The 144,179-nt window shown below is 37.1% G+C and overlaps 3 protein-coding genes and 2 long non-coding RNA genes across 9 annotated transcripts; 3 read left to right on the forward strand and 2 right to left on the reverse strand.

Annotated features, from left to right (window-relative positions):
• Positions 1-12,042: 12,042 nt before the first annotated feature.
• Positions 12,043-28,603, reverse strand: LOC105436796. Of its 2 annotated transcripts, none has more exons than XR_004065933.1 (3): positions 28,541-28,603; positions 26,564-26,750; positions 12,043-12,444 (listed from the first exon to the last, which is right to left on the reverse strand). It is a non-coding gene; the product is annotated as an uncharacterized LOC105436796 (long non-coding RNA). The 2 variants fall into 2 exon arrangements; XR_004065932.1 differs by lacking the exon at positions 12,043-12,444 and adding an exon at positions 24,315-25,133.
• Positions 28,604-54,285: 25,682 nt separating this feature from the next.
• LOC105437442 lies at positions 54,286-58,975 on the forward strand. The gene is made up of 3 exons (XM_011664034.2): positions 54,286-54,947; positions 56,496-57,620; positions 58,540-58,975. The coding sequence occupies exons 1-3, from the start codon at positions 54,852-54,854 to the stop codon at positions 58,801-58,803; spliced, it is 1,485 nt and encodes a 494-aa protein (XP_011662336.2). The 5' UTR covers positions 54,286-54,851; the 3' UTR covers positions 58,804-58,975.
• A 3,865-nt stretch (positions 58,976-62,840) lies between these two features.
• On the forward strand, positions 62,841-68,948 carry LOC115928266. The gene is made up of 2 exons (XR_004065985.1): positions 62,841-63,130; positions 67,228-68,948. It is a non-coding gene; the product is annotated as an uncharacterized LOC115928266 (long non-coding RNA).
• Positions 68,949-85,308: 16,360 nt separating this feature from the next.
• Positions 85,309-108,031, reverse strand: LOC115928212 (glutamyl-tRNA(Gln) amidotransferase subunit A, mitochondrial-like). Of its 2 annotated transcripts, none has more exons than XM_030995172.1 (3): positions 107,856-108,031; positions 101,774-101,979; positions 85,309-86,275 (listed from the first exon to the last, which is right to left on the reverse strand). In XM_030995172.1, exons 1-3 carry the CDS (start codon positions 107,999-108,001, stop codon positions 86,106-86,108), a joined length of 522 nt encoding a protein of 173 aa, XP_030851032.1. In that variant the 5' UTR covers positions 108,002-108,031; the 3' UTR covers positions 85,309-86,105. The 2 variants fall into 2 exon arrangements, with proteins under 2 accessions (XP_030851032.1, XP_030851031.1); XM_030995171.1 differs by having other exon boundaries at positions 107,823-108,031.
• Positions 108,032-118,884: 10,853 nt separating this feature from the next.
• Positions 118,885-136,055, forward strand: LOC115928151. 3 transcript variants are annotated; one of them, XM_030994992.1, is made up of 8 exons: positions 118,885-119,153; positions 119,837-119,962; positions 120,594-120,747; positions 127,266-130,492; positions 131,691-131,753; positions 133,100-133,186; positions 135,164-135,250; positions 135,596-136,055. In XM_030994992.1, the coding sequence occupies exons 2-8, from the start codon at positions 119,839-119,841 to the stop codon at positions 135,856-135,858; spliced, it is 4,005 nt and encodes a 1,334-aa protein (XP_030850852.1). In that variant the 5' UTR covers positions 118,885-119,153; positions 119,837-119,838; the 3' UTR covers positions 135,859-136,055. The 3 variants fall into 3 exon arrangements, with proteins under 3 accessions (XP_030850852.1, XP_030850854.1, XP_030850853.1); XM_030994994.1 differs by having other exon boundaries at positions 135,599-136,055; XM_030994993.1 differs by having other exon boundaries at positions 118,885-119,149.
• Positions 136,056-144,179: the final 8,124 nt, after the last annotated feature.

Genomic DNA, 144,179 nt, shown 5'->3' on the forward strand with positions numbered 1-144,179 from the left:
CATTCGTATTGTTTAATTACATCTTGTGAAATAGTATGCATTCAAGCTTTTGGGATTTTTTGATGGTGTATTTGTATGAAAGAAAGCATTTTGAGCTTGTAATGCACATGTTGCAATTTCAGGTGCAACTTAGCGTTCAAATATGGGTTACGCACGGCCAGGCATTAGTGTAGGAAATCTTCAAATGTTAATCAGGTATATGACTAAATTACTTGTCTGTTGCCTTACGAAAAAAATTATATCTAGTCAGGCCTGAATTGAGTCGCAAAACAATCATTGTGTTAAAAGGAAAAAACATATTTGAAGACATTCGAAATTCCCAAATAACCAATACGATTGGAGAGCGAGTACTCGTTTTGTTTTTCTTCAAAAATTACTCAACTATAAATAGCTGGCCCGGATACTTGAGCCTCTCACAAAACGCAAGTATAGGCCTGATGTGTCGTCAGGGGCGTCGCTAGACCTTTTTTAGTGGGGGCGGGGGGTGGTATAGAGGCCAACGATTACCGACAAAACAAGCCACCAATTACCGACAAAATTAAATGTCCCAATATCTACAAATGTAACCCTATAAACCCGAGGCCAAAGGCTAAATTGTTATGCGCAAATGGTCATTTTCGTCGACGACATAAATATACAAATTATTTCGTCAACTTAGTAAGCATAATAGCTTTATATTTTAATGCAGGCGCGTAGGTAGGATCTTATTTAAGGGAGGGGCGGTATTGGGCAAGCGAATCACTTAAAGAGCACGCAAAGCGCTCCCTAGGTGGGGTAGGGGGTGGGTGAAAGGCCTCCCGCGCGAAGCGCGGTGGCTTAGACGTTTCATTAAATTATTATGAAAAGAAGACGATTTGTTGTACCGTTCTCGACTCTTAATCCTTGTCTGAATTCAGTTTCCCCGTCCCACGCGAAGCGCGGAAGCTTTGACGTTTCATTAAAATATTATAGAAAGAAGACGATTTGTTGTATACCGTTCTCTATACTCTTAACCCTAAGTGTCTGAATTCAGTTTTCCCCCTCTTGCGCGAAGCGCGGGAGCTTCGACGTTTCATTAAATTATTAGAAAAAGAAGACGATTCATTGTACCGACTCTAAATCATTGTGTGAATTTTCAAAAACGTTTCTTTGTCCGATAAAAAGTCACAGTTCGAAGGGGAAAAAATTGCTGGCCGACCGACATAAAAAAAAAACCACCGGCTTCAACCTCACACCCCCCCCCCCCTTTAGCGACGCCCCTGAATGTAGGGTGGCCTGAGCGGGTAGGCGTGGTTCTAAACTTACAGAGACACTTCGATAAAGACACCCTTATTTCATGATTGCGTGTGTTGAACTGCCCTGGGCTTTACAACTTTAAACCTCCAGGGTTTATTTTGCATAAATAGGTATTTACACGTTCATTTATATAATAAAAGGAAATAATGAATATTCAAATATCATAGGTAGCAAATAAAGGATGACTAACAGAGGAATGACAACAAACAGATAGGAGAGGATGATCAAGCATAATGATGTGCACCAATCTATAAATGTGAATTACTAAGTAGCCTGTTCACACTACAGCTCTACAGTAACAAAGCATTTGTAGCCTTAATTTTAAGCAGTTGAAGAAATTAATAAAAGTAGGCCTACTTGAAGAAATCGTTAAATTGTAAGATATTCAGTTTATTTTTATTAAGTAAGACAAAGTACTAGGTGTTAAAATAACACACATTTAACAACTTTGGAAAAAATAATACCCCAGGAACGTGAAAAACAAAACTTTTATTGTAATGCCTATAAACGGACATATTTAAAAACTGAAATGTGGCACCACCCAAAAAATATACTTCTTTAATTTGCACCTGTAAATAAATTCTTTGTTCCTCGTCTATGTCATCGCGGCGAAAAATTTCAGACTTTTCTTCTTTTGAGGTGCACATGCAGCCTCAGACAAATGTGCCAAAGAAGTTTTGTCTTCTTGTGTTCCTGGAAACAAAGCTTTTTCAAGTCCAGTTTATCTGTACGAGATTTATATATGAGTAATATTAAGCTTTGGTTGAGCTTTCTTTGGGTCATTGTACTTATCAGATAAGTTTTGATCCCTTTCAAGACAGAGAATGTTCTCTCGCAAGTTGCCGTTGTAACCGGGATGGTAAGGTAAATGAGAAGAAGAATGTGTACCTCTGAGAATGATCTCTTATAGATTGGACTGTTGTTGAAAATCTCACAGATTGTTTTAATGTATTTGATAGGTTTCCTCTCATCGTTGTTGTTGTTGTTGGTAAATGTTTTGTGGCGTTCATTCATATTGAATATATACGCCATAAATATCTTCAAATTTATAAGAAAATCAGTTATAGTCTTTATTAGAAAAATGAGAATAAAGATTTGTAATGAAATAATTAATTAATAAGTAACGCAATTTATTGGGAGTCTCTGGATGGTTTTCAACTTCGTGTTTCTGCGTTGTTAAAGTTTAATCTGGTCAGCCCGGTTTCGATTGCATGGAACCTAGCTTTGCTCGATTTGAAACAGGCTCTCATCGTCATACACGTCTTGGAGGTTTGTTAGCTGCCGAGTTAATGCTACAAAGTCAATATCTCCGGCATACACTTCCCTCAACTCATCAGCACGAACAAAATATTGGGGAGGGGGGGGGGGGGGGGGGCTCATGATAACCGAGCCCGGCCGAAATATTGTGGGGGGGGGGGGGGGGCTCAATGATATCTGAGCCCCCCAATATATATATTTTTTGGGGGGTTGGGGGCTGTGCCCCCAAGCACCCCCGGTTCCTAAGCCTATGTACAGGTCAATGAAGTCTACTTTTTGAAACTTAAAGGGATTGGGTGACTTTGTCTCAGGTTCTGAAACAAAATCCTGGAATGATAGTTAGGGCTAGTTCTGATCGGAAAACGACCCAAATATCGGAGTATGGCTAGCTGCCCCAGGGCCTTGTCCTATATACGGATCAGGGAAAAAATACTTAAAAAATTTCGGGGGCTACTTGTATGACTTTCGGGGGCTCTTTTTGGCATTTCGGGGGCTGATTCACCCCGAGCCCCCGTGTATTTTCCCCTGATACGGATAAGTGAGCGCCTTGATTGGTCCACTTCTAACTCGTGTTTTTAGCCCTTCTTTCTTTTCTTTTTCCTTTCCTTTCTTTTTCTTTCCTTTCCTTTCTTTTTTTTTCAAAAAGGGGGGGGGGGCGGGTCCGTCGCCCCCCGTATGTCCGCGCCTGAGTGACACCCACATAAACTAACCTTATTTATTACCGAACAAAAATAAAGAAAGAGCCCCTCGACACCATAGGTCTAAGTAATCAGCCAGTTGCTACCCCCCCCCCCCCACCAAAATAAACTTTTAAAGTGAATTTTTTGTTCTAATTTGATGCCAGTGATTTACAGATGCTGCTGAAACGGTCTAATTTTCCGGGATTTTTCTACACTTTTTAGTAAATTATACTTTTTATGCGTTTGTGGGAGAATGACAAATTTCAAAATTTACAGTCAGGCAAGAAATGTGCTTAATTACTATTTAGAGGCCTACTACGGCGGGCTTGGGGGCTCGAGCCCCCCCCACACACTTTTGAAAAAGTATATTAAAGAGAATTAGATAGAAAGAAATAGAAAAGAAAGTATGCCCATGTGACCGTAATTAAATGCCCATACCCCTGTGCTTCCGGGGGCTCTGCCCCCTGGACCCCACCTTGGGACCTAAGGCTGGCCCCTGGATGCTAATCTGACCTTAATTTTAATGCCTAAAACCCCTGCGCTTCCGGGGACTCCGCCCCTTGGACCATACGCCAATTAGTGACCTGCCAGTGTTATGAATAAAGTATTAAAATATGCTCATCTGACCGTAATTAAATGCCCCTACCCCCTGAGCATCCGCCAATTTGTGCTACGCTCTACCTTATCTTAAATACTCTAGCCTCCCCCACTCACTTTCGACCCCATTTGTAATCACTTTTATTTCCCATTTAACTCCTTCATTAAACCTCGAAACGCCCCCAAATACTTGGAGCTGGGCCTGTATCACGAGTATATACTAGTAGTGAGTTGGTTGATGTCCGAAGCCACGTACAAACGTATAATCGATTACAACAGTTGTGGGGCCGATATCACGAGTATGCCTTCATAAAATAAAGGTTTTAAAGAAAATATTCACTTCTACTTTCAAAGGGACTGGCCCATTTGCTTTAAAAAAATTGTAGAGTTATTATTATGTAATTTCTAGAAAAAATGTCAACCACATCATTTACAATGAGTCTAAATACATTGATTTGCCGAGTTGCTTCCTTTTATCAAATATACACGTAAAACAATGGGGGGACAAAATGTGTGGATAGCAAACCGCACGGATCGTCCCTCAGGCGATCCGTGCGAGTCACGGACGATCCGTGCGAGCAGAAAACCCGCATATTATGTCCGACGGACAAACGAAACTGGTAGGACAAACGGCGCGGTCACACCGACATAATCCATCTCACCGACTTCAAACTTCTGCATTGATATAGTACACGAGGATCGAGTAAGAATACCGACACAGCGGACCCTTTCTTGCCCCCTCAACGTGGTGACTCCACCCAACACCCCCCCCCCGCCTCTCTCTCTCTCTCTCTCTCTCTCTCTCTTACTCTCACCCCTCTTCTCCCAGGCTCTGAACCCCCTCTCTCTCTCTCCTCTCTTTCATCCCCCGTTTCTCTCGTTTCCCTTTTACCTTCTTTTTTCATTTCCTTTTCTCCCTTTTTTTTTCCTCCTTTCCCTCTCTCCTTCCTCTTTTTCTTTTTTCTCTTTCTTTCTTCTCTTCTCTTTCCTTTCTATCCTTTCTTTTTCTTTTATTCTTTTCTTTTCTTTCCCTTTCCTTCTCATTTTCCCCCACAGCAGAGCAATTTTACCGACAATATCCTAACAGGTGAGGGTGCGTGTCTCATCCCCCCCCCCACACCCCCCTTTAGCGACGCACCTGGTTGTTATCACAATATTCCTTTTAAATAAAAGAAAGGCAATTCCTCATGCTTTCGCACCTCTCTTCTATCTTCATTTACTTCTCTTTCATTTTTCCCGTTCTCCTTTAACTCAGAAAATTTTTCTCTTTCCCCCTTTTTTCCATCTTTTTCTTTTGTTCTTCTTGTGCTTTTTTTTTTTTTTTTTTTTTTTTTTTGGGGGGGGGGGGGGGGGGGGCTACACGCCTGACAAGAGGGAGCTTATATTATGCACACTGCAAAATTGCGTGCCCCCCCCGCCCTTTTCCCGGCAAAAAAACACCTTCTTATAATATCATCTCCCTTTCTTTCTTTTTCATTTCTCATTATTTTCCTCCTCCCTCCCCCCCCCCTTTTCCCTCCTCCGTCTCCTTCTCCTTTCTTCCTTTTCCACTTTTTCTCTCCTCTCGCTTCTCTTTCTTCCTTTCCTCCTCCTTTTCCTCCTCTCCCCTTTTCTCTCTTCCCTCTTTTCTTCTTCTTTCTCTCTTCCCTTTTGTTTTTTCCCCTCCTTTTTCTTTCCCACTCCTTTTTCTCCCTTTGTCTTTTTTCCCTCCTTTTCTCTCCCACTCCCTTTTCTCCCTTTTTTGTACCGGGGGGGGGGGGGCACGTGCCCCCTGTGCCCCCCTGCATCCACCACTGAGAATGATTTCAAAAAGTACACACAAACCTCACAGGTTTCATTGTTCATGTTATTTTGTCTGATCCGAGCTCTAGCTGATATAGGTTCATTTGGGTAAGCTATGCCCCCCCCCCCTCCCCGATCTACACCTTGTTGGCGGGAAAAATCGCAACTGATCCCCCTACCTTTCTTCTTTCTCTTTTTTTTCCCCTTTCTCTCCTCTTTTCCTTTCCTTTCCCTTCCTTCTCTCTGTTTTAAGTTTGATGAGGGGAGGCAAGGGCCTTCCGACCCCTTCCGATCTACACGTTTTTGGCGGGATTAATCGCAACTGTTCCCCCTTCACTTCACCCTTTTCTTTTCTTTTCTTCTTTCTGTTTTTGTTCCTTTTAGCTTTCCTTTTTCGCTCCCCCTCCCTCCCCCCTTTTTTTTGGGGGGGGGGGGGCGGGGGCAGAGAGGGGGGGAGGCAAGGGCAACTTGTTGGCGTGAAAATAACAACTGATATCCCCCTTCTTTTCTTCTCTTCTTCCTCTTTTTTCCTTCCCTTTATCTCCTCTTTTCTTTTTTCTTTCCCTTTCCTTCCTTCTCTCTTATTTTTTGACGGAGGGAGTGGGGGGGGGGGGTAGGTAACAGCTGGGGGAGGCAAGGCCCTTTCGCCCCCCCGATCTTTTTCTTTTTTTATTCCTCTTCTTTCTTTCCCTTTCTCTCCTCTTTCCATTTCCCTTCTCTCTTTTTATCTCTTGTTTGCGGGGGGGGGGGGCGCTGCCCCCTAGATCCGCGCCTGCTTACACATGCAAACCTCTCTCTGCATATGATATTTCAGTCGACCCATCCATTTCTTTTTATCTAAAATTACTTACTGGCCTCTGTCATGACTGTTTTTTTCCTGCTCTTATCACTGATACAGTAGGAACTTAAATATGAATACCTTTTGTAGTCTTGTTGGACAGAAATCCACAAGGCCATTAGGCAATTACCTGATCAATATGCTAATTAGGTTAATTATGCTAGCAAGGCTAATTATTTTTCATTCAACATGAATTACCTCTGAGATAAATATTGGTTGTCATAACGAAAATACACATAAAAAAATTGTCATTCCCGATTTTTCTGGATAAAATTAGACCTATATCAATATATGCAAATATGTTAATTAGGCTAATTGTACTCCGTCTAAATAGAATATCTTCTCATGAATGAATTTGTTGTCTTTAAAAAGTGATTTACAATGTTGCATTGCACCATTTTCAGGCTTTCTAGATAAACAATGAGAATGAAGTACACATGAATCAGCTCATTATGCTAATCAGCTACTTAAGACGATAATAAATCAATTGTAATATGAACTGAATATTAGCCTTCCTCTCATCACGGTCTTGGGTGGTTGACTTTCAAATCATGTTATCAAAATTTGTTCCTGTGTTGCCCATTCATAGAAGACATATTTCATTTCTCAACATTATATTTATGCATGTGAGGGGAAAGGAAACTTAGCCCTTTGACCTTCAGCCATCTTCTCGCAATGTTACTGATCAGAATGTGGAGGTGTAGTACTACTATGCATAGCTTGCGACTCACTCTCCTACATAGGGTCTCTATTTTAACATCCTATCCAAGGTACAGGGTGTTTTCCACTGTAACATCATGTTCATATAGGGACAATAAGTGTCTATTTTCCATTCTCATAAGTGCCCTTTTAAATTTTTAGTAAATGCCCCTTTTTACTTTTGATATTAAGTGCCCCCTTCGCCTCTGATAATTGCCCTATTCAAATCTGGGAGGTGCCGCTTTTACTTTGACAAGTGCCCCTTTGCCTTTGTAAGAAGTGCTCTTCCCCTTTTAAATTTGATAAGAGCACCGTATATTTTACATGTGCCCCTTCCCTTCCTGATAAGTGCTCTTTTCATCTCTGATGATTGTCCCTTAGTAGCTCTGATAACTGCCCCTTTTCTTTTTAATTCATCCTCTTTTTCCTCCTTATAAGTCCCCCTTCTCATTATTACCCCTTTTCATCACAGATAGGGGCCCCTTTTAATTCAACATGTGCCTCTTTTTCTATTTAATAAGAGCCACTTCCACCCCTTCTCATAAAAGCCCCATTTCACCTCTGATAAATGCCCCGATTAAAATCTGATAGGTGCCCCTTTTCTTTCAACTAATGCACATTTTCCTTTATTCTCATAAGTGCCCCTTTTCACCTCTGATAATTTCCCTTTAACAATAATACGTGCCCTTTTACTTTCTAACAAGGGACCTATCCATCCCCTTTAAAATGCCCCCTTTCACCTCTTAAAAATGCCCCTATCAAAATTTGATCGGTGCCCATTTTCCGTCGACAAATTCCCAATTCCCATTTTCATAAGTGCCTTTTTCATCCCTGGCGTGTGCCTCTTTTTATAAGTGCAAGAAGTGCCCAATTATCACCTCTGTTAATTGCCCTGTGTACTTTGACACTGCTCCTTTTCTTTCCTAATAAGTGTCTTATCCCTTATTCAATTGTTACGCACTATTTCTGTATTGTTTGACGTTTTTCATCTGTTTTTACCTTTTGTAATTATTGTGCAGTGATTTTTTTAATGATTATTGTTATCATGATGTATGTACGAACAAGAGAGAAAGAAAGTGTCCCCTATTAATGTGCCCCTAATTTCAAGCGACTAAGAGCGATTTTCCCCAAAAGCTCTCTCGCTCGCATTCATAGATGATATTATATATTATGTTACTTATGACATCTTATGAATTTAGACGGAAAAAACTCATCCTGATGGGGGTGTAAAAGACATTTTTTCGCACTGCGACCTCACAAATCTTGTTTCCATCCCAATACCTCTCCGGACAGTAACTAGGCTTATGGTCTGGTCCAACTACGTTTGTTTTCGGTGTTCTGAAAGTTTCAGAAAATCAAGATTGTTAATCAATATGAGTATTCTGATGTATGATAATTCCTGTGAAAACAAAAAACTTTAAAACTCTGGAGATGTCATCTATTGAAATGTCCCTCTCAATGTGTCTCAATTTTCTCTGTATGTTTTTTTTCATTTGCTCTCTCTCTCTCCCCCCCCCCTTCTCTCAATCTCACAATTGAACTCTGTTCCCTCTCCTTTCAATTTGCTTCCATCTCGCTTTATGGCTCTCTACTCTGTTTCCGCTCCCTTTCTAACTCTATAATTGTGTTTTATTTGTATTCGAAATGTCAAAATTAAAAAAAGCATTCCCAAAATATTGGTAATTTTACTTGTTTTGTAAATAGTCTATGTGTATTTTGAAATTTTATAATGAAGTCCCTCTGAAGAGGTAAAGAGAAAAAAAACCTCTATAATAACTGTGTTGCAGCATGCATGCACCCTTGCAATGTTAATGCAAAAAAGGGATTTGTTCGTATTTCAGCAAATATTTATTTTGCTCTTGAAAATAATAAGATGTGAGACCATTTGATAACATCTTTTATTTTGAATTATTCAATCAATCAACAGAATCATAAGGCCTAAAATATGAGCTCTTTTTGTTTCCAATTCAATTGTTCGTTACACGCAATCAATAGGCATAAAACACGAGCTTTTTTTTTATAACATTTCATTTTCAATTCAATCATTACACACACTCCGATAAGCCATAAAAAAGCTCATTTTATAACACTTATTTTCAATTCAATCATTCATTAAGCAAAATCAATAGGCGTAAATATATGAGCTCATTTGTTAACATTTCATTTTCAATTCAATCATTACACAGTCACACAATCTATAGGCATAAAGCACGAACTCATTTGATTACATTTTGTATCCAATTAAATCACTCTCAACTTCTAGGAAATTTTTGAAATGTCAACAATTATGCTAACTGATAGTACATGATAGTACATACATGGAAGTCTGAAATAAGAAGGAAAGTAGACATCAAAACCGTGTGAACTTAACATTTGTGAAAATGACCTGGAATATAACAGATTCATATGCTTCAAGCCTTTTTTTTTACACATCTTTCAAACAAATGTGTTTGTTTTAAAGATTGTATGACAGCTGGAATCCAACATGATGATTTAAGCGAAAGTCATACATATTTCATTGTGATTTTAATTTTGACAGAAAATAATGTATCAGACTTCAAAGGTTAAGGAACATTATTAAACATGACACTAATTTAACAATCCATAGATAAGTAATTGGCAGCCTTAATTGTCATATCAATGTAGATTCCACTCATTCCACATTATGTCACACCAAGGAGTTATAACACTCCTTGGTTATACAGTATGCATTCATCTCAAGAACAGTAAATAAATAGTATCATATTGTAAGCTCGGATTTGATTCAATTCAAGACTTTATTCCAGACTCAGCTGCAAGGGCAGAGGTCCATATAACATATTTACATGTAGATATTACAATTCACAATCATAACGTGACTCTTTTTCGCATTATATTTAACATCATTGTCTTAAACATTTAGCAAGCTCTGTGAACCTGCAGTTGATGGACTAAAACTAACAAGATCATCAGCAAATAATAAATGATTTACTTTGGTACTACCAACAAAACAGCCAGTACCACAGTTATTAAATTTTACAGATAAATCATCCATATAAAGTATGTATTATCTTAATAACAGTACATAAATAACACTACATAAAGAGTATCATATTGTAAGGTTTTGGTAATATACAGCATGTATTCGTCTCAATAACACTACATAAATAGTATAATTTGTAAGGTTTGAGTGACACATATTATTTCCCTTCATACATCTCGTGGGCAATTTATTACTAAAATTATCCTATTGTAATGTTTGGAGTATGAACACAATATGATTGGATGGGGAACAGAGTGATATATAATTATAAAGACTACATGATGAGAAAACATATACAACACATGGGCAATGTATCATACGGAACATATTTATTGTCAGGTTTGATTTATACATGTTCTATGAATACTTTCTAAACTAATGTGAAAAGCATTCAGTACATAGAAAATCACATTGTAAGGTTTGAGTTATATATCGAATATAACTTTCATTCATCTTTCATACTGTGTTACTGAAAATATAACATTACTAAGGATTGAGTTTCAAATATAAAAGTTTCATACATCTCAGGAGCAATGTGTTACACAGGAATATTGTAAGGTGAGCAATGTATCATAAAGAAGTGGCAACAAATACATCACATAAACAATGTATCATAAAGTAGTGGCAACAAATACATCACATGAACAAGGTATCATAAAGAAGTGGCAACAAATACATCACGTAAAACAATGTATCATAAAGAAGTGGCAACAAATACATCACATGAACAATGTATTATAAGGAAGTGGAAAATATACATCACATGAGCAATGTATTATAAGGAAGTGGAAACATATACATCACATGACTATTGTATTATAAGGTATTGGAAAAATATACATCACATGAGGAATGTATGATACGGAACAACATATTTATTGTAAGGTATGTAGGTATGTACGTATACACAATATCAAAGAGGAGGGGCAAAGTGACTTGAATTGTAGGAAAAAAGATGTGGAGGAAGTGGCAACAAATACAACACATGAACAATGTATCATAATGAAGTGGAAAAATATACATCACATGAACAATGTATCATAATGAAGTGGAAAAATATACATCACATGAGCAATGTATTCTAAGGAATCAGAAAAATATACATCACATGCGCAATGTATTATAAGGAAGTGGAAAAATATACATCACATGAGCAATGTATTGTAAGGAAGTGGAAAAATATACATCACATGCGCAATGTATTGTAAGGAAGTGGAAAAATATACATCACATGAGGAATGTATTGTAAGGAAGTGGAAAAATATACATCACATGCGCAATGTATTGTAAGGAAGTGGAAAAATATAAATCACATGAGGAATGTATTGTAAGGAATCAGAAAAATATACATCACATGAGCAATGTATTATAAGGAATCGGTTCGGAGAGGAAGGAGGAGTACAAACATATCTAGGACTTTATTTCTCCATCAAGAGCTTGGTTAGAAGCGCAAAGGACATATCACTGCAAGTATTCCACCATATAAAGAGCAGTTTGGAGAGGAAGGAGGAGTACAAACATATCTAGGACTTTATTTCTCCATCAAGAGCTTGGTTAGAAGCGCAAAGGACATATCACTGCAAGTATTCCACCATATAAAGAGCAGTTTGGAGAGGAAGGAGGAGTACAAACATATCTAGGACTTTATTTCTCCATCAAGAGCTTGGTTAGGAGGGCGAAGGAAATATTACTGCAAGTATTCCACCATATGGAGAGCAGTTTGACTTTATTTCTCCATCACGAGCATGGTTATGGGGCGTTCACACATAAAATCCGGGGCCCTTATGGTCAGTAAAACAGACATTTTGGGAATTTCTCTCGTACAGTTCCTATGGTGCTAGAATATTTCTCACCAGCCGTAAGGGTGTTGTGGTGCTGAATTGGCTGCTCCCAATTCTCCTGGCGTTTTAATCTGACCGTTAGGGCGTAGAAGGCTCGAAAAGGGCCTGTGGGCCCCTCAGGCTTTATTCTGTCAATTCTTAATGTAGAATGCAGCTTTCAATACAGGAGACGCAAGATGTCAGAGGACACGTAGTTCAGTGCACCGCACGGCACCCAGTCGGGCGCCTTGAAGACCCTGGCTGGGCCCCGGGAGCCATGGGGTGCATCTGTTCATGGGACGGAGCCTGTAAGCTTACTGGCCGGCATCTGGCCGGCACCATTATGGGAGCCTTGCATTTTCACTCGACCAATGTTCACCGGGCACCTCCTTGGGGCCGCAGAATATGTGACCACACATGCCGTAGAAATGAAAATCGGAAGAATCCAGTATAGTCTATAAGATCCAAAGCAAGCTGCCGGGTAGGGAAAAATCATATGGGGTCAGGTGCAAATTTATGACCTAGGCATAAAGAGGGCCAAGAACATATCACTGCAAGTATTCAGCCATATAGAGAGCAGTTAAAAGAGGAAGGATTGAGGAGTATAAATATTTGGAACATACAGAACATATAGATGGCAACAGGGGGTGAACATTCTCAACAATATTTGTTCCCCACCTGTGACAGAAATGGGAAAGGGAAGTGGGGTCAAAAAACAATGTATCCCATAATCACTAGCCATTGTTGAATGAATAGGGGAACTAAGGGCATGTAATACAATCTGTGCTCCTAACGTTGCCCACTTGCGACAGAAATAAAGGAGGAATACGTCATACAATTTGTATTCCTCTACTATTGATGGAAAGAGGGGAGGAATGCATCACACAATTTTCATTCCTTTACTATGTGGAAAGAGCAGCCAAGGAATGAATCACACAATTTCATTCCTTCACTACTGTTGTTGGACAGGGCAGAAGAATATATCATATAACCTTTTTCCCACTATAATAATGGAAAGAGGAGAACATCACAAAAACTTTATCAGCTCACTGCTGATGGAAATTAGAGCCTATCACAATCTTTATTCCACCATTGTGAACAGAGCAGAGGAACACATCAAACAATTTTTATTCCTCCAATGTTGCTGAAAGGTAGATCAGAGGAACGCATCACACAATGTTTATTCCTCCAATGTTGCTGAAAGAGCAGAGGAACGCATCACACAATTTGTATTCCTCCAATGTTGATGGAAAGACTAACGCTTCATCCAATTTTTATTCCTCCAATGTTGCTAATAGAGCAGAGGAACGCATCACACAATTCTCATTCCTCTGCTGTTGATGGTTAAGATGGGAGAAGCGCATCATACAATTTTTATTCCTCCATTGTTGGTGGAAAGAACAGACGAATGCAACACACAATCTTAAAGCCCCCACTGTCGATGCAAAGAGGCCAAGAATGCATCATACAATTTTTTTATCTTTACCCTGTTGATGAAAAGAGCAAGGAACGCATCACACAATCTTTATTCCCCACTTTTGATGTAAAGAGCACTGGAACTCATCACAAAATTTTCCTTTCTCCACTGTTAATGCAAAGAGAGGAGGAATCCAAGCATACACTTGTTATTTCTCCATTGTTGCAGAAAGAGCAGATCAAGGAATGCATCACACAATCTATATTTAGGAAGAGGGGAGGAAAGCACAACAACGTTTTACTTCCTCAACCGTTGATAGAAAGAGGGCAGGAATATATCACACAATTTTTATTTCTCCATTGGTGGTGGACGGGTAGACGAACGCATCATACAATTTTTTTTCCTCCATTTTTTATGTAAAGGGGGAGGAATGCATCATATAATCTTTATTCTTTCTCTGCTGAAAAACTGGAGGAACATACAACACAATCTTTATTCCCCCACTGTGAACAGGGCAGAGAAACACATCATACAATTTTTATAACTCCTTTGTGGCTGAAAGAGCAGAGGAATGCATCACACAATTTGAATTTTCATTCCTTACATGTTGCGGAACGAGCAGAGGAACGCATCTCACAATCTTTATTCTCCCAATTTTTGTTGGAAGGGGGGAAGAATGCATCACATAATCTTTATTCTTTCTCTGCTCAAAGAGTGGAGAAACATACAACACAATCTTTATTCCCCCACTGTGAACAGGGTAGAGGAACACATCAAACAATTTTTATTCCTCCAATGTTGTTGAAAGAGCAGAGGAACGCATCATGTAATTTTTATTCCTCCAATGTTGATGGAAAGATGGGAGAAGCGCATCATACAATTTTTATTCCTCATTTGTGGGTGGAAAGAACAGACGAATGCATCACAAAAGCTTAAATCCCCCACTGTTGATGCAAAGAGGCCAAGAATGCATCATACAATTTTTTTTTATCTTTACACTTTCAGTAGAGATTTTTGTTTTATCTTTACACTGTAGATGAAAAGAGCAAGGAACGCATCACACAATCTTTATTCCCCACCTTTGATGTGAAGAGCATCGGAACGCATCACAAAATTTTCCTTTCTCCACTGTTAATGCAAAGAGAGAAGGAATCCAAGCATACAATTTTTATTTCTCCATTGTTGAAGAAAGAGCAGATCAAGGAATGCATCACACAATCTATATTTAGGAAGAGGGGAGGAACGCACCACAACATTTAACTTCCTCAACCGTTGAGAGAAAGAAGGCAGGAATATATCACACAATTTTTATTCCTCTATCGTTGGTGAAAAGAGTAGACCAACGCATCATACAATTTTTATTCACCCATTTTTTTATGTGACGGGGGAGGAATGCATCACATAATTTTTTATTCTTTCTCTGCTCAAAGAGTGGAGGAACATACAACACAATCTATATTCCCCCGCTGTGAACAGGGCAGAGAAACACATCATACAATTTTTATAACTCCTTTGTGGCTGAAAAAGCAGAGGAATGCATCACACAATTTGAATTTTCATTCCTCACGTGTTGCGGAACGAGCAGAGGAACGCATCTCACAATCTTTATTCTCCCATTTTTTGATGGAAGGGGGGAAGAATGCATCACATAATCTTTATTCTTTCTCTGTTCAAAGAGTGGAGAAACATACAACACAATCTTTATTCCCCCACTGTGAACAGGGTAGAGGAACACATCAAACAATTTTTATTCCTCCAATGTTGCTGAAAGAGCAGAGGAATGCATCACAAAATTTTATTCCTCCAATGTTGCTGAAAGAGCAGAGGAATGCATCACACAATTTTTATTCCTTTCAATGTTGCTGAAAGAGCAGAGGAACGCATCACACAATTTTTATTCCTCCAATGTTGCGAAAAGAGCAGAGGAATATATCACACAATTTGTATTTCTCCAATGTTAATGGAAAGACTAACGCTTTATCCAATTTTTATTCCTCCAATGTTGCTGAAAGAGCAGAGGAACGCATCACACAAATTTTATTCCTCCAATGTTGCGAAAAGAGCAGAGGAATATATCACATAATTTTTATTTCTCCACTGTTAATGGAAAGACTAACGCTTCATCCAATTTTTATTCCTCCAATGTTGCTGAAAGAGCAGAGAAACGCATCACACAAATTGTATTCCTCCAATGTTGCTGAAAGAGCAGAGGAACGATCACACAATTTGTATTCCTCCAATGTTGCTGAAAGAGCAGAGGAACGCATCACACAAATTGTATTCCTCCAATGTTGCTAATAGAGCAGAGGAACGCATCACACAATTTTCATTCCTCTGCTAGCTGTTGATGGTTAAGATGGGAGAAGCGCATCATACAATTTTTATTTCTCCATTGTTGGTGGAAAGAACAGACGAATGCACCACAAAATCTTAAATCCCCCACTGTTGATGCAAAGAGGCCAAGAATGCATCATACAATTTTTTTTATCTTTACCCTGTTGATGGAAAGATAGGAGGAACATATCACACAAACTTTATTATTATTATACAATTTTATTTGTATTCCTCCTCCATAGATGAAAAGAGCAAGGAACGCATCACGCAATCTTTATTCCCCACCTTTGATGTGAAGAGCATCGGAACGCATCACAAAATTTTCCTTTCTCCACTGTTAATGCAAAGAGAGAAGGAATCCAAGCATACAATTTTTATTTCTCAATTGTTGCGGAAATAGCAATCTCCACTTTTGATGGGAAGAGGCTAGGGGAGGGACACATCACAACATTTTCTTCCACTCCGCTGTTGAATGAAAGCAGGGAAGAACGCATCATACAGTTTTCATTCCGCTACTGATGAAGGAGTGGAGGAGCATATCAAACAAATTATATTACTTCACTGTTAATTGAAAGAGCACGGGAATGTATTACAATCTTTATTCCTCCATTGTTGCATGAAGAGCAGAAGAACGCATCACACAATCTTTAGTACGTCCAACATTTGTTAAGGGAAAAAGGGTGGAACGCATCATAATAATGATGGGAAGAGGGGAGGAACACATTACAAATTATTATTCTTCCGCTGTTGATGGGAAGAGAGGAGGAACGCATCATACAATTTTCCTCCCTCCACTGTTGGCGGAAAGAGCAAACTAATATATCTCAATCTTTTTTCCCCCATTTTTTATGTGAAGGGGGATCACATCACAAAATCTTTATTCTTTCTCTGCTGAAAGAGTGGAGGAACATACAACACAATCTTTATTCCCCAACTGTTAACAGGGCAGAGGAACACATCATACATTTTATATTCCTCCATTGTTGACAGAAAGAGCAGAGGAACGCATTGTACAACTTATATTCCCATACTCTTGATGGAAAGAGTAGTAATGCATCATATAATCTTTATTCCATCACCGATGATGTAAAGAGCAGAGTAACATATCACAAATTTGTTGTTCCTCCATTGTTAGTGGAAAGAGCAGAGGAATGCATCATACAATCATTATTCTTTCCATGTAGATGGAAAGAGAGCATATTACACAGTTTGTATTTATCCACTAGTACAGGGAGAGGAGGAATACATCACACAATCTTTATTTCCCAACTGTTGGCACAGAGAGAGAGAGAGAGAGAGAGGAGGAATGCCACACACAATTTTTTTCTTCAACATATTCCTCCATTGTTGATGCATGGATATGCCCCTGTGTACATTTCAGACTCATTGCTTATTTATCACCCTCAAACTAATTTGCAATCATGCAGGTAAATGCCTGCTTGAGAGTCCACGAACATGCTCTCTTCTAGGTGATCAATCTTTTACTGCCTCTGCATCAAGATTGCGGAATGGTCTTCCCAAATCCTTCGGTCTTGTCACCGGTTATTCACTGTTAGAACACAACTAAAGACATACCTATTTCGGATTGCTTACAATTATAGTCACTGCTTTTTTGTCTTTCCCAGTTAGAATCATGAACAGACATTTTTGGTAGTTTTTCAGTCTCATCAGTGCCTTTGATTAGGCAACTAGATATTGGCGTTTATAAATTCCTGGATTAGATTGATGCAAAGAGGAGAGAAATGCACCACACAATCTTTAGTCCCCGACTGTTAATGGAAATAGTGGAAGAAGCATCACACAATCCGGGATGAAGGGGAACAAATCATTGCAAAGACAGGTATACATTTTCTTGTCACCATACAATTTCACAGATTATAAGAATAATAATGATAACAACGAATGAAGAGATTGAGGAAGGATTAATGTAATGACATTACAAGGATTCACAACAGCAGAGTGAGGAGGGAGAAAACTCTGGTTTTAGGACTGGACTATGCTTGATTCACAACCAAGCTGGTGCTTTTTGCAATCAGTCTATTTGGAAAACTCCAATTGTAAACATTGGCAAGAAGGAAACATGAAACTTTTCATAAAAACTTTTATCACGGAAGGCCGGTGGATGAAAAACAAAACATTGAATCAGTAATCTTTGCTGCCATGGCAATGTTTGGGAATGGGCAATGACGAGAAACATAGGGGAGCGATGGCATAGTTGAAAGAGTGAGCAATGGTATTGGAATAATTTTGCTATTCTCAAAGATGTATGAAGGAGAAGGACAATGGATTGCAAAACCCAGCAATTGTTTACGTAATTGCAAGTGGAAGGTTTGGAGTACGTGTACAATGAAGTGTCAATAGGGTAGTAGTAGGGTGATCCTCAGTTCAAAACAAAGTTAATGCACTGAAGCCCTTTCAAAAGGTTCATAGCCATGCAATATTTCTTTGGTGGAAGAAAAATATACATGTATGTATATGTAACATTGCATATCACCGCGATTGTATTGGTGGTGGATGGGAAGAGAACCTTGCAGGGATAAGAGGAGAGGAGTTGGTTACATAACGAGGACATAGAAGCGGCATGGCTTCCAAGAGGAGTGAAAGCCTACTTCTGGCCTTGGAGGTTTGTAATGCACCGAAGGAGGAGGAGGTTATGTAAGACCTCGAAGGAGGAGGAGGCTCTGTAAGGCCTCGGAAGAGGAGGAGGAGGCTCTGTTAGTCCTCGAAGGAGGAGGAGGAGACTCTGTAAGGCCTCGAAGGAGGAGGAGACTCTGCAAGGACTCCGAGGAGGAGGAGGCTCTGTAATGCTTCGGAGGAGGAGGAGGCTCTGTAAGGCCTCAGAGGAGGAGGCTCTGGAAGGCCTCGGAGGAGAAGGAGGCTCTGAAAGGCCTCGGAGGAGGAGGAGGAGGCTCTGTAAGGCCTCGGAGGAGGAGGAGGCTCTGTAAGGCCTCGTCGGAGGAGGAGGAGGAGACTCTGTAAGCCCTCGTAGGAGGAGGAGGCTCTGTAAGGCCTCGGAGGAGGAGGAGGAGACTCTGTAAGCCCTCGGAGGAGGAGGAGGCTCTGAAAGGCCTTGGAGGAGGAGGAGGCGGCTCTGTTAGTCCTCTAAGGAGGAGGAGGAGACTCTGTAAGGCCTCAAAGGAGGAGGAGACTCTGCAAGGCCTCGGAGGAGGAGGAGGAGGCTCTGTAATGCCTCGGAGGAGGAGGAGGCTCTGTAAGGCCTCGAAGGAGGAGGAGGAGACTCTGTAAGGCCTCGGAGGAGGAGGAGGCTCTGGAAGGCCTCGGAGGAGGAGGAGGAAGCTCTGTTAGTCCTCGAAGGAGGAGGAGGAGACTCTGTAAGGCCTCAGAGGAGGAGGAGACCCTGCCAGGCCTCCGAGGAGGAGGAGGAAGAGGCTCTGTTAGGCCTCCTCCTCGGAGGAGGAGGAGGCTCCTGAAGGCCTCCAAGGAGGAGGAGGAGGCTCTGAAGGGCCTGGGAGGAGGAGGAGGAGGAGGAGGCTCCGTAAGGCCTGGGAGGAGGATGAGGAGGCACCGGAAGGCCTCGGAAGTGGAGGAGGAAGCTCCGGAAGGCCTCGGAGGAGGCTCCAGAAGGCCGAGGAGGAGGAGGAGGAGTCTCCGGAAGGCCTCGGAGGAGGAGGAGTCTCCGGAAGGCTGAGGAGGAGGACGAGGAGTCTCTGGAAGGCCGAGGAGGAGGAGGAGGAGTCTCCGGAAGACCGAGGAGGAGGAGGAGGAGGAGTCTCCGGAAGGCCGAGGAGGAGGAGGAGTCTCCGGAAGGCCGAATAGGAGGAGGAGGAGTCTCCGGAAGGCCGAGGAGGAGAAGTCTCCGGAAGGCCGAGGAGGAGAAGGAGGAGTCTCCGGAAGACCGAGGAGGAGGAGGAGTCTCCGGAAGGCCGAGGAGGAGGAGGAGAAGGGGTCTCCGGAAGGCCGAGGAGGAGCTGTAGTCTCCGGAAGGCCAAGGAGGAGGAGGAGGAGTCTCCGGAAGGCTGAGGAGGAGGTGGAGGAGTCTCCGGAAGGCCGAGGAGGAGGTGGAGGAGTCTCCGGAAGGCCGAGGAGGAGGAGGAGGAGTCTCCGGAAGGCCGAGGAGGAGGAGGAGGAGTCTCCGGAAGGCCGGGAAGAGGAGGAGTCTCCAGAAGGCCGAGGAGGAGGAGAAGGAGTCTCCAGAAGGCCGAGGAGGAGGAGGAGGAGTCTCTGGAAGGCCGAGGGGAGGTGGAGGAGTCTCCGGAAGGCCGAGGAGGAGGAGGAGGAGTCTCCAGAAGGCCGAGGAGGAGGAGGAGTCTCTGGAAGGCCGAGGAGGAGGAGGAGGAGTCTCCGGAAGGCCGAGGAGGAGGAGGAGGAGTCTCCGGAAGGCCAGGAGGAGGAGGAGTCTCCGGAAGGCCGAGGAGGAGGAGGAAGAGTCTCCGGAAGGCCGAGGAGGAGGAGGAGGAGTCTCCGGAAGGCTGAGGAGGAGGAGGAGGGAGGAGTCTCCGGAAGGCCTCTATGGAGGAGGAGGCTTTTTAATGCTGTTGTTTATAAAATAGTTTTTTTTAATTTCAAATAGAGGAGATTGAAAAATGGCTATTCTAATCTTGAGGGAGGGGTGTAACAAATGATGAAGTTGGAAAGATGGGGTTCCTATCAAGAGGCTAAAATGACATACATCTCTCATACTGGTAGTTAGATTGCACTCACCCATCTGTTCCTAATGTTCTGTCCCCTAGGAATGCCTCTCCCATAAGAGTGATCCATGATCCAATGATGCAGTCAGAAGTCTCTGCTTGAATCCATCAACATCTCTCCTGAATCCTGCTTGACATCTAAACTGATCAGACTCAAACAACAAGTTAGACACTGAATAGATGATGCAGGTTTCAAAGAGCCAACTAGGATGGACAGTCATCTTTCATTAGCATTTAATTGCCATCAATGCACCATTTTCTCTTTCCCTAAAATAACCAAAATGTTTCCATACCCCCGTGTAACACCCAAAACCCCCTGTTACCCCCATGTTACCCCTGCTACCCCCGTGTTACCCCCAATACCGTTTTTACCCCCCAATACCACATTTTACCCCCAATACCCCTGTGTAACCTCAATACCCTAGCCCTCAATCCCCCTGTTACCCCCATGTTACTCCTATGTTACAACCAATCCCCATGTTACCCCCAATGCCCCTGTTACCCCCATGTTACCCCAATCCCCCTGTTACCCCCATGTTACTCCTATGTTACAACCAATCCCCATGTTACCCCCAATGCCCCTGTTACCCCCATGTTACTCCAATCCCCCTGTTACCCCCATGTTACCCCAATCACCCTGTTACCCCCATGTTACCCAAATACCCCCTGTTACCCCCCACGTTACTCCATGTCACCCCCTTGTTACCCCAGTCCCCCAGTTACCCCCTTCCATAACACAAACCCATCACATGTTTGACAAGTCTGATTACTAAAACCTTGGGAGAATTGTGTTTGGATATATACAAATTACTTTAATGCTATGTCTGAGAAAATACTTGTATGGTTGGGAATATCTACTATTTGAAGAAAAAGATTAGCATATATAAGAGAGAAAAGATGAAAGGATGGATGGAAATAACCTAGATGGAAATGAAAATATATTATAAACTGAAATCAGACCCCACCCAGCCCCCCCCCCCCAAAAAAAAAACACAACAACAACATGATCTTCTAAATGAATACCTCCAAGAAGGGAACATTGATCTATTTCTAACTCTAGTGACTATTGTTCCAATTTTGTTTCAAATTTTTGTTGATAAAAATAAATATGTATATCAATTATAGCACTTTCTGTAGATATAATAGCACAACACAATCACTATTATTGTGCACTACACAATGTATGCACCATCTCTGCTCCCTCGGGAGTGTTTGATATGCATGACAGAAAGGAGCTCCATGTATGTTAAAGAGCTAGTGCTATTAAAATATTCCATCTTATAATTATTATCATCATTGCTGTTTATGAGGAGGCGCGATAGCTCTGTTGGGCCGAGCAGTGCATGGTCTCGTAATCTGGTGACCCGGGTTCAAAATCAATTTGATGCGCTAAAGTGCCCTCTGGTATTGGTAAGGCATTAACCCTCATTACCAGGTCCCTCGGAGTGGACCTAAAGCCGTCAGTCCTCTGGTTGCTTACTAACAAGCATTTATGCTTTCTTAGCAGTCAGGTAAAATAACCACCACTGAACTAAATTATGCGCACACTGGTGAGGGGTAAGCAAAACATTACATTTGGTGTAGTCCACATATAGCTGGCTACTACTTGGCATGGGTGAAATTACCTCATGCCAGTTGCATGCTGTACAGCCAAATTTGGAAGTACTGTAATGTCAATGACCATTCCTTATTCTTTTCTGCAAGTCAAACTTGATTGGGGTAAAACACTTAATCTATGTAGCTTTGCAGGAAGGTGTTTCTGGCATGAAGGTGTTTCTGGCATGCAGGCATGCGGCCATGTTTGCTTTGAACAGGCAACCTCATCCAAATTGATGAAGCATTCTATATAGCATCTTTGAAACCTCAGAAAGATGCTTATAATCATCACCTCTCAAATTCCAGAAAGAAGTTTTTTCCTGAAACAATATGGGACCTAGCTCTTAATCAACATCATTTGGATATTAAGATCTGATTCTTAATCAGCAAAGTAAACATTAACCTCAATTTGGGGTTATGCCCTACCAGTCATAAGATTGTCTAGTCATACAGATGAAAGGTTACAGGGTACGCTGGTCCTAACTGTCATTATTCATAAAAATGTGTTAAGAATTCAAATAATTTATCCTTGAAACTAATCAGAAAATTGTCCTTCCAGAGAACATCAAGGAATTTTCCCACAAAAATCAGCAAAGTCTGAATGAGAAAAAAACCTGAGAATATTCCTGAGTGAAATAGCTGTGAGTCAAGAACATGGGAGTATTATGTGAATCAGAGGTCAAATAATCTCTCAGACAATGCATAATTGCACTGTCTTCTAAAACTCCTGTTTTACTTCAGAGACTAGACAAAGACAAGAAAGTTTTGTTTTTGCAAAAACAGTAGGAGCTGTAAAAATGCTGACCTAGATGACAATGACGGTCGATGTACGTATCATACATAATATTCATCACAATGAAGTTGGAATGATGTGGCAGGAGAGTCAGTCACATTAATGTGATTAAAAAATGACAAGAAGAAATTACTGTGCTTCTAATAGCTCCCATTTATTATTATTATTATCATTAAGTATTTTGCGTCACCTGTGCCTGGGAGGCGAAAAGCGAACTGAATCACTGTAACCCTCGGATCTCTCCTCCCAGTATAACCGATCGGGGGTGTGCAAGTGGATCACTACACCGGGGTTTTCCCCTACTCTTATACGAATAGTGCAGTGGGTTCTTAACGTGCAAAGGTGGTGATTCTCCTCTACACAGGGGCTCCATTTAACGTCCTATCTGAGGGACAGAGTGTTTTCCACTTAACACAGCAACAATGGGAGGGGCACGTTAACACACAATGCAGGCTTCAGTCATCCGCCTGGGTTGGATTTGAACCCAAGATCTTTGGTTCGACAGGCAGACACTGTACCGACTGAGCCAACTCGCCTCCTTGGGGGAACATATCAAGCATATATGACCCATCCTATTTTGAAGCTTTTGTCAGAATAACATATATATTTCAGTCAAGCATTATGAACAAATTGAAATTAATATTCAAAAAATTGCAATGTGGATGCTTTTGATAGAGGAAGAAAAAGTGGGAGTTCTATCTATTAAATGCCATTTCTGTTGGCATAAATCATTGCAATAGAAAAGGCAGTGGTTTCAGACTGGTCTCCTAGCATACATGCATTACAGATTGTTGGTATCAATGACCACTAAACATCATGTACAACAATGTCCTTTGGCAAGACATTGATCTACATTTGCCACACTCAGCCCATGTGATGTAAATGGGTACCTGGAAGGAATTAATTCCTTGAAATGCTAGAGCGTTGTAATGGCAGCCGTGCTAAAGCCAGGGTAATAGTCTCCCTCTGTGCCTTAGAATAGTTTACTAGATTGATGGCGCATAACAAATGCTGTAGTATTATTATACCAGCTCAGGGTAAACTGAAAGTTCAGACATGACGTCAGACGTGATTTACAAGGTGCAACTAAATGACAGCCATACTTCTGATATGATTCTGATATACTCCATCACCGCTTGGCATCAAATACTCAAGCATGAATTGCCCTGAACTGATGAGGTAGCCAAGATTACCATGACAACTGGTACCAATAATAATGATAATTCTTGATAAAGATTTATACATGTATATCAATACAGTCAAATTCATCATCCCTCTTTCATCAAGAGTAAAAAAAATGATGGTGAACTCTTCTAAGATGTTCTACATGTATATGTTACATCTTATAAAGGAGGTGTGGCAAAACTTGGAGGATAGCTGAATATGAAAATGCTACATCTTTGTGCAAACCAGACTGCATAAAGCAATTGCTTTCATGCCAATCTGGGCTACAGTTCCCACCGCTCCGGGATGGGAGGTCAAACGGAGGGCCAGTACACGAAGGAGCCTTTCTCATGAATTTGTACATGACTTTGTCCATGACTTTTTCCATGACTCTCTGCATTTTGAATCAAGGGTACACATGTAATGCCCTCTATGATTTGGATTCCTTCCACATAGTGACTTAGACACTCTGAAACCAATTAAAAATCCTCTGTGGAATGGAGGAACCAGTAGGGAATTTGGATCAATCTGCCCTTGTTTGGGATATTTATATTGATCATGGACTTTATTATCATTTTATCCCGTTTTGCTTATTTTCTTAGGTTTAGTTTCTGCCTATATACAAATTGCATTGTTAGAATATAGAATGTTGAATTACAATTATATCAAGAAATGTAGGAATGAAATGTAGAAATGAAATGTAGGAATGACATGACATGAAATGAAATGGTCTGACCTTTGTCATTATAACTAGTCTGGAAAATAGGTAAGAACTTCAACCCCCTCCTATCTTACCCATCATGTTTTACTAATCCTGCTAAACTGTGTCCAATGTGTAATCTATATATTCTAAATATTTCTTATAATTTTGTTCAATTGATAGAGGAAATGTGATCCCATTAAACCCTCCTGTTTTAACTCTCTTCCAATCGTGTCCAATGTGTAATATATAAATCCCAAATAATTTTTTTTTTGTACCACTGATAGAGAAAATGACATTGCATTTGCAGGCATTAATGCTACATAAAAGTATGACTTCCTTACCTCCCGTTGACTCTAAGAACCTGCTTATCATCTACCCAGTGCCAACCTGTTGCGTGAATCATCACAGTTCAGGTGTCAGGTAGGACCCAGAAGAGTAGTTGGTGACTTCAAACACAGACTTCTTTCTGCATCATCATCACATGGATCACACCATGGAAGAGACAACCTTGGAGGAGCAGAAACATGAGGAAGAGATGGGTTTGTGCAATCCTTCTACCAGCAAAGACATGTGTGACCCCTTGGTCTCTAGATAGGATAGGGGTGAGAGAGGGAACGAGGAGGTGTGCCATACGATTGGAAGGGATGAAGGGGGAGGGGGGTCTGGTATGGGAGGAGCAGGAGAGTGTGGTTAGGGAGAGGTTATGGGAGGAATATAAGAATCATGTTCTTGTAAAGGCACTATATAAATACCAATATGTATGTATGTACAGGTGTATGTATGAATGTACAGTATGTATTCATTATAAAGAAAAGAAAAGTTATGGGAGGAATATAAGAATCATGTTCTTGTAAAGGCACTATATAAATACCAATATGTATGTATGTATGTACAGGTGTATGTATGAATGTATGTATTCATTATAAAGAAAAGAAAAGGGCCCATTGGGTAGCCAATAATGGCTGCACTTGTGAATCCACATGTATTATGCAAAAGGGGAAAAAGAATTTAAAGCATGAGGCTCTCTAGAAAAAAAATTAAAGTATAGTCACTTTGCCCATATTCATTTCACCAAAAAAGTGTAAAACGATATGTTTCTAATGATTAAAGTTAAACAAATCATGGGATATAAAAATTAAGTTTCCATTACAATGTGTGAGTCAGTTAAAGTAACACAAAAAAAAGTTAAACAAAACCCAGCAGTAGACATGTCCATGCTTTATCCCATCACTGTAAGCTCCCATTTTTTTTTACATTTCTTTTATTTTGATATTTTTTTGTATTTTCTGTTAATATCCCACAATGTATAATAATAATAAATCAGTGAAAGGCTATCCATGGTGTTTCCCACAGATAGGGCCAGTATTCCATCACAACGTTTATTGAAATGAGGTCTTGCACATATACTTTTTTTTTTATAAAGACAACATTTCAATAAATACTCATTCAGTCATCACAAAAAGGATGTGAAATAATGATATATACATACAATATATACTGTTAAACAAATGATGGGAACAGTTAACATTGCAAGAGAAAAAAAATGTGTGAGTGTATATAATGATTAATGAAGTATAACAAGCAAAAAGTGAACTATAGGATATTGGAAAATATTTTTTTTTAACCTAATGTACACTTTGCTAAATATGAAAAAGTTCTCTCTTCAATAAAAAAGAGATACACTGTACATAAACGTGCACCATGTAGTATCAGAGATGCATATATATAAATATGCATGAATATGGAATACTGGCCCCTAAGAAGACACTTGACCCATGCCAAGTTATACCAAAAAAATCATAACAGTGAATATGAAGGAGGCTAGAGCACGGTCCGGACGCTACGGCCAAGAGGTCATAGTGTAAAAGAACTAAAAAAATCTGTGGGAAACACCATGAATAAACAACATTATCAAATAGAATGAAACGTAAGCTTACATAATAATGATGAATGCTGAGATGAAGTAGTTCTATGTTGATGGTGATGTTGGTGATGGCGACTATGATGACTGGATATGTAGATGTCTGTGTAGATGGCGAAGATGTCTGTAGATGAAGGTGTAGTGGCGAAGAAGAAGACTGGAGATGACGAGAGGAAAGACTGGAAAAGCTCACGATTCAGACGCTGTGAAAGATAAGACATAATTGAAATCAAATTTCAATTCAATACTTTTGACATACTGTACATTTTCTGTTTATACAGTGCGTCCCAGAAAAAACGAAACCGAGAAGTATCGATGTTCTATCATAACTTAATCATAACTATAATTAATGAATGATACATATTTGGAAAGCTTAGGGTCTCCTCTCTCATGTGATGCTACTCAGATGATGCATATTTCACGCATGAGTGATTAAAAGCAATTTGAAGGAAGTATCTGAATTTCGAAGAAAAAATCACATTTCTAGAAAGTTGAGTTTCTGCCCTTTCATATGACACCTCAATCAGGAAAAATGAGCCAGGAATGACAAAGTTCTGTTTGTTTAAAGTAGTGCTTGCATTTTCATAATTTTATTAAACGAATTCGTTTTCACTGGCTGCCTGCCGTATCAATAAACGAAATTAACAAAAGACTTAACTCCGTTTCGTTGACAATCAGCCGTAGACGAGAGTCTTCATGCATGGCTGATTGTCAACAAAACAGAGTTAAGTCTTTTGTCAAATCTGCTTTTTGCTACGGCAGGCAACCAGTGAAAACGAATTCGTTTATTAAAATTATGAAAATGTAAGGGCTACTTTAAACAAACAGAACTTTGTTATTTTTCGCTAATTCTTCCTGATTGAGGTGTCATATGAAAGGGCAGAAACTCAACTTTCTAGAAATGTGAATTTTTCTTCGAAATTCAGATACCGCCCGCCAAATGTCTTTTTGGTTTCCTTCCTTCCTTCAAATTGCTTTAAATCACTCATGCGTGAAATATGCATCTTCTGAGTAGCATCAACTGAAAGAGGAGACTCTAAGCTTTCCAAATATGTATCATTCATTAATTATGGTTGTGATTAAGATATGATAAAACATCGATACTTCTCGGTTTCGTTTTTTCTGGGACGCACTGTATAAACAGAAAAAAGTCATAGTAAAGTTATACCAGTAGGTAGATTATATGATTATTAAATGTAATTTCATGAATCACAACCTTTCTATTACATGTACATGTAGTTTTTATAGAATATTATACAAGTTTTGACCCCAAAACACCCACATTCTCTCAATATCTACATTAAAGATAAAGACTAGTTATGGTCATGCGATTGCATTGTGAAAGAAACGTTGTGGAATCGATCAGAAAAGGTTGATCATCTAGCATATATGTGTACTGCAAGGTTCTGGAATCATCAAACTGATAAGAAATTTGGCCCAGTCTTCGTAAAGTTACAAGCACTGTACACAGAAAGATGTATATGGGACTACGCACACGTGCACGACACGTGCGTTTATCTCTCACAGTCCAATAGATAAACTAATTTACCAAATATATCAATTAGTAGGCGGTTTCCCGGCAATTTTTTTATTATCATGTATTATTCAAAACATATTCTTTCACATGATTGGTAATAAAGAGCTTCCATTTCATTTTTTGAAATTGGGGCATTTCCAATACTGGTCTTTACCTTTAACAGAATCCCTGACCCTGTCTAAAAGCTGCATTACAATGATTTCAAGTTAACAGTTGTTAATCAAGCCTTGTAAAATCAAGGATATTGGGCTATTTTAAGAGAAATTGTTCCACATTGGAATTAAAAGAATGAGAGAGCTCGTAAATCTTTTTTCACTTCTACCCCAATTCAGTCTTCTCTCATGTTCCTGAAGCTATCAATAAATTAAATTCAATCATCTTCAGACTATTATCCCTTTTACAATAAAATGACAAGCTGATTGTTTTAGTTTAAGCATGATGGAGAGATTTACTCACGTGACCACCGGATCATATGGCAGCCTGTTGTATGAGATCTGTATAAATAAAAAGAGATATAAGTAACATGTGATATTTGAATCTATATCAAACATATTTATGAAAAGTTAGTGTGCAATCAGTAGCATATGTAGCTAAGGCATCTGGGCATGAACCCCAAAATTGTATGTTGCCCCAGGTGCCCCCCCCCCCCCATTTGAAATTTTGAAATTTTGTAAGATCGCAATATAACATAATTATCATAATGCGAAGGAAAACTTCAATTCAATTTGATAAATTTTAATTGACAAAAAAACACATTTAATTAAGACATTAAACAGAAAGTAAATATAAAATGGACCGATCATATACAAAGTAGCTGGCATTTGATTAGATAACAAATAAAGTTTCAAGGTGTTTATTGTAATTATTTTTCCATTGTTCTCCGAGTCAATGATGTTGTGTACCATACCATAACAAAAATCAAAGAGCATTGTACCGCTAGAAATCATGCACATGCAAGGAAGGACGGTATTAAATAAAACCAACATTTTTCATAAAATTTTGCAAAATGTAAATGTAAATATTTATAATTTTCTTAATAAATATTTATCAGTTGTTCCTCAAAATTGTCAATTTCACTTGTCACTTTATAAATTCTCATTTTATTTCTACTCATCAAAAATATCAGGGTGGATTTTCCCATTTTATTTCCGTAAGCTTCAATTAGTTTCTGATATTGATGATTGTTCCAAAGAGACTATGTCAGGCTCCACCGACTGCCTCTACACAGAGACTGAAGTCTTGATTGTACTGGTTAGTGAGGGGAGGTTACGCAATGTAGTTTCTGTGTGATTGCCGATATCATTGTGCGCAGTAGCTTCAAGAGAATTACATAATGTACTTGTAGGTTACCTGAAATTAAGTCCTTATATTTTGATGTTTTACAAATATTTTGGATGTAATTTTATAGAACAGTATTTGAAAATAAGATCTACTTTCTTTGATTTGATTTGATTTTTGATTTATTTATTTCTGTTTGATTTTCTTTTTCTTTTGCATTTTTACAAATATATAACAAACAAATATTGCAATCATTATTTTTTTTCTAAATCAAGCTACATTTAAGTCTAGAAAAACATAAAGCAAACTTGTCACCGGATTCTGGCAAAAAGTGCGGCAAGGTTACCCTTTATGTATGGGGATCAGTTTTATTACACACTTCCGGATCGATCCCCATACCAGACAATCATTTCTGTCCACTTATATTTAGACTATAAATTTTTGTCTCTTTTTGTTCGTTAGCCTCTTATTTGGGTAAGGTCGGCTCCTCTCTTTAATTTTCGGTCTACTTTACATTGATCGAGTTCAGAATTTTCAGATCAAAACAAAATCAACACAGCTATTAATCACACATAGGTGCATTACTATCCTGGCTGTGTAGTAAAAGCTGTGCTTTTGATTCTCAACATTTTAAACACCATGCACTGTACAAAACTCAACTGATTTCACTAAAAATCGGTACTTTAGTGACAATTGATGACATGACTGTGTAGAGTCTATGCAATAATGTGTGGTGTGTATATTTGTGTATAGGTATAATAATACCAGCCTCACAGCAAGCATGCAGTGCTAGAGGTCAATACACATTAGCATCGACTCTCTTAGACTGAAGTACGGCCTATGCCGTACTAGTGGAACAAATGGTTCGGTTCGGCAGGACCGCGATGAATGAGATATGCAACAAGATTTTCACTTTTTACATCCTCATAAATGCACTTTTGCTGCAATATTACAATAGGCTAATAAAACTATAAAAAATAACAAACAAATATGGCTTTGACTTACGATAGCTTGCTCATTTATATCCTAAATTAAAGGTAATACAAAGTTTTGGTATGGGGTCATGAATTTGGTTCAAATGAACATATTAGAAGCATATGCAATCCTACAATATACAGTGAACATTGTCGCGGTCGAAATCAAGTCTAAAATAATAAAATTGTAAATAATAAACTCTTTATGTTGTATAGCTCCCTCTCAAGGTCAAGATATTAATAAAACTATAAAACGATGTTTCTTGACCAAAATCGACCGATTAGCTATTCCCGTTTGGAAATTATATATCACAACTACATATTCTGAGAGTTTCATAGTCGCAGCTATCATTGTACGGCCGTAGGCGCTATTTGAAATTTATCACAATTTACCGGGAGCATCAGTAAATTTTTATATTTTATTTTTCTCGAAGGCAGAAGTGTTTTAGGGGCTAAATTTTCTAGTGCTTATAATACATCCACATAGGCATCCAAATACATCAAAATTGTAAAGAATCACTATCCACCCAATTTTTAAAAATTCCCAAAACTTTGTATTACCTTTAATGATTAATCCGAGAAAGTCTCATAGTCGACATGATTCGTTGTCATCCATCTTTAACGGTTTTAATTAATGAATATTATTTTTTTCTTTTCGAACGTCCAATAGCTACGTACTAGTCAACCTAGTGATATATGAATATTCATAAACCCAATACGAAACGAGTGCTCTGATTGGCCATTCGCTTTGTTTTGGTAGGTACGACCCGGAAATATATCGGCCGGGTGATGTCATAGATTACTAATTTGAATGGATGAACGGTACGTTTCACGGTTCGGAGAAAAAAATTGGAAAAATCATATAAGTCCAAAAATTTCGCATTTGTATGATAGGTCAATTATTATTATTTAGTGTAAATAGGAGTACAATACATAGATCTATAGACCCTAGACCTAGGCCTACTTAATTTATATCTGATTTATAAATCAGAAAATCTAAATCTAAATAGGTCTAGTGAAAATCATATCACCATAATTAGGTGGCAGCTGGATTGGCCAGATTACCCCCACGGTACGAGATCTCTGGGTTACGGTCTGTATATGGGGAATGTCAACAAATGGCAGTTTTATTAAAGAAATGACTCATATCAGACGGTTATTTCTGTCTACGACTCTCTACGCTTTGCTGGAGTGGCTTGCTCCTAAATCATGAACAGTCAACATCTTTTTTAATTATCATTAATAGCCGAGGATGTAGTCATTTAAGTATAGTCTCTGCTTTCCAGTTTCATACGCCCAAAATAGATCTAGACCTATAAAAAGGCTATAGGGGGCCTACATAAATTATCATGAGCTAAAAAGTAATACTTACTAGGGAACAGGCCTAGCCTAACAAAAAGTTGAACGTATGGGGCTTATCTAAACTTAACTTAAAGAGAGTATCGTCATTGCACGAAGATCATTTCATTCGCTCTGTGATATTTAGACCAATCGAGACAATCACTGTTAACATTATCATTTTATTACATACTATTACAACAAAATTCATAGTAAATTACAATAGACATCATCATAATCTCAGCTTCCAAGCACTAGTATTCAATAACTCACCGCAAGCACAGCAGACACACCAGTTTACAGTTGTGTGCGCCATTTTAAACAAGGCCAATGACTTAGAGGTCATGTGTTTATGCGTAAATTAAGATTGCGCCCATGCAAATTATGATGATATCACTGCCTGCGCGCTGCGTTGTGCGCGCATATATCATCATCGCCGGAGACTTCAACTTTCATGTAGATGACTCGACTGATAGTATTTTACAGATCTCATAACCGCCGCTGGACTTACTCAATATGTAACTGGACCCACCCACAAAGATGGACACACTCTTGATCTCATCCTAACTCGAAATACTGATAACTTTGTCTCAAATTTAAATACTACCAGTTATTTGCCGTCTGATCATTCTGCTGTGATATGTAATTTGAAGATTGCGCGACCCAAACCAGCAAAAATCAAAATCTCTTTCCGTAAATTTCGCGATATTGATATTAATGTCTTTCGCACTGATATATTAAATTCACCTCTGTATAAATCTCCCGCATCTGAATTGGACAACTTGGTTTGTCAATATGACTCTGTTCTAAATGACCTTAAAGACAAGCACGCACCTTTAATAACTCGCACAATCAGGTGTCGTCCTAACGCACCTTGGTTCAATGAAAAATTACATGAAATGAAACGGATCTTACGACGCCTTGAGCGACGTTGGATTGCTTCTAAATTAGAAGTTGACAGACAAATTTTCAAAAACCAATGTTATGAATATAATCGCATGATCAAACAATCTAAACAAAACCATCATTCAAAACAATTTGAAGGTTGTAATTCAAAGCAGCTATTTCAAAAAGTCAACAAATTGTGCACACCAAAAGTACCCAAGGTGTTACCTTCTGGCGATTCTGATCTTTCACTTGCTGAACGTTTTTCTGACTTTTTTACAGACAAAATTCGGAGTATCAAAAATGTTCTTAAGGATTCATCAAAAAAGGATGTTTCCATATCCATGCTTGATTCATGCAATTCTTCATTTCCTGAATTCTCACCAGTATCAGAAAATACTGTCAGAGTTATAATAATGAAATCTCCATCAACTTCATGTAGTCTCGATCCGATGCCGACATGGCTGCTTAAGAACTGTTTAGATGAGCTTTTACCAGTCATTACCAAAATTATAAACATGTCTATTCAAAGTGGTCAATTTCCTGATGTTTTGAAATCGGCACAAATCACTCCTCTTTTGAAGAAACCAAATTTGGATTGTGAAATTTTGAAAAACTATCGGCCTGTTGCCAACCTTAAGTTTCTTGCTAAAACAATTGAACGTGCTTGTGCTTCTCAAATTCAGGGCTATCTATCATCAAACAATCTGTGTAGTAAAATGCAATCTGCTTACATATCAATTCCTTCGCGCTCCTTTTGGGAGATCAACCGACCCGCGCGCATTTTATATTACATGACATATGGTAAAATTCTCGACATCTTTTTACACTTTTCTGTACCATTAAAAATCGAAATTGAGAATAATATCCTCAATCGAGATATGAGAAGAAGGAAACATTTCCTTTACATTCCATGTAAAACCATGCCCTTACTTGAAAAAAAACCTCCGTCACTTTGACGTTGAACTTTACAATCCATTTAAAAAAAATTACTCTCTCATACACAATGTCAATGGATCGGTCGCACTGTGCTCGATTGCCTTTCAATAAACCAATCTTTAACTTTGCAGCAACGCGTTTTGCGTCAAATTTGTAAATCCTCAATCACAGACAATGACATATGATACGTAAGCTTTTCATACATATAAATTTCATTTTGATTGATTCATTTTTAGCTCCGTCAATTTTCATGTCAAATCATGCTTCATGTCCCATTTTAGAAGCCCGACCCAGGGTTTTGTGCCAGCTAGCCCTGTATGCATTGTACGTAATGCTATGCATACACATATAACTGAACATGCATACGTACAGTACATGTACACACGCAGCGCAGCGCGTACGAGCGCACTGCACTACATTTCATTGGGTCAGTACCATTATGAAAATAGGGGAACAATGAGTGGGATGGGTTTAGTGCCGTCAAAATAAACTTGCGCATTACACGCGTACGTATAATTAGAGCAATTTATGCACCCCCAAGAAATAATGAATACAGCCCGACCTCTCTACACACAGAACTGCACAGATACCGCACAGTCCGGTCAAGGCGGTACGCGTAGCGTTAAACTGCCAAATTTACAGAAATTGTGAGGAGCGCTTTTGCTATGAAAGGAATTGATATGTAGATCTTCTCATAGCGTTGAAACTGCTCTTTTACGTGTATATAATGATTTGTTGTTAGCTGTGGACCAAGGTGATGAAGCTGTTTTAATACTTTTAGACTATTCTGCGGCTTTCGATACTATCAGTCATGATGTTTTTCTTGATCGCTTACGTAATAGATATGGTGTATCAGGTACTGCCTTGAATTGGTTTAAAACCTACTTTATGAATCGTTCACAATCTATTGTCATTAATGACTCATTATCCAAACCTCATGTTCCACTTGAAGGTGTTCCTCAGGGATCCGTCATCGGCCCTTTATCATTTACTCTGTACACTGCACCACTTGAAGATATTATTGAAGCGCATGGTTTAGGCCGAATGATATATGCAGATGACACCCAAGTTTATGTTGTTTTGAAACGTGATTCCAACCATTCTGTTATTACTAAACTTGAAAGATGTATAAATGATATCAAAGCTTGGTCCACTGCTAATGATTTGAAGTTAAATGAGGATAAAACCGAGGTTATACATGTAACATCTCGATTCAGAAAGTCCTCCCATTTACCATCTGTCGAAATTGCTAATGTTCCGATACAACCTGTCAAAAGTGCACGTAACCTTGGTGTCATCTTTGAAAATGATCTTAGGATGGATGATTATATAAAAAATATTTGTCGCTCAGCTTCATATGCCTTGTACAAGATAGGTGGTATTAGAAATTTTCTTGATAAAAAATCTACCGAAACGCTTATACATGCATTTATTACATGCCGTCTTGATCAATGCAACAGCCTTCTTTATGGCCTTCCGGAGTCGCACATTGCAAAACTCCAGAGAATCCAAAACTCTGCTGCCAGGCTTGTAACACGCACACGTTCTTGTGAACACATCACCCCAGTACTTCGCGAATTGCATTGGTTGCCGGTGACGTACCGCATTATGTACAAAATCTTAGTTTTAACTTATAAATGCATTCATGAATTGGCACCAATTTATCTGCAAGAATTAATCGAGGAATACAAACCCTCACGCAATTTACGGTCATCTTCACAATTAAACCTCGTATCTACTTCTGTGTCAACTCTCTCTTATGGTAATCGCTCCTTTCGCAAAGCTTCTGCTGAACTTTGGAACAAATTACCTTTAAATGTAAAAAACTGTCAAACCGTTAACCTATTCAACACTAGTCTCAAGACACATTTATTCAAAATTGCGTTCGATGATTAATTATCTCTGTTCACTTTGATGTGTATTCCATATGTATTGTTATTTGTAGGTTTATTTGCATTTTTAGTTTTGTATAAGATGTAATTATATATCAGTCTATTTTGTGTGTATAGCGCTTAGAGACTTCGGTGGTAAGCGCTTTATAAGTAACGTTTTTATTATTATTATTATTATTATTATCATTTGCATGGGCGCAATCTTAATTTACGCATAAATACCTGGTCAAACGTTATTGGCCCCGCTTCCGGGGCCATTGACCCCGCTTCCGGGGCCAGTGACCCGAGATCAACTGTCTGCGCATGCGCCCTGATACAACTGTAAACTGGTGTATTAAGCGCATGCTCATATCCCAAAACAAAATAGAGCTTGTAATATTAATAGGCCATTTTCGTAATGTAACCAAATTTAATGCATAAGTCTTTGTAAAGTGCCTCAATACAAATTATTTTATTCACCTGGTAAGAATAATAATATTTCGATAGAAATAATCCGAACTGCATACATTAGTTGTTGCCAGGTTGGACAAACATTATGGTATGAAATAATTTGTATTGAGGCACTTCACAAAGACGTATGCATTAAATTTGGTTACATTACGAAACTGGCCTATTGACTTTTGACACCCTCTGACAATGTAAAAGGTTACGTAATAATTCAAGATTTTTTTTTCAAATTGGAATAAATCAAAGAAGATGGACACATGCATGATCATTTCCATGTGTTGGTGCACTCCGCATTCAGTGCGCTTATTACTTTTGTTGTTATTGAAATATTCAAAATACCCAGTGCATATTTTCTAGTTTGGTGTCTTCTGTATTAAATATGCCATTATATATTAAAAGTGTCTTATAAACGGCCTCCCGGCTAGCTGTTGGGAGAATTTTCGGCAAGGGGGTGGGATCGGACTACATAATTTTCCCATCAACATTGCCGTTAAATACACTTCGAGCAAATTAAGCAAACACGAATAGTAGCTATATATATATATATATATAGGCCTAATTTTGTTATTATAAATTGAAAAATTTGGGGTCGCAGTTGGTTACATCTATTTACATAAAAGGTTGTTGATAAACAAGATAAACGGTGAAGAAGAAACAAAAATTGGTCATAAATCCCCGAGTTAACATCCAGGTTATTTGAAGAAAACTGATTTGCGTTCATCCCGCACTCCCCCCCCCCCAAAAAAAAAACCCACCATAAACACAACTGTAATGAAATCGATGACATGTCCACCATTTAGATTAATGATTATACTTACAATGTTGCATGCAGTAATCATGCAATGCGTAATTGAAAACGAAAATTCCATTACGTTTGCATTGGGCGGCTTTCAATGTCATCGCTAAACAGCGACGAGGTCGGAGATTGATGAAAGCTTTCATTCTGTTTAGAGAATAAATCAAACATTATAATTCGTATGTCATCATCATTTATCAAGTCGCTCTGAGAGAAAACATAATTAGCAAGAGATCAATGTAGGCCTTTATATACTCAGTGACATAATTATATTGTAAACATATCAAAATGAACAACAAAACGTTTTTTCTTTAAAAGTTGAGCTGAATATATATAACGAATAATTTAGTAATTGACTAAAATAAATAATCTATCTAATTAATTTTTACTTATACACGGTACACTGCAAATTTGTTATGTAACGACTTTACACAACATTGGGTGGTAACCCAGGGGTTGTCTTAAGTTGTGTATACAAAAATACACAACTTTACACTGCAAATTCGTTATGTAAAGTAGTGTATTTTTTTTTACACAACTTAACACTGAACCACGCAATAAAGTGGTTACACAACGAATTTGTAGTGTGGTCTTCCATGATGCCTCGTTTGGTAACAGCAAAATGCAATGACAATCATGAATATAAATCCATAATATCATAACAAAATAAAACACAGAATAAATCATAATGCATGAATACAATGTGTTGGTATCCTTGTAATAAATGTGGACTTTTTAAACAAAAAATACTGTTGCATATATTTGTAATATCGTATTACATGTATATATGGTAATCTGTTCTTAAATCAAGTGAAATATAATCTTAACTTTTTATACATTTTTTGAATAGCCTCATAAAGTTGTTTCTGAAGCTCATAATTTTTTATAAGCAAAGTAAAAAGACAATCTTGGCTCAACATATAGACTCACATGCACTTGAGATACCAAAAGTTCTATAATATAAAACTTTGGGTATCTCAAGTGTGGATATGCAAATATTACAAGATTGAATTCCTTGTTAGGTAATAAATTTCCGTTGATTTGAATTAAAATAGCATTTGAATATACAAGCTAAATACTAATGAACATATCGAATGATGTCATTGATTTAATTTGAAAAACTTCATGTTATCCTACATTATGATAACTATGAAGCAAATTCCATCAGGATGAATATGAAAACTGCATGTGCAGTTGGATTGTAAACGCATCACGAAACAATAGGGGCTTTTCGTTTGTGTGGACGAGGACGGCGTTCACGTCCTCTAACGATGCAAATTGACGTCAGACACCCGTCCTGTTCACTACCTTATAACCCTTTTCGTTTTAAGTTGACACACGTTCTCTACACGATGACGTAATGGCCCCGCACGCGCTTATTCATTTTCTCCTTCTTTCACTTCTTATTTTGTTCTTCGTTTATTATTCTATTATACTCTCTCTATTTTTCTTATGATATTCTTTGTTTTTCCTTCTTCCATCTTCTCTTCTATCTTTCCATTGTCTATTCTTTATCATTTTCTCTTTCTGTCTTTCCTAATGTTATTGTTGTTATCATTCTATCATTTTTCTTTCTATCTTTCCTCATATTATTCTTTGTTTCTTCCTTCTATCATCTTCTCTTAAGTTATTCTTTGTTTTTATCAATCTATCACTTTCTCTTTTTGTATTTCCTTACGTTATTCTTTGATTTTTCCTTCTTTCACCTTCTCTTTCTGTCTTTCCTTATGTTATTCTTTGTTTTTTTCCTTCTTTCACCTTCTCTTTCTGTCTTTCCTTATGTTATTCTTTGTTTTTTCCTTCTTTTACCTTCTCTTTCTGTCTTTCCTTATGTTATTCTTTGTTTTTTCCTTCTTTCACCTTCTCTTTCTGCCTTTCCTTATGTTATTCTTTGTTTTTTCCCTTCTTTCACCTTCTCTTTCTGTCTTCCCTTATGTTAGCCTTTGTTTTTTCCTTCTATCATCTTCTCTTATGTTATTCTTTGTTTTTATCATTCTATCACACTTTTTTTCTGTCTTTCCTTATGTTATTCTTTGTTTTTTAATCATTTTATCAATTTCTCTTTCTGTTTTTACTTTCTGATTTACGCTGCGATGTAGCAAGATGACGTCATTCTGACGACGGGTCACTAGTTTTCTGACGAACCTCAAATCATCGATGAACGGGTTCGCAAATGTGGCCTGACGACGCCAGACGACCCGACGCATGCGCAGATCGCGGAAATGACGTCACATATTAGACGTCGACTATGTCAACGTGACAAACGAAAAACCCCTAATGGTGTGATCAGGCGCGTACGCAGGATTTTTTCAAGGGGGGGGGGGGGTTTAACATTTATAAATCGGGCCGAAAATTTCGCAACGACTCAGAATAAGCGGGGGGGGGGGGGGGGGGGAAGAGGACATTTTTTTTTTTGGTCCCCAAAAAATCGCAACGACTCAGCCGACCGCTGAATAAGCGGGGGGTGGGGGGGGGGGGGACGGGGGGGGGGGGGGGGGGGATGGGGGGGGGGGGGGGGGGGTAAGAGGACACTTTTTTTTTTGGGCCTCGAAATTTGAAAATTTGACATTTGGCTCCGTTGGGGGGGGGGGGGTAAGGTCACCTTTTTAGGTCAGCCATGGGAATAATTTTGTTTTTATAATTTAAAAAAAAAATCAAAGGGGGGGGGGTTTAGGGGGGTGATGGGGCGGGGGGTTTACACACATAAAAATACCAAAGGGGGGGTTAACCCCTCCCCCCCCCCCCTGTGTACGCGCCTGGGTGTGATTAACACAAGATAAATGCTTTGAAATATAATGAGAAATAAAAGTAAGAGTTCAAGGAATAGAATCCTCTCGGCATTCAATTTCCCCCCGGTCCCCAACAGAAAAAATCTTCTGTGTGCCCATGTCTTGAGCCATAATGCATGCATGGTCGTACAGAGATTTTTTTTTATGTTGGGGACCGGGGTAAAATTCAATGAATTATTGAAAATTGATCGCATTTTTCTTTGGGTTTTTTTATTTGTGGGAACTGCCCCCTACCCTAGCCCCCGCTGCGTACAGTCGTGGTTCAGTGGCAAAGCAATGGCATCGTAACTGTGAGGCCCCAGGATCAAATCCGTGTCGATGTGCCATATTAGTGCCCTTTTGTGGGGCATTAATCCTCATTACTGTCATTTATGACTTAAGGGCGTAGGTCCCCTAGTTGATAAGCATAGTAGCATACACATGCTTTAGCATTCACGCAAAATAAACACTGGCAAATTATTAGTCAATAAAATCTGAGAATGTGTACTATTATCTAGATTTATTAGGAATGAATCATTGTCAAAATAATTCCATAAATTGAGGTAAAAAAAAATATTCCAACTAGATGAGCGACAGTGTAGTATTCCCATTACAAAACAAATGTAGAGCTGCACTCCTATCATCGGTTTTCTTCCTTTAAAAATATGATACCTGATCAAGAAAGTCAGCAGAGTCTCACATTTTGGCGGGACCTTCAACAGAACGGGATAATTGTTTTCATGTTTAAAGGGCATTTCAATGCTTGCGTGTTTAGTAAAAACAATAAGAAAATCAGTGTTCTGATTAAAACAAAAGGATGGGACAAACAATAAGAAGATGTCTCTCGAAAACGCTTTTGAGAACAATTGGGGGTATAATTATGTCCACCTTTCCCAACCTAATGATGCTCTTGGTCTATTCAAATGTTTATAAACATGTCCAATCCTTTGATTAAAACTTTCACTACTGTACTTTAAAAAAAGATAGATAAAAACTGTTCTAAAACTTACGCGGCATCGTCGGCGAAGTTTCTCCGATGTTGGTGGCATATTCTTGTTGGGTGCCTTGTCTTCCTTTTACATCGGTGCCCCTTCTGCGTGTTGCACAAACATCTCAATGCCGCTGGCATTACTCGTGGCATGATGATCTGGAGAAGGGGATGAAGAAACATTAACAACACATTATTAATACATAAATAAAGTATAGACCTCAAATAAGGTTGATGATTATGTTCGATGTGGTCTCTCATTCTATTATTCTAAAGAAACTAATTTGTTCATGTTGGTTTTGATGATTCAAGTTTACGCTTTTTTCATGTGTATCTAACTCCGTCTGAGGATATCATATTTTTTCAGTCAACGGTAATAGTTTGTTAGATTACAGTCACTTGCAGGAGAAGTACAATGGGTCCCTTGCTATTTACTATTTATCATTTTGTATAAATGATATCTCAAATGCTATACAGTTTAGTATCATTCCACTGTAATACTGATTTTAATACAATTGAGTATGTTTACGTCTCTATGGAGATTTAAAACGGATTTCTAAGCGGATGACGCGCAATGAATTCTTGTCGAATCCTAATAATTGTGAATTAATTTTCGCTGCAAGGCTTTATAATATAAAGCCTTCACTTTTCCAACCTCATCTTGATTACGGCTCTGTTGTGTGGTTAATGCATGAACAAATTTAGTTCATGTGATGTGTGTTCCACAAAATCGAGCACTTTGCAATTTATTACGAGTTGAACGTAGGTATATTACTGTTTTATTTATTTTTTATGTTGCATGGATGCCTCCCATTATTAATTTGTTCTAAATTTTCTACTAAGACAAGTAAATATTCTCTTCGCAATTATGACTGTAAACATTTATCTTGAATAAAAAATAACGTGACCTTTTTAAGTATAAGAGTAGTTTTAGACATTTCAATCCATTACATTGTGATATTAACCGATGAATAGACAACCTTGTTCACGTCTTTGTTAACTTAATCAGCTCTATCTATTTTTTGTTCACTGGGGGGGGGGGGGGGGGCTGGGTTCAAATGGTAAGTCTCATAGTTTTCTCGATAATTTTCATTTGTTTTGTCAATTATATGTCATTAGTTGTTTGTTTAATAATGCACATGGGCTCCCTGAAAAGTGGTCTATTTTGCCGGGCTGATTGTGAGCCTGATTTTACAGTGTTTATATACATACATGACAAAATAATAGTTAACCGATTTTTTAAAGATATTACTCCTTGCTTCGACTGTGGGAGAATACAATGTTACTCACGAACTATAATTTTTGTTATTTTCAACTGATTTCACAGATTTTCAAATTCATAGCCTCACTCAGAATTTAAAAGGAATACTGGAATACAACAAAACAGTTGTCAGAGGGCCTTAGGTAGCATGTTTACATCCAACATTCAAGGGTTCTGAAAAGTATTCCCATTCTGAATCGTACGTAAACATTGTCTAAAAAGAAATACTATACAATTGAAGATACATACCGAAGTAATGTGTACGAAAAAAGTCTGATATAGCGATGGCTGAAACAAATGAAAGAGAGAGTAATAAATGATCAAATAAAAAATTCATTCATAAGCCTATCACTTACATTATAGACGCTCTATAGTGCAAATGATGAAACCACATAAACGCGCTAACTCAAAAATACAAAATGATTAAGGATAGGGCATAACAAAGGGAAGATTACAGTTGATTGTAGTCCTAATTGAACAGATAGGTTTTAATATTCTTTGAGAATGCTTCTACGTATTACGGCAGAACCATTTATTTGACAATATTCCTGTTAGTTCACTAACCAGGTTTTCAAAAAAAACTTCGGTATCGGATAGTCAATGTATTATAGCACAATGATGGAAAAGCTGATGGGGTCGATAAATAGAATTCCTTTCCTTCTAAATTTTATCCTACTAGGGTATCTCCTAAACGGTTTGCTTTAGAAACCATATATACATGTTGTTTAGAATTTAATTGTATATATATCCTTAACGAATCATTACAGTTGTTTTGCTTTAGAAACCATATATACATGTTGTTTAGAATTTAATTGTATATATATCCTTAACGAATCATTACAGTTGTTTTTTCCTTAATTAACCTTGAAACTTGAAACAAATTAAGAGAACTTTCATAAAAAAAAGAAAAGAAAAGGAACATTATCGTGGTTATATTCAAAGGGAAAACAAATTTGAATATACAAATAAATAACTATATTCTTTCATAACTTTCAAAACAACTTAAGAAAATGAAAACTTGATTTGTCCATAAATACACCATGATTGGCTAAAAAAATAAAAGTTACAATATTTTTTTTTTACAATATTATTGATATCATGCCCCTCATCTTTGTAGAACTAAAATATCCATGAAAATTGGTTCAAGTAGTGTTTATTATTTTACAACTTCTATTCCACTTTGGACCGATATCCACGTATTTGACGATTTAACTGCACATGACCGGTTTACGTTACTATTACGTTTTAGTTGTGAAGAAGAATAGTCTAGGTGTGGTCAACAGGCGCGTACGCAGGGGGGGGGGGGGGGGTGGGGGTTGAACCCCACCCCCCCCCCTTTGGTATTTGTTATGTGTGTATTTTGGAGGAAAACCCTTTGCATTTTTGTTTTTTATTTAATTAAAAAAAACAAAAAATTATACCAATTGCTGACCAAAAAAAAGTATCCTCTTACCCCCCCCCCCGCTTATTCAGCGGCTGGCTGAGTCGTTGCGAAATTTTCGGCCCGATTAAAAGTGTTAAATCCCCCCCCCCCCCCTTGAAAAAATCCCGCGCCTGGTGGTCAATATGTAATATGTTTACTGTAAAGAAAACGAAAATCTTCATCCTATTTATCAGTCAAGTTATAATAATTACATATATTCACTATTTTTTGCATGGAGATCCTTGTTTCTTATGGATAATAATAATTGAATTCATATACATATATTTACACGAATTAAATTAACATAATATGTCGGTGATTTGTTTGAATAAATAATGAGACCAAATAATGTATCTAGTTCTCTGTTTCCAAGTTACTTCCATGAAAGAGATATGCATTCAATTACAAAAGGACCTCGTATAAAATTAAATGTTTACATTGTCCGCTGAATCAATCGTAATTATCACAATGAAAGAAACAAGAGCATGATAAAGCTTTTAGTCGTCTTGCTTCTATCAGAGCTTTAAAAATAATCAATAAGGAGTTACACATTCACATTCCGAAGATTACGTGACAAATCGTTGCATGCACACGGACATCTCCAATCACGCATAATCATTCATTGAGAGACAGATAACAACTTGATCATTATTTCTATTCATTACGATAAAACAACTGAATGAGGATATGTCTCATTATCTCGTAACGACATTCTTAAGAGTCTTGGTTGAAATAATCTAAATCAAAGTTCATACACAAGCATATTGGCAATATGGCGATAAGCAGTTTTGTTAACATAATATATCACAATAGAGAACATCATTACAAGATCATATTTTGATCAAATACAAACATACATGCATAATGTTAAAATAAAAGTTCGTCTTTATACCAGCAACCTAGCAACAACCTGACAGTATTTTATGATAAAATAAGTTCTCGATTAATAATATATCTCTCCTACATAACACCAGTACTGTGATAGCATACACACGTGCATAATATTATGCTATTAGAAAAAGTAGAGAAGATAATAATATATGTACTTACCAAATACGAAGCGAAAAGGGAACTGAAGAAAACGCGCGAATTCGGGGGTCCAGCAGTATCTTGATCGCTCCATTGTCCCTATTCATACAATTAAATCTATTATCATGATTTCAAAGACTTTCACATACTTGGCGTTTAAACATGTTAATCGTTTCTAAGCTGTGAGACTGAACTCGTATATATTCATTCTTGGTCTATATCATTTAACGACACTCTTCTCATAATGTGCATCGTCACCAGTCTCGTCCATAGTTTGGAAGAACTATTCTATGGTTGTTAACCATCGGAGCATGTAGCCATGGTAATACAATTCGCTAACCATGTGACGACGAGAAGAGAAGATGGGTGAATTCCCTGTTCATAACTAAGCCAAAGTCAGAGCATCTATTGATAGACAACCAGCTATTGTGTATTGTGCAAGGTTGAAAAAGTAGAACGGGTGAATGTCGTTCATAATTATGAACATTGCATAATGAATGAATGGAAGCGCTTTAATACGTTCCTTAATAAAAAAAAAACTTTAAATTCGAGCGAGCGTAGAGAGCGAGTTTTAGATGAAATTTGAGAAAAAATTGCTTTCAGCCGCTTTAAATTGGGGGCTCTGAGGCTCTGAGGAATCCATTGTTTTGGGGATGATGATGAATTATAAAAACATCTTTTCATAGCATTAACGGTTATTGTGTCTCTTAATGTTTTAATGTGAATGAGATTTGGCAATGTTAATGCTGTTGCCGTCGAACACACCTTCATTGGTTACCTTGCCATTCTGTGAAGTTCAAAGGTCATGGGGTTTAAGGTATAATAGGTTCAAATATGCTTCTTTTATAGCAGATGAGTAGATTAGCCTACCCAGGCGCGCCGGAAGCACTTTGGGATTGGGAGGTGGGGGGGGGGGGGGGGGGCAAACGTTACATTGGGCTCGCCTTTCAGAGGCAGTGGCGTAATGAGCAAAAGAGTTTGGGGGCAGAAAAATCTGTACCACCACTCTTACATATTAAATGCAGGCCCCGTGGCAGTGGAACGTTTTTAAAAGTAACGATCAGGAAGAGCATATAATCGATGTTAATGTCGTCAATCCCTGGCTGGGAGACGGTCACCTGTGAATGATGAACCTACCGGGCCCTGCCCCTTAAATTGTAGGTGAACGGAACGCCCAGTCAGATTTCTATTTTTTAAAAAATTTGTATTGAATTGTAATTTAAATTTGTTTTTATTTGTATTGCTTAGTCGATGTTAGTGTTGTTAATTCCTGGCTGGAAGATGGTGATCAGTGAATGATGAACCTACCGGGCCCTGCCCCTTAAATTGTAGGTGAACGGCACGCCCAGTCAGATTTCTAATTTGTTTTAAATTTGTATTGCTTAGTCGATGTTAGTGTTGTTAATTCCTGGCTATTTTTAGGCTAGGAGATGGTGACCTGTGAATGATTAACCTACCGGGCCCTAGTGAAAGGCACGCCCACTCAGATTTATATTTTTTTAATTATTTGTATAGCTTAGTCGATGATAGTGTTGTTAATCACTGGCTGTAAATAAAGAACTTACCGGGCCCTGCCCCTTGAACTGTAGGTGAACGGCATGCCCAGTCAGATTTTTTAAAAATAATTATTTGTATTGCTTAGTCGATGTAGCCTTTATGTTGTTAATTCCTGGCTGAGAAAATCTGTATTCCGTTAGATCACAGTGATACCAACGGAATACAGATTTCCTACAATATTTACTTGTACATTTAGGAAGATATTATGCGAGGGAGCGTAGCAACCGAGCAAAAAGTTTTTTCGCATTTGTATTAGTCTAAACGCTGCACTCTTAGGCCCTCCAGAGCCTAAAAGTGTGTTAAAGTCTTTAGTCAGTATTTGCTATACATTTTTAGGGCGCTTTTCAAATTTTCCGGTGGGGCGACGATCCCCCCTAAATCCCGCCCATACCCCCTAGGGAATAATTTGTTGGACATCAAATCTCTTTCACATACACTCTCTCTCAAGGATAATTTTATGGAACAAAGGTTGTCTTGGGAATTACTAAATCTATCTTAACGGATGTGGTCTAGGGGCCCGCATTAGGAGCCCTGATGGGTTGCCAGGCAGAGCTTCCCATTTTTTTTTTTTGGGGGGGGGGGTCCAGGGGTGGAACCCCCTCACGTTCTAGAGTTTAAAAAAAAAATGAAAATCAAGATGGCCGTCACGAACGATAGAAATGGTAATTTCTCCTTGAAATTCACACGACCTCTATCATTTCATTTTGTTGAAATAAAATTTATTTCAAATTCATAGTACAAACTCAGTTGGCGGATCCAGGAATTTCTAACGGGGGGGGGGGGGGGGGCACAAAATCGCTTGGGGTGAAATATATGTAAAACGGCGGAGCGACCAAGCAGGGGTGGGTCTGGGAAAACCACATTAGGCGCATTTTCAGGCACTTCCTGGAGTAATATGACGTTAAATTCCGCGCAAAGCGCAGAAGCTATGACTTTCATTTAATTATAAGAGAAAGAAGACGATTTCTTGTACCGTTCTCTACTCTTAATCCTTGTCTGAATTAAGTTTCCCCCTCTCGTGCGATGCGCAAAAGCTTTGACGTTTCATTAAATTATTGCTCTCAATCCTTGTCTAAAATCAGTTTCTCCCCTCCCGCGCGAAGCAGCTTTTACGTTTCATTAAATTATTAGAGAGAAAAGAGACGATTCGTTGCACCGTTCTCTACTCTTAATCTTCGTCTGAATTTAGTTTTTCCCCTCCCGCGCGAAGCGCGGAAGCAGTGACGTTTCATTAAATTATTAGAGGAAGAAGACGATTTGTTGTACTGTTTTCGTTTCTTAATCCTCGTCTGTATTCAGTTTACCCCCTCCCGCCCGAAGCGTGGAAGCTTTGACGTTTCATTGTCTGAATTCTCAAAAATGTTTCTTTGTCCGATAAAAAGTCACAGTTCGTAAGAAAAGAAAATTTGCCGGTGTGACCGCGTAGAATGTTACCCGCACCGATCGTCCGCCTATTAGAGATCGATCGAGAGCGGACGATCGGTGCGGATTTTATCCGCGCAGAATGTCCGTGTCGGACATTCCGTGCGCGCCTCAAATGTCCGACGGACAATCTGTGCGGAAGAGGTCTCGCACCAATAGTCCGCCTGCCGCACCGAATGTCCGTACTCTAGTCCACACGTATACATATTCAATACAAGTATAAATATATGAAACGACTGGATAACCCATATTCAGCTTTGCCAGCTAGCTAGGGATGACACTACAGGTCTTCCCGGCGCGGATCAAGGGGGGGGGGGGTGCCTTGACCCCCAACCGCCAACAAAAAATGAAGAGAGAGAGAGGGAGAAGGTAAAGCGGAAAGTAAGGGAAAGGAAGAAGAGGAAGAAGAAAAGAAAAGGGGGGAACAAAGGAGATCGGGGGCGAAAGGCCTTCGCCACCCCCCCCCCCCCCCCTCAGCAAAAGAGAGAGAGAGAGAGAGAGAAGGAAGGAAAATAAGGGAAAGGGAAAGAAGAGACAAAGGGAAAGGAAGAAGAAGAAGAAAAAGGGGAAAGAAGAAGATCGGGGGGGGGGCGAAAGGGCTTTGCCTCCCAGGCTGTTGCCCCCCCCCCCCAGCAAAAAGAAAGAGAGAAGGAAGAGAAGGGAAAGAAAAAAGGGAAAAGACGAGATAAAGGGAAGAAAAGAAAAGAAGGAAGATATCAGTTGCAGTTTACCCGCCAACAAGTTGGGGATTGGGGGGGGGGCAAATGGCCCTTGTCCCCCCCCCCCCCTTCTACAGCAAACTTAAAAGAGAGAGAAAAGAAGAGAAGGGGAAGGGGAAAAAAGAAAGGTACGGAGATCAATTGTGATTTTTCCCACCAACGCGGTGTGGATCGGGGGCGAAAGGCCTTCGCCTGCCCTCCCCTGGCCCCTCAGCAAACAAAAAGAGAGAGAGAGAGAGAAGGAAGGAAAATAAGGGAAAGGGAAAGAAGAGAGAAGAGGAAAGGAAGAAAAAAAGAAAAAGGGGTCCGACAGGGCCTTGCCGCCCATGCTGTTGCCTCCCCCCCCCGCAAAACAAGAGAGAAGGAAGGAAAGGGAAAGAAACAAAAGAAGAAAAGAAAAGAAGGGATATCAGTTGCAATTTTCCTGCAAACAAGATGTGGATCGCGGAGAAAGGCCTTTCCCTCTGCCCCCCCCTCCCCGACCACCCCCACCCCCACCCCCTCCCCGCCAAAAAAAAAGAGAGAAAGAATGGAAAGGGAAAGAGGAGAGCCAAAATGGAACACAAAAGAGGAAGAAGAAAAGAAAAGGGTGAAAAGAGGCAGAGATCAGTTGCGATTAATCCCACTAACATCGTGTGGATCGGGGGGAGGGGGCGAAAGGCCCCTGCCTCCCTCAGCAAACTTAAATGAGAGAGAGAGAGAGAGAGCGAAGTAAGGGAAGGGAAAGGGGGGGGGGGGGGAGAGGAAGAAGAAAGGTAGGGGAGATCAGTTGCAATTTGTCCCGATTTGTACCCCTCCCCCCCCCCCCCCTCAGCAAGAGAGAGAGAGAGAGAGAGAGAGAGAGAGAGAGAGAGAGAGAGAAGGAGAAGGGAGGTGAAAGGGAAAGAGGAGAGAAAGGAACAGAAAACAAAGAGGAAGAAAAGAAAAGGAATTAAGGAAGATCAGTTGCGATTTTCATTGGTTCTTCTATCATCATTGTACAACTATCATTGTACAAATGTATTTATAACATTTATTTATTCCTGTTTGATAACAAAAATATGAATATAAACTCACAACAGCAACAAAATTAAATGTAGAAGGAAACTATCTTGCTGGGAGCAAGAAGCGCAAAAATGATCATGCATTTGCATGTACATGTAAGTGTATCATTAATATCATTCATATTGTTTAATTACATCTTGTGAAATAGTATGCATTCAAGCTTTTGGGATTTTTTGTTGGTGTATTTGTATGAAAGAAAGCATTTTGAGCTTGTAATGCACATGTTGCGATTTCAGGTGCAACTTAGTGTTCAAATATGGGTTACGCACGGCCAGGCATTAGTGTAGGAAATCTTCAAATGTTAATCAGGTATATGACTAAATTACTTGTCTGTTGCCTAACGAAAAAAATTATATCTAGTCAGGCCTGAATTGAGTCGCAAAACAATCATTGTGTTAAAAGGAAAAAACATATTTGATGACATTCGAAATTCCCAAATAACCAATACGATTGGAGAGCGAGTACTCGTTTTGTTTTTCTTCAAAAATTACTCAACTATAAATAGCTGGCCCGGATACTTGAGCCTCTCACAAAACGCAAGTATAGGCCTGATGTGTCGTCAGGGGCGTCGCTAGACCTTTTTCAGTGGGGGGGGGGGGGGTGGTATAGAGGCCAACGATTACCGACAAAACAAGCCACCAATTACCGACAAAATTAAATGTCCCAATATCTACAAATGTAACACTATTAACCCGAGGCCAAAGGCTAAATTGTTATGCGCAAATGGTCATTTTCGTCGACGACATAAATATACAAATTATTTCGTCAACTTAGTAAGCATCCTAGCTATTATATTTTAATGCAGGCGCGTAGGTAGGATCTTATTTAAGGGAGGGGCGGTATTGGGCAAGCGAATCACTTAAAGAGCACGCGAAACGCTCCCTAGGTGGGGTAGGGGTGGGTGAAAGGCCTCCCGCGCGAAGCGCGGTAGCTTAGACGTTTCATTAAATTATTATGAAAAGAAGACGATTTGTTGTACCGTTCTCGACTCTTAATCCTTGTCTGAATTCAGTTTCCCCGTCCCACGCGAAGCGCGAAAGCTTAGACGTTTCATTAAATTATTATAGAAAGAAGACGATTTGTTGTATACCGTTCTCTATACTCTTAACCCTAAGTGTCTGAATTCAGTTTTCCCCCTCTCGCGCGAAGCGCAGGAGCTTCGACGTTTCATTAAATTATTAGAAAAAGAAGACGATTCATTGTACCGACTCTAAATCATTGTGTGAATTTTCAAAAATGTTTCTTTGTCCGATAAAAAGTCACAGTTCGAAGGGGAAAAAATTGCTGGCCGACCGACATAAAAAAAATCCCACCGGCTTCAACCTCACACCACCCCCCCCCCCCCCCTTTAGCGACGCCCCTGAATGTAGGGTGGCCTGAGCGGGTAGGCGTGGTTCTAAACTTACAGAGACACTTCGATAAAGACACCCTTATTTCATGATTGCGTGTGTTGAACTGCCCTGGGCTTTACAACTTTAAACCTCCAGGGTTTATTTTGCATAAATAGGTATTTACATGTTCATTTATATAATAAAAGGAAATAATGAATATTCAAATATCATAGGTAGCAAATAAAGGATGACTAACAGAGGAATGACAACAAACAGATAGGAGAGGATGATCAAGCATAATGATGTGCACCAATCTATAAATGTGAATTACTAAGTAGCCTGTTCACACTACAGCTCTACAGTAACAAAGCATTTGTAGCCTTAATTTTAAGCAGTTGAAGAAATTAATAAAAGTAGGCCTACTTGAAGAAATCGTTAAATTGTAAGATATTCAGTTTATTTTTATTAAGTAAGACAAAGTACTAGGTGTTAAAATAACACACATTTAACACCTTTGGAAAAAATAATACCCCAGGAACGTGAAAAACAAAACTTTTATTGTAATGCCTATAAACGGACATATTTAAAAACTGAAATGTGGCACCACCCAAAAAATATACTTCTTTAATTTGCACCTGTAAATAAATACTTTGTTCCTCGTCTATGTCATCGCGGCGAAAAATTTCAGACTTTTCTTCTTTTGAGGTGCACATGCAGCCTCAGACAAATGTGCCAAAGAAGTTTTGTCTTCTTGTGTTCCTGGAAACAAAGTTTTGGGCAATATTTTTCAAGTCCAGTTTATCTGTACGAGATTTATATATGAGTAATATTAAGCTTTGGTTGAGCTTTCTTTGGGTCATTGTACTTATCAGATAAGTTTTGATCCCTTTCAAGACAGAGAATGTTCTCTCGCAAGTTGCCGTTGTAACCGGGATGGTAAGGTAAATGAGAAGAAGAATGTGTACCTCTGAGAATGATCTCTTATAGATTGGACTGTTGTTGAAAATCTCACAGATTGTTTTAATGTATTTGATAGGTTTCCTCTCATCGTTGTTGTTGTTGTTGGTAAATGTTTTGTGGCGTTCATTCATATTGAATATATACGCCATAAATATCTTCAAATTTATAAGAAAATCAGTTATAGTCTTTATTAGAAAAATGAGAATAAAGATTTGTAATGAAATAATTAATTAATAAGTAACGCAATTTATTGGGAGTCTCTGGATGGTTTTCAACTTCGTGTTTCTGCTTTGTTAAAGTTTAATCTTGTCAGCCCGGTTTCGATTGCATGGAACCTAGCTTTGCTCGATTTGAAACAGGCTCTCATCGTCATACACGTCTTGGAGGTTTGTTAGCTGCCGAGTTAATGCTACAAAGTCAATATCTCCGGCATACACTTCCCTCAACTCATCAGCACGAACAAAATATTGGGGAGGGGGGGGGGGGGGGGGCTCATAATAACCGAGCCCGGCCGAAATATTGTGGGGGGGGGGGGGCTCAATGATATCTGAGCCCCCCAATATATATTTTTTTGGGGGGGGGGGCTGTGCCCCCAAGCACCCCCCGGTTCCTAAGCCTATGTACAGGTCAATGAAGTCTACTTTTTGAAACTTAAAGGGATTGGGTGACTTTGTCTCAGGTTCTGAAACAAAATCCTGGAATGATAGTTAGGGCTAGTTCTGATCGGAAAACGACCCAAATATCGGAGTATGGCTAGCTGCCCCAGGGCCTTGTCCTATATACGGATCAGGGAAAAAATACTTTAAAAATTTCGGGGGCTACTTGTATGACTTTCGGGGGCTCTTTTTGGCATTTCGGGGGCTGATTCACCCCGAGCCCCCGTGTATTTTCCCCTGATACGGATAAGTGAGCGCCTTGATCGGTCCACTTCTAACTCGTGTTTTTAGCCCTTCTTTCTTTTCTTTTTCCTTTCCTTTCTTTTTCTTTCCTTTCATTTTTTTTTTCAAAGAGGGGGGGGGGGGGGCGGGTCCGTCGCCCCCCGTATGTCCGCGCCTGAGTGACACCCACATAAACTAACCTTATTTATTACCGAACAAAAATAAAGAAAGAGCCCCTCGACACCATAGGTCTAAGTAATCAGCCAGTTGCTACCCCCCCCCCCCCCACCAAAATAAACTTTAAAAGTGAATTTTTTGTTCTAATTTGATGCCAGTGATTTACAGATGCTGCTGAAACGGTCTAATTTTCCGGGGTTTTCCACACTTTTTAGTAAATTTTACTTTTTATGCGTTTGTGGGAGAATAACAAATTTCAAAATTTACAGTCAGGCAAGAAATGTGCTTATTTACTATTTAGAGGCCTACTTCGGCTGGCTTGGGCCCCCCCCCCCCCCGCCAACACACACTTTTGAAAAAGTATATTAAAGAGAATTAAATAAAAAGAAATAGAAAAGAAAGTATGCTCATGTGACCGTAATTAAATGCCCATACCCCTGTGCTTCCGGGGGCTTTGCCCCCTGGACCCCACCTTGGGACCTAAGGCTGGCCCCTGGATGCTAATCTGACCTTAATTTTAAAGCCTAAAACCCCTGCGCTTCCGGGGACTCCGCCCCTTGGACCATACGCCAATTAGTGACCTGCCACACTGTTAGAAATAAATTAAACAAGTTGTTTAAAATTTTAAACATCCCCGAGTTAACCGGTGAATCGCTCAACGTTGTTTAAAAATTAAACAAATTAAGGTTGTTTACATTTTGAACACTTAGTTGTTTAAAAATTAGGAAACCTTTTAAACAACAGTTGTTTAGTAATAACATTGCACAACTCGGTTGTTTAAAGCAAGTTGTGTAAATGTTAAACAATAATGTTTAAATTATTAAGCAACTGTTGTTTATTCAATATTACTGCACAACTGGGTTGTTTAAAAGGAGTTGCTTAAATTTTAAACAGAACTGTTTAATGGTTATTATCTGGTTGTTTGAATTTGTGAAATGACCTACTGGAACCACTCCTGCAATAATCACAACGATTTATACACTGTAACATGCAGAGCTTGTTGCCAATTTACTTCAACATTTGTTCATCATATTCATGGCAGTGACAGACAACATTATTATTTGTCTCTATAACTTCTCTATAACTTCACCTAAACTCGAAGCCGAGAAGAACCAAGTCATCGCCTTGCCCTTGTTCCGCCATGTATTATATACGTACTTTGTGCATATCGCATGTGTGTGCGCAAATTGCAATCGCGTATCGAGAAAATATCAACGACGCCCCCGGGACTTTTTAAACAACTCTGTTTAATTAAATATTTTTGTCTTTTAATACATAGTTGTTTAAGTCAATCGAGCACTGATTTTTCGATTTTGAACAACGTTGTTTACTTTTTTAAACAACATTCTTTTAAACAGTGATATTTTAAACACCGTTCTAACAGTGCAGTGTTATGAATAAGGTATTAAAATATGCTCATCTGACCGTAATTAAATGCCCCTACCCCCTGAGCATCCGCCAATTTGTGCTACGCTCTACCTTATCTCTAGCCTCCCCCACTCACTTTCAACCCCATTTGTAATCACTTTTATTTCCCATTTAACTCCTTCATTAAACCTCGAAACGCCCCCAATACAATTACTTGGAGCTGGGCCTGTATCACGAGTATATACTAGTAGTGAGTTGGTTGATGTACGAAGCCACGTACAAAAGTATAATCGATTACAACAGTTGTGGGGCCGATATCACGAGTATGCCTTCATAAAATAAAGGTTTTAAAGAAAATATTCACATCTCCTTTCAAAAGGACTGGCCCATTTGCTTTAAAAAAATTGTAGAGTTATTATTATGTAATTTCTAGAAAAAATGTCAACCACATCATTTACAATGAGTCTAAATACATTGATTTGCCGAGTTGCTTCCTTTTATCAAATATACACGTAAAACAATGGGGGGACAAAATGTGCGGATAGCAAACCGCACGGATCGTCCCTCGGACGATCCGTGCGAGTCACGGACGATCCGTGCGAGCAGAAAACCCGCATATTATGTCCGACGGACAAACGAAACTGGTAGGACAAACGGCGCGGTCACACCGGCTGGCTGCCAGTGATTCGGCGCTAAATATTTTCTTACGAATTATGCCCCCTTTCAGGCCCCATCCCCTGCCGCCGGCTGAATCTGCCCCTGCGCTACACCAGATGTTTCCGACAAGCCTCGGTAACACCGCTTTACATCTCATTTTGAAGGCTTCAATATTCACACCTCTTTAAATACGGAGTATACCATGATAAGGTCGTGATTTGTTAATATATACTGCCACGCACAATTATCACTCTCTAACGTATGCTATATTTACCTAATTAGTAACTGATGGTGAGCTGCCTATATACAGACTGTGTATAGAATACATCATCTGATCCATTGTTTACAGCTTGTAACATGCCGGTAACGACTATTATTATCATATTAACATGTTCTTTGATCGGAGCTTTGTTTCTCTTTGGGTTGACGAAACACCTTAATCGTCGCAAGGAACGTAATTGTTAATTCATCGCTTTCCGTCGAGACTGCTCATCATCTTCATCGTTACCATTTTGTGTAGGAGAAGATTTCGATAATCGCAGGATCCTGAAATAGGGCAATTGCACGATAAAACCAGGTACTTCTAAAATAGTTTCATCATTCTGATAGAGCGGTTCCGCCTCATCAAACGGAACAATGAAAGTCTTACTCGTTGGATTGTTGTATGTTTGTATCATCACTGACATAGCAGCTCAACTGAGCGACGAGGTGAAAATCCCAGAAGGAATCAAGGTAAATTTTGATTGGTTATCTTCTACTCATTAATTTGTCACTTACGTTTTTATCTGATGAAATATACCCTTTCCCGATTATGTTTCACATAAGGTTTGGTCAAACGTTTTCATAGAACGTAACTCCACGAATTTATACTCAGGTGCTAAATTTTCTTCCTTTCCTTTTTTATTTCAAATTTATACAACCATGGCAACTGATACAACAAAAGTATAAAGAAATTAATTTAAAAGGAAAGAAAAAATAGAGATTCGAGTACAAAGGGCTACTATAGCACTATGTGGTGATCTTGATTAATCACTGTCTTTTAGTAAAAGCAAATTAATGATTCTTTAATTGCTAGGCGTTGTGGCGTGCGCCAAATTGATTCAGCCGAGGACGCAGGTTCGAAACTGAGTCACGTCTTTCGGATGGTGACGTTTAAAGGTCGGTCCTCAGACGAAAATAATCATATCTGATTGATACACGTCTGTAAAAACCCAATACACACACCGTTAAACAAAATGCCACTAACGCCAACTGACATAAGCCTGATACCATAGACTAAGTAGAAGATGTTCGCCGCTTTCAGTTATTATTACACGTATTGACAGTAATTCTATTCTACCTAAATTTAATGCTAATTGGTATATTTCATAACGGCTATGTAAAAGGGAAATCGATTTGAATTATGATCTGGAAAAAAACCCCAGAGTAAGCAATGATAATTAGCATTGTTACTACTGTATATATTTTTAAAAATCAGGAAAACGGCCATCGATAAATTTTGTGTTCATTGTAAATAAAATGATAAAGAGTGATAAAGAGGGAGAGAGAGAGAAAAAGAGAGAGAGAGAGGGGGAGAGAGAGAGAGAGAGAGGGAGAGAGAGAGAGAGAGAGGGAGGAGGGGGGGGGGGGGGAGAGAGGGAGAGAGAGAAAGAGGAACCATTAACACTGTCTGTCTCTTGTGTTTACCCGTGTCGCTGTTCGATCAGCTCGAATCAATTTCCAACAGCTGACACAATTTTTTTTCTCTCGCAAAAATGGAAATATAACGATGTACTATACTGGGCCGACGTTACTCAAACAGTTCGTCTATGCGTATTATACACAGAAACAAATAAACCATTTACTTGTGTATTTTGTATTTATGAATACTTCATGACATGTTATCAAATAGCGCGGGTCATTTCTCAATATGCCACATACAGCATTGTACATGAAGCTGATAATTTCAGAAATGATTTTTTTTCTTCTTTTGTGTTAATCTTTGGATTACTGCATTTTTTATTTGCTAGACTAGTCTTTGCTTTTAGAGCAATCGTGACGAAATATTCAATTTACTATAATTGATTTGTATCGAACCTAACTCTCTGGCTTGCATTAAGCAAAGAAACTTGGGACAAGAGTTAGAATAATATTGCCCAAGTACATGCAATCATTAGGAAACTGGTCCATTCCTTAATGGTGAATGACTATGTTCGAGATAAAAAAAATCGTTCTAGCCTTCGTATTGCGGACAGAACTACGATAACCCCCAATCATTGACGTGTTCATTGTCCATTTCAGAACGACACAATCTCACCTGACGCGTGGATCGACATCTTCTCCAAGCTTTCGGAGGTCATGCATGATCAGAAAGAACCCGACGCCGACATCATACCAGAGACTAATCAGACAAACCCTGATAAACCAATCGACGACCAAACCGTGAACGATGACGGGAGTGATAACGGCTTTGAAATCGCTACTACTGTTGTCTATGAAGAAGTAACCGTTACAGACATCAGCTCTTTGGACGTCGAAGGCGATGGTATTACAGCTTTATCTCAATCAGAAACAGTTTCTCCAGCTATAAACGTCCAGAATGATGACGGGTCTATCGACTCTGCAACTCAGTTGTCGACCTCCAATGTGGAAACAGTGATGTCACAATCACTCCCATTTCTAGACCCAAATATGTCTCTCAAAGAAGCCCTTGCCATCTTCCGAGATTACCAAGAACATCAAGGTCTGCAGGATCAGCTGAAGAACGACGGACAGGGGCAAGATCCACAGCAGAACAGCACTGAACAGATCAACAGTGTCATGGAACAACCTGCCGGAGACAACTCGTCATCTCTTCAAGACGACCACCCTAAAAACGAATCGAATGAACATGAAATAGTTGACACAGATGGCAGGAATAGAACAGTCGAACAAGAAAACGTAACACTAGCGTTTCAAATAGGGGGAACTGAAGCAAAAAGTAATTTGACTCAGCTATCAATGAACACCACATCGGTCATTAATACAGTTTCAAACAGGAACACATCCCAAACAGACAGAGCAGGGGTGGTGACGTCACCACGACCTCTTACAGTTGATACGACGCCATTAGAGTTAGGCCAGAGTGACTATCAAAATAAGACAGATGTTGATATGAGCACTACGTTGCTAAGCAACAAGTCATCAACAGCAACCGCATCCCAGTATGCTAACGTATTGGAAGGCGACGGAGTATCACGACCGTCGACCAGTTTCGTTAAGGCATCCATTGAATCGGCCCCGACAGAACTACCTCCGCAGTTCTGGGTCGTGAACGACAAAGGTGACGACAACGATTCGGCGTCTAAAGAAAACGACTTCTATGGCGACATTCCCTCTACTAGCGGTTATGAAGAAGGCGTTGCAGAAAAACTGACGAACTTAACAGTAGGCTATGTAACCTGAATTTATATATTTCTTTTATATTGTTTAATAGCGATGTAGTACACAGGGGCGTCCCTGAAATGTTTCAGGAGGGAGCAGTAGGGCACAGCCATAGACAACATCAATAGTAGTATATGACTTGAATGGATCGTTATTGATTGTATCCACCTTGGTCACTGACTTTGAAAATATTAGATTGAGCATTGGATTAGTTCACATTGGTTATTTACAACCATATTAAGATGAAAATATGAATTTTAATTTCTATATTTATGAAGATTATTTGTGCATTATAACAATTATTTTCATTACATTGATTTGGAGATGTATCCATCTTACACTGCCCTTTAAAACATCGTTCTCCACACCTGATTTGTGTCAATTGGAAACTTAGATGCAAACTAATAGAGAAATATGAATTATAATTTTTTTATGACGAACGCCTTTTTTGCTTAATACGTAAATTGGGTGCACAATTTGGACATCAAAAAGTGTCTACCATGTTTATTAATATTAAGATGTGTGGCAGTTTTTTTTTTAATTCGGATAAATTATGAAAAATATGAATTTCTTTTCATAGTAGGTGTTAATTTTCACATTTTATATATAATAGTCATTATATTAATTTGAAAATATCTTTATTGCATTATTTTAGATTTTCCTCAACTTTTAGAATGTTGTTTACAGTACACTGCAGTGGAATAAATAGTTCTTTTGCAATTAGTTTTGGTTACCACTAAAATGAGCTATTTTGATTGGACTAAATTACATGGTGTTTATAGAGTCTACATTCCTTGAAAGTTAAATTCTCATTCATATTTCTAATGTAATGTAACAGCCTTAATTATTATTTTTAAATGATATCTTTTGTTCACCATCAAAAGCATTACATTCCTGCTCTTTTTATCATTCTCATCTACAGACACCCAAATGCGACTGGATGGGTAGCAACAACAACAATGCCTTTATCGAATTGATTGACAGGTTATGTGGCACCCTGAGACCCCTCCCTATCATCTTTAAAATCCTCCTCCTCCTCATACTCGGTATCATGAGCGTGGTCGTCTGCTGGATCGTGTGTATATGTATTCGATGTCGTCGTCGACGTCGGAAGGGAGGTGAAGATAAAGAAAGTCTGCTCGAGGTAGGAACGGGCAAAGAGAAGAAGTCGCTGCTACAAGTTTAGTCCGACGGTCTCGCCATCTGAACAGATCTGATTGGATGTTGTTGACGACACAATTTGCAAATTTGTAAATCTGTTTAATTTAGCCTATTGATTACCATTACCTTTCATGTCCGTATCTTTTCTATTGCACTTGTGTATATATTTATCATGTATTTCATCTCTCACAGAAGCCGGGCCTTGAGCATTTGATTTTCAAGTGGATTTGGCGCCTTATAAATCCTATGTATTATTATTATTAGATAGATAGCATTTGCGTATTATCTTTGGGTGTAGCCGGTATGCCCCTCCTCCACTTTAAGGCCTATACACAGGATAAAGGGAATCAGCCTTTTTAGGAGTCATGTTATCACTTCCTTTGGAGTTTAATTCACTCTAACTGTAATTACATGGAATCCGTTCTAAAATAGTCGTTTGAACAATTCGAATTCGACCGGATTGTTTTCAGACTTGGTTTTGACGAAGTGATCCTATACAGTGACTCCCACCCCCTCCCCCCAAGCGTTGATTCCCACTGTTCATTAAAGGAGTGGAAATAAATATGGGCTATCCAGCCGTTTATTTTATTTTGTAGCTCATAATTCTATTCGTAATTGTTTTACTGAATGCATGATGTCTTTTGTATACCGTATATAAAACAAACAAACAAACAAACAAAAGAGCATAACTTGGAAGAGGTCTATAGGGGTGCAGGCTTTACCCCTACACCTGTACACCCTCCTTCGTGAGGTTCCACCTCCGCCTTTCAACATCAGCATACGCCATTACCTCCTTAGACATGATAGAGTAGACAGTTTATACTAATAAACGACATTAAATGAATCCTTTTTAACTTTTACAAATTTTAAAATTGCTTTTTAGATTATATATGTACGGAAAACGGGTTATTGAGGTCGGCCTTGAGGCCCGAAGTAAGGTTAGTGATTTTTCTGCTTACATAGTCGAACGTATTGTGATTGATTTATGTGGGAAGTTTCAACCAAGGTTTCTAGTCATCTACGCGGCGTCATTGTAAGCTAAATCCCAAGAAGATATGAATAAATTTGATGAGTTTTCAACTAAGGTGATGGAAGTGGGTATACCTTGGCAGGAATTAATTCCTTGAAATACTAGAGCGCCATAGTGGCCGCCTGGCTAAAACCGGAGTAATAATCGGGCAGCGCCAGGAGCGTCACGACGTGGCAGACATGACTTGGGCGATATAAGAAGCCATTATTTGTAGACATTTGTAACATTAGACATTTGTATTAAGCGCTATATAAAAATTGAATATTATTATTTTTATTATTATTATTATTATTAATATTATTATAGTGTAATTAGGAAGTAAACAAAGTTATCAAGTCATCTCATCTGATGGACGTAAAGCGTTTATTTTATAGGTTAACATATCACCAACCATGCTGAGTTATTTAGGTATTCAGAACTGGCGTACTGATGGGGGGGGGGGGGGGCTTGGGGCAGTTGCCTCCACCCCAAATAAATTCAAACGTGGGTTATTTCTATTCGATACCAGTGATTTACAGATGTTGCTGAAATGACATGATTTCGCCGTTTTTTTCTTCTTCTTTCTGCCCCCCAAATAGCTTTCGCTCATTACGCCACTGCTATTCAGGAAAGTGTAATGAATAAATTAACTAGACAAAATTATATGGTTGTCATAGTAATATGTATGCCTATTGTAACAAAAAACGCCCCCAAACATCAAACAAATCAGTAGAAATAAATTCTAATTATCTAAACCATCCTCATGAAATATTTGTTCCGCATCAGAAAAAAATCAACTCCATGAAGAATCATGTATATTGCAATAGAACAATTTCAGAAGGTCCCAAGTGTTACGTACAGTAAGTTCTTTTTGAATTTGAATTATTTACCTCTTAAATTTAAAAAACAAAATCAAGAAAAATAAGATGTAGCCATATAAATATCACAGGCGTAATAACCATTTGGTCATGATTAACAACATAACAACTTGAGGTGGAGCTCATTCGTGCTCTATTCTTATATTGTGGGTGGACAATCTTTCTCCTAAGTATATTCTCTCTCTCTCTCTCTCTCTCTCTCTCTCTCTCACTCTCTCTCTCTCTCTCTCTCTCTCTCTCTCTTCTTTTCCGCATTTGTTTCTATTTCATTTTAGGGGCACATTATCGGGAAAGATCCGACATCGTGTGAGTTGCTTTAGATAATGTGGTAAACACGTTCTCAATCAAGTCATTATTTGAAAGCATGACGGGCGAGTTGCTATCAAACAAATTTTATCAGGAAATATTTGTATTTTACGGAATCAATAAAATCAAAGCTGTTATTCATCTTTAGAATGTCAGAATTCAATGAGCTTCCTCGGCTTAACGTTATAATACCCTACCAATAGGGTTAATGTACATATACTTTAAAGACCTAAGGTTGGGTTTAGGTTTAGGGTTAGGGTTAGAGTTAGGAATAGGTTGAGTGTCATTTAAGAAACTTAAGTCTTGAGATTTAGCTTCATTGGTGAAGAGTTAGATACCCTACGAACGGCTGGTCGATTTTTGTGGTGGGGTATTCTAAAGTTGCTCCGCACCCTCAAATCAGAATGTGTAGATTCGAGCAAATTGAATGTTTGAACAGGGAGTAACTCCCTGGTTTGAACGAGTTCACCACGAAATGAGTATATGGCTTCTAGTCGTAGATAGCGCTGTTCAAAGATTGACCCTTGACTAGAGTATTGTAAGTACTTTCTTTCACCCAGATTAGATACCACAGTCACCACATGAGTGTGTGTGTGAGAGAGATAGAGAGAGAGAGAGAGAGAGAGAGAGAGAGAGAGAGAGAGAAGAGAGAGAGAGAGAGAGAGAGAGAGAGAGGGGCAGTCTACATGATATCTATATTTTTCTGTTTCAATTAACAGCCCATTTGATGATACGCTGCCCTCTCTGTTATTTTTCAGTAGGACTTTTATTTTTCATCACATAATATAGGCCTTGTGTGGTTTATGTAGGAGATGTCAACTATTATTGTGAAAAAGGAAAACATGGTAAAGATATGAACATTTTTTCTTGTGGATATTTATCATTTACTCAATTATCGTCTGCATTGCTTTCATCATTATCGATGATAGTAATTATGATAATTAGTTATCATAATAATCATTATCAACATCATTGCACTATTATGATTTATATTATATTTATTTATATCATTACTATTATTATTATTATTATTATGATTATTATTATTATTATTATTATGATTGTTATTATTATTATTATTATTATTATTATTATCGGTATTAACAAATTTAATTATCATTGTTATCATTATTATCATTATGTTTATATTAATATAAAGCAATAATGCATTGAGAACATCGGCAAACCCGCCCACACACCCACACACACACACACACACACACACATACCATCAGTCCATCACCACCACCAATTCACGCCCGTATACTCACTCGCTCATTGATCTAAATGAACATCTAAGTAATTGGTAGCACAATTATTAATCGTGTGTAACATTATATGAAATATAATATTTTTTACTATTTGAGAAATTATTTATCTATAGTATAGTTTTAATTTTTGTTTTAAACACAGTATGGGACTTTTGTTTTGTTAAGATATTCAGGTATTTAAAATTAAAGATACCTTTCCAACGTTGAAATTTAGCTTCAATTTTTAAATTTTATTTCATATTTATTCTATATCATTTAGCATTGTTGTGCAATGCGTATTATACTGGGAGGCATAAGCCATGTTTACACATAAATGATTGCGTTATTGCCTGTTAGTCTCGACTCTGAATTAAGTATACGTTGTACCACTTGAAAAGCACATAAGCTACTAACAACCCGTGTATATTTTTTTGCTCCGAAATCATATAATGCTACGGCCAAATAACAGATTTTCTCAATCTTGTGTAAGCCACGTAAGTGTTAGGCGAATCACTTTACTCTCAATAAAAACATTGCGCGTTATTACCAAGCTGAGCGCTGATTGGTCGAATCTCTACGACGACGCTCTTCCCGCCGCCACGCCCGTAAAGTTTTCTTTCCGTTTGATCTCAGACGAATATCATATCGCACATCACACCGGATATCACAGCCCTAAACTATCGACGTCTTCGAACATCGCTCCGGCTACAAATCACAAGTGACTAAAGAATTACTGAGAGAGATACAGTTATTCAGCATTACTTGTACGAGACTAAAGAATAGTTTGACAAGATGAAGACCACTCTTACGTGCCTTGTTCTGATTGCTCTGGTTGCTATGGCCTTTGCAGTAAATACGACTACGGTTGACCCGGTGACAACTCCAAACTCCACGATGGCACCTGGAGGGGTAAGGATTAAAAATAAATAGTTTTCACTTTGCAGGTTAAAGTAAGTTTAAGGTTTAAAGTAACAATCAGAGTATATTACAGCGCATAATGACATTCGAGCTATATAAGTATGACATATTATTATTGTAATTTTGAAAACTCAAAAAAGGTCAATAAAATATAAAAATTGGGAACCTTTTCATCTTTATCCTTATCATATACTAATATGTACAGGATCCTGTTTTCCTCTAACTATTATTTAAATTATACCTGGTTTTCACGCTGTTTTCTTACCTATTGGTATTTAATTATTCAGTCAACTTATCTTCATACTTACCGCCTGTGACGATGGGTATATTTTATTTTATTCAATTGTTGGAATTCTATTGGTGTTTTATCATATTTATTTGATGTTTGATAATACGGAAAGTGTACTTATTCCTCGATACTCTGCCGCACTTCTTTCAAAAGGCTGTAACATTAAAGTGGAATTAGTGATGAGGCTTAGGTTAACCAGAACTAACCTTGGTGGGGTGGGATGGGATGGGGGCCATGGGGGGGGGGGGGGCTCTCCGGGAATGGTAAACGGGGTGTATACGAGGTTTATGCCGATGTAAAAGGTCGCTTTTTAGGAGGAAACAATTCGAAACATGGGTAATGAAATTGTGTTGGAAAATCCCTAAAAACGGCCCAAGGGGGGGGGGGGGGGCTCTCCGGGAATGGTAAACGGGGTGTATACGAGGTTTATGCCGATGTAAAAGGTCGCTTTTTAGGAGGAAACAATTCGAAACATGGGTAATGAAATTGTGTTGGAAAATCCCTAAAAACGGCCCAAGGGGGGGGGGGGGGGGCTCTCCGGGAATGGTAAACGGGGTGTATACGAGGTTTATGCCGATGTAAAAGGTCGCTTTTTAGGAGGAAACAATTCGAAACATGGGTAATGAAATTGTGTTGGAAAATCCCTAAAAACGGCCCAAGGTTAGATCTTGGCCTTATACATGCGTTCCTACGTTTTTTTTTTAGAAATACAACTTTCCCTTATTACCTAAAGTGCAAATCCAAGATGCAGAAATAATTGAAATTACATCACTTTTATTTATCTAAATGGGTGCCCTATTCTGCCAATTATGATTCTTAAAAATAGTTTAGATTTTCAGGCTTAGAAGATATTAGTCTATAATTTTGACATCGCTGTTTCTCCTCGGTCCGATGCAATGGATGATTAACACTCAGTGTAAAGTGTGGATGGAGTGTTGTCAGTATAGTAGTCACATGTTGTACCGTACCTTTATTGGATAATCTGTTTAACCCTGGGTTAATTAGACCTTAACACTAAAACTATACATAAGTAGAGGACATAATGGTGCTTAGGACTAATATCATACATGAATAGTAATGTGTAGACTAGGACCAATCGTGTGCATCATCGATGGCATGTACGACCTATGGTGTATAGGAGTGTAGCCTATTTAGGACCAAGAAACATTAAGTTGAGTTAATAATGTTTAGGATCAGATTTGTTTAGGACTAATTGAGTGTAGGATCCGTTGTGTTTAGGACCATTGAGTATAGGAGGATAAATCATGTGTAGGTGAACCAAAATGTCTGTAGAACCAGTGGGGATGTCAGGGGAATATTGGTGATTTGTCATCATTATCTAGTTATCTCTTATCTTTTGGTGGCTCTGAAATTAGCTCAATATTTTTTTATTGTTGACTCATCATTGCGAACATCACAGGTTCTATAGTACAATCCAAAGTGAAAATCCAACTTAATATAGCATATCCTATATGTTCATGTTTCTTTCCGCACTTTCACCCGTCTCTACATCTTGTTCATACCTCTCTCGTGTGCGTGCGTGTGTGTTTGGTGCGTGTGTGTGTGTGTGTGTGTGTGTGCGTGTGTGACAATGTGAGAGAGAGGTGGGGGCGGAGAGAAGAGAAGAAGAGAGAGAGAGATATATAGAGAAGGGAGGGGGGGGGGTTGGAGAGGGAGAAAAGAAAAGAAATGTGTAGGTGGGTGTGTGTGTGGGGTGTGTGCGTGTGTGTGTTTTTTTGTGTGTGAAAGAAAGAGGGAGAGAGAGACACACACACATACACACACACACACAAAGAGAGAGAGAGAGAGAGAGAAAGCAGGGAGGAGATGCAAGCTATTCATTACTTATTTGTATTCCAATATTCCCAGGCTACAACACCAGCAACTATGACAACAAAATCACAGGTATCCATCATAGGGCGCTTGTTGTTATGCCGGTTTCTATGCATGAATAAAGCTCCCTTTTCCGGGTTGGTGGAGGCTGCGCTTGAAAAGCTTGGCATGACTTAGAGTAATAAGTGTAATGCAATTCAATCTTATTGAATATAATCCAAACAAATAGGATCATTTTAATTTTTTTAATTAAAACTGCTAACGAATTTCAAAATGATAATGTAACATAGATTATTGAGTGCAAAAGTCAAAATGACATTAGCCAGGAATGGCAAAAAAAAAAGGAATATAATATGGAGATGAGAATAAATCAAATTACTACTAATACTCTTTACAACTTTTTTCTTCTTAATTTTTTTTTAATGAAAAGAAAAGAAATATGTGTTCAAATTCAAATTCGAATTCAATTTTGTTGCTCGAGATACAAGCGGGTAGCGTCCCTTTCGATATTCTGTGAACTAACGATAATTATCAAGGAAATATTACAAAGAAGTTTAAAAAGTACAAGTGTCTAATTGTATTAAACAGAAAAAGAAAAAGAAATGGCCCCCATATTACGCATAAGCAGGCCCTCTTCAGGAGTATAATACACTATGTGCGTGTATGATTGTTGTGTTATGATATATATATTTTTTCCTGGGAGGGGGGGGGGGGGGTACTTGAATATCATAGCATGAGTTATAATAATGAGTGTGTGATTTAATTAATTAATTAATTTATTATTTTTTTCTTTGGAAGAGAGAACTTGAATATCATAGCATGAGTTATAATAATGAGTGTATGATTTATTTTATTTAATATTTTTTTTTTTTTCGTTGGAAGAGAGGACTTGAGCATCATAGCATGAGTAATAATAATGAGTGTATTATTTATTTATTATTATCATTGTTATTGTTATCATTATTGTTATCATTATTATTATTATTATTATTTTTTTTTTGGGGGGAGGGGGGGGGGGACTTACGCATTATAGCATGAGTTGTCGCTATGTGCATGTGTCATGAGCCCTTTTTTTTAGGGGGTAGCAGTTACCTGAAAATCAAAGCATGAGATGTAGTAATATGAGATGATTTAAGAGTTAAAAGTATATGAGTTAAGAGTTAATGATGTGATTAACCTTGCTGGATCAGGTTTCGCTGTTCATTATGATCAGCGATTTCAATCCGTATTCTTCAACCACTATCACATCGTATGGACAGAGAAATGCCATCTCAGCTGGTTATCCATACTGTACAAGACATCTCTGCCTACTCATGATTATGGTTTGAGACTCTACCCCGAACGGGCAAAGAAACCTAATCGAGTAGAGCCTCGTTTAGATATGACGCGGTTTACCTGATCGAGTAAAGCCTCGTTTAGATATGACGCGGTTTACCTGATCGAGTAAAGCCTCGTTTAGATATGACGCGGTTTACCTGATCGAGTAAAGCCTCGTTTAGATATGACGCGGTTTACCTGATCGAGTAAATCCTCGTTTAGATATGACGCGGTTTACCTAATCGAGTAAAGCCTCGTTTAGATATGACGCGCTTAACCTAATCGAGTAAAGCCTCGTTTAGATATGACGCGCTTAACCTATTAATCGAGTAAAGCCTCGTTTAGATTTGACGCGGTTAACCGAGGCGATCTTTTTATGACGTACGTGTATTACGCGTCACAGTTTGTATCTTACAACACAGAGCTCACTGACTATGCTTGGGACCGTTGCCATTTATATCCACGTAATAAAACATAAGAAAAAGAAAGCAAAATATTGCGACAGTCTTTTGCAGCGGTTTACAGCGGCTCGCTGAACCGCATTGTATTTCTTTTAGAACTCGCGTTCTGATTGTCATGTCATCCTATTCTGACTATTATTCCTCTTGAATTATGATTTTTTTTTTTATCCATTTTTAATTTCTTACAGAATGGTACAAATATGGCTGTTACTCCTACTTCATCTGCGGCCTTGACTGTATCTAGCGTTTTCTACTTAACATTGAGTGTGTTGGCTGCAAGGTTCATGTAAAGCGTTTCCTTCCTTCATCTCCTACTCGTCCTCCTCTGGAGTGATGCTATCCCATCCTCATACTCGCTGGAAGCTTCTTCAAGCAGTGACCATGGTAACCACATCTACGTCCTCCCGAATGAAATACAACCTGTGAAGTTCTTGACTTTGGCGCATTGACAAAACTCCACCATGCTCGCCTGAGCAATAATGAGACTTGTAAGATTGGTAATCAATAAGAAATTATTTTCCGTTAACTCTTCAGTTTGCATCTAAAAATATTTGGAAAAGTTTGAACCAAATTGGAAATTTCGTTAAATGAAAATGTTAGCCTATATAACGGTGTGAAAATAAGAAGCCGTTTTCACTAATAAACTTCAGGTTCATAACTCGAGCATAAAAATAATTTAATGTACCGTAATAAAAATGAATGTCCTGTTTATGTACTATATACGCACGTTGTTGCATTTTACAAATGTTATGACAGCAGCGCTGTTTTCCTCCAACCATTACTGATAATATATTATGGATAATATGTCTGATGGCTTGCATCTATAATTCGAGTAGTCTATCTCTCTTTCTCTTGTCTTTCACAATATATTTATATCATTACATAATATACAGCTGACTTAACATGAATATGGAAATAATATACATATTTGATACCGCATTCGACAAGACATCGTTTTTGGTTTTTATGAAGCACTCTATGTTTTGATATAAGTACATGGAATATCATTATTCAAAAACTCCAACCAACTGGAGATTTTTTCATTTTTCTTATTTTGTATCCTTTGGGTCTTTAAAGATGTAAAGTATTATTTGACTAAAAATTGAGAGAGGTGAATCTAATGTAATGATATGTATATTTTGCAAGCTATTGTGTACTATACATTCAGCAAAACCATCCACCTCTTCATTTGAACTAATAGAACTAATCCAATCAGAATGTTCAGACAGAATAAAAAGTTTGCTGTAAAGTATAGACCCAAAACAATTACAATGCTACAGTGTGTTTTGGGTGGGTGTGTATAGACTAGAAAAGATTTTATGTGTTTTGAGTCGGTAAACGTATGAAGTTTGAAGGTGAAGCCTGCAAAGGCTGATTCAAACTAAAATGCATTTTCATATTGTTTTCTCATAGAATCCAAAGCCGATCTATATGTCATTTAGTTTAATTCGAATAGTAGTACACTTCTAATTATCAGAGGGCAACAGTACCTTGCACACTATAGCACGTGGTTACTGTAAATGATTGAATTCCCAGTTTCTCGTCCCGTTTGCAGCTCTTTGAAACCGTTTTCATTTATATAGTATTTATTTCATCACTGGATAAAAAACAAATATATCAAATGGGGAAAACACAAGTAAAAAGAGAAATGTAATCATTGTTAGCAAGAGGTTAGTGACATGAGAGGATTACAAATACAAGGGTCGTTCTTTAACCCAAAACGAGAAACTGGGAATTTCATAATATCACACCATTATCGGGACCATGATTATTGATGTTTATATCTATCTATGTGTCTTAAGTTAAACCAGGTTGATATTGATTATCTATTACATCCTTTCAAATCCTTTCAAAAGGAAGTGTCCAACATGTGATGTTTTATTTTTAATAAAGTCTTAAACGTTTTGTATCATTTGTATATAATTCTGTTTTTTTTGTCTTCCGAGGTTGATAAAACGTATTTATCTCTTGATTCTTTTGAACCTAAATATTATGTAAATCACAATCGGCAGGTACATTTCTGCGAGTATTAATGTTGATAAAGTGAAAGAGTGGTTTCGAAAAAACTGCAGATCATCCGAAATAAAAAATTCTTGAGTGAAAAGACTTGCGAAGAGTATATTTAAATTTAATAAAAGTGAGATAAAGTAAGAGAGAGATATAGATGGACGAGAGAGAGAGACAGAGAGAGCGAGAGAGAAGGGGGAGGAGAAGAATAGAGAGAGATGGGAGAAAGAGAGAGGATAGAAACAGAGAAGAGAGAGAGGGGGAGAGTTGAAAATAGGGGTGGGAGAAACTGAAAGAGAAAATGAGACAGAATATACCGTGTGAGTCAAAAAAAAGTTTACACCTAGAAAATTGCTAATTATTTAAAAAATTCATCGATGAACATTAAATTTTTATATGTCTCATGAAAGAGTGTTTTATCCCAAATAATTTGGTACCATTCTAGTGTGGTATGTGTTCACGCTTGGATGAACAGGAGACATTGTTTGCGAGAGTGCAAAAATCGACTTGCGCCAAAGTGATGTTTGTTATGTTTGAATAAAACAATTGGGATTTGGGTATTAACTCGGTCTTTGCAGATCCAAATGACATCCCTAACAAAATTAATCATGCCACACATATCAAATATCGAATATCAAATATCAACGAACATTTGTGCGCGTGTGTGTGGGTGTGTGTGACTTTGCCCTTTGCAAAAAACATAGGCAATGCATTTCACTTGATACATTCAATTCATTCTCTTACTCCGGTAATCCCAACATAATACATACTGTAGGCATCACTTTGGCGCAAGTCGATTTTTGCACTCTCGCAAACAATGCCACCTGTTCATCCAAGCGTGAACACATACCACACAAAAATAGTACCAATTGATTTGGGATAAAACACTCTTTCATAAGATGTATAATAATTTACTGTTCATAGATGATTTTTAAAAATAATTAGCAATTTTCTAGGTGTAAACTTTTTTTTGACTCACACGGTATAGAAGCAGCTAGGCCATCCAAATATTTAGTTATTTTATCGTTTGGACCATGTAGACAGTGCCGGAAACCATACTGCATGTGAGCCACTCATCCTCTCCAAGCGCTATAGTTCTCCTTAGAACTATAAGCTAAGAAAGATAACAAACAGTCCTTTTCAGGACTACACACCCCCAAGAAAGATTACCGAGTCAGAGTCCTTTCCAGGACTCCTCAACCCTCTCTCCGTCTCTCTCTCTCACATGGTGCACCCGCAAGCCTATGTGTAGAATAGTTTAAAAACCACTCGAATGTGAATAAAATGTGAGCATTTTACTAGGAATACAATGAAACCAATTAATAGAATGTTGTCCTATAATCAACATACAACTCGACAATGTTCTTCGTGTTCAAACAGGACACTCATCAGATCTGCATCAATTTTCTCCTGAAGGACTCTGCAACCTTTAACAAACAAGTTTGCTCGTTTACGGAAAACAAAACAATTCTCTGAAAAATCATATAAACTCTATCTCTACAAATTCCAAATTCTTGAGAAGTATTTCAGTCCGTCTTACTTTCTTGTTAGTAACTGTTTTTTGCGGTCTGATGTCCATTACTCACTGAAACATTTTTGCTTATCTATAAATATTGCTCGAAATGATATTCCTCTAACAAAGATGTTTAATTATTCTATCATGTTGACTCAATATTGAAAATCAAACGCGGTTTATTTCTAATTAGATAGATAACATTGATTTACAATGTTGCTGAAATTACATGATTTTCCGGGTTTACAAAGTAGGCCTATAGGCCGAATACGAAGTGGGTGTTATTTCCTGTTATTTTGAACTCTCGTGATCTTTCTTTCCTCATCCGGGAGCAGTGGTCACCTCACATTATCTAGGGATCAAAAGAGTCTAGAAAAGTCCCAAAGAACTATTAACAAGGTAGATATTTAAAAAGAAAGGGAGAGGGGTAGAGGGAGGAGAGAGAGAAGAAGGAGAGAGAGAGAGAGAGAGAAAGTGTGAGGAAATATTGTCTCTGACAGAGTCTATATTGTCAAAACAAACTAATATTGGTCGTATTCCTCTAAATTAAATGTTATGGTAATTCAGTTTATTTGGAATCATAACAAACATTACAAATCATAAATACAGAATAAATAATAGGCCAGCTTTTAGGACCTCTGAGAAGCAACTTGTGCTTTTACATGAGGCCCCTATAAAGGTTAACTCAATATTAAATTAAATAGCGAAATAAATACAATTTTCTAGGTCTTCAAAGCAAAAAAAAACAACTATCAGCAGGTTTCACCCATGTATACCGTATATACTCATCCACAATCACACAAGAGCAGTACAAAGAAAAAAGGGAGAGTTCAGAATGAGAAAGAGAAGAAAGGGAAGAGGTGAGAAAGAGAAAGATAGGAAAGAGTCTATTCAGCCATGGACGACATTAATGTTTTAAAAATGTAACGTTTGAATAGAGTTCTAAAACGAGAAAGTGTGGCGTTGGATTTTATGTTATTGCAAATTGAATTCTATTCAATGTACTCCTTTAAAATGGATAGAATGGGTTCTTAAAGTTGAACGGGTAATGAGAACACAAAGAGAATCCCCTGTACGAGTGTGATACGTAAGGAATGAAGAAAGTAGTTCTAAACATATTATCGAAAAATACTGGGAGAATCCCTTTGTGATACTTATGCATGAAAAGTGATATATTAAGTTTTAATAGTTCAAACTCTGGGAGGATTTTTAATTCAACAAATAGTGGTAGACTGGGATTACGAAAGTCACTCTGTTTTATCAGTCGTATTGCACGTTTTCGTAAAATAAATAGTTTATCAATATAGATTGGTGGGTTTAACATATCTGAGTTTGGATAAAACACCTTAACTTCTTGAAAGCTTAGAAGATATATTAGTAATGTGATACTTCCAGTCAAGTGACTCATGAATAGGAATACATAAGAAAATTAATGGCTCAGCTCTCTCAATAACAGTATTTTCAATTCTAATCCGGTCAGTGTTTGAAGGATTTACCCCCTTTTAGAATGGAATAATACATACATGTACTTTGCTTTCTTAAAATTCAATAAAAGCTTGTTACATCTGAACCAGCCGTTTATAATTAGGTTATCTGCCGCGTAACGTAGCATAGCACCTATTCATTAGTTTCCTTTCTTTCTGTATGGATTTTGTTCGCTTCATAACTCATAAAAGACATGGTTAATGACAATGTCAATGACGTTTTCATGACATGTGCCACATGCATGATTATTTCCCCCATTTCTCTTTCTCTTTTTCTCTGGCCGCCAAAGGAGGAGGGGGGGGGGGGGGGCGCGGATTAATGTAAAGCAATTAACAAGAAGGGACTACAACGGATGCATTTTTAAAGAAAATTGAAAACATTTATGTCGGTCGCACCATAATGGCCTACTTCTATAAATCAGTAATTGAAAGTATCGTCGCGTATGATTGTGTACTCTGGTACACAAGTTGTCGTAAAGGAGACTTCACTATGTTGAATAGAATCATCAGACAGGCCGAGAAGAAAATAGGACAAGAATTAAAACTAAGATATGTTTTGAGTAAAAGTATTAGTCATTTTGTTAAAAAGGTTCCAACTGATTGTTAAATTGATAGATGATAACGAGTAAGGGGTACCAAGAGGGAATCTTCATTTGGCTTTGAATTAAAGTGAACGTAAATTACGACAAGAAGCAAGATAACCCAGAAATACAGATACAAATTGCAACATTTATGCCCAAAATTAAGTTGGTTGATAGATAATTACCGCATTTTCGAAACAAGCATTGAAAACAAAAGTAACATTGTGGGCAAACTTTGCTTAGCTTAAGGTTTAGCTTAGCATAGTTTTTTTGTTTTGTTTTGCAAGTGCATTTATGAAAGGAAACAAAGCGACTGAACTCTATTTGGGGATAAAGATATTTCACTTGTTGGCTGTATATAATACCAGGCGCGTACGCAGGATTTTTTCAAGGGGGTGGGGGGGGGGGGGGGGGTTTAACATTTATAAATCGGGTCGAAAATTTCGCAACGACTCAGTCAGCCGCTGAATAAGCGGAAGGGGGGGGGGGGGGGGGGGGGGGTAAGAGGACACTTTTTTTTTTTTTGGTCTCGAAATTTGAAAATTTGACATTTTGCTCCGTTGGGGGGGGGGGGGGGTAAGGTCACCTTTTTTAGGTCAGCCGTGGGTGTAATTTTTTTTTTTTTTTTTTTTTTAATAAAAAAATAATTTAAAAAAAATCCAAAGGGGGGGGGGGGGCGGGTGGGGGTTTTAGGGGAGTTTTAGGGGGCTTTACACATCTAAAAATACCAAAGGGGGGGGGGTTTAACCCCCCAAACCCCCTCCTGCGTACGCGCCTGCATGGTATAAACTCCTTAAAATAATAGGTTGTTATCATGCTTGCTCGAATAATAGCTATTGAACTCTCATTTCCTGTCAACATTTTCATCTTCATAACTAAGATTTGTATATATTGGTCCCCCAAAAAGAAGCATGATACATTATTATAGTCTAATGTCATAATGAACGGAATCTGAACACAGTCTCGTTAAATTTTGAGAATGCAGAAGTGTAACTTGAATTATCGAATCACCGATTAGAAGCACTTGTATACTTGTTCATAATATTTCAGTATATATTGATAACTTATTTTCTTCAAATTTGTTGTTCATAGGTGTTATTGACGATGAAGAAGATCTATTTATTCTTCTGGTATAGTCTATACTCTGTGAACATAACATAATATGCCTTCAGCCGTGCATTTAATATATTGAGTGGGATTTGTTTATAATTCTTTTAGACAGTTTTTATATACATATATTATGTACATGTACATGTATATATATATATACTTAGCTTTGTTCTATCCTTCCGCACAGTGCGCAATACCTAGGCAGAGCAAAAATATATATTGAATAAGGCAGACTAATGGGAAATGGTTGCTACTTTGAGTTTCACGCCTTGCTAGCGATCATCAGGCAACTGATAGCATGCTTAAAAGTACATAAAAGTACACCCATGGGTAAATCTTATTGTATTGTATTGTATTAGTTAAGTCTTATTTTGAACGTATTTGCACCCAGGGTTTTGAGTAATCGTGTACTATATGCTACCAGTTGCCCGATGATCGCTTGCAAGACGTGAAACTCGGAGTAGCAACCATGTTCCATTGTGTGCCGTATTCAATTAAATACTATATACATGTATATATATATATATATAAATACGTATGTATCCTGTAGAGTGCAAAATATGTATCTGTATTTGAAATATGTATTTAATCAAAATGAACATAAATGTGTTCCAAGTCTTCTGATAGTACAGATGATTGGTTATGTATAATGTCATCTCGTGGTGATATTATAGGCCTTTGTGTGCTCAGCATTGGTCAGACTCCATTACATTTACATTTTTTTTTTTCGGATTTTAGATATTTGCATTATGTTGCAAAAGGTTACATCATAGCTTTCCCTCCTACTTTGCTGTTGCTTGCTGTGAGATGAAATGAAAATACACGTGAAACACTTTAAAAAGAAAATCCATTGTGATTGTTGCCGGTGCATTATGTTTTGAAACCAAATAATGCTCTGCGCTTGGAAGAAGGTTAAGCGAAGAGGAACGATTTCCAAACATTTTTTTTTTCTGTATGTTTATGGATATATGGCTGTATAATATAGGATTTCCCTGCCAAATTCGCGAGTTTGTCATTCAAATTAATTTGTCTTGCGTTCAAATTCGACGGTTTTAGTGCAGTCAGGTATATCTCGGGTTTATATTCCCTTTTCTAGTTTTCAAATCTATGGAATTTTCGTTAGAATCTACGTATGTTTCATTCAAATTAATGAACAATGTGCTTCTTTCGCTATTTGGTCATTCGATTTGGCGCACCACGATTTTCTGACAACGCGACGGTGTACTTCTAGCATTCTAATTCATTTGTAGCATTCAAATTAGCACTTTGTGCACTTAAATTGATGGTCAATATACATTTCTCGTTTATTACACACTTTTTATAGCTCATTCTTTTTCTTTCAAGATTGTTTTTCATGTGTATTTCATCATATTTCATTTTCTTGCATTTATACACTTATACTTATTAGATTTATCTGATATTCATCAGCATTTAAGTTTGATTGTTAAGAAGAAAAAAAAACGACTTGCATCTACGGACCTGATGGTCTCAGTATATTTGTAAATGTTCATGTAAGGAAGTTGTTTGTCTTATGTTTCATCATAAATTTATCATAATTTCATTATGGAAGAAGGTTACAATATTGTGACTGGGGTAGGGACTAGAGTCAACAATTTGAACATGATTCATTATTTAGCCATGTCTTTAGCCATCGATCTGCTGGCGGGCAAGTAAACTATAAAACTTTTTAAGAAAAACAGAGGTGTGGGCTGGGTATAAGAGACGATGTGAACTACTTTTGTACAATTCCGAGTCTGTAGTAAAAAGGGGCGATTGAGGGTACCCCCACCTTTCCTGGGTATATGAACATGTCCGTGCAGAAATGCCACTATGTCTGACTACACCCATCTGCATTGTCCTGAAAATAAATAAATGGAATAACAGCTTAGACCCCAATGGCAAATCATGCATTTTAACTGCATTATTTAAAAACTGTAAAAGTTTGTTGCAATTCTTCCCCCTAACATTCCTAACTTGAATAAAAATATTACGAATACGAATGACAGGTGTTAATTTGAATGATAAAAATTACGCTTCGACAAGTGAATATTAATTTGAATGCTAGTTGAGCAGTTTCTAAATTGAATGACAGATCTATGAAACCCTTCGACCAAAATCCTAAATTAAATACAAAAACTGGAAAATTGAATGATAATTGGCATGGCAAAGCCGATCTGCGCTAACTTAAATGCAAAGTAAATGAATTCGAATGACAAACACGCGAATTTGGCCGGGAAATCCTATATATTCGATTAACCTTTAATGTCTTCCAGTAAACAAACATTGGACATTTAGATACCGAGAATAAACCTATAATAGATACAAAATAGCGATAGAGCGAGTTTGGTTAAAGTTCACCAATGTACTCTGATTATCGACATTATTTCCGGTGGATTTATCCTATTACATATTTAGGCAAACAGTTTAAATCTAAATATTATATAACCGTCAAAGTTTGTGATAATTTCCACTGAATCCACTTTCATACACACAAAATATGATTCTTTTTGTTTGTACATACAGCTACTCCCCCCCCCCTCCCGAAGAAAAAGAAGACATTAAAAACACGCCATTAAAAAAGAGAGAATTGTTACACTATACTGTAAACCTGCCAAAATGAAACGACTATTTCTCAGCATTGCCACGAAAATAGAAATGAGATGAAAAGAATGACCGCCATGGCGACCAGAAGTGCAACTCATCGTGCATGACATATATATCACCAGTATCATCTATTCAATGAGCCATGTCATGAGCAACTCGATTACTTGAATTGTTGAAAACCGATTTTAATTCTACTATGATTAGGATAAGTAGGTGCTCATGAACTGATGAATAGGGACTTTTAGATTGAGTGGACGAGAACACGACGAACGCCGACTGATCATGCGTGTCAACGTACTCAACTGCTCATGTTGACTACAATTAGAAATCTTTTAGATTGCACTCGACGATATACATACATGCAGATGACAAAGAAAGAGGACAAAATATACAGTTCCTCATTCTACCCTCAACAATAGGCCATTTTCGTAATGTAACCAAATTGAATGCATAAGTGTTTGAGAAGTGCCTCAATACATATTATTTCATTCACCTGTTAGGAATAATAGTATTTCAATAGTCAGAATACAACTGCATATATTAAGTGTTGCTAGGTAGGTCAAGCCATCATGTTTGTCCAACCTGGCAACAACTTATGTATGCAGTTCGGATTCTGTCTGTTGAAATACTATTATTCTTATCAGGTGAATGCAATAATTTGTATTGAGGCACTTCACAAAGACTTATGCATTAAATTTGGTTACATTACGAAAATGGCCTATTGCTGTGGTAGAACATCCCTCCACTGCTATTTGTAAAAATGTGTAGAACAGGTGAATATGCATGTGACACCTGTTTTACACATTTTTACATAATAGCAGGGAAGGGATGTTCCTTTGTCTACCTGAGGAACTGTATATTTATGCGCACGCGGCATATACTAGTACCGGTACTAGATTTAGGAAAATCAAGGTTGACGCATTCTCGATCGCCGACTGAGACGACGTGAAGCATGCGCAGTGCCTTAAAATGATGGCACACGTTGCAGTCAAAGCTGTCAACGTGCAAATCTAAAAGTCCCCAATGGCATCGCTGAGAAAGCGCAAGCAAATAATAATGTAGGCATAGTGATGTGGATCAATTATTCAAAAACAATTTTCGCCATTCTAGGCCAATATGCATTGCTAAAATGCAACAACACAAGATTTTAAAAAGTAGAAAGAAAATGGCCACCATAGTTGAAGACGTCACTATGTCATTAAAAGAATTATCATGGCAATGATGAAGCTCGGTTCAAGTGCAAGCTAATACTTATATCAAATTTATTACCTTTTTCATTTATGAATTTTTTTTTTTAATACGTGAATTTGAACTGAGAAAAGAGAGAGAAAGAAGAAAAAGGCCTCCGATAAGAGGAAGACCCACGAGAAGAAGAAGTAAACCAAGAGTATTACAAAAGAGAAAATGTTGAATAAAATAGGACAAGATAATGAATGATATATAGATGGAGAATAAAAGGCCAAGGTTGTAAGGTGGGAGAGCATGACGATGGGAGGGCGATGACGAGAGAGAAATCGACGGGGGGAGGAAAGGATTCGTTGGTGGAAGAGCCAGAGAGACATGGAGACAGACATACAGTGAAAGGGGGAGAGACAGAAAGAAAGAAAGAGAGAAGGCAGATAGAAAGAGGACAGATAATAATGAGGCAGAGAGAGACAGAGATAGTAGAGAGGACCAGAGAGATATAAATGTGGATGCCATAAGGGATGTTGATAGGTGTATCCTGAATAGAGACAGTACATAATATATATCATGGTAGGCCTAACATTTGGAATTTCACCTCCTGTAAAGCAGGGCTCCCACTTAGCCGTGTTGGAGCCTCGAGTTGTGGCGAGCTGGCTCGATCTTATGGCAAGCCGTTTTATCATTAAAATATATTTCTTGATATCAAGAAATCAATTCTTGATATCAAAATATAATTTCACGTTGTAAAGCAATGGTAATTCTTGATATCAAGAATTAGATTTAGTGATATCAAGAAATATGTTTTAATGATAAAACTGCTTGCCATAAGATCGAGCCAGCTCGCCACAACTCGTGGCTCCAACACGGCTATAAGTGGGAGCCCTGCTTTATGGTCTTAGTTTGATGTTAAATCAAGGTAGAGTATTATATAAAGACTTCATGTTTGCGAGTGCATTGGTGAATATACACTGCACGCACGTGTCTCAATGGGATAATAAACGAGTTCATGAAAGATTTTTAAAAAAGTGGAAATTGCCTAGTCCGATAATAATACCAAGGTTAACTGGTTTGCTTTAAAATGACTGTAATTTGCCGGTTAATCCTATAGGCTAGATTTAAGGCATTATCAATTATTTCCTGAACAAATTTTTTCTTCATAATGTGTATTGACAATAAAGAATATTTACTTCTTCTGATAGACTTTACTCTGTAAATACAAATATGCATCTAGCAGGTTACTTTTAAGTATATTTTAATTTTAAAAAATTAACGTGGAAAATAAAACGCACGTGATACACTTTAAAAAAGAAAATCCATTGTGATGGTTGCGCATTATGTTTTGAAACCAAATAATGCTCTGCGCTTGGAAGAAGGTTAAGCGAAGAGGAACGATTTCCAAACAAAAGTTTGTTCCGCATGTTTATGGGTTCATGACTGTATAGTATATTTGATGAATTGCTAATGGCTTCCTGTAAAAAACATTGGAAATGTAAATACCAAACAAGCAGACGATGTCCCATGACATCTCACACATTTTCAGTGCCTGTGTTTTCATCTTCTCTTGAGTTCTTTCTCTTACTTTCATTCCGGGGGGTTTTCAATTTGAAAATCTGGTTTCTTTGATTGTTAATTAACCCCTATCCCAGGCGCGGATCCAGGATTTCTCAGGGGAGGGGGCCCATTTTTTTTTTTTTTTTGCTCCCGAAAATTTGAAAATCGCACCGGCCGAAAAGTCGCTCAGTGGGGTGGGGGGGGGGGGGGGGGGGGGGGGTAGTGAGCACATTTTTGAAAAAGTGCACACCCCCCCCCCCCTTGAGCGCCAGAAGTCCATCCCCCCAAAAAAGTTTAAAACTTAAAATTGTATTACCATCAAAGTATTGGGGTTTTAATCCTTTCTACTGAATTCGATATCTTACATAAATGATATGACTCAATTGTTAAAAGAGAAAGAGAAAAATACGAATTTTGCACTTTACCACCACCCTGCCAAAATGAAACGATTATTTCTCAGGGTTGGTTAAAAAATAGAAACGAGATGGGAAAGAATGAACACCATGGGGATCAGAAGTGCAATGAATCGTGTACGACAAACACATATCATCATTATCTATTCGATGAGCCATGGGATAAACACATCTATTAGTATAATTGAAAACCGAACTTAATACTACTATGATTAGGATAAGTAGGTGATCATAAGCTGATGAATAATGTAGGCATAGTGATGTGGATCAATTATTCAAAAACAATTTCCGCCATTCGAGGCCAATATGCATTGCTAAAATGCAACAAAAGAATATTTTAACAAAGTAGAAAGAAAAATGGTCTCCGTAGTCGACGACGCCACTTTGTCATTAAAAAAAAAAATTAACATGGCAATGATGAAGCTCGATTCAAGTGCAAGCTATAATCAAATATCACCTTTTTCATTTAGGAATATACGTGCAATTGAACTGAGAAAAAAGAAAGAAAGAAGAAAAAGGACTCCGATAAGAGGAAGACCCACGAGAAGAAGAAGAAGACCAAGAGTATTACAAAAGAGAAAAGGTTGAATAAAATAGGACAAGATAATGAATGATATATAGATGGAGAATATAAGGCCAAGGTTGTAAGGTGGGAGAGCATGAATATGGGAGGGCGATGACGAGAGAGAAATCGAAGGGGGGGGGGGGGGTGATTCGTAGGCGGAAGAGCAAGAGCGATACGGAGACAGACATACACAGAGAGACGGAGAGACAGAAAGAAAGAGATAAGGCAGATAGAAAGAGGGACAGATAAACAGAGACAATAAAACAAAGAGAGAAAAAGAGAGTGGAGAGAGAAACAGAGATATTAAATATGGATGCCGTGAGGGATGTTGATAGTTGATAATAAAGACATTATGTCCGGGAGATTATTTCTATCACATATTTAGGCGAACAGTTCAAATCTATATGTATAACCGTCAAAGTATTCGGTTTTCAATCCTTTCTACTTTTTCCAATATCGTACACAAATAATATGATTCGATTTTTACACTTAGCTACCCCCCCCCAAAGAAAAAAAAATGGACATCAAATACCCCTACAAAATGAATATTTCACTGAACTGCAAGCCTGCCAAAATGAAACGATTATTTTTCAGCATTGGTAAAAAAAAAAATAGAAATGAGATGAAAAGGATGACCGCCATGGCGACCAGAAGTGCAATGCACTATGCACGACATATAACATCATTATTATCTATTCAATGAGCCATGTCATGAGCACCTCGATAAGTTTAATTGTTAAAAACCGAATTTATTTCTACAATGATTAGGATAAGTATACGTGATCATAAGCTGATGAATGCAGTGTTGAGAAACCGCGAGTATACAGTAATGTTGGCATAGTGATATGTTATAAATTATTCAAAAACAATTTCCGTCATTCGAGGCCAATATGCAACAAAAGATTATGAAACTTCAAACTTGCTAAGCTCTACCCCCAAAACCTCCAGATCTCATTCCCCTTGTGACATCATCTGTCAGTCATCAATGAGCTAACTTGAGAAAGTGGTATGTATCTTTGCCGAAGTCGAACACCTGTTACAATACGTAATACAATAGTAACATACAAGTTGCTATGTCAGACATGCTGTAGCATCACAAGGAAGACAAAGGCAATGAGGATGTATTGTACACAGGCGCGTACGCAGGATTTTTTCAAGGGGGGGGGGGGGGGGTTTAACATTTATAAATCGGGCCGAAAATTTCGCAACGATAAGAGGACACTTTTTTTTTTTTGGTCTCGAAATGTGAAAATTTGACATTTTGCTCCGTTGGGGGGGGGGGGGGGGGGGGTGAGGTCACCTTTTTTAGGTCAGCCATGGGAATAATTTTTAACCAAAGGGGGGGGGGGGTTTAGGGGGGTTATGGGGGGGGGGTTTACACACAAAAAAATACCAAAGGGGAGGGGGTTTAACCCCCTAAAACCCCCCCCCCCTGGGTACGCGCCTGTATAATACAATACAAAAACAAAATAAATCATGTTACTTTATGAAGGGTGATACTAAGATAACTGACAGTCAATCCATTGCTAAAGTTTATTTCGTTTGTTCTATTTTGCTACTAGAATCAAAGCTGATAATGTTCAAAGATCTACTCAGCACTTTTCTTCTTTTCTTTCAAAACATAGACAACTCCATATTTTTAAACCCTTTAAAGTAAGGGATTCGATGGAATAAGTCAGTCAGTGATTAGGGAAATTAATCATTTTATTACTAAGCCCCTTGTTCATATAATAAATCTTTCATTTTCTTCGGGGAGTTTCCCCCAAAAATTGTTCCTGTATTTAAAAAAGGACCCTCACATACGTTAACTCCGTTTCGTTGACGATCAGCCATGCATCAAAGCATTCGTCTTCTTTGTAGATGGCTGATCGTAAACGAAACGGAGTTAAGTCTTTTGTCAACTCTGTTTGTTGCTACGGCAGGCAGCCAGTGAAAACGAATTAATCAAATTATGGAAATTCAATTATTAGAAATATGATTTTCTCTTTTAAAATCAGATACCGCCCGCCAAATGACTTTTTGGTACCCTTTCTTCAAATGTTTTAAACCACTCATGCGTGAAATATGCATCATATGACCTGCATTAAATGAAAGAGGAGGATCTAAGCTTTACAAATATGTGTCATTTATTAATTGTTACTGTGATAAAGTTATGATAAAACATCGATAATTCTCGGTTTCCTTTTTCTGAAACACACTGTATTATTGTCATTGTATTTTGTTTATGATTGAGAAAAAGAATAAATTGAACCATTAAACCATTCAACCATAATTACATTAAACATTATTATCGAGACAAACAAGTTTTTAAATGTGACCTATTTGACTTTAATTGTGTAACTAATGACCCTTGGAATGTGGCCTGAAATCCATTGTTGAATGCGATATAGAGCATGGAAACCCCCGGCCCCCACTCAGAGTTCGGAATGACCGCATGCGTGTTGCCAAAATGTCCTGTAAAGGGGTACTTTTCGTGCGACAAAGTCCGGCCCGAGAATTGTAAAAAAAGGGGTGTATTTGACTTTTCACCCTGAGATTCTTTAAAAAGGGGGTGTTTTTCTTTTTCTCTCTCATCTCTTTGGACTCCCGAGAAATTATTCCGAATTTAGGGGGGTACATTGAGCATTTTTCCTGATTTAGGGGGGTCTCCAAGGCAGGAAAAGCCCGCGAAAAGCCCGCCAAAAACGGGCGAAAGGGGGGTTCGGAAATGTTGGCAGTCCTCAGATAGGGGGTGCTTTCAAAAAGAGGGTATGAGCATATGCGTACCCTAAATAACACTGAGTGGGGGGGGGGGGGGGCCGGGTGGAAACCACGGGCAGTTGAGGACAATTCTATATTTTCAATTAGGTAAAGAAGACCAATCAATAAATGAGTTTTATTTGTATGTTTGCAGTTCTAGTCTGGTTTTAAGTCAATGGTTACCACAGTAGACTAGACTAGGCTAATAGAGATCATATAGTCTCTTACGTAGGAGCACTGCGGTGTATTGGTGTAAGAGGGTTCAATCTTTAGTCGGTATGTGCCTACATCACTGGACAAGGTGTCCTAGCCCACATTTGTCCATTTCCACCTAGGTGTATTACTGCAGGTAGAGCATCATTAATTCTGACATATCTAACCTAGGTGAATAAGAACAATTTATTATTTGTTTTCTTTACTATCGGATCCATTTCAAATTATGTTAATATTAATTAGAAGGGATATCATATCATTCACTGCGGAGCTTCCAGGGTAGTAAAGAAAAGAAAAAGAAAAACCCATGCTTCTCGAGAAAATCTGTGTTTGCAGCTGAGCAGCCTTTTGCAAGCATTTAATGAGCTTCACAGTATTTTACATTTTACATACCGGTAATAGTACAATGAAATACATGTAGATATTGCATGCATCCCAGTAATATTGTCCAGATCAAACAAGAACTGTCTGTTTGTCTGTAAACTCACATCATGTTAATGCCCTTCTGGGTCCAAACAGACAATATGTGGATACTTTTATGAATGATAATGGAATGCTGTAGCATTGGTTTGAAGTTAATCTCCCCAACGATAACATTTGACAACATAGTGCATGGGAGATGTGCATTCTATCAAAATGTCTCCCACAAGTAAAACTTAATAAACTCATTATTTTGAGACATGTGGGAAATTGTGCACATTGGACTATCATTGTGATTACAAATCTCTTTAATATGTCTTGTCTATGATTGATGAAACATCAAAATCTGTTTAAATTTGAAATCTATTAAGTAGTAGGTAATGGACTGGAAAGAACCAGAATGATTGGTCCTTATAGGATAATAAGCCATGCAGAAGAGAATGAATAGACAATCCTGGTTTTCATCATAATTGATTTATTCTATGCGATGAAGCTGAGAGATCCCTTTGAAAAGCCGAAAATAATGTCACCACTGCACGTTAGGGAGCTGCACATTAGTGAGCATCATTTGAATAGCTCCATAGAATGAGAACATAAAAGGAAATATTTAATGATGTACTCCCTGGCCTAGGAGCTAGGCAATACACCAGTTCACATATGTAGTAATCTTTTGAGAATAATTCTGCTATCACGTTTAAAACTTGTCATAGGTTTATCTGACATTGCAACAACCAAGTACACACTGTATATAATCTTACTATTGAGATTGAAATATGTCATAACTGGTGAATTCAACATTTTGTTACAATGGTCTTGGGATACAAAATATTCCAAAGTTTGAATACTTTTGTGAACAGGTCTATTTCCTTCTTTGTAGTCTTCATCTCTAAGCACTAGTCTATTCACTGAGACTCAATATGAATACACAATGAGGGTGATTCAAAGGGTGGTATATGAGCACCTTAAACCGGTCCTTAATCAAACAATGATTCAAGAAATTAGAAACATTTTAAAGTTTTATTGATCAGTTATGACAAATTATGTCCCAATCATAAATTATCTTTCTTTAAATGAAAAAAAAAAGCATCAGTAATGGTTCTGTTTAAAAAAAGTAAAAAGATCCTAAAATGAGGCAGAAAAGCATACATATTCATTTTTAACAAACTACATACCATTTTGTACATATTTATAAGTAAATAAATAACTTGTTCCAATACAAAGTCTGAAAAAGCGTGAAATAGAAGGAAAAAAATCAGAGTCTGAAATCAGGCTATGGCCTGAAAAGCTGGCATCCTTGTATTAAAGTAACTAACAACAAATTCATGAAGAAAAATGGCAATGCTTACACTTGTGAGGAGTATAATTCATTAATCTTTTGAAAAAGTGCATTAAACAAATAAGTAGGCGGTTTTAACAATTACGAGGAGCAGGTTTGTAGAGTACATAGTAACATAAATTTAAATACAAAAAAAATAATTGGGGTATGCATTTGAAAAGATGGCCTCCATTATGTGATGAATACACAAATATCACCCACCTATCATCCGACTTCATACAATACGTTAGTGAACTTCCTCCTCGTTACGAATGTCACACATAAACAAAATGACTAACAAATGTGGAAAATTCCATTCACTCCCTATCATACTCAGGCACGTACGCAGGGGGGGGGGGGGGTGTTGAACCCCCCCTTTGGTATTTTTTATGTGTGTATTTTGGAGGAAACCCCCCCCCCCCCCCCGCTTTGGAAATTAAAAAAAAATAAAAAAAATTATGCCAATGGCTGACCTAAAAAAGTTGACCTTACCCCCCCCCCCCCCAACGGAGCAAAATGTCAAATTTTGAGACCCCCCCTAAAAAAGAAGTGTCCTCTTACCCCCCCCCCCTTGAAAAAATCCTGGGTACGCGCCTGATCATACTTAATCAAAAGTTAGTGTATGGATTATGATATGTCAACAAATAATGCATCCATAGTGATCTATTGAAACATGTGAGTAAAGTCCCTAAAACCTGCACCTATCATTCAGCTTAACTCATGTGTACTCTCATTTGTCTGTGTGCAGGAACCATTAATTGATAATGTCTGTTGATTAGATGTAGGGCTTTATTATTACTGATTGATTACAGACCCTCCTGATTGCAGTCTCAAGCCCACACGACGGTGTGAACAGGAACTAGTACAATTGTTAGTCTACCTTTTTCTTTGCATACTTCCTGATAAGAGATCTCTGGGGAAAAAGAGATAAAAACACAAAGATTGCCCTTGAGGGAATTCATTTTCTTAAAAAAAAAATCTCTATACTGGAATCATGAGACAGTTCAGGGTAGGGAATACTGTTATTCTGGTTCTGCAAAGTAGTATGTGATGATGTGATGGGGGAACTGGACTCGCTGTTTGAAACCATAGGGGAACACTCACTAGGGCCTGGACTTGAAAACTCAGTCCAATGGATCCCTGTTCTCTATCAATATTCCAATCATTTGGTGAGCACACTTGTAGACTTTGGCATGCTCTCAATGTGAGTCCATTTAATAGTCCTGTATGAAAAGATGTGGGAACACTTGACTTGTTGCTTGAGCCATCTAGCAACAGTTAGTAGGTCCTGAACCTGAAAACTCATGCCAGTATAATCCCTCTTCTACGTCTCTAAATCCATCCAAGAGTAGACTTCCGTGCTTGGTCAGTCCGTGAAATAGTCCTCTATGATGTGATGTGGGAACTGGACCTGTTGCTCAAACCACTTAGCAACAGTCAGTAGGTCCTGGTCTTGAAAGCACTTGCCGATAAGCTGGATACCTATTGGAAGACCTCTATTGGATAGCATTGCTGGTACCACCACTGCAGGCAAACCTGAGCAAAAAGAGAGGGAAATAAGATTCAGTGAATGCAATAAATTTGACAAAATGACACAAGGTTGCTAATGGCAGTGGCGGATCCAGGGGGGGCCGAAACGGCCGCGGCCCCCCTATTGGCGGCGCAAAAAAAGGAAAAAAAGAGAAAGAAAAGAAGAGAAAAAAGAAAGAAGAGAAGAAAAAGGAGAAGAGAAAAGAAAGGAGAAGAGAAAAGAAAAGAGAAGAGAAAAGAAAGAAGAGAAAAGAAGCAGAAAGAGAGAAAAAAAAGGAGAAAAGAAAAAGAAGAAAGCCCCCCCCCCCCCCTCCCTCCCTCCCACTCCGGGAATCTCCGATAAAGGGTAACTTTTCACGCAACAAAGTCCGGCCCGTAATACACAAAATCCGGCCCGTACTGACTTTACACACTGGAGGTCACTTTGACAGGTGGCTCATTAACTCAGCTCTCATTTAACATAAGAAAAAGAGGATCATGGGGGACCAACAGACGCCGATTGGGGAAGTTTTCTATATAGAGGGAGCAAGTAGCTACAAGTAGGACAGTGTGCCTTTAAGAGTCGAGAATGGAACAACCAATCATCTTCTTCCTCTAACAATATCATTAAACTATGAAAAGTCAAAGCTTTAGGGGGGGGGGGGAAGAACTGAATTTAGAGAAGGATCGAGATTCGAGAATGGTACAACGAATCCTCTTCTTTCTCTAATAATTTAACGAAACGTCAAAGCTGCCGCGCTTATTTCAAAAATCATCTATGAACAGTATATTATCATACATCTTATGAAAGATTGTTTTATCCCATATCATTTAGTATCATTTTTGTGTGGTATGTGTTCACGCTTGGATGAACAGGAGGCATTGTTTGCGAGAGTGCAAAAATCGACTTAAATGCGCCAAAGTTTCTTATGGGATGTTTGAATAAAACAATTGGGATTTGGGTATTAATTCTTTCTTTGCAGATCCAAATAACACCCGTAACAAAATAAATCATGCCACACAATATCAAATATCAAATGTATGTGTGTGTGACTTTGCTTCTGCAAAAAGCCTATGCAATGCATCTTATTTGATACATTTAATTCATCCTCTATTACTTTAATACATCACATAAGCAACTTTGGCACAAGTCGATTTTTGCACCCTTGCAAACAATGCCTCCTGTTCACATACCACACAAAAAAGATACCAAATGATTTGGGATATAACACTCTTTCATAAGATGTATAATAATTTACTGTCCATAGATGATCTTTAAAATAATTAGCCATTTTCTAGGTGTAAACTTTTTTTTTGACTCACACGGTTTAGATCTAAAAAGGTAAAAGATTGATCTATAAGGTTATGAGAAGTCACAAACTTATAAATCATATTGTCAGAGGTTTATTCAGGATGAGAGGTAAGAACATGTATTCCAACTTCATATGCAACTGTATATTTTCAATACTACGGATAAAAATAAAACGTACCAAAAAATGATTCTTGCTGGCTGTATGTCGTTCAAACAATATTGAGTGATTGATTTAAAAAATGAAACGGATTTCATATTTTCTTTGTTGGTCATGAGAATTTATAGTATCACGTTGCACTTATTGATGTATTTTCTTTTAACGTCCTGTTGCATGCATCACATCTACAAAAGGTATTGTATTTTCCTGCGGTGCAACATATAGCAGGAAAATGTTGTATATGCGGATCCGTTTAATGATTACTTAATGGGAGTGGCGAGACGCCACGATCCCGCGAAGCGGGATGGTTTGAATAACTTAGGCATGTGTAAGTTATTGTATTGAGAAGGAAAGGAATGTTCAGAAAGGCATAATAAGAGAGGGAAATGGGCGTGGTAGCCATTCTAGCTTTGTCAGACACTAGATACACGACACAAATTTCAAGTGGAAATTTTAATACAGAACAATAGTTTGGTGTTTGTTTTTGTAGAAGGTTTAGAGATTCAAATAGATTATTTTTATTGGGACGATTTGCCATTAGGTTTTTCCAGAGCATTTGCCTTATTTAGTTTATCTCTGGTTTTTTCAACCTAGGGAATCGGTCCGGGCGTGGGGAAAAAAGGCAAAGCCCCATGCAGGTTAGGGATCAAAGCAGATCAAAATTAATATTTTGCACTGTTCTATACAATGTCAGTATATATTTAGGTGTGAACGTTGACGATTGAGATTGAAATTATGCAATGTTAACAATATTTACACTTGATATTTTCAAAATCAAGAATGAGCTTAAAAAATTGAAATTATTTTGATGTTCAAAATGATATAATAACAAAGATTGTTCATGATTGTTCAAAAAGATACAATTCGAATAAAAGCTGGCTTGGTCGGTCTGGCAGGCTTTTCCATAAAGATTGTTATTGATGTAATCTGTGAGTCATTAACTGAGTAATGAAGCATGAGAATATACTTAAAAATGCCGGTACCCTGCATGTCTGCAAATGATGAATTTGATTTTAAAAGTACAGGTACACTCAGATCCTGTTTACAGATTTTCGTTTGATTTCGTCGATAGATTTACCATATATCTTACATTAAAAGAGGATTATGAATGGGCCTTTGCCTTGGTCATGGCGGGGGAGACCCGAGGATCTGGCGCGGGCGGGTGGGTTCGCGCGTCTCTGGTTTCTCTGGGAGCGGACATGTGCAGATTTTGGTGCACGTTGTTGATGGTCCATTATTTAATTTATACTGGGAATCTCGCTCAACAAAGCTAGCTTTTCTGAGGTTCCCTTTTTTCCCCTCTCAGTTAAATCAAGCAATATAAAATATTTTGTCTTATTCTCAAACTTGAATGTACTCTGTAAACTTATTTGATTACGAACATACTTGTCAGTATTTCGTTACTTGTATAATTCATTTGTTCTATTATATATTGTATTATTGTATGGTTTATATATGTCATTTAATTTGTGGATATTTGAGTGAAAATAAATCAAATCAAATCCAAAAAAAAAATTAAAAAATGATGAAACTTGTAAAACAATCTTCCAACTTGAATCTGTAGATATTTATGTCTTCAACCATATTCAATAACTGTCATTAGAAATTGCCGTCATTACTATTTCGTCTCATCATTTAGACTTTAATAGACAGTGGCTGCGACCTTGTGTAAAATAAACTAATATAGATGGAGACTACGTGTATGTAGTTTGATTATTGGATAAATAAACGCACTATTAACAAAGATTTAAATATTAAGGTTCGAACCCCTGCCACAGCGCGAATGTCCTTCGGCAAAACATCAATCTACATTTGCCATCCTTCACCCAGGTGAAATAAATGGGTACCCGGTAGGAAGAGATAGATTGCTTCAATGCTTATCATGGCCGCAGGGCTAAAAGCCGGTGTTATAATGTGATCGAGAGTAGTATACATATTATTGAAAATATCCTGCGTATAAACCTCTTCAAACAAAAACTATTATAGACATGTATCTCATTCATTTTATTTGTATACGTAAGGAAGATGTGCGTGAAGCCAAGCTCAGACAATATGAGTTGGACAATACACGGGTATGTGGATATACCCGTACCATTAAGCAGCATATAATCATAATAATAATAATAATAATAATAATAATAATAATAATAATCTTTTATAGTCCATATTTTGTAATCTTTTATTAAGTTAAACCGAAAATGGAAATTCTTTTTGCCCAATTGATCGTGAGCCCGGCAGCCACTGAGCAGCGCCAGATCGACATTGCTCTATCCCTTATTGTTGAACGCCAAACAAGGTCTTTTAACGTCTTTTGGTATGACGCGGCCGAGGTTCGAACCCTCGACCTCCCGGTAGTGAGGCGGACGCTCTACTGACTTAGCCAACACACAGGTACATGGACAGGGGCAGGGGCGGCGATCCTGGGCCCGATAGGGGGACACGTCGCCCTGGAAATTTAAAAATACAGCTAGAAAGACATATAGCGGAAAGAATTATTGGGCTTAGGGATTTTCTAGAATGCATAATTTCAGCATTCAACATTGCAAAATCTCGCTTGGTCGCTAAGCCCCGGCCCTCGCCCGATAACACAAAACTATGATATGATATGACATGATATGACGCTCCCGGCCGTGATTTATCCATGGTTGGTGTGATAGATCTTTTTTTCCTTTCGTTTCTACTAACCTAATTGTGTGCTATCACAATCATGATTGCTTCATGTTTCCTTTAAAGCAGGCGTGTAGCCAAGGGCGGGAAGGGGCAGTAAGAGCTAGGACATAAGACAAAAAAATATTTTTGAAAATTCTGACAAGTCGAAAACGGTACAACAAATCGTCTTCTTTCTCTAATAATTTAATGACACGTTAAGCTTCTGCGCTTAGCGCGGGAGGGGGGAGGGGACTGAATTCAGTGAAGGATTAAGGGCAGGCTTTACTACTTCAGCCAGAAAGGGTTAGACCACCAAGCGAGCCAGCAAGGTCACTGTTGGCACAGGTGGCTATCTCATTAACTCAGCTCTCATTTAACGTAAGAAAAAGAGGATCATGGGGGACCAACAAACACCGATTGGGGAAGTTTTCTATATAGAGGGAGCAGGTAGCTACAAGTAGGACAGTCGAGAATGGAACAACCAATCATCTTCTTCCTCTAACAATATCATTAAACTATGGAAAGTTAAAGCTTCCGCGCTTTGCGCGGGAGGGGGGAGGAACTGAATTCAGACAAGGATCGAGATTTGAGAATGGTACAACGAATCCTCTCCTTTCTCTAATAATTTAATGAAACGTCAAAGCTGCCGCGCTTCGCGCGGGAAGGGGAAAGACTGAATTCAAACAAGGATTAAGAGTCGAGAATGGTACAACGAATGGTCTTCTTTCTCTCATAATTTAATGAAGCGTCCGAAAATTACGCGCTACGCGCGGGCGGGGGAAAACCGAATTCAGACAAGGATTATTTTAGAGTCGAGAATATAACAACGAATCATCTTCTTTCTCTAATAATTTAATGAAACTTTTGTGATGAAAGAGGCTTTAGCCCCCCCCCCCCCCGATGAAAATGTCAAAAATTGTACCGGTATGGTGCTTCTGATATGACCTTGTCAGTATTGGTATGTTGAGTTGTAAAAATTGTCTGCACACTTTCCAAATTTCCGGCCCCCCCTATTGGAAAATCCTGGATCCGCGCCTGGCTAATGGTAACGTAACAAGGTTAAGAAACTATTTCGAAACTGAAGCAAACTTGTAACAAAGAGTATTTCAAGGACCAAAACAGCAATTCGTAGTATTCATAGTATGATTGGGTCAGCGCCAGGAACGTCACAACATGATGGACATGTGCGCTATATCAGAAGCCACCATTATTATTCTTATTATTATTCAAAATCAGTTATATTTATCATATATGCTCATTAATCTACTTTGTAAAAGCAAAAGTGAAATAAATGACACAACTTAGTACACATTTCCAGGTGACAATTAAGCTATGGCTATGGAGCTAGAAAGAGTTGACCGAAAATTGACACGGCTTTTAACAACCTGATTCAATGAATGTGTCAACTTGTCGCTGCCAATTTAAGAAGAGGCACACAGACTAATCAATGACTTCCTGACCAAGCCACCAAGGTTACTCCATTCTAGTAATAGATATGACTCGCTACACTCAATTTAAAGGCACCGGTAATGAACAAATTTGTAAGGGTTATGAAGAAGGTCGGTCAAAGTTGTTAAACACAAGCACAACTCTGCACTATCAAAGTGAGAATGTCATAATAATTTACTTAATGATCATTCATATTAGATAAGGATAAATCTTAGGGTTAAGTCTAACGCAAACGAATTTGAGATCATGTTGAAAGAATGTGTTTTCAGAAATGCGACTAAGAACATTAATAATGCAGCATTCTTCTGTATTTCAATTGTTTGAGGTAAGACAGATAATCAACAAAAGCAAATTGTTATACTCTTCAAATATTCACTCAAAACAACCTGTTACATCCATTTTAAAGGTACTATGTCCCATTTGCAGGCCAAAAAAATGAAAAAGTTAAATTCCAACTGCATTTGAAAGATAATACTAATTTAGAACTTCCCGAAAAAAGGTGGGGCTTGAAAATGTCTTCAAGTGGGAAAATAACGACTACTAGTTGTCAAATCGACTTTAGGGCTATAGAGCCCCAAAATAATAGTCTTGATTTTCAGACAATTGTACCGAATGGTCATACGTTTTATGCTGCGCAAAGATTCAATCAGTTTAATTTTGGCCATTACAAGAAGTGGGTTATTGATGTAGACAAATGCTCATGTACTCTTTACAACTCTTTTCATGTTTGTTATTACCAAAGAAGAAAAAAAAGCCAGTCAGTCACTCAATAGTGTCTAATAGTGAAGTCTAGCAAGTAAACGGGTTTCCTTGCATGATTTGAATATGAGGACACGGCTAACGTTTAAATTTCACACATGAGACATACATGACATATTCATAATTCCTGCAAAGCTCTACAGCATTTGAGGTTGGCTGCAAAAGGGACATTGTACCTTTAATCATAAAGGATTACTTAAAATACTGAATGTTTTTCTTTGTTTTGCATGCCAATGAATCACCCAAAGTAATTCTTTCTCTCTATCTCTCTCTCGCTCCCTCTCCCTCTCACACTCACTCACTTCTCTTCTCCCTTTCTCTCTCCACTCCCTCTCCCTCAACATTCTTTTCCTTGTCTCCTTATCTCCCCGCTCCACATTTTTGCTTTACTTCTTTCTTCCCTTTATGAGTTTAATTGAGGTTTTTGTCTTTGAATTCTTGTTATATAACTAATTGTAAATTTTTTAAATATTTGTTTAATCAAATCTCTGTAAATCATGAATGCAATTGAGCCATTGGCTGCGATATGTTGATGCATAAATACCATTACCTTACCATACCTTACCTTAATGTTGGTAAACAATCAAAACTACTCTTAAATACAGATTTTATTAATATGAGATTTTAATATATTAGTATTTTCCGACATTGTATGACTTTTGGAGATTCATTTACATGTTAACAAAGACATACATTCAGTATTTATGTATAGCATCATTGAAGTTTTGAGTGGATATTTGATAAATGTAACAGATTGTGTTTTTGTTATTTTGTTTTATCTGTTGCCTCTAACAATGAAACAATGCTGCATCAGAAATGACATCATACTATTAGAATCTTCCTATGAATAGCTAGTTTGGTGATCTATTTCAAGATGCCAAAAAGCCTGCAAGTTCTTTGTACATTCAATAATCAGACATAAATTCTGTGCACATACTGAAAACATTGACAAAAAATGAAGATGGACAAAATTGACAAAATGACAATGAAAGGTTCAGCTGCTCTTATAGTGCCACTATAATCCTACACACACACCACAATGGTGAATGATTCATAAAAATAACCCTGAATAAATGAATGACGCTTTCTCAGGATGTCTTTGAACAAAATTAAAAAAAGTGGCACTCTAACAGCCATGAGGCTCATAGAATGGATGAGATATTCAAATTACTAGAAAGCACAATTATTTGTTAAAGGTATATGTATTTGCTGGAATGCTCCCCAGGGAGTGGAGAATGTGCATACATTGTGTGCGGGTAAGCCTGAATCCAATGACCGGGGTAATAATATACTTATCTGTAAAGCGCTTTGTGAGGGCCTACGGTCCTGAAAAGCGCTATATAAGAACGAGCTATTATTAATATATGTTCAAATATGTATTGTGATGGGGAGATATTATACTACAGAATATATTTTATGAAAAATAGAAATCATGCACAGTCAATTATTCAGCAAGTGATTCTGGTAGATTCTGGTAGATTCTAATAGCTATCAGGAACTACGCTTCCTCAGTAATTCCATTAATTGTAATGAAATTTCAAATTTGGGGGTGATATTTGATTGCATCCGGCTCCATTGAAAGTGCCTTTACTAGATAGGAATGGGGATTACACTCATTTCTAGGAATCAGAGTAGAAGCTTAGTAATCATGATATGACTATAATTAGTCACAGAAAACAATTGTTTTTTTATACTCATACAGGTAATATCTAGACCAATGATGAATGGTGAATTCAACTTGATAGGTGTCTCATACTGTAGCAACAGACTGTCGATCATAAGTATAGTGGTAGCTCAATGTATCCCATTGCTCAGCATAAAATGTGACCCAAGTATCACTGAATCAATGAAAAATAATTTTAATTCCTCTTTTTGGCTCTATAGCCATTCTAGCAGACTTTGTATTGTGAAAGTAAAACAGGATAGAAGTAGATACATGCATATCATATCATGCTAACCTGCCTTTCATGCTAATTGATTTGTTTTCTTCTAAATCCCAAAATTGGATTAACAGAATCTACAAAAAGTTCTCCAGCTGTTTTTGTTTTAACAGTCAGAGAGGTGTGGCTGCACTTTGAGGCTAAATGAGCTCATCATTCATGATCATGGGGCCAAAAGAAAGAAGAAGACCATCTGGAAATCAAGCTAGTGAGAAAGGCAGTCACTGCAGAAAGCTGCAGCTAGTTGAATCATAATGAGACAATGACAGTATGTTCAACATAATGACTTCCGTATGACTGAAACCAAGAGAGAGAGTTGCCCCATCATTAATACATTGTAGTCATTTACATGACATAAAACACCCAGCTGTGGCTATTTAATCAACAGTCTCTTGTATAGATACAAGTAATCTGAATCTTGTGCACTTAAACAAGTATGCTTTACAACAAGAGCAAGTGCATATAATTTTGAGGTATAATTCAATTGGTTTAATAGAAGACTTTAATCTAGAATTATCTTGCATTTCATTTGTTGATTTATTTGCATTCAAACACACAGTTATATGCAAGAGTTTTATGCAAGAAGGTCCAGTTAGATCAACCAAAATCATTAGCAGCTAGAGAGCCAGCCTTAGTTGCTGACATCTTTCACCGGCCTCTTAGCTGACACTGATGAGAGACAAATGATAACACTTAGAGAATATTAGAAAGAGAGACAAACAGAGAAAAAGACAGAGGGAAAAATGAAAAGAGAACAATACACACAGGGGGAAGAGAGACAAGGTTTGACAGAGGAAGATAGACATAAAGGAGAGGGGAAACTAGAAGAAGAGAAAACGAGAATACAGAGACACATTGAGAGAGATAGAGAGAGAGAGAGAGAGAGAGAGAAACACACAAAATCACACACACTCTTATAACCCCATTCCTATCCCCTTCAAAAAGCTGAAACACATAATAAACTAGTGATATACACAGTTCAATGCATGCCGAAAGTAATGTTTTTTTCACAATCCCCTGACAATAAAGATCATTCACATTCCTCCATGGGTGAACATGAATTTTGCATTTATCAGACTTAAATGGAACCATTAAAAACCATGACAATAGGTCGCTCATTACATAGCGTCTCAACTTGAAATCGCAGGGTAAGGAAAGGGAATATCCCTAGCACAGACCGATTTGAAGGGTAACTAAAAAGTCGTCTTTCTCAAAAAGCTAGCTAAAACTTTTGTACATGTATGTATCTCTGAGGCAACTTAGACTATCATGCTTGAAGTGAACTCACATGTAAGTCATACAGTAATTCCATGAGGAAGTTGTTCTGCAGATTACACTAGGGCCTAGAGATGTCTTCAAATATAGGAATCAATTCTACCTGTCCTTATCATCAACAACTCTTCAAAATTTTCAAAATTAAAGATTAATCTGACCATATTTTTGGACCACCCTGTCATCAAACCTATCAGGCTTGAAATATCATGCACGATTCATTACAGCTATAATAGCAGCTGTACTTGTAACCACACCTTTGACTTTCATAAATCAAGTACCCTTAAAAACACCCACACTATACACACACACACAAACACACACATGAACTCACACCCAATGACTTTGACATGGGTAGGGAATATGTGGCGGCGCAACAGGTGTCCAGTATTGTCAAGTATTAATTTGTTCATTTGACACATAATTCAAAATCTTTTCATGAGTAATATAACCCTACAAAATCTTCACTTTTATTAGTTATATTTGATAAATTCACTATATTTCAAAAATAGTTGGAATCATTTTGCCTATTCAAATATAAATGTCATGACTATGAAATCTGCCCAAGTCCATGTTCCTGTAATGTAAAATCAAGTCACAAAAGTGTATCAGAGTTTGGTACAAACTGAATATCTCAAGTTATTACTTCGCACCTTTAAAAAATATATTTTGTTCAAACGAGAAGTCCACTCTGACATTAATTTAGCAGAAAAAAGAAATTTGGAAAATCAGATAATGGATAAGGAAGATACAAAGTTTTTAATTTGTGATCAATAAAATACTAAATGGCAGATCAGTGATTTTGATCTGACTGGCTAGCTTTTCTTCCCTCGTTCTGTGCCTAAATAATTTCTTTTCCTTGGAAATATAGTTAATCATACCTTTGCCTTTAGGATACAAATTCCAAATAATATTTTTTTCAGTTTTTGTAGAGTTAAAAAAACAATACTTTCAAGACATCACATGAAAAGATTCCTCCATCTTCCCCAAATAGCATGAGTTGTTGCAAATATGCACACAATTATAAGGAGCTCTGTGGATAAAATTGTTCTTGAATTTACTCACAATGAAGGTTCCATTTAAATTCATTTAATATCAGAGGGCAATCAAACAGATATGAATTTCATTCTATTTTTCATTAACAGGCCTGAATTTCACTTAAACACATTTGAATTGGAAAGATTAATTCAACACACCAGACATAAATTATAAATTTATTAATTTCACAATTATACCTGTGTGGAACTAGAAACAATGTCAATAACATAAATTATATACCTCACTTAAGTAATCCAGCAATCTGATTGGTTCCCGGTAACCATGGTTAAAAAACAGTTCAAAATCCCAATAACCATGGTTATTGGGAAAATAGGTCAGTCTCCATGGTTACCCCATAGGTTTACATGTTAAAAAATGGTCTGAGCGATCGAGGATACCGTACGTGTGCGAAGAATTGGTCGGTAATTTCAATACAATTGAATCTCAATCGATCTTACCGACAATTTTATCTTGCATTGTTGACATGAAGACGAAAATAAACTTCCAAAAACAAAAAAACAACATCTGCCGATAGATCTTGATCTAAGTTCGTGCCAATATGCATTGCAAAAGTAAAAGAAGGGCCCGTTTAATGGAGCAGCGGCGAAGCATCGACCACGCGAAGCCGTTTTCAATTCATTTTAAAGTATATATTAAAGAAAACTACCATGCATGGTGACAGTGCGCGCTGGCCGAGCGGTTTGAGGCGCTGACTGTAGTTTCATCACCTTTTGTACGCAAGAGTTCGAATCCCATCTTCGACAATTTTTTTTTTTTTTTTTTTTTTTTTTTTTTTTTTTTGGCATATAAAAGTATCAATGACTGCTTTAATATTCGAGAAATAGTTATTTTTATACGCTCTCGGGAAGGTTACAATTGGGCTATTCCCCTCGGCACGCCTCGGGTAATAGCACAATTCTAACCTTCCCTTGAGCGTATAAAAACAACTATTTCTCTCAAAGCAGTCATTAATACTATAATAATGAACAAATAATGCTAATTTAAAATCTAGGGCCCATCAATAAAAGCTGGAACTTGGCACATGATCCTTTTAGAAGATAATGATCTTAAAATAAAGAAAAAATGTGAAATCATGGAAAATTCATTTTCTCTTCATGTGTGATAGTGTATAAACGGGACAGATTATCATGCAGAATGAAATGTTGAATGAGACATGTATATTCCAGCTCTTCATTTGTAATCTAAGGTTCGCAACTCCCTTTGTAAAACCAATTTCTTTTCTGCTTGCTATTCTCCCAGGGTAAAACATGTATGTCTACATGAATGGAAGCTAATGATAATCACATGTTATTTGTTAGCCTTCATTCAAACATGTAAATGATGGATTACATTTTAATCATTGGAAAATTAGTTTCATATACTTAAAGTTGTATACATCATTTGCTTTTAACTATTAATTATTGGTATACACATTGCAAGACAGTCTAAAGAGGCGTTCTTTTTTATATTAGGTATGCACATGTAATTATGAAAATGTATGTTGTTATCTTAAAGGAGCTACACAAAGAAAATTCACTAACAACTCATAATTAGAACAAATTACATATGGATGGAAAGATTTTCTCTTGAAAAACTCGAACAATGTACTGAGAAATCATATAGATATTATGAAAAGGCGTAAAATTCAATTTTTCAAGACCCTCCTTAGACCCCTGAACGCCCCTGAACGTAAGTCAAACACACAAGCGTAGCGAGCTCTGAATAGTGACGTCACACACTGGTCAAACAGCTCAGTGCCGTGTAGCAGTATGCAGCTAGCCAGCCGTGTCCCGTTTGTGACGTCACAAATATTGACGCTCTACAAAGGACCGCTGAAGGCAGAAAATCTGGATCTCAAAACTAACATTTTTGAGAGTTGATTACTGCCGGCCCCAAACATATTTTGAAGAGAAGAGTTGTTGTATTTGATCGACAAGGCTTCCCCTTCGCAATGATATGAGTTTTGCATAAATTAAAAACACTTTTGATTCTTTGTGTGGTTACTTTAAGGCTTACGTAAGTAGTAGCTGATCAATACCTACATTTAAATGTGGCATATACATGTAATCAAAATGAGTATATTTTTAACAGATGTTTCCAAATCAATTATTATGTAGCCCAAGGAAATAGGATTTCAGGGCATAGTATATAAAGATATGTTTATCTCATTTTTATAGGTTTTCCCTTGGGAAATTTTCAAAGTTAGTACAAAAAAAAGTTAATTCAAAGTTTTGGTATGGGGTCATGAATTTGGTTCAAATGAACATATTGGAAGCATATGCGATCCTACAATATACATTGATCATTGTCGCCATCGAAATTGAGTCTAAAATTATGAAATTGTAAATAATAAACTCTTTATGTTGCATAACTCCCTCTCAAGGTCGAGATATTAATTAAGCTATAATTATAAAACAATGTTTCTTGACTGCAATCAACCGATTAGCTATTCCTGTTTGGAAATTATGTCACAACTACATAATTTTAGATTTTCATGGTTGTAGCTACCGTTGTACGGCCGTAGGCGCTATTTGAAATTTATCAAAATTTATCGGGAGCACCAGTAAATTTTATATATGATTATTCTCAAAGGTAGGAGCGTTTTAGGGGCTAAATTTTCTAGTGCTCATAATACATCCACAGGGGCATCCAAATATATCAAAATTGTAAAGAATCACTATCCACCCAATTTTCAAAATTTCCCCAGTCAAAGTCAAAGTCAAATTTTCCTAAAGTTTTTTTTTGACTTCCTTAGTCCAACTATTTTTTTTGCAGTCACAACAGATTTGACTCATATTGAACGGTACACGTACTGTGGGAATGACTTTATTTAATGGTAGGCCTTTACCTCAGAATTTTTAAAAAAAATAATGATAATACAAATAATTACTCTGTTTTTTTCTAATTACACCTGTATTTTTATTATCATCATAAATTATAGGGTTTCAGAAAGCAAAATTCTTTTTCTAACTGCAGTTATTGAAGTTATCATAGACAAAATATACTGTACTAGAAACCTCTTTAAAGAATCTCAAATTAAAAAAATCTAACTTCACCTAAACATTGCCGTATTAAAGGGCTATAAAATTTGGAAGAAACAAGTAGGCCACGATCTCGTTTCATATTGAATTTTAGGAGCTTGATAACTTCATATAAACAATGCCTTATTAATATTTGACCACAAAATACATTGAAGCCACAAGCGGGGCTTTCCATGCTTCACATCGATACCACAACTATTAAGCACTTTTCAAATACCTCTCCCTTGGTATTTCCACTGTGCAGCCTCTTGAATCAAGAGTCTCAATTAAATTACAAATCCTGGCTGCTAGCAATTTGTTATAAAACTTATAAACCTTGCATGCAAACATGTCAATATATCAATGTACATGACTGTACTATCCGTGCTGTAATCTTGGTTCCTCTATTTAATTTGCTTTGCCAAATATGTAGCGGATAACAAGAGATCATATACAGCACTTAAAAGTTACATGTATGGTGTAGAATATATGGCATTATTATCCTACTTGCTGCTATTTGCCATTACTGCAGGGGTTGTCATTATTTATATCATTGTGACCATCAATCATTATCATCATCATCAACATTCTGTGATTATTAAGACACTTTAAAATGATTGATGAAAATAATGTCCATATTATATTTATTCTTGGGAACCTACAAAAACAAGCTATATGCTTTCCAGTAGGTTTCCTGTTTCTTTTCATAATTTTGAACTTACTTTGTCAAATATGTTTTTATTGTGCAACAATTGATGTATGACATGGAATAAAATCAATCAAAAAATCAATCAATTCTTCCTCTTACCATTAGCAAGCATTGAGCAATTAATGCAGTAACCATACCAGGAAATAAAAATAAGTAATCAGAAATATTGTGCAACAAGGGAAGTTGAATGCTACTGCTGACAGCCATAAGAAAACAGAATTGTAGAATTTCAGTCTAAAATACTTTATGTAAGATAGGTATACATGCATATTTAGATATTACTGTACAGATATTACTGTCCCTGAATAAAAGAAACCGGGTAACAAACGCTTATTGAGAGTGACCTATGAGCCATACAAACAAATTCTCAGCTTTTCAAAAAGTAAAAGTAATGTACTTTTGAATGATACTTTGATTAAATTAATCAATTCACACTTCACCAAGCAACATTGTTTAGAAAATAGCATGTCAAAATCTGATTGAGCAAGATGTTGGTAAAACATTGATAAAGTGATATAGAATGTAATCCTTTAGATATAGGGGTAACATGTATAGAAATCACTATGTGATAATTTTGCTTTCAATTTTGAAGGGTATATTTTTCTTACATCATTTGCCAGATCAGTAAACTGTCCAACAACTGTCAACTTTCACTTTCAAATGATAAAGTGTAGATTTAATGTGGTTTCGTCTTACAGTAAGTATGAGGGTACCTTGAGATTCAAGGGCAATTTAAAGTGCCATTTAAAGGTAGGCTTTACTACTTCAGCAAGAAGGGATTAGACCGCCCAGCGAGCCAGCGAGGTCACTGTGACAGGTGGCTATCTCATTAACTCAGCTCTCATTTAACATAAGAAAAAGAAGATCATGGGGGACCAACAGGCACCGATTGGGGAAGTTTTCTATATAGAGGGAGCAAGTAGCTACAAGTAGGACAGTGTGCCTTTAAAACCCATCCTGGCTCTTATAAGATGATATCTGTAACATCTGTCCTTCAATTTATTCGCTAGTCAATCCAGCACAATCATGGTTCATACCACTCAAGATCACGCGATTGAATATTAAACTCATGTCAAGTCCAAGGATATAAATTACCAATCCTCCCTCTCTCTCACATGGTGCAACTGCCAGCCTACTGTATAGCCATTATATTGTTAGTCTTATACCCAGGCTTTATTTTTAACTTGACGATATTCAAATATCCCTCTACTACGTCTTACCTGCAAGGTTAACAGGTTGAGTGAAGATATCTTGTCTTTCCGCTTGAGTCCTGGTATCTACCTCACAGAATTGAGCATAGGTGGGACTATCTGAGATGGTTGTTGGTGTCACAATAACATCCACACCATCCTCAAAGGCCGCCTGGAAATCCTGGGCTATGAGACGACGAACCCGCTGTGCATGTAAGAAGTAACGCTCATAGTTCCTGAGAGATCAACAACAAACAACAACTTTATATAATAATAACAATAATACCATACTCAGTTTTTATATAATGCTTATACAATCACTAAGCGCTTCCAAACTTGGAGATTATTACCCCGGCTTTATGCAACCATACATTCACAAGGTTGAATTGCTATCAAAGTGATTTGTCAAATCTTTTAAAAAATCTTGTCACTTACATTTTGCCACAACCATTGTTAGCAGAGCTGATTAATTTACTGGAGAAAATTGTGAACTTAATCAAAATATATGTATTTTGAAGAAGAAAAAACAGATGATAACTTTATGCAATCATACATTCACAAGGTTGAATTGCTATCAAAGTGATTTGTCAATTTTTTTGACAATCTTATTACTTACATTTTGCAACAAACATTGTTAGCACAGAAGTTGATTAACTTACTGGAGAAAATTGTGAACTTAATCAAAATATATGTATTTTGAAGAAGAAAAAACAGAGGATAACTTTATGCAAGATATGAATAACAACGCCTGGTCAATGCTAAGGTGAAATTATAACAAGAACCATAAGTATACATTATATCAATTGATGTTGAAATAATTTTAAACTCCTCAAGTACATCAATGAACAGTTGCTCTAGATTCTCACTCTACCCAGACACAAACAATTTGCACTAATTTTGGATTAGAAATAAAAGGTTTTATACAACACTACAATACTAATCATGAATGTTTAATTTCTATATTAATCAATGATATTGTTTATTGTTATTACTACAAGTATTGAGATTTGGATATAAATAAAGTAATGTATAATTTTGGTCATATAGATACATGCAGAAATGTATCATATGTATATACATTTAATTATCTTCAGTAAAAACAGGCATTTACAACAGCCAAATGTTAGAAAATGGACAAGGAAATTACAGCTACATCCAATATGTTTAATACCCACTGTCGTTACACTTTCATATCTAATTATTAGACACCCTCCATTTGGATACCATGACAATCAATCAATCTATTCATTAATATTTATGAATATATTTATAAATAGTGGGTATTGCACTTTATATAAATATACTGTATACATTAGATGATAACCAATTTGTTTGATTTTTTGTAACAAGGACATATGTTAAGGACCCTGTCAAAAGTGTAAAAATTGAATAGATGAATTATATTTCAATGGAAAGCTTATAGGCCAAAAATTACAATGATAGCACTTAAAAAGGGTGTACGCTATTTTAGTGTCTGTCAGGTGAGTAACAGCTCTCAAGTAACTTGAATCTAAATCTTTGTAAATCAGAAAAGGGGGAACTGGAATGATAATATATGCTATCCATAATATATTTTGAGTAGTGCCCCAAGGAAGAATAATAATATAATATTTAAATTTTATATAGTGCTTAATACAAATATCTCTAAGCGCTTTACAAAGATGCATAGGAAGAAAAACGGGAGAGTTGTTCGCAACTATGTCACAGCTCGTAAGTGCGAAAAGGTCAGGAAAATCTGGACAAATAACTGTAGAATCACTGTGCTAACTAAGGAAGACAAGAAGGTGAGGATCTCTTTAGAACGTGACATTGAACAATTATTGTAAATTATATCCTCACATTCTCTTATCTGTTTAATTGCCTATGTACATATAAGTCATGTTGCCCAAATATCCTTGCCTCGTATGTTTAAGACCTGTTAAGAATAATCAAAATGCTATTCTTTGTGTGAGATGTTCACAATGGATCCATTTTTCGTGTTCTTCTCTTGATGAAGACTTTTTCTACTCTTCATCTAATTGGATATGTAATAAATGTATTTTTGATGAATTACCGTTTTATTCAGAAATCACTGCTGAGGAACCTGAAAACATTAATCATGTAAATGATGCGAGAAGTATTTTTTGTGAGAAAGGGTTAGTAAACAAAAAAATTGGCAAAGGCTTTGTAATATCTCATTTAAACGTTAGAAGTCTCCGAAACAAGTCGGACCATATTTGTCATTATTTATCCGATAATATGATTGATGTTTTTACTTTGTCAGAGACCTGGCTTGATGAAACTATTGAAACACAACAGTTGAATATAGATGGATATGTTTTTGAACGGAAAGATCGAAATGCTAGTGGTGGTGGAATTGGATGTTATATCAAAGGCTCAATTTCTTACACTAGAAGGTCTGATCTTGAACAGGAAAATCTAGAAGTGTTATGGATAGAGATCAAATTGAAGCAATCACAACCATGGTTTGTGTGTATTGTATACAGACCTCCAAATAGTACAATGGACTTTTTTGAAACGTTAGAAAATAATATAAAAAGAGCTAATGATATTACATCCAACATCATCGTCCTAGGTGACCTAAATTGTAACATTCTTGTCAAAAACACACTTTCTAGAAAAATACAGAACTTATGTGATTGTTTTAATTTCTGTCAGCTTATTAGGAAACCAACCAGAGTAACACCCACCAGTCGATCTTGTATTGATCTTATTTTTGTACCGTCCGTTGAGAGTGACTTCCATTCAGATGTAATTTCTTTGGGGATTAGTGATCATTCTTTAGTGTATGTTAACCTGAAGAAGGAGTGTATTCCGAAAAAGCCAGCTATTAGTAAGTTTAGATCTTTTCGTAAATTTGACCAAGCTAAGTTTGTGAGTGACGGGGAAAAACTTCCTTGGTCTAACTTTTACAAAGGCAATGATGTTGAATCTTTATGGGAATATTTCAAATCGAGCTTTAATCAGTTGTGTAATAAACATGCTCCTATTGTTAGTGTTCGTAGAAAATCAATGGATCACCGTGGATAACGGATGATTATTTGAAATTAGCTTGTGAACGTGACTTTTTAAAGGCGAAATTTGATAAATCCGGAAATGAAGATGAGTGGAATAAATATAAAAAGAAGAGAAATGCTGTAAATAATCTTAACAAAAAACTTAAAAGAGAATACTATTTTTCTGAGTTTAATGAGCACCTTGGTGATCCCCGCAAAACTTGGAAAACATTAAAGAAAGTGTCGTTTAAGAAGAAATCGGGAGATAGAATCGAGCTGATAAAGGATGGATATGTAATTGATGATTCTAAGTGTATTGCATCAATATTCAATGAATATTTCACTCAAACTGTTGGTCGATATGATACTGAACATACCTTTAATGAATTACATGAGTTAACTGATGACATCTTTATGTGTGTTTCTATAGGAGAGGATTTTGTTCTCAAAGAGCTTTCCAAATTATCTATTTTTTAAATCTAGTGGTATTGACAATCTACATCCACGTCTTTTGAAGCTTGCTTCACCATTCATTACAAAACCACTTAAACATTTGTTAAATTGTTCACTCTCCACTGGTTCTGTTCCTGTTGAATGGAAGAGCGCAAGGGTAACGCCTATTTTTAAGGGCGGAGACAAGAAAAGCCCATCCAACTATCGTCCGATTTCGGTTCTTTCACATATTGTTAAGATTTTAGAAAAGGCAGAACACTCCCAATTGTATGATTTTCTCAATGATAATGCTCTTCTCAGTGATAGGCAATCAGGCTTTCGACCGCTTCATTCAACAGGAACGGCGCTAGTTGATGTAAATGATTTCTTACTAAGGGGGATAGACAGGGGTCTTATCTCCGGTGCATTATTTTTGGACCTAAAACGTGCGTTCGATTCGGTGAATCACGATATTTTACTCTACAAATTAGACAAGTATAGTGTAAAAGGAAAAAAATTGGCCTGGTTTAAAAGTTACTTAAGTGATCGATTACAATGTGTTGTGGTTAAAGGTGCTCAGTCTGGATTTAGAGGTGTAAATACTGGAATCCCACAGGGATCAATATTGGGCCCCCTTCTTTTTACTGTTTTTATTAATGACCTCTGTAATTTGCCCTATTGTGAAAAAGATGACTTAATGTTGAATATCAAGAAGCGTAAGATCATGTTATTTGGGACAAGAAAACGAATCAAAAATCAAAGTGTACGCTTGATTTACAGAGATAATGTTATAGAAGTTGTAAATGAATTTAAATATCTTGGTGTATTATTTGATAATTGTTTAAAGTGGGATATACATATATCGAAAACTGTCTCCAAATATCTAGAACCACATCATGTATAAAACGAATTAAATATTATTTGCTGAAAAGAATTTTAAAATTGTTATATGATAGTTTAATATTGTCACATATTGACTACGGTATTGTTTTGTGGGGATGTTCAGCAAAGTGTCATTTGGAATAGTTACAAAAGTTACAAAATCGTTATGCCCGTTTAATACTAAACGTAGATATTTTGACACCTCGTATTATATTATTATCATGTCTAAGATGGCAATCAGTTGTTCAGAGAGTGCAATATCAATTTAGAATACGGATGTATAAGGTGATTAATAATAAAATGCTACCAGATATGCAACTACCTGTCCTCTATTCATTAAAAAACACAAAACCGAGTATTTCAAAAGATCTTTCTGTTATCAAGGCTCCGTTATATGGAATGCATTACCCCCTTCTTTACGTTTATTAAACTCACTGGATTCATTTAAAAACAATGCAAACTCCTTTCTCTCACATAGTTTAAAATAGTACTTACATGAATATTTTACCCCCCCCCCCTCCCCATTTATTTCAATATTTTATCTTGCTTAATTTTTGTGTTCATTATAACTTATGTATGTTTATATGTTTTGTAAAAATGTTTTTGATTATGTTGATACAGGGCCCCTTGGTCGAGCAGTTTTTATAACTGAAAGGGCTACCCTGTCAAAATAAAACAACAAATAAATAAATCCATTCCCAATTTGAGATTTGCATAGACTTCGCGATCTCATATTTTAAAAATTCATAACTTTCTTATTAATAGTCCTATTTATTTCAAACTTTCGCCATTCTGTTTATATAAATCTTATTTTTTTTCTTTCATACAAGTTAAGTTATTACAAGGGTTGGACTGCCTGTAAACAAGGAAACAATGCGTTTGTGGCTAAAAAGAGATGATTTAGTGAAAAAGCCCAAGGATACTTGGATACTGTTATGAATTGAATATGACATCAAATTTCATGAAGACTCGTATCATTCAAGTAAATAATAAAAAGGTTGAATATTGATCACACTCATAGCTTAAAGCCTAATATCCCAAATTACTCAAATAAATGCAACACACAGAAGTTTGCAGGTCTACATGTAAGTCTCCTTATCAATTTTTTTTTTTTTTATTGATCTCCACATTGTTCACTCAGACTTTCCACACACAACATCAAACTCTAGATCTGTTCATTCAAATGCAAATTAGGTTATAAAACCTACAGTGGAAAATGAAGAAAAAAAAATGTTTTTCTCAACAGAGTGTATCTTCTGTCTGGAATCAAACCTCAATTATTCTTTTGTGAGAGAATTCTTTTTATGACTTTTGACTTCATGCACTTGGCAGGGTATCCAACCCCTCTCTCTCTCTCTCTATTTTTCTCCCTCCCTCCCCTCCCATCTCCCTTTCTCTCTTTCTCTCTCTCTATCTCATAACACCGGTTGAATAAACATTACAAATGCATGTTAAAGGTGATAGTCAACATTAAAAAACATTTCTCTAGTGATTTTATTATACATAAATCTATCTCAATATGTTGAAAAAGTGCATTTTGAAAATTTCTAAGCAGACTCAACGTAGGCCTATTAAAGTAGCCTAAATAGAAGTGCTTAAAAAGAGAATTTTCGAGAGTATCTTTTGCCTAATTGTTTTCTCTATGTCAATACATTGCAAAGTTTTATAACTAAGACCCGGCCGGCCTCCAGCTTGTGTAAAATCTATGTATATCTATGTTGTTGAGTGCAATGAATAGTACAATTGAATTTAATTCAAAGGAACAATACTTGGAACATGTATCTACTTCATGGGATACTAACTTTTCCAACAGGAAGTAATTGCCAGCCAAGATGCGACCTCTGACGGTGTCTAAGAAACCCTCGTGTCTGCTCAGAGCATATAACTCTTCAGTTGACCTGCCTTCAGAGCTCCGATGACCTGTATAACAGATAATAATGATATACATTGTAAAGCCATACAATATATTTTTTAACGTTTCAAGCTTATCAAAATATTTCAAGACAATTTCGAGTCCCGCCGTTGCACTAATGTCCTTTGGCAAGACATTGATCTACATTTGCCACACTCCACCCAGGTGAAGTAAATGGGTACCTGGTTGGAATTTATTCCTTGAAACGCAGCGCGCGTAACAGCTGCACTGCTAAAGCCAGGGTAATTATACTGCATTATTGTAGAGCGCTAAGAGACTTCTGACAAAGTAAGTGTTAGGCGCTATATAAGCACTGTAATTATTATTATCATAAATCAGATGTTTCTTTTGTCAAAAGTTAACCTTTCACATGCCATCAGTGCCAGTTGGCACAGTGACTTCTTTGCTTCACATGCAGATTGGCACAAAACAATATTTCAAGATAATTTCCATCATCATTCAAATGTTTCTTATGCCAAAAGGTATGTATCTGTACCACTTTGTAGCCCGTACTGTGCAATAAACCTGTAATGTGGTTATAATCATCTCATCATCATCTCATCATCACTATCAATTGTGTGAAAACAACATTTCATAGTTGGCACATGGTACAAATGACCTCAAATATCAAGCAGTGGTGGAAGTACTTCATGAAAACATTGTTTCCATGGTGAATAGAATATACTTCCAACAAGTATAAGATTGGTGCATATAATGAATGATGATTACATAACTTCATGAGCACAAGGGCAGTATGTACATCAAGTATTCTTCTCAGAGGGTTATACACTTATGTATCAATGACCAGTTTGGCAATTGGCTTATTCTAAGCCATATTTTTTTTTTTTGGCCCTCGAAAATTAAAAAAAAAATCAAAGGCCCACTGCACTACTTGTAGCTACTTGCGCCCTCTCTATATTAAACAATGCCTAATCCGTGATCATTGGTCCCCCATGATCCTCTTTTTCTTGTGTTAACTGAGAGCTGAGTTGATGAGATAGCCACCTGTCCAGTGACCTTGCAGGGCAGTCTTATCCCTCCTATAAACTAGTACTGATAAGCTTTAAGATTCATACTGATGTACATATGTTCACCAAAATAATTTGAGTTGTGGAATGGTCTATGTACTGTAATCAAGCTATTCAACAGTTAAAATGAGAGTTCCTTAAAGGTAAAGACCAGTATTGGAAACGCCCCCATTTCAAAAAATGAAATGGAAGCTCTTATTACCAATCATGTGAAAGAATATGTTTTGACTAATACATGATGATAACAATTTTGCTGGGAAACCGCCTACTTATTGATACCTTTGGTAAATTAGTTTATCTATTGGGATGTGAGAGATATTACGCACATGCTTTACATGTGTAAAGGCTTGTAACTTTACCAAGACTGGGCCAAATTTCTTATCATTTTGATGGTTCTAGAACCTTGCAGTAAGCTAGATGATCAACCTTTTCTGATCGACTCCACAACGTTTCTTTCACAATGCAATCGCATGACCAGAACTGATCTTTATCTTTAATATTTTATCACAATATAATTCTTTTCGTAAGTTAATAAAGAATAAAAAAGCACTGTAAAAATAAAACAAAATAATGCTTGGTTTGGTGTCACAGAGAAGCACATCTAATAACATTGAAGTAAAGTAGTAAACATATTTGGGCTACGGTTGTGCATACCTGTGGTTTGCAAAATAAACAACTTTGATGAGAGTCTAAAAGGGAATGTTTCATTGAAACTTTAAGTAAACATGTTATTCAACATGAAAAGTAATGAGCCAGAACATTCAAACGAGTAAATGACAAAACAACAGTTTGTATATATGAGCCACTATTGGGCCAAAAAGAGTTAACTGTTTTAATTATTTCACAGGCCCTTGAAGATTCGGGGGGGGGGGGGGGGGGGGGGGACGAAGTACACAAACAAAATATAGCAAGGAGTATTTCAGGGATCTGTTTAAGGTGATAGGACAATTTTTTTATAAATAAGTGGAAATTCGTTGTATTTGATGTAGCTATTTAAAAACATTCCAACTAAAGTACTTTGTAAATTGCATCATCACAATCATCCAATAAATAGCAATAATGTGTATATAAAAAGGATCAATCTTGTATTACACAAAAACTTTGACTCATTCGAGGACTGGAAATTAGAAATTCATTACGAAAAAAATCACAAAAAAAAATCAGATTGTTTCATATCATTTCCCTAGGGAATCGTTTGATATGATTTCCCTCATACTATTTCTTTTTGTGAATCTGAACCAATAGTTTGAAAATGATGATGCATTTGAATCAAGTGCGCAGACTAAACTACCAATATGGTTAAAGCTAGGTGCATGTGCCCGGGACCTGAAATGAATGGATACCATCATCATAATTGCAACCACTTAGTGTACTCATGGTTTTGTTTCCACACTTGAATATTCATCTATTGCACAATGGTCTTCAGCAGGGTGGGGCATTATTGCATGCTTTCAAGCAATATTATAAAAACAATATCAGTATTAATTTTTGTAAGAGGCACAATAGGACTCATCACATTTTTAATGACATCAATTCAGTTTGTTGATAACTTAATTGGTGAAAATTGCAGGAGAAGAAAATTATTGTTTTTAGATGCCAAAGCAATTTCCAATCAACATATTAACTAAAAGTATATTTTGTTTAAACCTTGTGTGCATATGAATATCAACCACTTATGCTAATGTATTAAAGCTATTTTTGGGGGTTAAAATGAAGATTTTCAATTATTTGTTTATTATTCATTTGCCAAAATACATCGATAATTCGATATAAACAACATTCATATTCAAAAGAGAAACAACTGGTTGAATACCCTGGCCATGCCAGCTTGCTTGTCTCAGTTGTCTGGGTATGGAAACTTAACTTATTAACCACCAACCGCAGGGTCTTCCTCCCAATGTACCTACTGCAGAGGCATGATAAACATCATATCTTGTTTTCATACAGTCATAGTAACATAGTTATATAGGGCATGTCCCCTATATAACGATGAAAGGGAAAACTTCATCATGAGCCTATCAACTCGCACTCAACATCAATTACAATTAGTTCCTCCTCATCTTGTGGCCGTCGTCATCACAAATCTCATCCTCTTTGGAGTTAATGACGACCCACCCATAACTGCCCAGGCCCTGGATTATCATGCTGCATCCCTAACATTCATCTTAGATATGCACATTAAACGTTCTGTTGTGAACAAAGCAGCTCCTGCATAAGCTGTGATCTTCACGTCTTGCGATCTTTGATAGTATATACCCAGTTTTGTATTGACTCTACTATCTATTTACTCATTCTGCGAAGGATACACTCCGCAGTTCTCCAATCCTGGAGGAAACCAAGAAGAAGAAGAAGAAGAAGAAGGTCACTGTATTTATTTAAGATTACTGAGTTTTATACTCATCAAAGCTTTGAAAACAATTAAGTCACAACATCAAGAACAAAGGAACTGTTGATTCTGAAATGTAGGAAATGGGAAGTCAATCCATTCAATTCACTTAAACCAGATATATGGATCTGAACTTAGAATTTCATTGCATTCACTAAAGTCATGATACATCAAACTGATACAGTCAAAGTCAATGTTGTTTTCAAAATATCATGCACAAAAAACATCCCAATTATTCTGCGCAATATTCCAATGTGGGTTGATGTGGGTGAGGGTTTCTGTGTGTGACGGTTGGACTCATTTGTTAAATAATTAGTCTACTACATCATGTAGTCCCTTCTATTCACCCACTAGAACATGCTTGACAACGCCCTAAAAACAATGAAAGACGAGTGTGGGATGCGGCGCGGGAGAGTTTGCAGGTTTTGCTGTCATTTAATTGTCAAGCACATTCAATGCATGTGAGTTGCACCTTGTCCTCTGCTTACTATATTTCTTGTTTTCAAACTCTATTCAAACGTTACATCTTTTAAACGATGTCATCCTTGACTGAATAGACCCTTAATTCTTCTCTTTTTCACCTCGGCTCTTCCTCATTCCATCGGCCACCTCTTTCCCTTTTCTTCTCTTTCTCCCCACGTACTGCAGAGCCATGGGAAACATCATATCTTGTTTTCATACAGTCATAGTAACTTCCAAACAGAAGGTGAATATGAATATGAATATCAATCATTCACGCCAAACTCAAACCATTCATGGATGCAGATATTCTTTTGAAATATACTAATGATGTACCGTATATGAAGGCGGTGAAAAATCCCTTAAAAAATCCCTTGAAAAATCCTCACAGGGGAGAATTTTCTTGCTTCGTTAGAGGATTTTTAATTGGATAATGGATATCAGACAGCAATTAAGAGGAAAACTAAAATCCGGATTTTTGGCCTGTGTGTGACCACGCCTACAGACTCATTGATGAAATGTGCTTGAATTAGAGACAAAAGAGGGTTTCTAGGGAGCTAAGTAAAAAGCCTAACTCACATCAGAGTCAACGAGTCAGGAACAGAAAGAACAAAATAGAAAAGGAGCGCCCTGCTCACCCACTATATCATGACAACGCCCTAAAAACAGTGATAGACAAGTGTGGAATATGGGAAAGAGTTTGCAGGTTTTGCTGTCAATGAAGCACATCCAATGCATGTGAACTGCACCTTGGCCGGTATTCAATTCAATACTTAGCATTAGTAAGAAATTTACCAAGTAAATGGCTAAGTTAAGTAATTTACTTATCTCGTATTCAAATAGAATTTTAGACTTATACTTACGTAAGACAAAATCTAAGTAAAATACTTACTGATAAGCATTGTGACGTCACACTGTCAATCAAAAGTAATGCGCAATTGATGTGTTATAATACTGTGTAAGAAAACCATATGCCTGCCAATCAAGGCCTCCAAATAATTGGCTTAAGTCTGGTATTGAGTTGACTTAGATTTAGAGTAAAATACTTTGCCAAAAGTGTGAATTGAATACCAAAATTGGCTAAGTATTTTATCTAAACCAAACACTAAGTAAAAAGCTTGAATTTTGTACATAAGTATTGAATTGAATACAGGCCCAGGTCCCTAACTGCTTTAATATTCTAGATTACTGTGCAGCTAGTATACTCATCACAGTTTTGAAAACAATTAAGTCACAATCCTGATTCAAGAACAAAGATATCGTTGATCCTGAAATGTTGGGAAATGGGAAGTCTACTCATTAAAATCCCTAATACCAGACATATGAATCTAAATTTGAAATTTCAATGTCATTCACTAATTGGTCACACTGGTAAAGTCAAGATCGTGTCAAAGTCAACATTACCTGCAAAATTGCATGCACAAATGATAGCTCCATTATTCTGCGTGGTAAACCAGTGTGGGTTGATGTGGGTGAGGGTGGGTTAGTATAATGTTTAGGTCTATTCAAAAATATTAGATACAGTGTTTGAACTAACTGCTGCAAGGAAAAAGATGAACATTTAATTGATGCAATGAATACAATTGAATCAACAGCCCAAATCTGAAATCTGCTTTATCTTTCTGCTGAAATTCTTTTATTCAATTATTTTACCACTAAAGGAATTGAACCCTGGATCAGCAATGTCTTCTTCTTCATAGGGATACACTCTCATTACAAAAACAAAATGAAAAAATATAATCACAGATAAACTAAGAATCAAAAAATAAAATATCAATGAATATAATATAGCAATCTAAATTAGGATAACAACGAGAATACACAAAGGAATATAATATGTATATACACAAATAACTCATGAAGCACTGAAATGGTAAAAATCGTTTTTTTAATTACAGATAATTTTGTAAAAATACCTTTAAACAATTCCTTTAAAGGTAAAGACCAGTATTGGAAACGCCCCAATTTCAAAAAATGAAACGGAAGCTCTTATTACCAATCATGTGAAAGAATATGTTTTGAATAATACATAATGATAAAATTTTTGCCGGGAAACCGCCTACTAATTGACATATTTGATAAATTAGTTTATCTATTGGTGTGTGAAAGATAAAATCGCACGTGTCGCGCACGTGTGCGTAGTCCCATCTACATCTTTCTGTGTACAGTGCTTGTAACTTTATGAAGAATGGGCCAAATTTCTTATCATTATGATGATTCCAGAACCTTGCAGATGCTAGATGCTAGATGATCAACCTTTTCTGATCGATTTCTCAACGTTTCTTTCACAATGCAATCGCATGACCATAACTGGTCTTTCTCTTTAATAACTTGAGTTTCTACTATACCCTTGCTTAATGGAACCAGGTTGTCCCTGTGTTAAGCATGGGAATTTGATGATTCAGTGGTGAGAGGGTCAATTGATAGTTGAATCATTTGGATACATAGGCTGATACAAACATGACTCAACTACCGGTAACTGACAAAATTCCACCATACCCTGGAGTCATCACAGACATTCGTTTTATACCACACATGTTAGGTTAATGAAATAAGAGGAGCTAAATATTGAAAATTCATTTGATATATCAACTTTATGAATAGGAAGTGTACAGAATAAGATAAGAGTGTCACTTGAGTTAATGGTTGATACAAAGAAGATTCTGTCAGTGCATGCCAGGCAATGAAAAGAGGCAAGCAATAGAAAGAAAATATTAGACTGGTTACAAGGTGTAGTGACCATTTTTTGTTTGTGTGTGTGTGTGTGCGTCTGTGCCCTCGTGCAAACGGGGACGATACTATGAATACACACCTTCAAACCGGGGACGCTCGATGATCGGGGACCGTCCCCGGTTCTGATATTAGCATGAGCATGTCATTTTTAGGCCACTGGAGGGCCACTCTACTTTATTTGATGTTTGGGAGGTAGTCCCCTATTTCATGGATTTATGCGCGCAACAACACACGACGGGACACACTGGACGATCTCTGTGTGAAAGGTAGTGATCCTCGTAAGCGATTATATTAAACGACGCCATCTCTTGGCGAAATATATGCACGCGCGTGTTGCAGCTTCCGGTATTCTCACTGATCTCTGTATGAAAAGAATTTCATTCTAGCAGCTAGGCCTATACTGTGCATATAGTGTCATTGGTTTAATGGTGTTGTCTCCAGAGAAGGTTTAACTAAATGCTACATATTTACTGCATTGTATTTGCACTTATTGACATCATTTGTATTTATCAATATTCTGTTTACAAGAGACCGTTTTACATGACACAAATGGTAGGGCTAATAAATCGGTCTATAAAGCATACAGGCGGAGCATATATGTTTTCTTTTAATTTTCTGACACTTAAATCATACACTGTAAAGCACTTTTTGTTATTATTATCAAATAAGTTAAATATACCTCCCTCCTAGGTGCCATTCATTTTTGATGAGTGTCTGTTTGATTATGATAAAAAAAGGCTTACCCCTTTTTCAGTTTACCTTTCCTTTTCAAAATTAATTGAGCACTTCTGATAATAACCTATATAATTTTGTTTCATAATTCGCTCCCACTAACTTTAGGCCTAATCAGAGTAAATATGGTTTTGCAAAAACCCAAATTGGGGACGGGGGGGGGGGGGGGGGAGGACGTAAATTTTAGTTCCAACGGGGGTCACGTACCGTGCCGCGCTAAAGCCGCTAAACCTGTACCCATTTTAAGGATGTCAAAATAGGCGAAAATTTCCAGTTGAACAGTAAAATTACTGTTTTTATGCCCATTTTTTATGTAATTTTTGTGCCCAAAACCATAGCCTGCCTCATGTTCAGAATTTTTTTTTTTTTAAAGTCACCCATTATAGTGTCGACTAAGTTTAGAATATGTTCGCCTGCATGATGTTAGTTCAGACTGAGACTAGAGTCATAATATCTGGCATGTCTGAAAATATAGGCTGGGGAGGGAGGCCTACCGAGTCCACAATTTTTTATAATTTGACTGCGGGATCGAAGGGGCGCCAAAATTTTGGGCTCCCACCCCGGTGGATGAATCACCTCTCGATGAACTCTGTGATGTTCCCGCCTGCGCCTCACGCTTACGATTCGTGCAGGGAGCGCGGTGGGTATAACCGCGGAGCGCCAAGGTACTAGCTAGGTGACATGATGTGTAGCCGGTCATCATAAGCTAGGGTGAGTGATCTGATGTCTCCGCGTGATTATGGTATGATTTGAGCTTTTTCTGTGTCGTGTTTCCGTCTGTTATATTTAGATTGATATCTAGACTTGTAGTAGGCCTAGTACGGGAATGGGAAAGATTAGAATCTACACTCTAACTTCGATCTAGACCCTAGAGTCTACGGTAGATATGAATAGGCCTAGAAAATTTAACACAACTTCGCCTACGGCCGTGCCCCATATCCATGAGCATGGCCACCATCGCCGATCGGCTAGCAGTGCACAGCCACACAGTGGGCCAGATCGATGCCGTCAAAATTGAGCCAGGGGTGGTATTCTGAAAATTGTCGTAACTTTTCTATTATTGTAAAACAGCTGAGGAACTAACACTTCAACCAAAGAGATATATCCTCCTTGCGCTTAAACAAGCTCTGCTTCAAGATAGTTCCTCTTTTCTCATGCTTTTTTCCCCATTAGATCTAGAATCTAGGTCTAGAGTCTATCTAGATTTGTCGTTTCGTTGCATATTTGTTGTGATAGAGTCTATAGACTCTAGAGTCTAGAGGATATAGATCTAGATTTAGGCCTAATTATTCTTATAGGGCCTATAGACCTACTTGTGTAGGCCTAGATTCTAGATAGGCACAATATGTTTGCATCAGAAATCCAAAACAAATTAGAATAGACTCTAGATCTAGATAGGAGTCTAGTCTAGGTAAGACAATTTTCAGAATACTGATTTTATCTTAACACCAAAGATTAGAGATTTATTTTCAGAATCAACCCCTAGTGAGAGCCAAAGACAAAGTGCGCCAAAATAGGGATTTGGTCATTGACAAAAAAAATTGTTTTCTAGATTCTAGGTCTATGCAAAGTTTTAAAACTTGAAGGACAGCTCTGAGCAATATTTTTTCTTTAGGCCTAGATCTAAATCGATTTTAAGCTGGTCATTTTACTTTTTGAAAAAGACACAAATTGTTAATGCCTATTGGCTTATTGCATTGCCATTGGCCCCTTTCATGGGTATGACTATTGTAGTGTCCACTATTTTTCAACCTAGCCGTAACGTTAGGGATAAAATGTTCAAATCCAATAACAAATGTGTCGATATGTTTTACTTTTCAAAGTTGGATGTAAATCTTTTGGAAAAGTTGGTTTTGGACGTTATTCATGTATGTTATTTATTGGAGATAGAGGTAAATATTTACAAAAGAGATGTGAATTCTGAAGTCAATTAGTCTAGATGTAACTTTACTCAAAAGCTAGGTTTTTTTTTTAAATTCCTCTTCTAGTATCTGGGTGGTAGTATTTTGCAGACAAAAGTCCAAAAGTGGATTCACTACATGTAGATCTAGGTTATATTTTGACAGTTGGATAACTATTTTATGTCAGTTTTTGCTAAAATTTGGAATTTGACACCACAATGTTATTATTTACTAATAGAAATCTCTGTGAGAATAATTCCATCATTTAACTCTTTATAATCAAGTATAAGTAGACTGCTACTGCAAGATATCCCAAAAATTCATTTACTTAAAAATTGTGAGGATGCAGAACGTGACAAACTGATGTGAACAGACATTTTCCCCAGTAAATCCCTTCCAGCATACAGTATACATACAGGCGCATCGGAAGGGTCCCAGCTTTTTTTTTTTTTTTTTTTGGGGGGGGGGGGGAACACCATCGAGTGTAAGCTCTTGAATTTGTCATTAAGAATAAAAAGAAAGAAAACTAATAATGCTTTATTCGACCACGTTATAAATTGTTTCCCATCATTATCTTTCATTATTGGTATTGGACAAGATTACATGTATTCACTGATGGTAGCATCGGATGGCGTGGGAGGTCAGAGACCAGGCAGGGCAATGTTATGAATGACGTAAGAGCAAATTTTCGTGATGGGGCCCATGCCTTTTGCACGAAAACAACTCTTCAGTCTTAAAACTTGTCCTTTTTGAGAGAAATTCTCAAAACTGACAAACTTTGCATTAACTGTAGTCTCTTTGAGGGAGCCTAACTACTGAATAAGAGAACTTTGATTTGTGAATGCTTAAACATTGCATTTTAGAGCATTAAAATGCATATTTTACATGGTTGTAGTGCAATCTTAATTGGGGGGGGGGGGGGGCAAAAATCGTTGTACTGCAATTGGTCCTTCATGTGTATATATACAGTATCTCATGTCTGATCATCAACATATTTTGCTATTTTGCTATTATTTCACTGTATACATGGCTCTGCTCTGCAGTATAACATCGGCTTGATTAAGCATTACTTTCCTTCTAGACAGCTACGTTCTCAAAACTCTGGCTTACTTGTTACTCCTAGGGTTAAAACAAAGTGGGGGAGCGAACCTTCGCTCATGCTGGACCTTCATTATGGAATACTCTCCCTCAATGGATTAAGAATAGCAGTTCTGCTGAAGTGTTAAAAAACAATCTTAAGAAATATCTGTTTAATTTAGCTTTATAATTGATTACCATAACCTTTCATGTCTGTACCTTTCCTATCGCACTTTTTATAAATGTATCATGTATGTATTTCATCTTTTGCACAAGCTGCGCCTTGAGCATTTGACTATCAAGTGGATTTGGCGCCTTATAAATCATATGTATTATTATTATTATTATTATTATTATTATATTAATCTGAATATTCTTTCATCTTCTTTACCATGATGAGCAGCTACAGTACATATGATTTTTTGGATTGTTGGTCAGTCCATATACACATTTGTAGATTGCTAAGACATCTCAAAAAGAGTAGACCTACTCCAGACTTGAACAATTTACCATATAGCATTCAGAGAGTAGATTGTAGGATGTAATAAAACAAACACTACTTTTGAGAGAGTGTTGGTCCTATTCATTTTGTCAATGACATTTATTTTTTCTTATGAATAATTTCAATAGCATAGTTGACTAATACTAGAAATTTTCATTATTTTGTTCTGTTCTTTGCTTTTCAATCAACAGGATCAACAACTGGATTTGGAACCTGTTGAGGATCAGGAAACTTTTGAAATTCAGGTTGAATCATTAATGCAAGCACTCTTAATTATCATCGTGGGATACAAGGAGGACATACTAGCCTTGAATGACGTTATAACAATGATTGTAGACCTCTTATACCAACAAGAATCCTGAAGGAGTAGGTAAAATTTCTTTGCTTTATAACAGGAACTGATTATTTTTTGATAAACGGGGGGGGGGGGGGGGGGGGATAAAAATGAGATTTAGAGTAGCTCATTATACACGTTGTGTAAGCCTACAATCTAGTTGAGAAATATCAATCTTTCTTCACCTCAGAGGTGATTCTGGGGTGGTTTGGTCAGAAACTGAAACATTGTGAATATTAATGATTTTGTACCTTTATGATCTCCAATTCTTTTGTTGTAGGGGGGGGGGGTTCATAGAAAAGCTTTTCATAAAGACTTAAAGACTTAGAACAGAAGGATAGATTAACCATCAAACTCAGGACATGTATGAATCTCGCAGAGCCAATGAACTAATAAGATTTTAGGAACCTGAGAACTAAGATCAAAGGGTCAAACATGTATTTGAAAAATTGCTTCTGTTTTTGTTTGTAAATTTGCTCTATGGTGGTGGCATTTTTTTAACTGTGCAGTCTTGTTGATATAGACGTTGGACGATGGACATAATGAAGAAAAAAAGGTTTCTTTTTAACGTCCAAGAAAAACGTTTTTGAAATATTTTCACAAAAAAGTCCCCAAAATCTAGATGAAATTTTTTTAGAATGTTTTAAAATGTCCGTGTGTTATAAATGTGGTAGATAAATGAAATACTGTGCTTGACTGTACCTTTTGCTTTTTTTCAGTAATGGCAGGAAGAGTTACAAGATCAAAAGGAAGAAAGTGTACACCAGGAAATTATGAGAAGTACCTGGGGAACAAATATGAAGACCCAGAAGGATTTGAACCAAAGTTTCTCAACTCTGAAGTTGGTATGTATTTATAGATTTTCGGTCAATACTATACTTAGAAATGAAGAACACCATTTTCCTGTGTCATATTCTCTTGATATATTATTAATTATTCTTCATGGATAGATACTTTGCTTTCTATTTTTTCTTCTTCCAAATTTACCATTCTTCAGTTTCTATAGTTCAGGCTACTGCGATGAGGCATCATCAGTGTTGTCTTTCCACCTAGACTCTACATGTACATTTATATTGTACATTAGATCTTGGTTCAAACCAATTCAGACAGAGTAAACCCCAAAAGTATTTGTATTAGTGTTCCCATGACAGTATGTAAATTTGGAGCTGAAAAGGGGAATTGTCTGTATATTAATATTTAGCTAAATGTGGGGATTATTACTACCATGGTGAGAAAGCATTTCCATACATTGCATTTCCTAACTTTGGGAAAATCAAAATCTTGGGTTGAATGAATAGATTTTGATTTAAAGTGTAACATGATGCTACATAAATTAACCTTTAAATTAAATTTAAATTTTAAATTTTTCCCCACAACCTTCTTTTTTTAATTTTAGAATGTAAGAATCTTATAGGTACATTATTACCTCACTTCTGTTTAATTTCTTGCAATATTAAATGTTGCTGCCCTATTCAGGACATGGATTATTTGCTGTTAAAGACTTCCCGAAAGGTGCATTTCTACTGGAGTACAAGGGAGAGACTATAAGTGAGCAAGAAGCTGGGAGGAGGGAATATACAAGTCACCACAGCTACCAATTTTTCTTCCAGCATGAGGGTAAAACAATGTGGTAAGAATAATATCTGTTACAAAATGTTCTTGTCCATGTAACATAGCAAAAACCCTTCTTTCGAAACTACACTCTCACAGTATTTCCGGAATGGCCCTTATGGATGGTCATCAAAGTGCTTGTAAAATTTTTAGAAAACTTCATTGTCTGCTCCGTTCATATGATACCTCAATCAAGAAAAATGAGCCAGGAATAACAAAGTTCTGTTTGTTTAAAGTAGCCCTTTCATTTTCATAATTTTAACAAACGAATTCGTTTTCACTGGGTGCCTGCCGTAGCAAAAAGCAGATTTGACAAAAGACTTAACTCCGTTTCGTTGACAATCAGCCATGCATAAAGACTCTCGTCTACGGCTGATTGTCAACGAAGCGGAGTTAAGTCTTTTGTTAATTTCGTTTATTGATACGGCAGGCAGCCAGTGAAAACGAATTTGTTTAATAAAATTATGGAAATGCAAGCACTACTTTAAACAAACAGAACTTTGTCATTCCTCGCTCATTTTTCCTGATTGAGGTGTCATATGAAAGGGCAGAAACTCAGATACCGCCCGCCAAATGTCTTTTTGGTTTCCTTCCTTCAAATTGCTTTTAATCACTCACACGTGAAATATGCATTATCTGAGTAGCATCACATGAAAGAGGAGACTCTAAGCTTTCCAAATATGTATCATTCATTAATTATAGTTGTGATTAAGTTATGATAGAACATCGATACTTCTCGGTTTCGTTTTTTCTGGGATGCACTGTATATAAAACATACTTGCATTCCAAAATTGTTTACTATTCAGTGTACTTATCGACGGGTTATAATACAATAATTGCATGTAATAGTATAACTATGGAATGTGTTTGTTGATAAAAAACAACACAACACAAAAGTACCCCCCCCCCCAGTTCAAACTAGATTAATTTTGTATAAACAAGCCCTTTTTGGTGTTGTTTACATGTAAGCGCTGTTGATGTTTATCATGGTTGAGTGAGCACGTTTTTAACTGCATGTACTGTATGAAGCATGAAATGCTAAAAATGTACTATTTAAATAATGCTCGAAAAACGACTACCCGGTATTTTCACATGTGATATGCTGACTCGTGTTGGTTGATGCCAATTCTTTCCATAAACTGAATAGATTGTGTAGATTAAAGAAAGCTGAACATTACTTTTTTTCCCCAAAAAATGGTGTCAGCCAACCGTGATAAAATAAGTGTCGGGGATACATGTAGGCGTGACGCGGTCAAACAATGGAAGAAAGCAACTTCGCCAAAGTTTGGTTTGACACAGAAAACCAAAAAAAAAAAAAAAAAAAAAAAAAAATAATTAAACTTTTGAAAAGTGACATTTTTTTTGACAATTCACCAGTATATAATTTTAATTGTTTTTTGCTCAACAAATTTTGTTAAAAATTTTTGTTTGCTTTGGTAAGGGGAGTTTTTTGTTGTGTTTAAAAGATATATATCGATAATGATATGAAATGAAATTCAATTTGGAAAGCAGTATGTCATCCTAGAACTTGGGGCCACATATCAATCATAACTTTGAAATTATTCAAGCAAATCAGGATTGTTCCGATCCGATATCAATTTGACCACACAGACATGTAGTAAGGTCTACAAAAGAAAAGAAAATCAGAATCACTCAACAAATAAAGAGGGATTTGTGATTTGCCTTAAATACCATTGTAATTGTTGACAGTCTGTCGGAACACCAAGTGTGAAATTATTCTCTTAAACAGAGAGCAGAATACTAAAGAAAGTAAGATTATTCCTGATGACAAGCAAAGAAATTACATGTAGCAACAAAATGTATAAATAAATAAATAAATGACCAATAGATGCATGGGAGAGAAAAAGAGCTAGAGATATTTAGACCTAAATTACTTTGTAGAGATACACTGTAATGTTGCATGGATGACCTCCAACTCATGATCATGATCATACTAAAATTAAAGAAAAAAGCAACATGCACAGGATGCAAGTTGTGTGTAAAGCCTAGAGGGAAATGAAGCCAGACTGGAGACCGTCCCCTTTTGCAATAAATATGCTAATCAATACACAAAAGTGGCAAACTCATGTTCAAATAAGCTTAGATTACTAATGCAGCAAGGATGGACTGGGGACCGTCCCCTTTTGCAGTAACTATGCTAGTGAATACACAAAAGCTGCAAACCCATGTTCAAATTGTGTATAAGTTAAAGAGTGCTATTAATGTACCTGAATGGGGACCGTCCCCTTTTGCAGTAACTATGCTGAATACAAAAATGCGTCCAAACTCATGTTCAAATTGTGTATAAGTTAAAGAGTGCAATTAATGTAACCTGACTGGGGACCGTCCCCTTTTGCAGTAACTATGCTAGTGAATACACAAAAGTGGCAAACTCATGTTCAAATAAGCTTATAGGTCACAATGCAGCGAAGATCGACTGGGGACCGTCCCCTTTTGCAGTAACTATGCTAGTGAATACACAAAAGCGGCAAACTCATGTTCAAATTGTGTATAAGTTAAAGAATGCTATTATATGTAACCTGACTGGGGACCGGCCGTCCCCTTTTGCAGTAACTATATGCTAGTGAATACACAAAAGCGGCAAACTCATGTTCAAATAAGCTTCGATCACAATGCAGCAAAGATGGACTGGGGACCGTCCCCTTTTGCAGTAGCTAGTGAATACACAAAAGCGGCCAACTTATGTTCAAATTGTGTATAAGTTAAAGAGTGCAATTAATGTAACCTGACTGGGGACCGTCCCCTTTTGCAGTAACTACTATGCTAGTGAATACACAAAAGCGGCAAACTCATGTTCAAATAAGCTTAGATCACAATGCAGCAAAGATGGACTGGGGACCGTCCCCTTTTGCAGTAGCTAGTAAATACACAAAAGCGGCAACTCATGTTCAAATTGTGTATAAGTTAAAGAGTGCAATTAATGTAACCTGAATGGGGACCGTCCCCTTTTGCAGTAACTATGCTAGTGAATACACAAAAGTGGCAAACTCATGTTCAAATAAGCTTAGGTCGCAGCAAAGATGGACTGGGGACCGTCCCCTTTTGCAGTAACTATGCTAGTGAATACACAAAAGCGGCAAACTCATGTTCAAATTGTGTATAAGTTAAAGAGTGCAATTAATGTAACCTGACTGGGGACCGTCCCCTTTTGCAGTAACTATGCTAGTGAATACACAAAAGCGGCAATCTCATGTTCAAATAAGCTTAGCTCACAATGCAGCAAAGATGGACTGGGGACCGTCCCCTTTTGCAGTAACTATGCTAGTGAATACACAAAAGCGCCAAACTCATGTTCAAATTGTGTAAGCTTGAAGGGCAATAGTGTAGCTTAAAGTGCAATAACCTGACTGGGGATCGACCGTCCCCATTTGCAGTAAAGTAACTATGCTAGTGCATGAATACACAAAAGCGGCAAACTCATGTTAAAATTGTGTATATATAAGCTTAAAGTGCAATAACCAGACTGGGGACCGTCCCCTTTTGTAGTAATATGCTAGTGAATACACAAAAGCAGCATACTCATGTTCAAATAGTATAAGCTTAGAGCACAATGTAACCTGACCATAGGGACCGTCCCCTCAGTGGAGCTGACATGTGTAATATGTACTGGCGTATCATTTAATAAATAAACTATTATTTTTTTAAATTTCAATATTTGCAGTGTACGTAGGATAAGAGGTAAACAATGACCAAAAACGTATATAACTAAAAATACATTTACCTAATACTTCCTACATTTTTGATGGGGGGCCGGGGGGGGGGGGGGGGGCAGCAAGGAAACTAGATTTTGGTGTTATCTAGGTTACATCTTTTTTTGTGTTCCCCACAGCTCTACCTATATGAGTGATGAGACTGAGAGTGATGATACCCCCCTAGCACCTCCACCAACTCCTGTGTCTTCTCATTTTCCACCATCTACATGTGACAATTCATCTTGCCCTTCTTTATCATCTCATCCATCATCAATTTCTCTTCATCAACATTCATTATCACTCGTTTCAGCTCCTAGTCTGTCTCATGCACCCTCTGTTCCATCACCTTTACCACAGCCCTCTCATTCTGCTATCTCTGTCCAGGCATCATACACATGTAGATGTTTTTTATTTGTTCTGTGCAGTTTTAATGTTTTTAATTGTCTTTACTGTCATCATTCTTTTTGTATTATTTTGTCATTTGTACTTGTAAATTTTTTCATTGTGTCCTGTTCTACAAATACCTATCTTCTTTCCCTACATTTCCTGCTGTCTTGTAATGGTAAGCATTTAAATTCAAAAGATATTCTGTTGCCTTATACTTATAGTTTCATAGTTCATTGTAGAATTTGTAGAATTGTACTGACTCTTTGACCCCCTATTGGGTATGAGAGTACAAACGAACATAAACGGAATGTAATAATCTGACAACTGATACTTGTGCTGTCTGACCATGATCGATGTAGCTATTGTCAATATATTGAATAATAGAATACATAGAATTTTGGAAGTTGTTATCCGAGGCATAAAGAAGCACAATAATTTGGCCAGTCTGACACTCTAAATGAGGGTTTTTTTTAATCCTTTTTAAAAAAAAATACAAATGTTGATAACTACATGTATTTAATCTCTTTGGTGTTCATGGCTGTTGTATGATAGAAAGAGCTCTGTATTTATTCTGAGAGATATATTGCTCTAATACTGTAATTCACATGTCACCACAAAAGTTGATACATGCATGCACTAGATTCCCCATTCTTCTGTGCAGTAGACATACATGTAGCTCGTTGCTTTTCTGGTGGCGGCGGTGGCAGTGTCAACATCACAAACTTTACCCAAAGTTAGTTTTGGAATTTTTGATATAATTTTGAAAGTATAAGTCCTTATTCAATTAAACTTACATGTAGACTAAAGAATTTTGAAGTATCCCCAATCATGTGAGTAGAATTTCAGGTCGCAAAGTTAAAGTCAATCAAGGTCATTTCAGGTCAACAAACTTAGACTATGTTGTGGCATCAACATCAAAACTTACCAAAGGTTAAGATTTTGAATTTTTATCAACATTTTGAAAGTATACATTCCTGTTCCATAAAACTTGAACATAAGGGTAATCATGCAAGTATCACCAAACATGTGATTAGTTTTTAGGTGACAAAGTCAAGGTCAAATGTAATTTCAGGTCTGCAAACTTAAACTTTCTTGTTGCATGAATTAACATCAAGATTTTGAATTTTTAGCATAATTTCTAAAGTACCGTGTCAAATTCCATGAAACGAACCCAAGGGTTATCAAGTACCACAATCATATGACACAAATTACAGGTCACAAATTCAAGGTGAAAGGTCATTTTAGGTCAGTAGACTTTAATTGTGTTTTCACTACTTAATATGAGAATTAATAAATCAATTTGTATTATTTGTTCATATTTCATGAAAGTTATCAATCTTGGTAGAAATACATGTAAAAGTAAATAATTATTCTGATGATTTTTATTCAACGCTTAAAGTGCATTGTAACCTGACTGGGGACCATCCCCTTTTGCAGTAATATGCTAGTGAATACACAAAAGCGGCAAACTCATGTTCAAATTGTGTATAAAGCTTAGAGCACAATGTACCTAGACTGGGGACTGTTCCCTTTTGCAGTAACTTTGCTAGTGAATACACAAAAGTGGCAAACTCATGTTCAATTAAGTTGTGTATAAAGCTTAGAGCACAATGTACCTAGACTGGGGATCGTCCCCCTTTGCAGTAATGATGCTAAAGATTACACAAAAGCTGCAAAGAGTATGCTAGACTGGGGATCGTCCCCTAGTTGCAGTAACTATGCTAATGAATACACAAAAGCGGCAAACTTATGTTCAAATTGTGTAGAAAGCTTCAGGCATGACAATTTTTTGCGTATTCACGGGTTTCTACTTTTTCCCGGATTTTGGATTTTCTTTTCCGCTGATAGAAGCAAAAGGCGGAAAAAAATCTGTGGAAATTAGCCATTTCCTTTTTTTTTTTTTGTGTGTGTCTTAGCGACAGAGCGACAGATTGATATTGGTCACTCTGACTAATCGCTATGAAGTGAAACATAAGAAGAATAAGAAGAAACCACGCAAAAAACACTATGGACAAAAATATATAAAAATTACATCAATATATTAGAAACCACACTTACAATACATTATAATTGTACACGATGGAAACACAAGTGGGTAGGAGTGGCGGTGGTAAATGACAAAGAATTATATATACTGATATGTATAATATCTCTAATAATGATCGCTTATGATGTTTAAGTCAAACAATCGCCCCCAATCTTCCAAGTTGACAGTCTATACAGTTCATTGTTCCTGAATTCTACTGGTTTGACCTCAGCAGAGTTGACTACATTATTTTTCAAGAAAATCATGCAAATGAAAATGCTGGAATTTGAATTACAATATACAGATACTTTGATAAGGTTTAAGTGATTTGAGTGTTTTGTGCATTGCATGTACCTCTTGGAATGAATTAAGTGTGTATTTTTTCTTTCTTTTTTCCTATTTTCTTTTCAGCATTGATGCATCTGACACCAACCATTTAGCTCGTCTTGTGAATGATAGTGCTCCATCAAAACGCTCTTGCAATGCAAGGATGAGAAAGATCATTAGCTGTTCTGGAACACTACATTTGTGTTTATTCTCTCTACGTGATATTGAGCAAGGAGAAGAGATTCGATACGACTATGCTGCGAAAGGTCTCTCATGGAGAAAAAAAGAAAAACTATATAACAAGATAGCATTGAGTGTAGATTCCAGGAATGAAGATGATGGGAACTATGAAACTGTACTGGATTCTGAAGACGATGGTGGCTTAAATTCAGGGTTATCAAATTTCAAGAGATTACAGCATATAAATGAAGCCATTATTGAATGCTGTAATGGTAAGAATGACAAAGGGAAGGCATGTATCAAAGAATCTGGATATAAATGCAGAGATGAGAATGAACAGGGTGGTTCAGCAGCATCTAGAGGCAGAAATGAAGATGAACCAGGCATTTTGACACCATTGGAGGATGTTATTCACACTGATCCTGAATTTGCACCAGATTCAGGAGATCGAGATAAACAAGATCCTGATGTTGCACCAGATTCAGGAGATAGAGATAAACAGGATTCTGATGTTGCACCAGATTCAGGAGATAGAGATAAACAAGATCCTGATGTTGCACCAGATTCAGGAGATAGAGATAAACAGGATTCTGATGTTGCACCAGATTCAGGAGATAGAGATAAACAGGATCCTGATGTTGCACCAGATTCAGGAGATAGAGATAAACAGAATCCTGATGTTGCACCAGATTCAGGAGATAGAGATAAACAGAATCCTGATGTTGCACCAGATTCAGGAGATAGAGATAAACAGGATCCTGATGTTGCACCAGATTCAGGAGATAGAGATAAACAGGATCCTGATGTTGCACCAGATTCAGGAGATAGAGATAAACAGGATCCTGATGTTGCACCAGATTCAGGAGATAGAGATAAACAGAATCCTGATGTTGCACCAGATTCAAGAGATAGAGATAAACAGGATCCTGATGTTGCACCAGATTCAGGAGATAGAGATAAACAGGATCCTGATGTTGCACCAGATTCAGGAGATAGAGATAAACAGAATCCTGATGTTGCACCAAATTCAAGATATAGAGATAAACAGACCCCTGACTGTACACTAGATTCAGCAGATGAAGATAAACAGACTCCTGATGTTGCACCAGATCCAGCAGATGATGACAATGATGATGACTTTGCACCAGATTCAGCAGATGATGACAATGATGACTTTGCCCCAGATCCAGTAGATGATGATGATAAAGATTCTGACTTTGCACCAGATTCAGCAGATGAAGATGACAGTGATAGTACTGACTTTGCACCAGATTCAGCAGACGATTGGGACAATGATACTGACTTTGCACCAGATCCAGTAGATGGAGATAAACAGGATCCTGACCTTACACAAGATTCAAGAGATGCAGGGCATTCTGTCACTGTGATAAACACGCAAGATCCATCTACTGTAGATGAGCAGCCAACAGTTATGTGCACAGACAATACAAATGGAAGAAAATACAACAAAGGGACATATTGCCCATTTTGCCAACGGTATGTTATGAAATTTCCAAGACATTTAAGGGAGTTTAAGGCACATAAAAATGAACCCCAAGTTGTTGAATGGTTAGCAACACAAGACAACAAGTTGTTAACAAAGATGCGAAACTATGGCAACTTCCTTCACAATGCAGAGGTGCTAAAAAACAAGGAAGGTGTACTGATACCAGTATACCGACCCAACAAAAAAGATGCTGACTGTGATAAATATGTACCGTGCAATACCTGCTATGGCTTTTTTGCAAAAAGAGACCTGTGGAAGCATAGTTGTGTGTTTGATGAGAAGACAGATGAACCAGTCAGGAAGCGCATGCGAAGAAATCGTGTCAAAGCTGGTAAAATGATGTTACCTTTTGAGGGCTCCGAGGCAGTTCGTGCTATATTTGCTGGATTGAGAGATGATGAGGAAGGTGTTGGAAGCTTCATTAAGAATGACCCTCTCATGAAGAAATTGGCTGACAAGTTTGCTCTCAAGTTGGGACATGATAGTGAGCAGTATAATCACATCCGAAATAAATTGAGAGAGGTTGGAAGAATGGTATTACAATACAGACGAAAAACGAAGAACAGTACTACATCTTTGGCTGATTTAATTGACCCGAGCAAGTTCAGAGATGTGGTGGAGGCTACAAGAACAGTAGCTGGGTTTGACGGGAAGAGGCATTTGTATGTCACTCCAAGTTTAGCACTCAAACTTGGACATACCATGAAGAAGGTCTGTAATATATTGCTAGCAGAAGGTATAATGGCAGGTGATAAGGTCCTTGAGGACAGATGCAATAACTTCTCCAAGCTCCTGGACATGAACTGGCATGAGCAGGTTTCGTCCCATGCCCTACGCACACTTACGCAAAACAAGAGGAACAACCCCCAATTCTTGCCAATAACAACTGACATTCAGACCCTGGCATCATTCCTGAAGAAAGAAATGAAACATGGGAAACAAAATCTACTCAGTGATCCATCGAACATTCAGCAACATTGGAAACATCTGTCTGAAGTTACCCTGACTTTATTGTTGGTATTCAACCGCAAGAGATCAGGGGAGGTTTCTAAGATGAGAGTAGAAGACCTTCATAAATGCAGAAAAGGTTCTGAGGGCCTAACTCTGTTGGAAGGCTTGTCAAAGTGGGAACAAGAACTGTGCAAGATGTTATGGCGCATAGAAATCGTAGGGAAGAAGGGCCGCACTGTTCCTATGTTGCTAACTGAGGTAATGAAGGATAGCTTGGATCTACTCAATCACAACAGAGAGAAAGCTGGGGTTTTGGATGACAACAAATTTGTCTTTGCAATGTTGCATAGCAATGGACACATCAGAGGATGTGATACTCTTCGCAAGCATGCTGATCTTTGTGGAGCAAGTAGACCAGAGTTTCTTAGATCAACAAGACTTCGGAAGCATATAGGAACAGTCTCTCAACTGATGAATCTAGAACGGAATGAGGAAGACATCCTTGCAAAGTTCTTGGGGCATGATATTCATGTTCACAGAGAATACTATCGTCTACCAGACGAGACTTTACAACTGGCCAAGGTTTCAAAGGTTTTGCTGCAGTTAGACAGTGGAGATCTAAGTTGTCTGAGTGGAAAGGGACTTGATGACATCCAGTTGGATAAAGGGGAAGGTATGTTTATATGTATATTGTACCTTCAAGTTGATCTACAACTACTAGATTATTTCACAAAACAGTGGCATCTTTCATATTAAACTTCTTCTCTCAGTAAGCCTTTGAAGCTATAAAAGGACAAATACAATTCTAAGCAATATCTGTGTGGTGGGACAAATCTGTTTTCCTCCTAAGCCATTATACTGTATCCTTTTTTATAAATGTTTTTGCAATATTACTATATCTAGAATGCTACAGATTTGATAAAATACTTGAACAGAATTATTAAACATCTCTGGCAAATTTATATTGCAGCACATACATAAAAAAAAAAAATATATATATATATATACAATGTACACTCAACAACAATAAACACTTTTTAAAGTTCAGTTTTGTCATAGTAGACTTTCATAAAACTCAATATATTGTACGTCAAATTAAAGGAAATTAATGCTCTTTTCACCTTGTAGGTGAACACATAAAGAAACTTTATGCATGGGTGAACACATTTGTTTTTCTCTTCCAAGGTGCAAAAGCAAAAATTTACAGTTTGCCGTTCATATGTATATGCCTTTCCACATAATAATGGGAACAGAAGATGAAACATACTCGATGAAAGACTCATTTATTGCATAATTGAGCCATAGCTCTCTATATCTCTTTCCAGCCCCCCCCCCCAAAAAAAAAAAAGTGAAAGAAAACGAAAGAGAAGAAGCTTCTGTTGATAAAGTCCAAATTCTAATTAACTTTGCATTAGCCACAAGGATAATTACATGCCCCAAAATTGATTTTCTAACTTCTTGGTCAAATGGAATGATTATTCAGTGATGTAGCTTGTGGGATTATAAAATACAGTGCATTACCAGGGAACACCACTGTTATGTTCAAAAGCATACCCCCACAATGCATTGTCCTAATTCCCCCATGCTGTGCCACTTTGATTATTTCTAATTGGTAAATTTTAGATTTAAAGATTGATTTTCTTTTCAAGTGGGAGGAACCATGCAAAATTCCATCATGCTTTTTAAAAAACGTTTTTGTTGTAATTTTTAGTGCAATATGACGATGCATATCAAGTTGATTGACTTCACAAAAAATTGTTGCATTTTTAAAACTTACTTTTTGGAACAGATAACTGAATGTGTGAGGCATCAATATTTATTTCATCCATCTTTTTGTTGGTCTTTTTCATGCATCATCATCACCCTTACAGAGGTAATTTTGGAAGACCCTCTTGAGCCAAATGATGACAATGAGAATATTGCGGATGTCAGTGGTAAGTTCAGTTTGTGTTATGTACACCCAAAACCAATAACAAATGGGGGACAGCTGGCTTTTGCTAACGTTGCACGCAAATTATGGTAAACTTTACCATTAGAAATGAGACAATCATCATCAATTGAAATATTTAAGAAGAAACTTAAGCACCATTTGTTTATGTTGTAGTTATTAATATTGTATAATTATGTAGATATATTACAAGAGCGCCTTGAGCAGTCTTTTATAATGGATATGTGTTCTTTACAAGTTGACATTATTATTATTATTATTTGAGGGATCTGAATGTCTTCAACAGTACAAGAGGATGGAGAGTTAATTTGAAACAGTTCAAGATTCTGAAAAATTTAGATTCCATAAATAACTCAACAAAGAAGCACTGTTAAGCATAACAAAAATTCAGTAGACATTCAAAATGCTGTTGTAAAAATCTAAAGCTTAATTGTTTAAAATCTTTTCTTGAGAAATGGTTGCATTGCAAAGAGGGGGAAACATGTTCATTCCTATTCTGATCTTCACACATATGCTATATTCTTTAGTGCCCTTATATATTATACAAATATTAAATGTTTATGAGTGCTATGGTTCCAAATATTACATGATGGTGCAAGTTGAATAGGATAGTGGATAGTTACGTTTGTGAGGTGTGTACTTAATGTTGATTCGTGTGGCATTAACTCATTATTAGATCACAGTGCATTAATGTCCATATAGGCTGGCTGGACTCATTCCTGCTAGTAGAAAGAATAATTCATTTCTCTGTTGGCCTGTGTACGAAAGGGGGGGGGGGGGTTATGTCTCATTGAGACCTATATTAATAGCAAGCACGAACACAACAACAGATAAAAGGTACTTTTTCATCATTAGGGGCGTAACCCGGGTTTCGCATTTAGGGTATCAAAAACAGCAAAATTAAGAAAAAAGGTTGTCAAATTAAGAGCTGATGAGAAGGACAGATCCGCAAAAAGGGTAGGAAATTGGATTCCCAATAGTTTAGGAACTGTTAAAATAGGTTGCAAAATACCAAAATGAGGACCTTTGATCCCTTTTTAGGGGTGCTTTTCAGAAGAGATTTTACAGATACTATACAGGTTTCTATATATAAAAAAAAATATATATATATATATATATATATATATGAAATTGACTTGAGTACATAGAGAACAATTAAACAAGTAAAACTAAAAAAAATCTTCAAAATCAGATGAATAATGACAAAGTTAGAGCATCTTGAAACTTTTAATTGTAACATGAAACAGTGATATGCATAAAACAATTATTGACAAGATTTTTACTGTATTTTTTAATTTTACTGTCTATTCAACATTTATTCTTATATTTTAGGTTGTTCCCCTACAACATCATCTGAGGAAAAGGTCATCGAGTACACACAGGACCTACAGAAGACAAGACGCAAATTACAGAAGAGAGGTAAAAAGAAGAGGAAATTGATGAATGCTGAAAGAAATGGCAGTATGCTTTTTGAGGTTATGAATGATGAAGGTGGCGTTTGTTGGAAGAAAAAAATATTCAGAAATGTGTAAAAAATCAAATAAATAAACATCAACTTTTGTACTTTGATACGCAACAGTGTACAATCTGGCTGGGGAAGTCCCCTGTTGCTTGTGACGGTACATACAGTATGGATAGGGTGTATACCTTTACACACACTCCTCTTTATCAGACTGGGGACCGTCCCCTGTTGCATGAAGACCTACATAAAATATGTCGTTATCGGATAGCATATCACATCAATCTGTTCAATTACACTGGGGACCGTTCCCTGTTGCATGTACACTTATATGTGAAAAGTATGTTACATGATGGTCATATCTGTTCCATGGACATCCACTTGGGACTGTCCCCTGTTGCACAAATATGAAGAATGTGTTATCCGGCACCTCAATCCCCTCAATCAGACTGGGGACAGTTCCCTTTTGCATGTACAGGTAACTCTGCCTTAGTCAAATCTCTTGGGACCACAGAAATCTGTTTGACTGAGGAGAAATTTGACTTATGAGAGAGGTAAATAACACATGTCTTGTATAATCTGATCTAAAAAATTGCTTTGACTTAGGTGATTATTCGGCTTAGGCAGAGTTTACTGTAAACAAAATTGTGACATCGGATAGCTTAAAAAAAGACATAAATCTGCACAACTAATAATAATAATAATATTTAATTTTTATTATACTATTTACAACTAGACTAGGGACTGTCTCATGTAGTTGCATGTACATGGAATGTGTGTTACCTGATACTTATTTTTGCTCAGTCAGAGTGGGACGGTCCCTTTTCGCATATATACATTGATATTTTTTGATACCTTTGCCCCATCATTAATCTGCTCAATCAGACTGGAGACTGTCCTCTGTTGCATGTACATAAATATTATGTGTCACCTGATACCTTTACACATTGGTCTCCTGAATCAGACTGGGGACCATCCCCTGTAGCATGTATATGAAATGTGTGTCATCTGAAAGTATAAGACGTCAGTCTGCTCAATTAGAATGGGGACCATCCCCTGTTGCATCACAATATTACATTTCAGTAAGAATATTGTATTGGATTATAAGCAGCATGAACAGTAATGAAAAAGAAATAATAATCTCCAGGCACAACATACTGCCTTGCCATTGTCCTGTATGGTAATTGGACCGCTTTGCTTGCCCAGCTTACATACAGTTAAACTTTTTCTGTGTTATGGATTTAGTCTTGTGCCGTAATATCACTATATCACTTGGTCCAAGATAATTGAGTGGAAAGCTTACAAAATAACCTAGATGGGCATGAAAAGGTATGCTTAAATATGAACAGTTTGATTTAACATGGATCAGTTAGTTACAACCTATCAGATCAAATCCACATGTTAAGATAATAGAATATTTTTACAATTACAAAGCAATTTCTTTTGAGAGAACATAACATTACTGGAATCCTCATATTATAGGAAAATTTTGCTGTTCAGAAATTCCCGAACAATTGCAGTAAAACGTATAACCTTTACAATTTGCTGCAAAAAGCAGCAAATTTGCCCTCCAAGTACAATGTTGTACATAGGGAACCCATGGTTGCATAATGAGTTATCAGAGTCCACACTGGTATCATAGTGATTTGAATAAGTACAGCACAATTAAACAAGCAAAACAGTGAAAATTTCATTAAAATCAGATGAAAAGTGACAAAGTTAGAGCATCTTGAAACTTTTAATTGTTACATGAAACAGTGATATGCATAAAACAGGCTGTATTAGTGAGCCAATGTTACATTACGCATATCACTGTTTCACAAAATAATACAAAAATTCAAAATGCAATAACTTTGATAATTTTCACCCAATATTGACAAGATGTTTACTGTATTTTTTAATTTTACTGTTTATTCAACATTTATTCTTATTTTTAGGTTGTTCCCCTACAACATCAGCTGAGGAAAAGGTCATCGAGTACACACAGGACCTACAGAAGACAAGACGCAAATTACAGAAGAGAGGTAAAAAGAAGAGGAAATTGATGAATGCTGAAAGAAATGGCAATACCGATATGCTTTTTGAGATTATGAATGACAGAGGGGTGTTATAAGATCAAAGTGCTTTTTAAATGATAAACCCTATTGAGTATAAAAGGGACAATCAAAAGACCAAAATAATAACTTGTGATTTAAATCTGCTACATACATGTATGTGCCCTGTAAAAAAAATACAATCAATCTTTTATGTTCCAGGCACAGAATGTAATTAGAATTGACTAATTCTAACCTTTTGAAAGATTTGATGGCATTCCTTTGTTAATTTTAAAATGAACTTACCATACCTTTATTTTGTTCATTTTTTTTTAGCAGGCCCCAAGAGAGTGAAAGCAGTACCTGAAAAGTTGAGTACCGGTAAGAGGAATCAGATCAAGCGACCCTGGACTCCTGACGAAAAAGCTGCTGTCCATGAAACCTTTCACCGTGAGATTTTCCAAAACAGACTTCCAGGTAAAGGTGTGATTCAGCAATGTCTTAACAAAAAGGCAGTTCTTCACAAGCGTACTTGGACGCAAGTTAAAGACTTTATTAGAAATTATCTAAAATACAAGGGGAATAAAGGATTTCTGTAAAAGGATTTCTGTAAAAGGATTTCTCCTGTGGTGCATTTGTGACTTGCTTTTAATTTTGAGGTGTTGGGTCATGTACAATTATAGATTCTCCCTGTATCCTCTCTGCACCAATACTGGATGTCCCAGTCTTCTCTACTTTTTTTATTCTTTAATTTCTTTAATGTGAGATATGAGATGATTGCTCTTGCTAAGCAAACCCAACCAGGCCAAAAATAGTATAGTTTGATCAGTCTCCATCAAGTTCATAGATTGGCAGTGGGAACCTAGCTAGCCTAAGGCTGCTAGTGAGGCGGGGACGACCGTATGTCACTAGCATAGTGTTAGTATTGCTAGGAGACCTGTTTTTGTCAAAAGACCTATCTCATACATTTACACATCTTCTGTCGCATTATATTCCACTAGTAGGAAATATCATCTTAATGCTTGAACTATTATATGGGTATTGATAATACAGTATATAAATCTTTTACCATGATCAAAGACATTAATAATCCAAGTGTTGAGAATTATTTCCAACTATAAATATATATGATAAAATTGTTCTGTACTATTTACCATTTTATTATTTAAGAACCATGTAAATGGAGTCAATATAAATTATATTGATTAAGGTTCATTTAAGAATGAAACATTTTGGTTATTTTTGGTTCAGTTTACCTATGCAAAAAGCGATGACATGCTATTAACCTTAGAAGAGAAAGAAATGGATTTTATAACACATGTAATTTTACCTCATTGTCCTGATTACCTCCTGCCATAAATGTTAATCACTGTTATAGATATTTCTTGCTTGCATTATGAGCAATTGTTTTGGAGAAATTATTTGGATGTTCTGGGATATTCCTTACTGTATCACCATAATTAATTTCCATAATCAATTTCCAATCATTCATATATGTATTACTGTACTCTGGTATCTAGCTGTGTTTCATTTGTCACATTATCAAGCTCTATTTGGAGTGGGGATTCCTAGTGTGTTCTACAGTGTATAAGTTTCTTACTCTTAGCTACATTAACATAAACCAGTTTTTTACCATGATGTATTTTGCAGTAAACTAATGTAAAGGGTCTCCTGCACCAGAGGCAAGTGAGCTATGCTCCCCATTTTGCACACCCCCCGTCATCTGTTTTCATGTTTGTCTTCTTTATGGAAACACATTCTTTCATTTTGACTTATTATTATTTTTTTTTATTTTTTTTATTTTTTATTTTTTATTTTTATTTTTTTTATTTATTTATTTTTTTTTTTTTTTTTTGGGGGGGGGGGGGGGAGTTAGTTTTTTAACAATGGCATCCTGGCCAGCAAGTAGCTATTAATAAAGACCCCTTTACAAGTAGTAAAGGTATTTTTCACAATTTTTCTTCACATCTAGGAATTATAGAACAAAGTTAACCCTAACTAGGCCTGGGGGAGTGGGGTGGGGTGGGGCTGTTTCCCACCAGCCCCTGCAGACAAAGTCTAGAGGGGGCATTAAGCGTTGCACCTGTCTGTCTCTTCATCCCCAAATTGGTTTCTGAGCGATAACTTGTTCAATATTTGACAGATTCTAATAATTTTTGGTGTGTAGGTAGATCACAATAAAAGACAGGTCAAATTTGAATTCGGAGTCCACAGGTCACAAGTCAAAGGTCACAACTCATAAATTTTTATGCAAATTGGTTTCCGTGCGATAACTTGAAAAATATTGCACGGGTTTTAATGATTTTGGGTGTAAAGGTAGGTGTCAAATTCGAATTTCGAGTCTGCAGGTCAAAGGTCACACTTCATTATATGCAAATTAGTCAAAAATGTGTTTCCCCTCCATATAACTTCAGAAATGTTTGATGGATTTTAATTTGTTGGTATGTCACTAGTTGATTTATTGGTTTTGTAACTAAATGTGCATCTGAATTTGATTCAGTTAAAAAAAATGCAGGATCGAGAATGAAATCAACATCTCTTTTTCAGACCAAAAAACTAATAAATGCTTACTATATAACCACATTAAGTGGGGGCATCTGTTTCCTATGGACACAACACACTTTTTCTAGTTTTAATCTTGCACATCGTTTCAGACCATATTTACTACGTCCAGGCATGCAATTAAGTTTCTCATAAATGTGATTTCATGCGTACTTTCAATGCACAATGTGTTTAGTTGATACCATGATTTTTTTTTAAAGCACATTTGCTAAGAATACTATAAAGAGTATCGTGAACAAAAATTAATGTATTTGGAGTGATATGTTGTGATTTGGAGGCAGCAACTCTGATTTCACGCATAAATTAGCATAATTTTTTTTAATAAAATGATTTCTTTAAGAAGAAAAAATTTATATACATGTAGGGCCTACGATTTTGTAGATTATACAATGCAGGCATCGTCCCTGCTAATATTAGTCTTGATCGTTCGGTCGATGGACGACATCTCACGCGGGCCTCAGAAACCTCCCTCCCCTGCCATAAGGCCAAAATAGCCTGGCCTAATTAGGGTCAACCATGCTTGTACTGTGCTATATTGTTTGAAAATAAAGTAGTTCGTCACATGTGGTGGCCAATGTTGGTCAATAGAGGAATTAATATATAGGGGTTTAGAAATCAAATGGGACTTGTCTTACAGTTTATTTGAAATTACATTTAATTCCAACCAAACTTGTCAGGAATTAATTTAAGGGGTCATTTTTATTCCTTTTAGTAGTTGTCTCAGGGTGGGGCCGGATTTGGAAAAACTGAACAAATCATTTCAACATTTACTAAAAATTATTGAGCCAAAAGAGTGTCCATGAGTGCCTTTGTAGTTGAAAATAAAACTTATTTTGAGAAAATGAAGTTAGTCCCTAGCACAGACCCAGGTTTTGAAATTATGGTATACATATAGAGATTTATAGACATATGAGGAAGATTTTCCCCAATATTTTCCTTATTAAAGTCCTTATATGCTTACAAAAGTTTATCTACAATTTCGTTTTTGGAAGGAGGTTTCTCAGTTTGTTCATAAGGTAACAGAACTGGAAAGAAATTAGTATGTTGTGCTGCTACTCCCACTCCTTGATTGAATGTCTTTGGAGAAATAGCAGTGATTATTATTTTATATAAGAGTAAAGTTGTTTATTATTAAGATTAGATTCTTCTGGTCAGTTTCCCAAAGATGTAGGTGTATGCTCAGACGAGGATCACCTATTGGATCTTTCCATGTTTGCATGAGGTTATTTACTTTACCTTTCAGTGTTTATTTAAATGTTTTATCTCTAAACAGAACTGGGGGTAATATTTCATGTTCTGAAATGCAATATTTCACCTAGTTTTCAAGGCAGATCCCACCATGTATAAACATGTTTAACTTTTTAAATGAATGCTTGATGTGATTTCCTGTGAAAAGAAAAAGATGATCATGTTTGACAGTGTTCATAATTTGTTGAGTGTTTTCTGGTCTGTTATTTTTTCATATTCATTTCTTGATTGAAAACATACTTGCTGGACTGGGCAATTGTGTTATTAAATGTTCATAAATCATTATTACATTTACATCTTGCAAGTTGAGTGTCTAGTTATTTATTTCTACTTGTGAGTATCAGTCTGTAATGATTTTAAAACCTTTAGGAAAGTGGAGTAGGAAAGAGGTTATTTCATATTCATAAATAAAATGATTATCTACCAATAAACCTGTTTACTAAGTGATTCAAATTTATGGATTTTTCTTCTCTGGGGATGACATAGTAATGAGGTATTCCATTATTACCCATCATTAATGATTGAAGTGCTATACTTGGAACCCAGTTTGCATGCATTACGTGTTGTTAAGTCTGGAAAACTTTCAGGTTGTCAAGAACAACCATATTAAAAAAGTATCCATAACATTTCAAAATGTTAGTAAACAGGCCTATTGCACAAGCTGCCACCTGGCATCTTCAAACTTTAAAACTCCCTTGTTTTCTAAAACAACTCTAAATGTTATGCTAAAGAGAGTCCTGTGCTAATTCAGTGCTTCATGTTATGTGATTGTGGTGATTGCACTGTGCTGGAATGTTGATATCGAGCTGAATGTCCAGTGGTTTTATGTGATTTCTACTATACACAGAATCTTACTAATATGGAAGAGAATTCAATGTACAGATGGTTCAGAAGAACCTTCAGGTAATCAAGTCACCATAAGCAGTTTGCTCTGCAAAAACACTGAGTGTGTCTCAAATAGACATGTTTACTAAGTGATTCAAATATGGATTTTTTTTCTTTACTTGGGATGACCTAGTAACAGGTATTCCATTAATCTGTCATTAATGAATGAACTACAGTACTTGGAATCCAGTTTGTATACGTACTTGTTGCTATGTCTGGCAATCTGTCAGGTTGTCTAGAACAACCTCTTTTCCTTCCAAAAAGTATGCATAAAATTTGAATGTGTTAGTAAACGGGTCTATTAATGATCTATAAGTGTGATTGCAGGTATACATATATATATATATATATATATATATAAGAGTAAAATAATGTGTTGACTTTATTCAAAACAAAAGGTTAATCTAAGACTCAAATGCATGATACCATCAAGTGAACACCCAAGCAAACAAAATGCTTAATTATATACAGCCAGTATAATAAATATCATACCATCTACAAATTGAATTTCCACATCTACGTTCAATAATAATAATCCGTTTTATATAGTGCTTAAATCATCAAATATGTGTCTAAGCTGCAGCACGTGGCAGTTTTTATTCAACCTGTACATTAATGACATAACATCTTAGGATTTGCAATTGATCATTAATCTGATGTAATACAGATAGACTTCTGGGTATTGTGCAGTAGTGGGAATGAGCTGTGCTCTGGAGATTCAACTGAAATGAAAAGTACTGCATGTATACTTTCAAACTAAGGTGGTTTTTAGGGGGGAAAATATTGATAAATGTGTAAAATATAAATGAAATAAACATGAACTTGTTGTTGGTACTTTGATAGCAACAAGTGTACAATCCGGCTGGGGAAGTCCCATGTTGCTTTTACATACAGTATGAGTAGAGTGTACAAGAGGAGTCTCTTAATCAGACTGGGGACCGTCCCCTGTTGCATGTACATCTGTATGTGAAAAGTATGTTACATGATAGTCACATCTGTTTCATTGACATCAACTGGAGACTGTCCTTATTTGTTGCACATCTATGAAGAGTGTGTTACCTGGGACCATACGTGCTTACAGTGCAATTTGGGGACCGGTCTTGGATACATTCCAGCGAGGCAATTAAAGGACCAAAATGTATACAACCCACTTAAGGGGACTGAAAAATAAAAAATGTCACCAATAATTATGAACAATTCAAATTAAAAAATCATGCAAGATAAAATACGTAATTATAGATGGAATAGTAAACAGCGTCTTTTCAACCCCTCGTGTTCTCTTGGCAAAGACGTTTTCCTTGAAACCACAAAGATCACGGATACACACCTTACCTTGATACACCAGACTAAATAAAGGTATGTCACCATGCTTTATATGGCGCCAAAGTTGAGGGAAACAGTTTTATATTGTCCCATTTTTTCTTTAGAAATATATCCAAACTGTATTCTGAATATAAGTCGCGTGTTGCCATGGAAATGGCGTTCATATTTAAAAGGATGCAGATTTGTGTAGCCAATTTTAATGCACCTGATTCACAATTCATATTCGGTTTCTTTGGTTTTTCTATCAATATGAAGAAAAGGAAATCTTAACAAAACATGTTTATGTAATCGGCTGATTAAAATTAGTCATCTTCACCTCTATATAGTGTTTTCTGTTCCGCGATTGTTAATGAGCTCGCGTTTTGACGTACTCCTTAATAAATATAGCTGATCATAGTTATAATGTAGAACTAGATTTGACCCTATCTGAAATATTCATTGCAAGATATAACAATTATTGAAAGATAAAAGAATAATAAAAAAAAGTTATTTAATAAAATGTCCCAGACGAAAACATGACATGAGAAATGATTGTTTCTCTCTCTCTCTCTCCATTTCTCTCTCCATTTCTCCCTCCCTTTCTCGCTCGCTTTCTCAGCACACTTTTTCATCTTCATCTCTGGTACGGTTTTCCGCTCCGCTATTTGCTTTTATTACGAAAGTATTCCTTTCGATCTTGAGAAAACTATACCATAACCTTGATATGGAGAAATAAAACACGCCTGATAAATGAGAACAATGTTACTGTAATTATAAAAAGTACCTCTTTTGATTGTAAATCTCTGTTGCATCAAAATGATACGAACAAATGTTTATTATGGTATATTTTCGGTACTAATATACGTAGGACGTTATACGTTTTACTTTGTCTCTCCGATGAATCCCACCCCACCCGCTCTGGATTCCTCTTTAGTTTCCATTTTGTTATCATGATTTACATTCAAAAGTTTTACTTTTTATAATTATTGTCCAGTATTATTCTTCTTATTTCGATATCACAAGGCGCTCGTTCCGTGTTTTGTTATTCATTTATCTCAAGATCGAAAGGAAAGGAAAATCAAATAGCGGAATGGAAACAGTACCAGAGATGAAGATGGAATTTGGCGCTGAGAAAGCGAGAGAGAGAGAGAGAGAGAAAGAGAGAGAGAGAGAGAAAAAATAATTTCTCATAATCATCTGTTTGTTTGGGACATTTTGCAATATCACATCCTTTTGCTCAAGTAGGTGGACAACATTATAAGAGAAAGAATGAAACATTATCTCTGACTCATAAACAACAACAAATAGCAAGAATACCCTACACAAACAGAAAAATCATGGAGAGGGAGATAAGGACAAGAAAATAACAAATAAACATGAAAAGAGAGGATTCTAGCGGAAGATGATATAGGGGAAACAAAATAGTTTGTAACTATTGCTTGGAGAGCAAAATAATTATTCTGTATTTATTTACTAATGTAGAGGTTTTGTGGTCGAGTAGATGCGTCGCCGGACTGTCGATCACAAGGTCCGCGGTTCGAGTCCCGCCGCCGCACTAATGTCCTTAGGCAAGACATTGATCTACATTTGCCACACTCCACCCAGGTGAATGAAATGGGTACCTGGTAGGGATTTATTCCTTGAAATGCTAGAGCGCCGTATGGCAGCCGTGCTAAAGCCGGGCTAGGATAATAATCGGGAGCGCCAGGAGGGTCAAATCTGACTGACATGAGCGCTATACAAGAACCCACTATTATTATTAAAGCGTTTTGAGTATGTTAATGTATTGGCGCTATATAATTATCAATATGTATCAATGTATTGACAATTTTTGACAATTATAGTATGTTAGTATTTATTGACAAAGTATACAAACAAATATGACACAGACATATTTGCAAGTATTTGGGACTTTATATATAGAAGACGCGAAAAGAGCTATATCTTTGTCTTTGGCCCATTATCCTACAGCTAAGTTACGTAAGAGGAGCAATGAACGTGACCGAAGGTAAGGTCATTGTCATGGTTATAAACTCCAACAATAGAAGAGCGGATGTCAGGTTAAGGGTATAATTGGTGGCATTCTGGCATTCAGCATGTATATACTACATATATAACCCTGTTTTTTTTTTTTTTTTTTTTTTTTTTTTTTTTGGGGGGGGGGGGGGGTCTTGTTGTTTTTGCAGTTGCTTTTGTTTAAAGAATTTTAATGGGATCACGTTCCGACATACTCATAAATAAAAATTGTTAATCATATAACGTAGAACCAGATTTTACCCTATCTGAAATAATCCTTCAAAGATATACAACCATGCAAGATAAAGCAATGAACAAGAGTATGTGATAAGATAAAATGTCACAGACAAAAAGATGATTATGAGAAATTGTTTCTCTCTCTTTTTCTTTCTCTTTATGTATTTCTACCCTCCCCCCTCTCTCTCTCTCTTTCGCTATTTCTATATGTCTCTCTCTCTCTCTCTCTCTGTGAGACAGAGAGAGAGAGAGACATATAGAAATAGCGAAAGAGAGAGAGAGGGGGGGGGGGAGGGTAGAAATACATAAAGAGAAAGAAAAAGAGAGAGAAACAATTTCTCATAATCATCTTTTTGTCTGTGACATTTTATCTTATCACATATTCTTGTTCATTGCTTTATCTTGCATGGTTGTATATCTTTGAAGGATTATTTCAGATAGGGTAAAATCTGGTTCTACGTTATATGATTAACAATTTTTATTTATGAGTATGTCGGAACGTGATCTCATTAAAATTCTTTAAACAAAAGCAACTGCAAAAACAACAAGACCCCCCCCCCCCCCAAAAAAAAAAAAAAAAAAAAAAAAAACAGGGTTATATATGTAGTATATACATGCTGAATGCCAGAATGCCACCAATTATACCCTTAACCTGACATCCGCTCTTCTA

This window comes from Strongylocentrotus purpuratus, unplaced genomic scaffold, assembly GCF_000002235.5.
Source record: "Strongylocentrotus purpuratus isolate Spur 01 unplaced genomic scaffold, Spur_5.0 spur5_scaffold_21, whole genome shotgun sequence".
NCBI lineage: Eukaryota > Metazoa > Echinodermata > Echinoidea > Camarodonta > Strongylocentrotidae > Strongylocentrotus > Strongylocentrotus purpuratus.

Coding starts and splice junctions, on each gene's coding strand:
- LOC105437442 (XM_011664034.2), top strand. CDS start 54,852: ATGAAAGTCTTACTCGTTGGATTGTTGTATGTTTGTATCATCACTGAC. Junction 54,948..56,495: donor AAATCCCAGAAGGAATCAAG/GTAAATTTTGAT, acceptor TGTCCATTTCAG/AACGACACAATCTCACCTGA. Junction 57,621..58,539: donor AAAAACTGACGAACTTAACA/GTAGGCTATGTA, acceptor TCTCATCTACAG/ACACCCAAATGCGACTGGAT.
- LOC115928212 (XM_030995171.1), bottom strand. CDS start 108,001: ATGTATATCATTATTATCTGTTATACAGGTCATCGGAGCTCTGAAGGC. Junction 101,980..107,822: donor GAAGTAGATACATGTTCCAA/GTATTGTTCCTT, acceptor TTGATCTCTCAG/GAACTATGAGCGTTACTTCT. Junction 86,276..101,773: donor TCAACCTGTTAACCTTGCAG/GTAAGACGTAGT, acceptor CTTTTTGCTCAG/GTTTGCCTGCAGTGGTGGTA.
- LOC115928151 (XM_030994992.1), top strand. CDS start 119,839: ATGGCAGGAAGAGTTACAAGATCAAAAGGAAGAAAGTGTACACCAGGA. Junction 131,754..133,099: donor GAATATTGCGGATGTCAGTG/GTAAGTTCAGTT, acceptor CTTATATTTTAG/GTTGTTCCCCTACAACATCA. Junction 135,251..135,595: donor ACGCAAATTACAGAAGAGAG/GTAAAAAGAAGA, acceptor ATTTTTTTTTAG/CAGGCCCCAAGAGAGTGAAA.